This window comes from Mytilus edulis, chromosome 13 (assembly GCF_963676685.1).
Source record: "Mytilus edulis chromosome 13, xbMytEdul2.2, whole genome shotgun sequence".
NCBI lineage: Eukaryota > Metazoa > Mollusca > Bivalvia > Mytilida > Mytilidae > Mytilus > Mytilus edulis.
The window spans coordinates 55,154,603-55,298,781 of record NC_092356.1 but is presented as its reverse complement, the minus strand read 5'-3'; the positions used below and the strand labels follow the sequence as shown (position 1 = coordinate 55,298,781).

The following is a 144,179-nucleotide window of genomic DNA, read 5'->3' as shown; positions in this document are numbered from 1 at the left end:
AGTAACATGTGTAAACTGTCGAGACTTGAAGTTAGACTTTCCGGAATAGTTAACTCTCTCAAATATCAGATAAATCGCGAGCTTTTATCCAATAGTTGAATTTCGTTGGCCATTGTAACCATTTCACATAATATTGCTTGTTGGGTCCTTTTGCCTTTCGTTTTGAGGATGTTTTCAACTTTCCACATATCATCTTCCCGAACATCCACTTCCTACATTTCTGATTGGTAGACGGTTCCTGAAATTTCTTCGTCTAGAAAATCGATAAGTCGATTAACTGGAAGCTCACCACGTAATAATTTTTGAGATAATCTAAATATCTCTTCGTTCCATTTCTCTGGTAAAAGGATGTCTTATGTATGTAATCCGAACTTTCTCACCGATTTTGAAACGGAAAGGTTTTCTTACTTTCTCTGTCTTAGGTTGTTATCTTTTTGGCCAATACATTTTCTACGACAGGTTTGTCTCTTTAGATAGGTTGATTTTATCTGGTGCCACGCCAATCGTTCTATGGAAGGTCTTGTTGTAGCTGTTAGAAAAATTCTGTAAGTTATCCACATAGTCATATGACTGCTTACTGGTGATAATTCTCATGATTTTTTTATTTAAGTGCCTGTCTCAGATAAATCCATACGAAGTCACCCAGAACCAACGTTTCAAGATCATTTTCATGTTCTGTTATATTACAAAGAAGGTCTAGTCTTGTAATGATTTCAGAAGAAAAAAAATCCCCAAATTTCTAGGATTTTCCTAATAAAGGGCAGTTTCTAAAAATAGAATTTCTATCAAGATAAAAGGTTAAAAACATGCTATTTTTGATAAGATAAGCCTTAGAAATCTTTTAAATGAATATTTTTTAGGCTTTCTAGTATGGTTTTATCAATAATATGAACCAATATGAAACTTATGATTATCCTATAATTCTTGACCTCTCAAATTTCCTTTTAAGTGCAGAAAGTTCAACAAAATGTCAACTTTCAAATTTTGAAAATTTTGCAAAAAATCAAGTTTTCAAAGAAATCTTCCCAGGAAAAGCGAGGATATTTATTTATTTTTATTTTTGTCTCTTTACTATTGATATAGCTTTATTTACAAAATATAAACAAAATGTCGTCGGCAAATGAATAAGTCTCCATGAATTTTATTCATCTTTGAGTCATAGTTATGGATTTTAATTTACAAAATTTTCACTTGGTTACAGCAAATGAAAATTATTTGCAATATAATTTCATTCCGAATCCATTACCACAATACTTTTTCTTACAGTATTACTACATCTGGAAATAAGGGATTGCAACACTTAACCTGTACTGTCAAAACTAATTGCTTCTTCCATAGATGTAATACCTTACATCTATGCTTCTTCTAAGACAAAAACCAGATAAGACATTCATCACTTCTATACATATATAAGATGTAATATTTTCATAGTAGTAGTCCATTTAGTCCAGCAGTAATCCTCAAAAGTAGATGATACGTTTTTCTTATCAAGTTGATTAACCTCACAAACTATTACATAACTGTCAAGACACAGTATGCATTTTATTATCTTATGTGACTATAAACACCCCGTATAACTCCGATACAAATGAATCCGGACGTTGACGCGTTCGAAGCGATAATATTTTGGATGACAACAATTTCGAATGCCTCTCTGGAACTTATTTGAGTATATACAAATATGTCAATGTACAAGTTAGTTTAATTATTCAATTATACAGTTGTTGTAAGTTTTAGATATTGCATATAACATTTGATAAAACTGCTAGATGCAAAACGCACAGACATGGTCCAATTTCATACGTTTTATGAGATAAACAATGCTGAATATCTTTTCTTGCATACACTTTTGCGTATTAATACCTTAAGTAATGATAAATAACTATACGTTGATTTAGTAAGGGCCTTCAAATTTTCCATAAAACTCAGAATAAACGCAATATAATACTTCATAAGTTTTCTCTTACTGTATCGTTCGTCTCCCCAAATATGTCGAGTTCGTTGTGCGTTTTTAAATAATCACTGTACAGTTCGTTGACAAAACCGTCATAAATCACTTTCTTATTAAGGTATTCGAGATGGCATCGGCGAAACTTTTTCTGTATTTTATTGTAAAATTCTATCTGTTAACTTAGTCGAAGTAGTTGAACGTAACATATCAGTCATCCAAAACCAACATTACAATGTTTAACCAGTGTACATCTGATAGGAATGTTTCTATTGAAAATTCGGACTTTCAACGTTATTCCAGATGAAACAAACTGTTCATAAATATATTCCAGAAGAAATAATGTTTCAAAAAGTATAGCACAGCTAAAAAAAATTTAATGACTCTTAATTTTCACAATTTGAGGCTCTTCCAAATGCCGATGTGGGTCTAAATTCGCCTAAACGAAAGCAGCCGTAGGAGCTCGTTGAACTTAGTTTGCCGAGTGCCTTTGATGACATTCCAACTGGGTTTTTTGTTGTTCTTTTTACATATAAAACTTTATAGATGTGGTGTGTCGGCCAGTGAGACAACTCTCCACCAAAGTTTAAATAAAGTAGGTGTATAAAGCAATTATTATAGTACAACGTACAACATTCAACAATGAAGTAAACCTATACCGTATAGTTGGATATAAAAGGCTCCGATATACACGTTTGGGTGATCGGACACGTTTGGGGGAAGGACACGTTTCTGAGTGTTACATATATATTAACATTATATGAATTATTTATTACCGAAAAAAAAAACCCACAGATCTATATAACCAATGTACTACGTTGGAAAGACACAACAAAATGCAGCGGGATTAAACATGTGACCCCTACCCTCTCCTTAACCTGGGACACTGATGTAACAGCACAACATGATAAAAAAAAACCGGTAAAATTGCAATTGGCTCAACTCAAAATGTCAGTACAAGGCACAAAAAACATATACATAAAATATCGTCAAAAGAGTTATTGTAGTAACTGATAGTTACTTCAAAGCAAATTACAACTAAGAGGTAAATCATGTAACTAAAGTATCAGTCAGTATATATCCAACGAATTTAGATAAAGACGTAATAGAGTGCATTAACTTGACGTGCAATGCCAAATATAAGTAAACAGTATCGAGAGTATATACGATGTTATATGATTTCTCGAGTGTGTATATCTTGTAATCAGTGGTACAGTAATAATGTTAAGTGATGTTTTCATTTAGGTTTCATGTTTTTCATCATAGGTACAGCAAAACTTTCTACATTGTTGCCAAATTAATTTTTTTCATCTATGAAAGAATTTGGTAAAGGGTGACTAGTAGATGTGGTCATTATGGTCTTTTTCCGACCGGGAGTAAAACCTGTCTTAAGTTGGTCACCCGTTTAGCTATGTGGGATATAAAAGTACGCAGTCACGTCTAGTCCGAATAGGAAAACAAGATCCAATGTCTCGTATAGAGAGAGCACTAAGCTCACTACACTGTACGAACCTTGCAAAAAACTTTATGAGGGGTCCATAAATGGCCTGTTGCAAGGCAAAATTTGTGTCCTTATTTAATATACCTCATTTTATCCAGTGGCAGTTCAAACTTATTGATGTAATTCCGGAGGGCCTCCTTCCTGGACCTATATGTAGTATGTGTTGCTGCTTTGTGCTTATCCTGAACATGCATGAAATATTTGCAAGTGAACGTTAAGCAACCAACAATCAGCCATTACGTACGCGTGTCATTAACAAATAAAGGGGTCTAGAAATTGTTCAGTACCAACTTTGAAACGTTTCATTTTTTATTGATTACTATAAAGACATACAAGATGCAACAAAGCAAAAGTCTACGGTAAGGTAGATGATTGATGCTTTGCTCAACCGCATAATTTACCGATGACACCAAGGGTAACAGTGGAATATTTTAATAATATGGTCCTTTTGGTCTTCTCCGAAATTAGTCAAAATTTCAGTGAAATGCATATGGATGGGTATAGACTTTAAAATGCTAATACTAACCAGACTGACCAATCAGTTAGATTTTGACACCACAGCAGAAAGACTGAAATGCTCAAGGAAATTAAGCATAATCTTTATACCTTAAAAATTAAAAAAAAACATAATCAAAGAAGGCAAACCAGTTTTAAAATATTTAGAATAACAATTATCTCTTCATCTGTATATCTTTATGTTAAAGAAACTATATTACTTATAAACGATGGCTATAATTTACATGTTCATTGTATACACATATTCTTTAGCTTTAATGTAACTCTATTGTAATCAATTACCCCCTAGGACCCGCCTCTGCGATTAAGGCCAAAAGCCTATAAACCATTGATTGTTTTTGATTGCTGTCTATATAAAAAAAATAAGATTAGATTTTGAGACAACTCTTCACAAGATACTAAACGACACAAAAATGAACAACTATATGTCAAAGTACGGCTTTCAACAATGAGCAAAGCCCATACCGCATAGTCAGCTATAAAACACACCGAAATTACAAATGTAAAACACTTCAAACGAGAAAACTAGCTGTATAATTTATGCACAAAATAGTGACCAAAAGAAATATATAACCACCGAATTACACGCTCCTGGCTTCGGACAGGCACATACAGAATATGGCGGGACTAACATGTTAGCGGGCACCCAACCCGCCTCTAACCTGGGACAGTGGTGTAACCGTACATTGAATCTCGTATGGTAAACACTTTCAAAAATACTATCAAATTAGAAATCGGACGTGTGTATCTGTATGCTCAGCCAGTGATATTTGCATCTCGAGTAATTGTGTTTTCCTAGAGACCAATTTACACTTTCGTATACATAAGGATTTTTTTAACATGTACAAAATACCTCCGAGAGTGTTTCGACAATATAACGGATATTATGGGTCGCTGTCTGCATGTTATGGTGGTAGATTTTTTTTTTAAACATGTTAATTGGTTAAAATCATAGTCAAAGCGTAATTTAATACATGCAAAATTCATTGACAAACGCAAAATTATCGCAACGAAGCGTACAGTATAACTAGAGGCTCTCAAGAGCCTGTGTCGCTCACCTTGGTCTATGTGCATATTAACAATGGACACAGATAAATTCATGACAAAATGGTGTTTTGGTGATGGTGCTGTTTTTGTAGATCTTTCTTACTGAACATTCTTGTTGCTACAATTATCTCTATCTATAATGAACTTGGCTTAGTAATTACAGTGGAAAATATTTCCTAAAAATTTACAAAAAGTAACAAAAATTTATGAAAACTTTTAACAATTGACTATAAAGGGCAATAACTCCTTAAGAGGTCAATTAACAATTTTGGTCATGTTGACTTATTTGTAGATCTTATTTTGCTGAACATTATTGCTGTTTACAGTTGATCTCTATCTTAAAATAATATTCAAGATAATAACCAAAATCTGCAAAATTTCCTTTAAATTACTATTCAAGGGCAGCAACCAAACAACATTTTGTCCAATTTGTCTGAAAATTTCAGGACAGATAGATCTTGACCTGATAAACAATTTGACCCCCATGTCAGATTTGCTCTAAATGCTTTGGTTTCAGAGATATAGGCCAAAATCAACATTACACCTCTATGTTTTATTTTTAGCCATGGCGGCCATCTTGGTTAGTTGGCCGGGTCACGCCACACATTTTTAAAACTAGATACCTCAATAATGATTGTGGCCAAGTTTGGTTAAATTTGGCCCAGTAGTTTCAGAGGAGAAGTTTTTGTAAAAAATTACAAAAATTTACGAAAAATTGGTCAAAATTGACTATAAAGGGCAATAACTTCTTAAGGGGTCAACTGATAATTTTGGTCATGTTGACTTATTTGTAGATCTTACTTTGCTGAACATAATTGCTGTTTACAGTTTATCTCTTTCTATAATAATATTCAAGATAATAACCAAAATCTGCAAAATTTCCTTCAAATTACTTATTTCGGGGCAGCAACCCAACAACTGGTTGTCCGATTTATTTTTTAGAGTTTCAGGGCAGATAGATTTCCACTTGATGACCAATTTTACGCAAGTCAGATTTGCTCTAAATGCTTTGGTTTCAGAGATATAAGCAAAAATCTACATTTCACTTCTATGTTCTATTTTAGCCATGGCGGCCATCTTGGTTGGTTGGCCGGGTCACGCCACACATTTTTTAAACTAGATGCCCCAAAGATGATTGTGATCAAGTTTGTATTAATTTAGCAAAGTAGTTTCTAAGGAGAATATTTTTGTAATAGATTACTAAGATTTACGAAAAATGGTCAAAAATTGACTATAAAGGGCAATAACTCCTAAATGTTGACTTATTTGTAAATCTTACTTTGCTGTACATTATTGCTGTTTACAGTTTATCTCTATCTATCATAATATTCAAGATAACCAAAAACAGCAAAATTTCCTTAAAATTACCAATTCAGGGGCAGCAACCCAACAAAGGGTTGTATGATTCATCTGAAAATGTCAGGGCAGATAGATCTTCACCTGATAAACAATTTTACACCGTGTCAGATTTGCTCTAATTGCTTTGGTTTTTGAGTTATAAGCCAAAAACTGCATTTTACCCCTATGTTCTATTTTTAGCCATGACGGCCATCTTGGTTGGTTGGCGGGGTCACACTAGATAACCCAATGATGATTGTGGCCAAGTTTGGTTTAATTTGGCCCAGTAGTTTCAGAGGAGAAGATTTTTGTAAAATTAACGACGACGGACGACGACGGACGACGACGGCGACGACGGACGCCGGACGCCAAGTGATGAGAAAAGCTCACTTGGCCCTTTGGGCCAGGTGAGCTAAAAAGGTGTTATGACAAGAAAGCGTACACAACATGAAAATAAAGCCATTTTAAAACTTGTATTTTTTTGTTTCTAGTTTCTAGATACAACATAAACCTACGATCTTTATAGAATGAAATTCAAAACAGTGTGGCTGTGGCCATTGATTGACACATTAAATTCATCCATTGACTGGGACAATTTACATGAACGTTTGTCTGTAACGACCACTGTTCACGACGTACCTACGATAGACATTAAAACTGTGGGGTCACCAAGGTTTCTTAACGCCTTTTATTATAAAATAATTCGAAAAATTAATCAGAAATAACCCTTATGTTTTGATTTATATAATTGATATAAATCAAAACATCGTGTTATTTCTGATTAATTTTTTCGAATTACTTTATTAAGGTGTTGAGAACCTTTGGTGACCCCATAGTTTAAGTGTCTTTGAAAAGTACACAGTGAGCAATGGTCGTTACATACAAACGTTCAACTAAATTGTCCCAGTCAATGGATGAATTTAATGTGTCAATCAATGGCCACAGCCACACTGTTTTGAATTTCATTCTAAATTTGTTAATTTCAAACTATGAAAATTTCAAAAATGTATGTTTTAAAACTATGAGGCACGAGAAACATTAAATTTTGAATATTTAAAAATACCAAGCACGTCTTATCGTTGATATCGTCGTGCGTTTTGTGATTTTTGTGCATAAAAATTCGTAAGGGTTCCACGGAACCCAGTGTCTCGCCTACTTTTGCTGTTAATCGCACTCAACAAAAAATGAGGAAAAACATCAATAAAAATTTCCCTCTCGATACTGTCTTTTGATTGAAAGAAGCTTCCAAGTTTGGTAAAAAATCCAGGATAGTTTAAAATACGGAAAAAGTGAATTAGTCCATTTATAAGTAAAATTAGGAAAAGTGGAAATCTATTTTTTGCAAAATTTTCTTCTTGATACTATCTTATGATGATATACAAGCTTCTGTCCAAGTTTGGTACAAATCAAGGAAAGTTTATGAAAGTTATTAAAATTTTAAAAACTTTAACCACAGAGTGAATGTAATGTTTCCTCGCAGAAAAACTAAGTCCATTTATAAGTAAAATACGGAAAAGTGGAAATTTATTTTTACAAAATTTTCTTCTTGATACTATCTTATGATCATAAACAAGCTTCTGTCCAAGTTCGGTACAAATCAAGGATAGTTTATGAAAGTTATTAAAATTTCAAAAACTTTAACCACAGAGTGAATATTTGTGGACGACGCCGACGACGACGGAATGTAGGATCGCTTAGTCTCGCTTTTTCGACTAAAGTCGAAGGCTCGACAAAAATGTCACATATTTGAAAAACCTTTGAGTAAGTAATGAGTATTATGACAAAGTATATATTGGAGCAAAATATCCGGAGAATAGATATTGGATTTTCTTTAAAAGTATTAATTCTTTACTGTCTGAACTCAGTGGTACACGGTGTGTTCGATTCGAACGCGTCAACGTCCGGTTTCATCTGTATCGGGGTTATACAGGGTGATAAAGCCTCCTTCCATCATAACCCTGATCCACCAATGCTACAACTAAAATAAAAAACCAAGAGAAAAAAATCCCACTATATATTCATATTGCTTGGAGTGCAAGATTCCAATAAAAAAAAACTATACCTACAAACTACCGATCTCAATATAATCAGCTAAAATACGACAAGCTTTTTATAAACGCTATTACTTGTATATAACAAAATAGTTGTGCGTTCACTTTTTCCCGGGGACGTTTTTCTCGTGCTTGAGACGCAATGTTCAGACTTGGATATTTAAACCTCGTCTGGAAAATATTTCTTTCGATTGGGGAAAACTTTCAAACTGGTAAGTTGTACTTTAAATTTCATTGTATTTGTATTTCGATGTTTGACTTTAATGTTTATTTCTTTGCATTTGATATATATATTTTTCGATTTTAGAGTCGGACTTTTCTAAATTATAAATTACGTTTCCGTTCAATAATATGGAAGGAATTTTACACTAGCTAGATATTTTATCATTTCGGGTTTATAAAGAGATGGGGTTCGTTTTGATAGCGATATATAGATAGTTAATCAGAGGGATATTTTTAGAGTAACGGTGGTTAATCTTCGGAATTGTTCGTGCTTTACTCTGAAATGGAATTTTAAATTATCGCATGTTTTGTTTAAGGCCTTTAACTGGTCAATGATATGGAAAATGTATTTTAGACATAACTCTGATTGGACCGGGAATTAAACGGAAATGAAATGTTTTGTTTTACTGGACTAACTTAAATTTGGTCCCTAGTACATGGAATGTTCTAGTCTAACAAAGTATGTGGGAACCGGTGGGTATATTTATTTTATCTCGGAGGGTGGGACGTCACGAACTTGATATATTGGAGTTATTTTTTTTAGCCAAGGGAGCTTTTCTCATCACTTGGCGTCCGTCGTCTGTTAACTTTTAAAAAAATCCTCTGCTTTGAAACTGCTGGGCCAATTTAATCCAAATTTGGCCTAAGTCATCCTTAGAGTATTTAGTTTTAAAAATGTATCCGATGACCCTGCCCATCAACCAAGATGGCTGCCATGGCTAAAAGTAGAACATGGAATAAAATACAGTTTTTGGCTTATATCTCTGAAACTAAAGCATTTAGAGCATATAAATATTCATTAGGTCAAGATCTATCTGCCCTGTAATTTTCACACCCATCAGAAAACCTGTTTTTGGGTTGCTGTCCCTGAATTGGCAATTTACGAACTCTTTATAAGAGTGATTGCCCTTAAATGAAGAAGTTAGAGAGAAACTAAACAGGCTCAATGATAAGCAATACATGATCATCTAATTAAAGTGATTTTTGTCATGAATTCTATTCTTGTCTACAATGTTGGAGAATGTCCATTGTTGAATATGCACATATACCAAGGTGAGCGACACAGGCTCTTTAGAGCCTCTAGTTTAAGTTAAAGCCGACTAGTGTACAACTCTTAATATTTTAAGTAAACGGACACCTCTAAAATTATAGTTGGTGAATATATCTTCTGAATTCAATTAGATAGCACCAAGGCCTAACACTTCCTTGAATTGGTTGACTTTTTATTGGTATTTTTCACCGCAAATACATCGTTTTATCCTAAAAGAAGAGGTTTGAAAATGTATTGAAATTCTAGAAAATTTAAGAATTTAAAACTTCACATTGAGATACTGCAATATTTGTGTATTTATTGTCTTTGAGTATTAAATATTAAACTGTTTTATGAATCTTGGTTATTGGTTATATGAGCAAATACATTGCTTGGCAAAATCGTCATCTCTGGTCATTTCTAGGTTTCTTATACCTGTCAATTATTGAATTTATTGTTTCTTCGCATGTGGGGACGCGTACCCAAATTAGCCTTCGTCGGCTTCGCGTACCCCCAACCGAGTTTATAATAAACTGTCATATGAAATCAAATGTAAATGCACATTGAAAGAATAAAGTTATACTGAATTTGAATTAAATATATGTTAAATAAAACTCGAGTGTAAAAGTTTATTTTCTAATAAAATTCTAAACAGAAACAAAATCTAAACAAGAATGTGTCCTCAGTACACGAATGCCCCACTCGCACTATCATTTTCCATGTTCAGTGGACCGTGAAATTGGGGTAAAAACTCTAATTTGGCATTAAAATTAGAAAGATCATATCATAGGGAACATGTGTACTAAGTTTGAAGTCGATTGGACTTCAACTTCATCAAAAACTACCTTGACCAAAAACTTTAACCTGGAGCGGGACAGACGGACGAACGGACAGACGGACGGTACAACGGACGGATGGACGGACGAACGGTACGACGGACGAACGGACGCACAGACCAGAAAACATAATGCCCCTCTACTATCGTAGGTGGGGCATAAAAATATCTAAAACGATTAAAATTAAAGTTTGAGTGTATAAACAATTTAAGGAAATAAGAAAGAAATCCATATGTCAGATATGCCTGCCAGACTGACATGTACATCTTACAATCATTCCATACACCAAATAAAATTGAAGTTCTGCTTACAGTATCTGGGAAGCGGATCCAATCACAACTAACACCTTGATCAATGAGGTTGAGGTCAAGTGAACTCTGTCTGAAGAAAATATAGATATCGCAATGACCCATATATCAAATCCTATTACTCATCATTGAGAAATTCAAATAAAAAAAATCAAGAGGTTGATTGACCATAACTAGAGGCTCTCAAGAGCCTGTATCGCTCACCTGACTCTACTTGGGTTTTTGAAATCATATTAAAAAAAGATAAAATTTGGTTTAATATTGCATTCCATTCTGTGGTTTTCTAAAAGAAGACATTTGTATGTACTTCTCGTGGGGTCCTATGTTAAACTAAGTCCCCCGCTGGCGGTCATCTTGGATGATGGATCAGCTACAACGTAACAACACTTGTTCAGCATCTCATAAGGAACATTCATGCTATGGTCAGTTTCATTCCATTCAGTGGTTCTCTAAAAGAAGAAATTCGTTGGTCCTATGTTAAACTAAGCACGCCCACTGGCGGTCACATTGGATGTTGGTTAGCGATAAAGAAACAACACTTGTTCAGCACCTCATAAAGAACATTCAAATTATGTTTGGTTTCATTCCATTAGTAGTAGGGAGTGTTCAGTTTTAGGCGCATGAAAAAAGGTAGGCACGCTGGCACGGATAAATATGGTCATGCCCCTCCCACCGAAAAAAGGTAGGCACGCTGGCACGGATAAATATGGTCATGCCCCTCCCACCGAAAAAAGGTAGGCACGCTGGCACGGATAAATATGGTCATGCCCCTCCCTCCCTGTCAATCAACAGAAGTCATGACCTTTCGTTTCGATTACACATAAACTTATTTGGTCATAACGATCTGTGCAAAATCTATACATTCACACGTTGTATCCAAATAAGTTCATCGGGTGAGGCTGAAAAGATAGTGTTACCTCCTCGAACAACATTTGCCTGGTCATATAATCAAATTTGGATTCAGATCGACTACGTCATCGTGTAAAAGAATAGATTGATCAAATTTGGATTCAGATCGACTTATATATATTTGAACCTCGAGATTTGAGCGTCATGCCATTATATTAGTTTTTATAACAAAAGTAAATATATGAATAATATGCGTTGCAATTAAAACAAATGATCAAATAAATAATTAAATTATACATAAATGAAAACAAACTTATTTACTTACTTTATCCGAACGTCGCTTGTAGTCATTATATTCCAATCAACAAGAAATGCACGCGTGTACGTCTTGCTGTATCATAAAGCTGGCTTCCTTTTATAATTGAAAAATCACACATATGTTAGAAGACTGACCGATACATATCGCATTAGTCTTATCTTTTGATACATTGATCAGTGTGTGTGTATATATATGTCTGGGGATTGAATTTCACGTCTTTGTTGATTTATAACAAAGATAACTCGAGTGACTAATTAGATACACAGAACTTTCCTGCTAAATACAATTATTGTTCAATGAAGCCTACTTTTATTTGAGATGCGTGAGTTTCTCATTTATTAAAATCGCAATGTTATGATAAATGACATTTATTATATCCCTGTAAATAATAATTATTTATTGTTATTCTTACACACACACTTTTAAATTCATACCAGATGGACATAAGTGCACAGCGAGATAATTATATCAAATCCTCAAAGGAATCACTTTCATCATCAATATTATTTTACAATAAATTATCTATCAAATTTAAAAGTTCACGGAAAAATGGACCCAGTCTCGTGTAATTTCCATTACGTTTTAGAACGTTTTCATTTCACCCAGTGGTCGTTTCTAATCGCTTTCATTTACCAAGAATGTGTTTTAGTCGTTCAAAAAATGGAACTACACTACTGGCTTAAACGACTGTATACAAACAGAACATTTAAAATGGGAACCCAATTATCTCTTCGCTACCACATCAAATTCCCGATTTTGACATCTGTCAGTGTTGTTAAGCCAATCAAACCACACATCATCACGTGATCAAATACCCTTTATAAACAGCGTTGGAATCCAACGTTCACAGAGTCTTCATAAACTATCGAGATGGAATCAACACAAACCATAACTGAGGGCAAAGAGATTCGAATGACGATTGATATATACTTGTTCTTATATGCTAGAAAAGTGGTAGAAGAAGTCAGACTTTTAACCAGAAAACATTGTTTTGGATGTAGAAACAATCATCCCAGTCAGAGAAATCATTCCTGTCTCATGATGTCCGAGTTAGAACAACTGAATATATACTTCGACGATGCCTTGGAAAATGTTGATTGCGAAGAACTCTTAGAATTGTGGAAAAGGGACACTAAACTTACAGACATATCATTGGAGTTGAAAAATACATTTATAAACCTTTTACAAAACTGTGAATGGCGAGAAAATAATTTACCAGACAAAGATGGATTCTATGAAATGACAAAGAAAATAATCCAACTTGGTGACCGCTTTACAAATTAACATTGCTAATTATTTATGGATTAATAATATATAGATGATGTTTCTGGGTATTTTTTTTTTTTCAATTTGTAACTAATGTTAATAAATATTTAGTGTCTAATTTGCTTTCATTCATTTCCTATTATTTATTGTAGACTGGAAAGTCGAGAACTATTTTTCGTTATGACAAGGAAGGGAGGGGAGATAACGACGAAAAGTAGTTTTCGACTTTCCATCAGGCCAGATGCACGACAATATGAAACATACACAATATACATTTTATTATACACAATATACATTTATTGTTGACAAAAAAAAAATCTGTGCATGGTGTTATGTGGTTTTAATCGAACTTCGGTACTCATTCGAGACATATGAAATGTATGGTTACTTGTATAAAAAAAAACATGGTCATGCGGTGGCGGCGGCGGCGGTGGCGGCGGCGGCGGCGGCGATGGTTATAAGAGGAAGAGGATCGAATGCTTAATCAAAACCATGGACGAGTTTTACTTATTCGTCAATAGTGGAGACTCGCTCCAACTTTTTCCCCAGAATAGGGGAGGACAGTTCAGAATACGTTTACCTAGATCACACTTAATGAAAGGAACGTGGGAGTGTGCTCTGTTGGAGATGACCTTTGTACCGGCTTTTGAAACGTCTACGCAGAGGATGTACGTGTGTTGCGATCTGGTAAGGGATGAATCTTACGTCAGAGACACTTACCTGCCACTGCTTCAATCCGTAGCCATCAGAAAAGAAGAGACCACGGAGATAATTTTCGAGAGACCGCTCTACCTCGCGTCGAGGGGAGGCGAGATGGAAATATTGGAAATCACCTTGAGAGACGATCGACTTCGCGTGTGCCGTTGCAAAGATGATCACGTGTTCTGCTTGCTTCATTTCCGACAAAAGTTATAAGAGGGAAAGTTCCACCATTGAAGTGAGGATGCAGTGTCCTAGCTGTCAAAGAATGTTTTCGAGAAGAGACGTCATGTTGAGGCATCATCGAAATAAGCATGGTACTGGCGTACCACCGCCGCCACCGCCGCCGCCGCCACCGCAAAATGCGACGCAAGAAAGTTTTCGTTTTCAACACCCGTTCACCATGATCGTCTCCGGTCCGACCTCCTGCGGCAAGACGTTTTTCGTGAAGGAAGCATTGCGAAGATCCACGTGCAACCCGGTACCGGAGAGGATCGTCTGGCTGTACCGACGATGGCAACCCCTCTACGACGAGATTCGAAAGACGGTGGTGCCCACCGTGGAATTCGTTCGCGGTATCCCGACCGAGTTGGAAGCCAATCACTTCTTCGATGCACGGACCAGAAACTTACTCGTGCTTGACGACCTGATGTCGACCTCGGCCAAAGACCGTCGCATCAACGACTTGTTCACGGAAGGATCGCATCATCGTAACCTGTCGGTGGTAGCTGTGAATCAGAACCTGTATTTCGGGAAGGATCCGACTCAGAGGAGAAACTGTCACTACCTGGTCCTCTTCGACAATCCAGTCGATCGCCAGCCCGTCGCCACGCTAGGTAGACAGATGTATCCGAGTCAGAGACACCACTTGATGCAAACGTTCCGAGAGGCCACGAGGAGACCCTTCGGATACCTTCTGGTGGATCTGAAGGCCGCTACACCCGAACACTTGAGATTACGTAGCGACGTCTTGGGCGGAGGCGAGGACGACGCCGAAGCCGAGGACGAAGACGTCGATTCCACCGGAAGCAAATCGAACACCATGAAATTCGGAGAAGAAGACGTCGGAAGCGAATCGGACCTGATGGCTTGCCGCGCATGCGGACTGGTATTTGCGCACGCCCGGGGACTCGAGATCCATCAAGAGAGGGACTGTGGCGACGAACCATCCGCCAAACGATGCAGAACGGAAGACGACGGCGTGGAGGGAACCTACGGATACGAACTGGAGTGTTATCTCGAAGACCTGCCGGCGACCGTGTGCTGTGCCGATGCACTGCCGGATGAAGTCTCGAACAGGCCCCGCAGTTTCGTCGTCAACACGGACGACTGCGACGGCAAGGGCATTCACTGGTTGGCGTTCCACTTCCCGCGAGAGGGACCCGTCGAATTCTTCGATTCGTTCGGACGTTCTCCGGAGTATTACCATCGTCGCTTCATGAACGTGCTCATCGCCAATGGACCTCAATACAGATTCAGTACGACTCAAGTGCAACCGGGATCATCCGATACGTGCGGAATCTATTGTGTACATTTCGTGAAGATGAGATATAGAAACATTAGCATGGAAGACATTGTGAAAGATTTTTCGTCTAGAGACTTGATGAGTAACGACGACAAACTGCTTGCATTGTACAAATGAATGTAATAAATATATATGAAACTGACATCTGCGTTGGTATTTTTTCTATTTGCCCCGAACACGATACGATTAATCGGTGATTGATGTTCACATCATGAAGAGTTGCTTCCCTTTTTTGTATCCTCGATACGATCACGTGATTTTACACGATGACGTAGTCGATCTGAATCCAAATTTGATTATATGACCAGGCAAATGTTGTTCGAGGAGGTAACACTATCTTTTCAGCATCACCCGATGAACTTATTTGGATACAACGTGTGAATGTATAGATTTTTCACAGATCGTTATGACCAAATAAGTTTATGTGTAATCGAAACGAAAGGTCATGACTTCTGTTGATTGACAGGGAGGGAGGGGCATGACCATATTTATCCGTGCCAGCGTGCCTACCTTTTTTCGGTGGGAGGGGCATGACCATATTTATCCGTGCCAGCGTGCCTACCTTTTTTCGGTGGGAGGGGCATGACCATATTTATCCGTGCCAGCGTGCCTACCTTTTTTCATGCGCCTAAAACTGAACACTCCCTACTACTTCCATTCAGTGGTTCTCTAAAAGAAGAAATTTGTATGAATTTCCTGTAGGGTCCTATGTTAAACTAAGTCACCCGATGGCGGCTATCTTGGAAGATGGATTGGCTACAAAGTAACAACACTTGGGTCAGCACCTCATAAGGAACATTCATGCTATGTTTGGTTTCATTCCATTCAGTGGTTCTCTAAAAGAAGAAATTTGTATGCATTTCCCTTGGGTCCTATGTTAAACTAAGTCCCTCGTTGGCGGCCATCTTGAATGATGAATCGGTTACAAAATAACAACACTTAGTCAGCACCTCATACGGAACATTCATGCTATGTTTGGTTTCATTCCATTCAGTGGTTCTCTAAAAGAAGACATTTGTATGTATTTTACTTGGGCCCTATGTTAAACTAAGTCCCTAGCTGGCAGCCATCTTGGATGATGGTTCGGCTACAAAGAAACAACACTTGTTCAACTTCATAAGGAACATTCATGCTATGTTTGGTTTCATTCCATTCAGTGGTTCTCTAAAAGAAGACATTTGGATGCATTTCCCATCTAGGATCCTATGTTAAACAAGTCCCCCGCTGGTGGCCATCTTGGATGATGGATCGGCTAAAAAGTAACAATACTTGGTCCGCAACATTCATGCTATGGTTGGTTAGATTTCATCCAGGGGTTCCTTAGAAGAAGTTCAAAATGTAAAATGTAAAAAGTAAACGACGAGGACGGACGACGGATGCCAAGTGATGAGAAAAGCTCAATTGGCGCTTCGGGCCAGGTGAGCTAAAATGAGATCAAAGACAACAGACATGTGACAGACGGAAACTTCCAAACATGGCATCTGTCTGTATTAATCTCTGAAATATAAAGCTAAATACAAATAGCTTCTGCCGCCGCCAGATCCCTATGTCTTGCATTCTGAAGCTTTTGTGGCAGGTGAGATAAAAACATTTAATATAAATATCCTTAATAACAAGAAAAATTGCTTCACATATTATTTTAATATGAATGGAATTCAAATGTAAAATGTTAGACAAATTTAAAATCACAATATTGCAAAATTTAAGACACTGTTACACAGCATAAGGAGATGATAGGTTTCATCTCAAAACATCTAAAATTGAAAGAATTCTACTTCCATTTAAACATTAAAACTGTAAGGCCATTTAAGAATTCAAAATATACCCACTTTTTACACCACCCTTAATGTTTATTATCTAGAACTGTGTTTACAATTTTGTTTTTCATATTATTTTTTTGTTATTTTTTTTCTTCGACATTTTCTTTTTAACAGAGCTCTAGATAAGAAAAATATTGGATGTCTAAGGACTTAGAGGTATAAGCAAAGACATTGCAAATATAAGACACTGTTAGCGTGAAATATACAGAGAAGATAGGTCTTGTCTATATTTAAATAATTCTATTTTCAATTAAACATGTAAATTTTAAAGACATTTTCACAAGAAAAATTAACAGCTTGACAAAAAATCAATTTAATATACTAATGGAAGGAAAAAGCTTATTGAACACAAATCATTAACCAAAATATATATGTTGTATTTAATTTCATAAATATATTTGAGGGGGTGAATTTTAAAGCATACACACTTTTTACACCATCCTTAATGTTTATTATCTAGAACTCTGTTTACAATTTTGTTTTCATATTACTTTTTGTTATTTCTTCTTTTTTTTACATTTTTTTTTAACAGAGCTCTAGATAATAAAGATATTGGACGTCTAAGGTGGAAGGTATAAGCAATGATATTTGAAATCAGAATATTGCAAATTTAAGACACTGAAAGGATGTAATATATGGAGAAGATAGGTTTTGTCTCCAATATCTAATTATAAAATTATAAAATATATATATTTATATATATAAAAAACTGCTGTCATAGAACAGTGTGGACAGTTAGCTATAGAAATTGCCCTTTAAGAGCTATGAGATGGTACTAAAAGAATATAAATATGACCAGGAGTCTAGTACACAAGACACAATGTACAAATGTTTATGATGATTAAAAGAGAAGGGGCATTAAGGTGGTACCAAACACCTTGTTTAAAATTGATTTGGCTCATTTAATCTTCATAAAATTTTGACCCTTTGACAAAAATATATAAAAATTTCCAAAAACTTGAACCACACACTTTCTCTTAAAAAAAATCAGTGGATATATGGCAGTTTAATATTTTGGCCACAAGCATCACTGAAGAGACATGTATTGTCGAAATGTGCATCAGGTGCAAGAAAATTGGTACCGTTAATTTTATTACTACCACTGGGTCGATGCCTCTGCTGGTGGACTATTAGTCCCCGAGGGTATCACCAGCCCAGTAGCCAGTACTTCGGTACTGGCATGAAAATACGGATTTTTTTGTGTTATTAAAATTTGCTGTTACAAAATATTAGAAATTATTATAAATTAAGGAATGTATCTCCCTCATGCAAAGCTCTGATTCCTTTCACGGATTTGGCTATACTTTTTGGACCTTTTGGATTATATCTCTTCATCTTTTATATAAGCTTTGGATTTCAAATATTTTGGCCACGAGCATCACTGAAGAGACATGTATTGTCGAAATGCGCACCTGGTGCACGAAAATTGGTACCGTTAATTTTATTGACAAACATTAATTTTGATCATTGGGATTCTTAGCTTAATTTATATTTTCTTAACAATACAATGTGATTAAAAAGCTGGTTTTACAGAGTTATCTCCGTTAGGCACACATGACATTGAGACCCTGTTTTGGCCACAAAAAAATAAAGTTTTTGAAAACACACATGTTTGGGATTGCATAAAATCAAGAAATATAAATGAATTACACAAGATTATTTATGCTAGCCTATGACAGCCACAATTACCTCATATGTACTATTTTATAAAATCAAAGAAAACTGCAAGCTTTATGAATTTTTCCATTATTTAAATTTACAGAACCATCATGCGATTGGAAGAAACAAAACAATTTGAGCGAAGCTTTATCATAACCATTCACATATATATTCTAACCAAATATTAAGTTGTTTCTTGGATGCACACATTCATTTTTCTTTCCCTATCTTATGTTATTTAAAAATTGAAATAAAAACAAGTTAAATCAAGAAATTGGACAACATACATGTATTTAGTTTCAAGTTTCCTGCTATTTAAGCTGCAAAATAATCTAATTTTCATCTGGTCTTGTGCAAGATTATTTATTTGCATGCATCTCTTACGATTTTCATTTCAAAATACTTTTGGCCCTTCCACCTAAAAAAATAAATCATTAGAGCTAATTTCCTAATGCATGTAAATTAAGCTAGACTTGGGTTGGCTTGCTTTCTGTGCTTGTATAAATGTTTGCTCAAGCATTGCTGATGCCGATTTAAAGCCCCCCACCCCTGTTCTTGTAAAAATTTGGTTGATTATATAGGGAATCACTGCAGCATGACCGCAGCAGGCCCCCTCTTTAGGCAGTCAGTGGGCCCCCACTTGTGAAAAATTCTGGATCCGCCACTGCATTGTAATTTAAATTGACATGTGCAAACAATATTACTAGGCGGAGTTAATCCTGTATACACTTTATTTAGATTTGATTACACATTATCAAATAATCATATTCAACGTTTATACAAACGTCAAAACAAGCAAGCCAGCCACCAAAGTCTTAATTTAGGAAATTAGCTCTAAAAATAAACAAAATTGTCACAATATTGGATCAGTGGCGGATCCAGAGGGGGGGGGGGGGGGGTTCCTGGGGTAGGAACCCCACCCCCCTTTTTTTTTTGGCCGATCAATGTATTTGAATTGGGACATATAGTTGGAACCCCCCCCCCCCTTTTTAATATGACTGGATCCGCCTCTGAGGCTGTTGCCATGGTAAATGTTTCCTTTTATCTAATAAACTCACTGTAAATATGTATTTGTCACTGAATCTTCCTAAAATATATTCTGTAATCCAGGACCAATATAAAGTATTTATACGTCTTTCTCGTACATCGAGAAAGTATAATATGGCTGACGATTAAAGCGCGCGAAACAGGACAGCCCGGGGCTAAATGTGACCAAAAGTTTTATTAATTATTACTCTTTGATTTCAACCAAATTGAATAATAATAAATACAGAAAGAAACATTTTTGCTCAAACAGATTTTTTTAATTTTTTTAATCATTTCCTTTCTTCTTTTTTTTTTTTTATCGAAAAGATAATCTAGATTTGACCTTGAACTGTACACACACAGCTCACCTCGGGCGTGTTTGTTTGTTTTCCGGTGGTGAGCCAGCCTGAAGAGGTCCATTTCTGTTTTTTTTTTGCATTGGGAAGATCTTCTATGCCTCTTCTATCTCTTCTTTTCAAATATGTAGTTTAGACGGCAGGGAGGCATATAACAACTCAAGTATGGCGTCGTTTAGACATTAATAAATTTATGAATACAGATATAGTAGAATGTGTGCTGGTGTGATTAACGGTTGTTATGGTATTGCAGCCTTAGGGAGAACATCCCTGTAGGGACGATAACCTGGATAAATATAAAAACTACATGAACAATCAAAGAAAGGGGACAATTGTGTGATATTCCGGGAGGTACCATGGGAGGGCGCAGGATAAAAAAAATACGGATTTATTATTCATTTTAATATGTCCCTAAGCATGCACCGTGCCTATTTTCAGCTCTCACTAGGCCTCCACATTCTTTTCAAAATCCTCATTTTCTCCACCTTTACCAAAAAAAAAAGCAAATGATATTCTCTTTATTCAACACGAGTTTGATTGCTTATCTGAGTTGCTTATTTTAACCTCGAGGGACAGATATTTCATACATTTTCTGGAAGGACAAGAGTATAAAATTCAGGTATATAATATTAAGATAAGGAGATGTGGTATGATTGTCAATACGAAAACTATCCATTGGAGTTCAAATAAAGGGGATATAAGGAATTACAGTAACCGTACATGGTATACTCGGCTCTTTTCTTCTTTACGTTTTCCAGTTTTCCATCTGAATAAAGATGATTAACAACTGGTGAATCGGGGTCTATTTTTTTTTTTTAACTAGTTGATTTTAATTTTATAATTATATACAAAAACGGTGCAAAGAACATATGTAGTGATTAAAACTGTGTACAGGAGATAAAGCTATTTAAATGAGAGCGGAGAGAACTATATATGTAGTAAGCTCACGGCCGACACTCGGCTAACCGAGAGATTGGTCGGTTAATCTATATTGAGTATGCGGCTATATCGGCAGTGGGTCTGTTAATCGGGTTGGCTAAAGTCTGTTAATCAGGTGTTATCGAGAAAATCATTGAAAACTCAGAATGTTTCATTGTATAATCTTTTAAATATATGTTTATCATAAAAAAATATTTATGTCTGACAAAACTATTCAATGTACTGAATCCAGTGGTGTAATTATTATTTTTCTAGCTTCTATGTACGATCTATAAAATGAAAAGGCAAATTACTCATCAGTAAATTTATACACATTTTACACACACAAATTGTACACAAAATGACACTTGGGTTGAATTTACTTGCATGCACTATTTTGAACATCGAAAAAAGACAGGCATCATGAGTGTTAACCAAATTGATATCATTTTGTGAAAAATCTACACGAAAATCTGTATTTTGGTGACATAAATCAATCTTTATTAAAAACCTGGTCTGTTAATGGGTCGGATGTATAAAACCCGGTCTGTTAATTAGTCTGTTAAGAGTTATGAATGACAATAAAAGTATAATTTTATTACTTTATGGTGTGTTCATTTGGTAGGCTCAAGACGAGCGGCTAAAATATACGGAAACAACACTTGAGCAATGGAACATAAAATATATACGGAAACAAAACATGAGCAATGGAATATAAAATATACGGAACAAAACACATGAACAATAACAATGTAGGCAATGGATATTGAAAATTGATAAAAATGGTTTCAAAAAGTAAAATTGATTTTATCCGAGAATGGTCGCATACTAGTCATGTGGATTCTATTTAATTGTCATGAATGACACCAATTTGTCATCTACATTGGTAACCAGTATATAAATCAGAGATTAACGTCGTAATGTAACTAAACATCAGTATATTGGGATGCCTAAATATAAAAAATAGAGAAATAATAATGGGTTAGATAAATAAAATGTAGAGCAAAGTAACATAACCATTTAAAGAATACAGAAATAAACAACACCCCCCAATCCGTACCCTCATGGTATACACGAGAATCTGGATGGAGATACAGAATACAAAATAAAAGATAAGGACAGTAGAGAGTGATGCATTGCTAAAAAAGAGAAGAAAAAAAATTGTTTAAGAATAAAGACATGAAACCCCCCTGGGTGTTGAAACAGTAACAGATTGCGATGTACTCATATTGGTGACAAATGCTTGACGTTTACATGTGGACACCTGCAGTTCTCCTCTGCACATATGTAGAAAAGGAACTAAACGGAATAAAAATGAATTAAATTTTAATACAACCAAATGTAGCTGCATTCGCTCCTTTCCATTTACTTCTTTAGAATGATTTGTAAACAACAGATGATTAAGTAATACAAGAAAAAAAAAACAATTGGATGATGCTGAGGAATTAGGATTAAGGTGGTACCGAACACTTTCACTAAAATCAATGTGGTTCGTTTAATTTGGATAAAATTTTGACAAAGTATTTAATTTGAACCTTTAACAGAAATATAAAAATTTCAAAAAATTTGAACCAACCGTTTTGTCAGAAAAATTAACTGGTTATATAGCAGTTTGACAAACACCAATTTTGATCTTCGAGAAGCTTATTATTCCCTTTACAACACAACGTAATTAAAACGTATCACTGACTTTACAGAGTTATCTCCCTATAGTGTTGGGTACCACCTAAACGTCCAGTGACAAATGTCATGTGCATATGAAAACGACAACACGTTATATATGTACCCTGTGTTGTATTAGAAAGACACGTTCAATCGGATTTGAAAACATGCTACTTTGAGCAGACACAAAAATTAAGGCTGATTGAAATCGTTAATAATAAATTCATGCATATTCCAGCGAACAACCCAGATCACGCTATATTGAAGTGACACACTCTTGAGTAAAATGCAAAGAAAGTCAAAATAAAAATGATTTTACTGGAAGGATAGTGTTGCATCGTATTATTATTTTATGTCGAGCCTTCGACTTTAGTCGAAAAATCGAGACTAAGCGATCCTACATTCCGTCGTCGTCGGTGTCGTCGTCGTCGGCGGCGTCCACAAATATTCACTCTGAAGTTTTTGAAATTTTAATAACTTTCTTGAACTATACTGGATTTCTAACAACCTTGGACAGAAGCTTGTTTATGATCATATTAAGATAGTATCCAAAAGTAAATTTTGTAAAAATAAATTCCATTTTTTCCGTATTTTACTTATAAATCATGGACTTAGTTTGTTCTGCGGGGAAATATTACATTCACTCTGTGGTTAAAGTTTTTAAAGTTTTAATAACTTTCTTAAACTATCCTTAGTTTGTACCAAACATGGACAGAAGTTTGTTTATGATCATAAGATAGTATCGAGAAGTAAATTTTGTAATTAAAAAAAAAGTAAATCCATTTTTTTTCCGTATTTTACTTTTGAATGGACTTAGTTTTTCTGCGGGGAAACATTACATTCACTCTGTGGTTAAAGTTTTTAAAAATTTAATAAAAGAGGAAATCATGGACTTAGTTTGTTCTGCGGGGAAATATTACATTCACTCTGTGGTTAAAGTTTTTAAAGTTTTAATAACTTTCTTAAACTATCCTGGGTTTGTACCAAACTTGGACAGAAGCTTATTTATGATCATAAAATAGTATCCAGAAGTAAATATTGTAAAAAGATAACTCCATTTATTCTGTATTTTACTTTTAAATAGACTTGGATTTTCTTCCAGTTAACATTACATACAGTCTGCAGTTAAAGTTTTCAAAACATTTATTAGATTCATTCACTATCCTATTTTTTTTACTAAACTTGGACAGAAGCTTCTTACGATCATAAGATAGTATCAAGAGGAATATTTTTATTGATTTTTTTCCTCATTTTTGTTGAGCCTGCGATTTACAGCAAAAGTAGGCGAGACACTGGGTTCCGCGGAACCCTTACAATATTTTTGTTTACTCAAGAACATCTCATTTTTAACATTTTCAATGGGAAAATATAAAGGTAGCACAACTATTTTCGTGGCTAAATAACTCTTAACTGACACAATTTCAATTGTCCAACCCATTAACAGACTTTATTCACATAATTTTCACTAAAACGTGGTATTACTCACGTTATATTACAATTATGAAATATTTACTAATGTCAATTTATATTTAAGAACCAAAGTAGTATTTTGTGTCTTTTAAATGATATCTAAAATTGTTTGTTTCGCCTTTTATTAAAAAATTGCTATGCGTGTAATCATAAATACTACATACTTGCGCGACGCCTTTTACTTTTACTGAAAACTGCGCAGACAATGAAATGTTTTTAAAGGTGGAAAATGTTCTTTGATAGATATCATTTTGTCAGACACTTTTCTTTTTTTGATTTAATTCTTATAATATGCCAAAAATCTGTATATTTGATCGAGTTTAACATTAAATTGTGCGTTTTACTCTTAACAGACGTATAGCCAACCCGATTAACAGACCCACTGCCGATATAGCCGCATACTCAATATAGATTAACCGACCAATCTCTCGGTTAGCCGAGTGTCGGCCGTGAAGCTGCCCTCTGAAAGAGTCGACTGTCTGTGTATTTACAACTGTAGTTGGTAAAAGATTCCATTGCGTTATTGTGTATGGGAAAAATCAATATAATTAAATACTATATCTCTGATTTATGTAGTCTAACGTAATCAGAGATCTATATTTTAATTAGATTGGGGGGAAATGAAAATCTGTATACGAGTTTTTAGATGTATATATGTCTGAAGATGTGACTGAGAATAATGTTTTCAGGTTCTTGAACTGATGGGATGAGAATTGTGCTAGCTGGTAAAGCAACAAGATGATGTGTGATCGTATCGTGTACATCATATCCAGGCATGCACGTAATCTGTGTTGTGTTAAGTGTGGCCAGTTGAGTGTATTGAGAATATTAGATACGGTCGATACACTGCTAGTGTTATGATACCTGTTGCAGGCATGCCGAGCAGCTCTCTTTTGGACCACTCTCATCTTCGAGATAGATTAAATTCTGAAGTATGACTATGTAAACAAAATACAAAGAGACGAAAATCACTTTATAAAAAGAAGAAATATCAGAAGTCCATTACAAGTCTAGCAGACTTCTGGTAATATGCATAGAATTATATCTACACGTGTGGGTTTTCGCATATACAAAAATTATCTGTATTACAGTCTTCGTCGTTCCACAATCCGTTATAATACGTAGATGTTTCCATACAATCTTCTAAAGATGTCATCTGATTCGGTTCACCAGGATACCACAGGTTGATGGAAATCTTTTGGCCTGTAGAAGCCCACTCCCATATACCCTCAGCTGAATCATCTACTCCATCTAACCAGTACTTTCCTGTTAAAAAAGTTATAATGTGATATTGCTACCAATAAAAAGAACATTGTACCAATACATGTTTAACGCTTGAGAAAACGTTAGGCAGATTCATTGTGACTTGGATGGAGAGTTTCCTCATTGGCACTCATACCACTTCTTTAATATATTTATTAGACGTTTGTCAGGAATGTTAGTGACCGGGGTTGTTTTTAAAGGATTTCTGTGTTCCGTATGGGCAACATTTCGAGAACACCCAAGGACATAATGTTTTTCGACCACGGGTATATATATGTAAAGGAAAAACGCCATTCGGGATGTCAATGACCTTTTATAGAAGTAGACCACTAACCAACAGCGCTACGTTGATCAAATGTTAGTTGCATAAGAGCAATAACATTGAAATGATAACTTGTACCAAGTACAAAGTAAACGCACAGGCTGGATTGGATATTTTAATTGACAGAGCACACTTTCCCACTATGAGGACAGACTGTACCAGCCCGCACTGGCTTGTAGACTGTACCACTCGGGGGATGAGTTTTACCAGCCCACACTGTCTGGAAATGACAGACTGTTCCACTCGGAGAACAGACTGTACTAGCAAGCACTATAAATATTATCATTCGTTGTAGCTGGTTGTCAGCGAAAAGTCCGTGTGTAAATGTAAGTTCATTATGTACACCAGGTTAAATATACTGTTCCTAGTGTATACGACTATGTGGGGGGTGTAGTCTTCTTGTCAATATGAAATTTCAATATGTGTATTAACTCATCCTTGATACACCCGAATGCATTCTTATATATTGTATAAATATTTATCATATATTTAGGATAACCAACTTACCAGGCATATTCTGAATCATGCCATTAATGAAGTCCTTTTCGGAACCAGATTGAACAGTAGCTAGGTGTGCTCCATGAGATCTACAATAAGTCTGAAGAATATAAAATATAAAAATTAGCATTTCACTAAATATATTTTTATATATAGCACAAGTATTCATGAAACATGAAATTGATGAGAATTAATAGAGTCTGAAAAGCATCACACAGTACAGTAAGCTCACTTAAAGCTTAAAGCGTGTTCCAAATTTCGGGAACCTCCGATTTGTAGATCGTGCGTAAAATACGACCCGGCACATTTGTTTTTTTGGGGGACGGACTGACTGACGGACTCACAGAAACATGGATTATTGTAAGGACGGATGGAAATACGGGCGGACATACGCAGATCCCCTTCGTTTGGCTCGGGGCTATCATAAACCAAAGGGGATCTTCTAAGGCATAGGTCTATAAAAAAATAAATCAAGGGACTAAATCCTTAATTTGGATGTTGTTAATATATGCATACTACATAGATACTTTGTTTCTATTCTTTGTGTTAGATGTTGGGCGCTTTGAGTCGATCAGGTGAGTCACTGATTTTTACAGTTTGTTCTTATGGTGTGCTGTTACACCATTGTCCAGGGTGAGGGTGAGACAGGTGTTTACAAACATGTTAAGATTGCTATTCGGTATGAGTTGTTGAATTGAAGGTCGTACGGTCAATATAGTTGCTGATATCTACCTCATTTTTTCTCTGGTGGATAGTTGTCACGGAAGATAAATACAAAGAAACTGCCCGCAGCCTTACTAAAAGAAACTCATAAAAAATAGATTAATGAAAACTCCAATATTAAGCTTCACGAGAAGAAACTAAATCATAGAAGTCTAAGGGAAAAGATAGAAAGAAAGAAACTCACGGAAGAATCAATCCATGTCGACAGCGACCTGTGGAACAAATAACACGAAGAGCTGAATCTAATCCAGCCGAATGGACATATACTGTGTACGGAATCTGAAAACAGACCACACCTGTAGTAATTATTGAACAACAAAAACCCCACTTTGGTAAAAAAATAAACTGATACAATTAAAGGTGTCAGTCATTATATTTTTTTTTATATCAAATGCCCACAAACTATTAAATGCGTTCTCCATATGTTTTCTAGACTAATTTCTTATTTGAACCAGTCAGGAGCCTATAGTTCAGTGGTTGTCCTCGGTTCGTTTATGTCTGTTATATTTGTTTTTCGTAAATTGTTTTGTTATAAATTAGACGGTTGGTTTTCTCAATTGATTTGTTTCATATCTTTCATGGCGGGGCCTTTTATAGCCGACTAAACGGTATGGGTTTTTCGTATATGATTGCCTGTGATTGCTTACATCCACTTCATTTGAACTCTGATGGAAAGTTGTCTCATCGGCAGTCCTACTACATTAACAGTCTACTAACTATATCGGCAATATTTGACTTTACTAGATCTTGTCCTGCAGATAAATTTGTGATTTACAGCGATCATTTATCTATATTGATTTAAATCATACAAAAAAAATGTTTCTCTCTAAATATCATAGTTAGTATGATAATAGGCAATTTAGACTATGCATACTGGTTGGAAGGCCGGTTCATAATAAACTCATGTTGACTTATATGTTGATCTTACTGTGCTGCATATTATTGCTGCTTTGAGTTTATCTCTCTTTCTATAATACTATTTAAATCACCAAATACAGGGGCAGCAACCCAACAACGGACTATCCGATTTTCTGAAAATTTCAGGGCTGATATTTCTTGACCTGATGAACAATTTTACTCATGTCGGGTTTGCTTTAAATGCTTTGGGCCAGGTGAGCTAAAAAGACATACTGTCTTTCGGTTTCAACATTTCAATTGAAAGCTGTCTCACTTAAGTATACACTCCCGTCCCTTTTACCAACTTTTAAACAATCAGAAGAAACACTTGCCCATGTGGCTCCACTTTTTAAAATTATCCTCGAAAATAAATCTGTTCAGATTTGACATTGGTAAATATAACAAACAAACAAAAATGTTCAGATTTGAAAACGGTAAATATAACAAGTATCTTTACTTAAAAAATCTATACATACCAACAGTCAATACCAAAAATAGAGTAACACATACAGATTTCATGTCAAATCCCGATGTGTCTCTTTACTGTTTTGAATTATCAAGATTTTTATATTTGATTACATAATCTATGGGCCTCTAAGTCTCTGATTAGTTTGACCCTTTTATTTGATCTGCACGGAAATAGAACAGAGATAAGAGACAATATTGATATGTGTTCCATAGTTGTAACATGTGTAAAGAATCTTAAATCGGTCAATAGTTATACGAAGAAAATTGAAAATGGAAATAGGGAATGTGTCAACTGAGAAACAACAACCTGACCATAACAACCGAAATATATAGGAGGGGATATGCATACATTTTTCTGTTTATACCACCTTGGTTATTCTAGGAATGATTTGTTGGAGGAGTCCTTAAGCAAGTGTTTAGTTCAGTGGCGCAGAGGGCGTAGTCACCATTGAATGGGATTACATTTGAATGTTTAAAAATGTATTGCTATCTCCACTCGGTAGTTATTCATCTTTTATCTGAAATTACGCTCCCATTTTGGAACAGCCCCTGCTAGCGGTGGGATAACCGATGAATCGAAAGTATATACAATACTGAACATTTCTTGCGTTTTAGATGGGTCCTAATGTAAAATTGTGTGTGTGAGGTCCCAAAGTTAAGTCAAAACAATTTAGTATACTGCTTGTCGATCTCCATAACCATGCTGAATAAAACACCAATTATAATTGATACATAATTTCAATAATATTTTGTTAATATGTGCAAAAAGGTAGTTGCTAGTATAACCTCTTTGATCTGTGTTAAGTAAGATATTCATGTCAATGCATATCTAATAAAAGGTTGATCCATTTAAAACATTTTAATTATTATATAATTTTGATGTGATTATTTTGTTCAGGTTTGTGAACTTGAAACGTTTCAAAATTTTTATAAGTATATTGTTACATGTAGGAGATAAATTTTATCAAGACAAATCTATCTACAACCTCTTTGCTTTCAGTGTTCTGTTAACTATCTTTACAGTTATTGGAACAAAGATTGTAATAGGACATGCCAATTGATAGGATAATGTTGCATACTTACCATGCTTACCGTAGTTAAGTTTTTCAGTCTCTTCAGAAAATCACAGAGAGGGGCATGCTTAATGTTTTTGGCTAAATCAAAAATATGCCAAAGCCTTATCCCATTTTCTTGGCGACTTTGATATATATTTTAATGATATTAAAGCTCAAACTAGAGGCTCTAAAAAGCATGTTTCGCTCACTGTGGTCTATGTAATGTTACAGTACTTCTCATAAACGTTATAATTATATTTTTATTTTATTTAAAGAGGGTTACACAGTTAGCTATAACTTCAATCTTCCCTCAAGCCCTCATGATATACAATGAAATATTATTAACAAACAATTATAAAATATCAAACAAACACGCATATGAAAAAATGAAATAAAAAATTGTGATGAAAAAATAATACAATTTTCAAACTGACAGGTAAAAATGACAAATTCACATAGCATGTATAGTATTGGCATCATTCAAATTACCGCAAAAATATCTTAAATAAATTTCTTTTCGTTATAAGGCTTAACGAATACCGTTATGCGTAGTAATTTGTACGGGTGGTTCACCAGTGCATACGGGTGGATTCACCCGTGCATACCTAAGCGGGAATTAAATAATTCGACGGTTTGCATTCAATCAGTCTACACGTTTAATTCAATTGCTGTTGAGGTCTGTTCTAGTAACTTTTAATTTTGTTTTTGTAAAAAAATAAAAAATAGGTACTGTCTTTCACACGTATAAGATTATTCTTATAGAATTGTACAATTCGGCAATAGATGCACATGACTGTATACTGTCCAAAGTTACAGTATTTATTCAATTTTCTTTTTTCGTTCATTTACATGTAGTTGTGAATTGTTTCTAATTTTTGTAATTATATTTTGTAGATTGTTCAGGCTGTTGATCATACTTCTAGTGAAGAGAATGTGATAAGGACTGTTTTTTGCGTAACAGCTGCCATTCTAAATTTTTGTTCACATGTTGTTATTAAAATAAATAAATAAAGTTATCCAATTCTTGAACCAATACATGTATATATCATTAACTAAGTGTTCTGTGCACCATTTTATCATTTTTTTACACAAACATATCTTATAATCGTCATTTTGTTTCAGTCTCTCTATCTGTTATTAGGTCCGAGACCGGACCACACATATAGTCCCTAGTGTTGACAGTGGGTTACTTGCCATTAATTTTTATACCCCTTCCAAATTTATTTCTCCATGTTTAATGCCTCAAATTGCAAGTAGGGGAGTGAAATTACTCTGTAAAAAAATTTGGGTCCAGAATTTTAAAGGAAAGTAGTAATTTGGTCCAGCTGAAAAAGATTTAAACTTAGCACTTCAGAAGCTCTCAAATTTAAAGATTTCAAGACGCCCTAAACATAAAATTGTCAATATTTTGAGTTAGAGCCAATGAAGTTTTCTATAATTTTGATATAATTTGTCCCAAAAGTAGTACAACACACTGTAAAAGTTTCTTTGAGAAAGCGCAGGTGGGATTTTTTTTATTTTCATTTATGTTCTAAAAGAAATGCACTAAGAAATAATTGTGGTCTCGGACCCATACATGTAAGTAAAAAACATGGCCTGTCCAGGACAGATTAGAGTAAATTCTAACACCTTAAAGTTTTTCAATTGAATGACGTTTTACCTGGGAGTTTAGTATTAAATAGGCCGAATGAATTGTAGGACGAAATAAGCATAATCGAACAACTCTTTTTCGTAGAGATCGGTCTCACTAATTAGCGACAACAAGAATTTTAGCGACAACAAGCGTCAACAAGCGACAACAAGAATTATTTTAGCGACAACAAGCGACAAGAAACTATTTAGCGACAAGAAAACATTTTTTTTTTAATTATTAAAAGAATATATGCAAAAGAAAATAATTTTAGCGACAAGAAAGTTAAAATTGATAGAAAAAAATGAACATTATTTACATAATATTTTATCATCTATTATGAATAACAGCCAATATTACGTTTAATTATTGTATTATGAGATTACTTTTCCTTGTGTTTTAGAAAATATTATTTATCTTATAATTTGTTTTTTAAAACTCTTTTCGTGCAATATATATTAAGCTCGCAAAATGAATTATTTGTGCATCATTGTCCTGAAAATATTGACACAAATTGTGAAATACAACATGTACAAAACTGAAATCATACAGGAGGAAAAGAAAATTGAAATGTGAATGTTTTCATCTTTTTATTTGTTTATTGCCTCATTAAACGATATTTATCATGTTTATGCATATTGATTGAAGATGAAAGGAAATTAATGACAATCTTGAGTTTTCAACAGGTGTTCATTATTTACAATGATTGTATATTCTGGCGCGTGTAATTGTATAGTCTGACGCGTGTACAAAGTTGAAGGTGTTAATTGGATGTTATTGTAGCAATAAAACAGGGGACACGCGACTCGTTAACCTCATTTGATGTTCCACATGTTTACTTATCAAAATGGGACCACCATGTACTAAATGTATAAATATTATGTTAGATAGGAATGTACATATTACTATATAATGACTAAAAATAATAAAAAAAAAAATAAATGTATGGACCCCAAGGTAGAACCACGTCCTCGTCGTGGGGTCTGGAAACACGCTTAAATAATAAAGATGGCAAAGCGTGGCTGAGAGTTCTATAAATAAAGCATCGAATTGACATAACAAGAGTCTGAGACTACTATAACATAGTAGTCTCAGCAAGAGTACACTTAGAGCATAGTATTAAGCAAATGAATCAAAATATTATATTCCATTATGCCCGCTCCATATATATCTCCATTCGTTTATTCATACTTTGACTTTATATTATACATATTCTTCATATTTAAAAATAAAAAAAAGAAGCTCAATCTCTTTCTTCTTCACAAATATTAAATTTCTTCATCTACCAATATACTAATATAAACTTCACAATCTCTTTCTTCCGCACAAATGTTTCATTTCTTTGTCTGTCTATATAATAAAACATTTTAATTAGACATATCTGCTCGTATATTTAAAAAAAAACATTAAATACAAATTTCTTTATATCTAATAAAAAAAAAATGTTTTCTTGTCGCTAAATAGTCTTTTTGTCGCTTGTTGTCGCTAAAATAATTCTTGTTGTCGCTTCTTGTCGCTTGTTGACGCTTGTTGTCGCTTCTTGACGCTTGTTGTCGCTAATTAGTGAGACCCGTAGAGATACAAAACGTTACCGGTGGCTGAAGGAAAAAAAATGCTTTCGAGTATTGTTAAATTATCGTTTTTCCTCCTAAGCACTGCGATTTTACATGTTTCTGGTCTTTATGAAGATCAAGTTGGAAAATTTGATTGGTAATGTATTTTGTAAAATTGTTCAAAGCCATAAAAAAGTAATATGTGCAACCGTAGAGCAGTTGAAACATTTTGGGGGGAGGGTGTAATATTTGATTAAATCCATTTTTTGTCAGTATAATCAGTTTGTTGGTGGTGGCCTCTGTCTGCTAGAAGCAGTATAGTATGATTTCTCATTTTCCCTTTCAACTCAGCACTATACAATGCTATATGTACATGTGTAATCGGGGAGCATGATTTTCATTACAAAATCACCTGTCTCTTTAGTCCAAATAATTATGACGTCTGACAAGGCTATTTTAATTTTTTTCTGGGACGCCTTCCTACAACAAAATAAAATAGCCTTGCCAGACGTCATAATTATTTGGACTACTGTCTCTTCAGCTGTTCAGTGACCTCTGACAGGCTCTGTTTCACAAGGCAGCTTGTTAACTAACTTAGCTAAAGAAATAGTTTCTTAGCTCAATTGCTTACAGCTGACTAAGTATCTACTATAAGTATCAAGAAAAATAATCCAGACACACTTCCCACACATCAAGAGTCATTATACTACTTTGTATGTTGATGCTTTCAACTATTTATGTCAACACTTCCCTGGCTAGGTAATTCTTTTAACTGTGTGTATTTATTGTTGGGAGAGCATGATTTTCATTGCAAAATTGCTTGTCTCTGTCCTTTGGGACTCTGTATTACAAGGCAGCACATTATTTATGTTATAAGTCATTAAGCAACTGAAAGAAGTACTTTCCTAGCTCAACTGTTTATGGCTGAATAAGTATCAACTATTAGTACCAAAGGAAGTAATCCTGTCACACAGTTTCAGTCATATACTGAACCCAGGGATCTCCTTGGATGAAAATTGAACGATGGAGGAACTTTCACCATTACAAACCGTGTCTACGTTGTACAGTGTAGCGCGATTGGAAGTATTTTATCCCTCCATACAAGGAATGGTGAACATGCTAATTCATTGCTTATTTAACTTATATTTATTTGAATTTATAGAATAAGAAGTATCAATATTTTCTTTTATTGCCGTTTTTAACCATTCAAATGCCAAGTCTTCATGGTCCCCCTTAGTCGAGAATGACCAAAAGCTGTCATGAAGGTCCCCATGTAGATTTCTTGTATTTTTGATAATTGTTATGGGGGTTAAAAATCATATGATGTGGAGCTTATTTTCATGCCAATCATGGACACTGTTTAATTCAAAACCCATTACCGGTATGGCTGATTTGCAGCAACTACAAAACGTACGGGTTATGTAAAAGGTTAAAGAGATTTGTAAAGCAAACGTTGACAAATGAAAAGGTTTTTAATGACTTCATTTGACAAATTGATGCTGTGCAACATGCATCTTTCGAGTCTGAATAGAAACCGGAAACGCGGATGTATCAATTTGATTGTAATATATACGAAATGAATTCGGAATTACGATACGATATTTCTTTACAGGAAATATTTAAGTTTTTACTTTTAAACTTTTAAAGTAATTCTAAATTATAGTTACAGAAGTACTCGAGTTATTTGCGATGAAATAATATTTACAATTTTGCGTCTTATTTTGTACTTCTTAAAAAAGGGGGATGCTGATTGCGTAAGTCAAAATAAAGCACGTGTTCGACTTGTTAAACTGTTTTCTTTGTAACTGGATTATTTTTTTATTTATTTAATCTAAATTATCATAATCATTTGCTGAAACTTAGTTGATTAATTCGACAAATGGATCGTCTATCCTCAGATAGTATTCTCCTATCTGGTTTGTTGATCTACCTGTACAGTGATCGGGAAGGAAGTGCGCCCTGCGCCTATAGCGCATATTGACCAGAAATGGCGCATAGAGTGACAAATGTAAGCGCCCACGTGGCGCACAATATTTTTCACATCGTTTCGAAACGTTTAGATATCGTCAAATGGATTTCCGATCGTGTTCCTTGCCGCCATTTGTGTGTACACAACTGTATAATGTTGCTCCAATCATAGGAGCACCTATATATATTTTTGGGACGTCTCATTGTTTTCCTATGGTAATAGAACCATGCGGTTTAACGTCTCGGGTGTTTTCCTATGGTAATAATAGAACCATGCGGTTAAACTGATAACCCAAAAAACGTAATTAACCATCATTCATGATATAATTTTTTATAAACAACTTTAAATTTGTGAAATTTGGCTATTACAGACGAGATGTAACTCTAATAATAATCTTTAATTTAGTTTAGCTTGCTATTATTTCGATTGAAAACCCCCGAAGCCTTTTTATGAATATAGTTTTTGTCTCCATAAAAAGCGCTTAACTGTCCTTGTCATGTTTTGGTCTTTGGCCAGTTTTGACATTTTGTAAACATGACCAGCGAATTATTGTTTTGTTCTATCAATTAGTGATACTCTCTACTGTTATTTTTGTCATCGTTATAAAGTAATAATATTAATACATGAAGTGCAGAGGAAGTGCCTGAAATGACCTCTAATACGGAACGTCTGGAATAAGTATGGTATCGACGAAGACCCAAATTTATTGTTAAAAAAAAACAACATGAACATGAACAAGCCAAGGCAACAGTACCAGTTTAGACATTGTAAATAAAGGTTATCTTTAATATTGTCTGCTTTGGAAGAAATTATTGTATATTAATTGAAATTACAGAATCACAGGAACAATATCCATGATATTATTTAACAACGTAAAGGTAAGTACCAACACCTCTTTGCCAAAAAATAATGATACTTTTTATTTTTTTACCGAAGTCAATTCAAATGGCCCACTCATTTGACAATATGGCCCATTATTTTTTAAAATGGCCCATTGAATTTATTTTTGAGGGGCCCTGGGCCCATAGTGAAAAAAACCTTCCAGATCACTGCCTGTACAAGCTCAGGTACAAGTGATTAGCGATCTTAATCCGGATATCCCTTAGGCGTTAGAACTGTATTGGATTATAACATAAAAAGCTTAAGGGTTATGCAATTACATGCATTTGATTAGAATTGATAAAAAAAAATGGCGTCGGGCTACAAAAAACAATGAAGTTTTGAACGATGGCGGAAAACAATTTAACAATGACGCAAGACAATTTAACGATGGTGTGAGTCATTTGACAATGGCGCAAGACATTTGAACGATGGCGGGGCGCCATCGTTAAACAGGCCATGGAGATCCCTGTGAACCCTGATGAAATTATACTCTTATTGCAAGAGAGTTGCCAGAATTTACGTGCAACTTACATTGATTCATTACTTTGTAAAAATAAATGGTACAAGTGTGATATTAACATGATTAAAAGATCTCAAATTTTATGATTATGTGATTATTGTTTTATAATTTATGAAAAATTTCTTTTGATAAAAATTAAGATAGAAACTGGTTCAAAAAAAGATTTTGTTCTTCTTTTAGAATTTTATATTTCCTAATAACATTTTGCATGACAGGAATCATTTCACATCCAACAATTTTCTTTATGTAGATGAATATTTTATTTTTTTAAATAAACATGATTAAAGTATTCAAACTTTTTTTTTTATCAGTAATCTACATAACACAGTACCACAGTATTAAAACAAAACAAAAGACATTAAAACTACAGTAACTAGAAACTAGAAATTTAGCTAAGCGATGCGACTGATCATGCTGATTGTATGAATCATTTCATTAAGCTGTCTACACGCGTTACACTGGTGGTCCAAAAATCCTGGGGAGAATATTGTATGTCTCTATCATTTTCAGGTCTGACCTTACAACTTCAAAAACAGAATCAAACTTTGATGGGCTTTATTTGATCATGTTTATTGCAAATTAGACCAAAAAAATGAATGAACTGCAGTTTTTACTTGCCTGATGATGACTTTCACTTGTTCCGGGGAATCAGACAGTCTATAATTTTAAACCTAGTCCTATATTCACCAATAATATCCTGTTGCATTTAAAAGAATTCATATGTCATTAAATTGATAAGGCATCAGTTACAGACTTTTGGACTCATCAAAATTGGCCATGACTCACCAGTATAATCATCGTTGTGACTATATATACAATATTGACCATGTATATACTGATATTAATTATAATGATGTGATTGTTTATTTGCAGGACACAGAGATATATAGGAAAAATAGAGAGATTGTACTGGGACCAATCAAATCCAAGTAAAAAGCTACTGGTTACTACAGATAAAAATGTGTTAGCATCGATACATGTCTTCAATGGTTCTATAGGTAAACTAGATAACAGAAAGTTTTATGTTTATATATCTCTTACATTGACATTCTACATGTTATATGAATGTAATATCGATGAATTATATAATGATACAAAAAGAGATGTTGGTTTACTTCAATGAGACAGCAGCCCAATATTATTTACGCCTCTTGAAGGCATTAAATAATAGTTGTTTAGCATTGCCGAAACCACACTATCAGCAGATGGGCAGGCAGGTAGTGATTTTTTTCTTGTTTTACATTTAAACCTTTCAACATGTAAATCATGACATCTCTAGAACAATGGTGTCTAAAGCATTGCAGAATTGTTGTGTGTACAAGCTGATATTTCTTTAATAGGGCTGGATCAACCGTAAATGTCACATACTACACTCTACATCATACAGATAATTTCATGTCAGACAGTCAGTTTTATTGGCTGATTTAGCCAAAGTACCCTGCAGCAAAAAACACAAAGCTGTGGCAAGAAACTGACATTTATACTAATAACCAAAATAAAAAATCAATCTATAGGTTTGTTTCCTTGAAAAAAAACCTTTTGAAAACCATTTTTACCATCTTTTACTTTCTGAATTTGATCAAAAAAGATTTATTTTGAAAAGCAGTTATAAGTTTCACACAAATATCATTAAAAAGAGTGAAGACAGCATGCACAAAGTAACTGTATATTAAAGTGTCTTTTGCAAGGTTCTGCCTTAGCATGCATCTTTTTCAAAGAGCTGAAAATTGTTGCATTCCTCATGTACATGTGTCAATGATAATGATTTTCTATTGTAGCATGGAGACAGATATTAGAAGATAATGACAGAGGAACTATTGATGCAGTATTCCATCAAGATAAATGTAAGCTTACAAGGGAGATTTTACTATTATTTTCATTTCTTGATTGGCTGACAGAAGGACATTGATGCTTCTGTTCTTTTGCTTCTCATGATTTGTTTCTCTCAAAGATATTCACATTTTAAACACCTGTTATATGGACAAGAACATAATAATCACATTGAGGAGTTTTGGGGTAAAGATTGCATGGAACCCAACCATAAGCCTATGGTACTGACTTGATATTGGAATCTTCCAAGGTTTATAGCGTTATATATGACCATGTTTGACATACACAAAATATAGTGCAAAAGCCTTTTATTAATTTGCTACAGATGCCTCACTCTATGATACTAATAAAGAAATTTTAGTAATTTGAGTATGAATATGTATATTCCTTTCTTTGATTTAAATTTTATAGGATAAAAAATATACATAGGAATCAAAATTGAATCTAAACCTGCTGTGAAGATCTATAAAAAAGAAGATGTGATATGATTGCCAATGAGACAACTCTCCACAAAGGACCAAAATGACACAGAAATTATCAACTATAGGTCACCGTACAGCCTTCAACAATAGGCAAAGCCCATACCGCATAGTCAGCTATAAAAGGCCCAGAAATGACAATGTAAAACAATTCAAACAAGAATACTAACGGCCTTATAATATTACAAATATTTAACACTTAAACAAATGACAACCACTGAATTACAGGCTCCTGACTTGGGACAGACACATACTAATAGATTACAAAATTCGTTAAGGGAAGATAATTATAAAACTAAAATTAATGGTACTATAAAAGGCCCCGAAATGACAATGTAAAACAATTCAAACAAGAATACTAATGGCCTTATAATATTACAAATACTTAACACTTAAACAAATGACAACCACTGAATTACAGGCTCCTGACTTGGGACAGACACATACTAATAGATTACAAAATGCATTAAGGGGAGATAATTATAAAACTAAAATTAATGGTACTTTATACACTGGTACCTTTACTAAAAATATCAACAATATTGTCTTAACTTATGTCTTGCTTCTCGATGAAATTTTACCCTGAGCATGTTCATACTCAAATTACTGTAAATTCATAAATTATTGTGGTCATTAAATTTTGCAAAAATGCAAGATTATTTATTAGAATTTCAGGGAAATTAAATGTATAAAAAAATCAGAATGCAAGTGCTTTTTATTGGGATACACTATTGGCATTAATTGCAATAATTTCTGAAATAACGATATAACAAAACATTGTCTTTCATGTCTTTACTGGTAAACAATGACTAAATATTCTTTTTTCAATAGATTTTGTTGGTGTTTGTGGTGGAGGGAGATATGTTAGGAGTTGGAAAGTTGAAACTGGTGCCCTCAGCTGGGAAAATACTGTCCATCACATAGCTAGACCAGGGTAGGTAGTGAGCTAGGACAAAGTTGATACTTAAAAATGTTTAGTTGGATAAATATTCATATTGCATAGTGAAATAAGGGTAGATAGTATGTGACCAGTTACAAATACTAAAAATCCAAACAAAAAATAAGGCACAAGGTACTTTCAAATTTGTTAGCCCGCATGACATAAAAAGAACGAACCAAACAACTCAACTTTTTGTATAACTAAAACAAGATAATGGTGTTGATTAAAAATTAATCCATTCCATGCCCTTTTGTTTTCCACATAATTGATATTACCAATGATTAACAATTTACGAGTCGACAAGTTAAAACAGAAAGATTTGACACTCGAGAAAACTGCACTTCATAATCACCATGACTTAATAATTTTTCAGATGACAACACAAATACTAAAAAATCAGGCTGAAATAAGGAGAATATACTTTAATTCCGTCAACCCTGGATGTCGCGGGTGTGTTCTAGTACAATATAATTTTTCCTTTGACTGAAAACATTGATACTTGAGACAACACATCTTTGGCTGTGTATCTTGTTTATAAACTCTTATTATAGAAATAATGATTTCAACTTCACACATAACTCATTTACATGATTTATCAGCATATATTTATTCTCCTTTTTCAGTGCTGATATAAAGATCAAAGGCAATGGTAAGTTTATTTATACTGTGGATTCATTAATATTTGTTGGATACCAATTTTTGTGGATTTCGTAAGTACAGGAGAACCACAAATTCAAATGTTCAATGATTTACAAATTTTCTAAAGGAATGAGTGCAGACTTTACCATGTTTACCAAAACCAAGAATTAAATATCCAGGAATATGTTAGTTTTCCTCAAACCATGAAAATTGGTACCCACGAAAATAAATGAATCCAAATGTTCAGTACATCAATTTTGATATAAAAGGCTAGCAGATACAAGATGTTTGACTTCCCGCATACAGTATAAGTTTTCAGATGAGAAAACTTAATCAAATAGAAAACAAAGGATTAAACCATTTTAAAATTTAAAAAAATTTAAAATCAGTAAAATGCTTGGATATGCTTTTAAAAATATACTGTATAGTGTTGTATTTGACAAATATTTTTTATTTAATGGCAATTTGTACATTTGCTTTTTGATTTTACTGCCTAATATTTTTTCCTTGATGAGGAAAAGACGTGATATCATATTTGAGGAAAAATAGGCAATGTTACATTACCATGCAGCAATGTTAACTTTTACTTATCCTTTAATTTCAATTTATAAGACCCATTGGTGGCCCTCGGGCTGTTGTCTGTTTGGTTGAGTTGTTATCTCTTTGACATATTCATCATTTTCATTCTCAATTTTATAAGGTATGAAAAATATTTCAGATCAAGTGATAGCATTGACACCCTATGGAGTATACAGTTATGATTTAATGAATGGAAAACAGAAGTGGAAGTTTTCACTGCCAAATAGGTAAAAACTATTGTAACTATCTTCATTATGCATCTATTTTTCATGTTTTATTTAAAAAAAAAAAAAGTATTCAGTAAAAGAAGATGTTGGTTAATTCAATGAGAATGTCACAACTATAAAGATGTCTAGACAAAAACAACTGTAATTGTATCCTCAGACAATTAAAGTTTAGCTTTCAGGGGATTCCCTGAGGTCTTTCGATAGAAAACAGAATAAAGCATTGTAAAATCCTTGTAAGGATGGCATGGACACTGGATCAGTATTTCAATCAGATGGAGACAAAATAGACATTAACATCATATATCTTCAACATTGGACTAACAACCCCATTAAAATGACAGGCTTTACAGTTGAAAGATTAAGAAGTGGTTGAAAGAATTACAATATCTGTGAGCTATAGTCTTATATATATACATTATTTTTAAAGTTTGAATTCTGAATGTCAATACCCTAGCTTTAATATCTCTGTTGTTTGTTTTAGTGATGGAACTGTATTTGATCGTGTTATAGTCCGTGGAAATGAGGTAATAGCCATTGGTCACTTGCCTGGAGCACATGTGACCATAGTTAAAGCCAATAATGAAGGAGTGATCAGTTCACAGAAGTCTATTCCTGCTGCATGGATAAACAAGGAAACCAGGTGAGGAATGTTTTCTAACTAAAAATCACATATATTTACTTTTAAAAAATGTAAAAAAAAAGCCAAGTTGGCAGTTTAAGGGGGGATCACAAGATTCATAAGCGTATTTTACAACTATAGTAAATTTTAATTTACACAGAACAGTTTTTGAAAACTCATAATATTCATGTTCATAGAATTACTTTCAAGAACTGTACTACTTTGTCAGAGTTAATAAACAATTAAAGAACAAAGAGTTTACAAACTTTTGGGAAATGAATACATCACAAACTTATTGTTTTGATTTTAAAGATGCACAAAATTCAAAAAAAATAATAAATAATCAATTCGGGTTGTTGTCTCTTTGGCACATTCCCCATTTCCATTCTCAATTTTATTAAAATCTAAGCACAAAGAATGACAATATTTCTGTGCATTACTAAAAGAAGGCACTTTAGCAAATACATGTAGTATTTGTATTCCGAAACACTTGTGAACTCAAACTACACAAGTATGAATAAGAATTTAACTGAAAGTATTAGATGTACAATTGCTTATAATGTATATATTTTGTTGTTATAGTTCCATATATTTATAATTGAAATAACTTTGTGAGCTCTGTAACAACACTACTACTAAGTGGATTCATCATGTATTACATTACAAAAAAATACTGAAATTCTTTGATTGATTTCATGTTATGTGTATTGTTTTGTCTGTATCATTTCAGTTGTGAGGTTGTAGACAGCAGTTATTACTTGTGCTTCAAACAGGACACTTTAACATTACAACTGTTAGATCTGGTCAGTGGTCCAGTCTTCAAACCAACAGATATATCAGTAAGTTTATTAAACCAACAGTAAATTGTTTATGGAGGTCAATAGTGTTATCATCAGGATTTCCCCTGGGTCAATATCTTATTTTCAACACCTTTTTTGCCACTTTAAAAAAAAATTGGCCACTTTTAATATTTTTTCGCCACTTTTACAATTTATTCGCCAACTGATTTTCCTTACTACAATGAAGATAAAGTTCAATGTACTGCATTGTTCTCTCATGTACATTAACCCCACATCTTTCTTTAATAATATTCATTAATAAATGAACACCAAATTAGACTTACATATTTTATTTATCATTTATCCTCTTGTATAGATACAGTAAAAATACATTTCAAAGGCAAAACAATTATATTTAACTTGTCACAGCTAAAATCAAACAAATGTTTAAAGTAAAAAGATCCAGTCACATTAAAAACTTTAAAACATACATGTGTAAATTCTTCTATTTTTCTTGTCTGCCCATCTTTTAAAAGCTCTATTAAAATCAAATATATCTGAAGAAGGCCCTTTTAAAGAAATCATCATAGGAAGGAACAATGAATCTGTACTTAGTCTATTTATAAACTTAGTTTTTATAATGTTTTGTCTGCTGAACCCCTGTTCACACTCCACAGATGATACGGGATCAGTTAATAATTTTTCTGCTGCTTGTATACATATGGGTAGACTTCTTTATGCTTACGAGCTACTTGACATACATCATTAATACTGTTTGAACCATGTGAATAAGATGACTTCACAACATGTGAAAATGTAACAATTTGGTCTAACATTTCTTCACTTTCAAAATCATTTAACGTACAATCAGAAAAATGTTGTACAACTTGTTTTGCACTTTTCAAAAATTTATCTTTGCAATCATTGCTATATAAAATAGGATTAAATATATAGCACATTGAAAATAGCACTTCATAATCATCTTCAAAAGAAAATCTATTTAAATTTTCTAACAAATAAGACACAAAATTTCTACAAGCAGAGTTTGCTTCATCTCTATATTTACCACTATCCCTTATATCATGCCTTTAAAAATGAAACTTTTCACAGTTAAAACACTTGGTACATCATCTAAAGACTTATTATACAGATTTCATTGTATAAAGATGAAAGGTGTTGTTAAAAAGTCCATCTTTAATTCTTCAAACAATATGGACAGCTGCAGTATTAATGTGGTCTTATTTTTACCAGCCAAGATCTGACATTATTATCCATTGTAAACGTTTAGAGATTGTTGGTTTGAGAATTTCCTGAATCAGTATATTTCAATGGTTATTGCTGTTCAGGACATTTTGTTTTAAAACATGTATTCATGTATATAACACCTGTAAAACACTAGTACTTCCCTGCATGTACTGTGAACAAATTAATGAATAAAGTAAACTAATTGGAATTAATACTTTTTTTACAACATAGTGTTTTTGCAGTGAAAAATGTATACATTTTGTGTAATACAAATATTTTGAAAAATACAAATCAGGGTATTTTAAATTTGTGGTCCTTCTTTAAATTTGAAAAAGGTACAGAAATGAATTGGATGATAATAAATTGGAATGGAAAGAAAAGAAGATAAAGTTTATTATGATTTCAGGAAATAAAATCTCTGCACACCCTTGACCATCCAGAAGACAAAATAAACAAGATTTTGTTTGTGCTCTTCATTTTCAAAGTCACAATTAGACTAAAACACATGATAAAAACTCACACTTCACAATTCAATTTAGGTTCAAGTCAGCCCCTATCACTGGTCTAAATGTTATGACAGCTCTCAATGAATCATGTTATCCCTTTCAGCTTGTCAGAAAGTTAAAAAGCTATGTGATGTTGAGATTATTTGACTCAGAGTTTAGAATACAGCATGTGCACCTAGATTGTAATTGTTTACTTTACTGAAAATTACAAGTGAAAATTTGTTTTTTCATTGTAGGAGCTTGGTCTGGCTCCTTCTGGAACAGTTGTGTTGGAACCAGTTTCTAACAGGGGAGACTACCCTGAGCTGTTGATCAGACTTGGAAAAAATGATTTGGCTATTTTGAAGATTCTGAAGAATGAGTTGCAAGTTGTTAAGCAGCTTCCAGGTGTAAGTTCAAACAATATCACAATCATTACATAAAATTAGTTATTGTTACTGTAAATTCAGAAATTATTGTGATGTTTTTATTATTGCAAAAAAATGTGACATATACATGTAATTGCAATAATTTTAACTTGCATTTTGAAATTTTTCAGATGAATTAAACAGGATTTTCTCAGTATCGCAAAAATTAAAATTGCATTTTAGACCAAAATGACAAAATCGCAATAATAAATGGATGCAATAATTTCTGAATTTACAGTAATCAGTTTATAATTATTTACTTTTTATCCCTTTTTATACATGACGGAATATTTTTAGTGGTCAATGTGTACCAAATATTTTAAGTATTCATTGAAATACAGATTTCCTAAAGGTTGTTATGCATGTTTTAAGCATGAAATCAGATGCCACAAATTGTTCACAAGTCCATAATAGTTGGTACTCACAAAAACAGTTTATTCTTTCTTTTGTGTCCTTTAGTCCTACAGTTTCAGACTGCAGGCATTTAAAAACTCTAGTTAATACAAGTGATCGTATATAATTATATATAAGAAACAAGAAATTTGCACATGATGTTAAAAGTTTGAGACAGACTTTGTTATTATCTGTTATATGTAGGTATCAGCAGCAGAAGTGACCAAGCTGGACAATAAAGAAGTATTACTGACATTACAGAAATCTGGAGATCAGGTAAGTAATACATACAGGAAATAGAATGGTAGATTATCCATGTACCATATAGTATAGTAGCAGTTAGTAATCATCAAAAATCTGATGGATAACTGGATACCATAAGAAGAAGAAGAAGATATGACATATACAGTGTAACCTGTGTTATCCAACACACTGAGGGACCAGAAAGAAATGTCTTATGCAGGGTGTCGTAATACTCAGGATTTTTTCTGCAGGGATAGGCATATTTTGGGACCAGAAAATGTGTGGGCTAAAACAGGATGTTGGAATACTCAGGTGTTAGATTAGGCAGGTTACACTGTATATAGCATTGGTTTTGTGTGTTTTTGGTTGTAATCTCATTAAAGGAATTCTCCTTTTTTAAGGTAAAGAATACAAACAATTTGATTGGAAAAGGGCAGTGTTCTAGGATTCCCATTACCCGTTACCCGGGGTAAGTGGATTAGGACAACGGGTAAGTCATTTTTTAGCCTTTGTCACCCGGTGGTAAGTCAATTTTCAAGTTCGGGGAAGCCGAAAAACTCTTGAAATTTCCCGGTCCTCTTCAATTTTCCCATATCTGCTTTTTATTTTTATTAAATCACGAGAAAAAACTTTGATAAAAGATCGAAGATTTTGTCGATGTCTATCGGCGCTTTTATTCAAGCACTCGTTTACTAGTTGTAATCAAGCGCAAAAGAGACCACATTCTTCTCCTATCATTCTAAAAGTCGGTCACGGTGTCGGTAAAATCGGAAAATCTGGATTGATAACTGGTGCTTAAATCGGGACATAAACAATTTTTTTTCTTGTCATCGGAGGAAAATAAACTTACAGTTGCATTTATTATAGCTCTTAATAAATGACATAGTAATAACTATAACATATTTGTCAAATTTAGTAAGAAATCGTTTTTTTTAAATTTTGTACAAAATTCAATCGTATCTGAATCCAGCTTTGTTCAGACAAACTTCACAACATATAATTTAAAGCATGTCATAAAAGTTTTTAAATTTAAAATCTATGTGCAACAAATGACTTATCCTTAATCATTAATGTTCAGTGAATCAGCCTGAAAAATATTCAGTATTTTATAAAGAGCATGTCTGATTTAAAAAAAGAGTTGCATGTAAGTCCCTTATTTTTTTTACAGTGGATTATTGGTATGAAAGTCAGTGAAGTACTGTTATAGTTCAATGTACTTTTCTGGTGGTATAGGTATATAGTTACAATTAAGCCATATATTTCAAATACTTTTCAATACACTTTAGTCATCATTGCTTCATACAAAACACCATTTGACATCACAAAAAAGGGTACTTTCTGAAGCATGAAAAAGGTGCCAGGAAATGGCTAGAATGCAGGATTTTGCATCGTTTACCCCAGAGCTTCTGCTCAAGGCCCCCAGACCCCCGGCCATAAGGGCGGCGAGCTGGCGAGCAGCGGACTTAACTTTTAGATGTGGGTAAGTAATTTTTTTATTGATCTTACCCGTGGTAAGTCAAGGTGACAAAAAAATCCTAGAACACTGAAAAGGGGAATCTATTATTACAGATACTCTTTTGTGTGCACCAAAATCATTATCATATGTTAATATTAATCCATGTATGGCATGTAAACAAACAATGTTTACTGATCTTTACAATAAATTGTTAATCTCAGTGTATAGGTATATGTTGTGCACTAAAACCCAAATCATACAAGTCATATTTGAAGACATGAGTTCAACACACAAAACGCCATATAAAAAAAATACTTACATAAAAATATGAAACATGTATACTTTTTTTGTAGGAGTTGACTCTAACTGGATATGACCTTGAGTCTGGAGGTGAAATTACAGATTTAAAACAGAAAATAAGTGCAGGTCCAAGTCATGGTTTGCCATTAAAGGTAAAGTTGTAAAAATGAATGTATTCAATTTATGAATGTTATATTACTTTCAAATCATTCACAAAGATCAGATGTAGAATGCTCTTTTTACAGGATAATGATGCTTGATTAATATAAATATGGATAAAGAATAACAAGTATACGTTTACGTGCATAAATGTAATGTATACTAGTTATTCTTTATCCAAATATAAAAATTAGTTGATTTTGTTATTGCTTTTTTAGTCTGGCATAATGTAGCAAATTATTTTGACCTTTTACAGATTTATATAAATAAGTATATTTTGAATTATATCACACTCTAGCAGCAGAGGCTTTATTGCAATAACCTTTTGTTTTTCTTTTAGTCCAAAGCATGAATGAACACTTTTTGAATTTGTAAGACATTTTCTTTCTGTATCTAGATAATTTTAATTACAAGTGGGATTATGCTTAGAATGAAAACTTGTGCATTCTTGATTTATTCATTTTTATACCCCCGCTGCTTTAAAAAAGCGGGGGTATACTGTTTAACCTTTGTCTGTCCATCAGTCCATCCGTCAGTCCTTCCCTCCATCTGTCCGGCAGTCCATCCGTCCCATGAATATTTTTCGTCACATTTTATCAGGAACTACAAGACAAGGATTTCTGAAATTTGGTTTCAAGGTTTATATAAGTCTGCTATACTGTGTGATGCGTTTTCAGATTCATCACTCGACAACTTCCTGTTGACCGAACACTTGTATATATTTCACACATGATAGCCAAGTTGAAAATTTTCATCACATTTTTCTCAGAAACTACAATACAAGGATTTCTGAAATTTGGTTTCAGGGTTTATACAAGTCTGCTATACCGTGTGATGCGTTTTCAGATTCATCACTCGTCAACTTCCTGTTTACCGAACACTTGCATATTTTTACACCATTAAAATAATCCACTTGCAGGTGGGGTATCATCAGTGAGTAGTTGCTCGCAGTTTTACTTGTAATTATATAAGCATTTATATTACGGTAAAAGATGTCCAGCTTTGAATTGAACATCATGGTACTATATTTTGCAGGCATATGGATATTTAGTAAGAAAGAAGGACGGTAGAATTGGATACAAACTGGCTTTACAGTCAGAAGACTACTCTCTTCAAATGGTACAGAAAATGGGTAATTAGAAATACTAATCTAGATGGTTTTTTGGGTCAATGGGTTGCTTTGCTATTGATGATTACCCAACATTCCTTTTGTTCATATTTTTGGTTATTAAAACAAGTTACAGATCTAGAGGTGTTTTGAAAAAAACATACTTGCATTTATGCCTTCATGTTATTAATCTAAGAGAAATGATACAATGGAAGATTACATACCAAATAAAAGAACAAATAAGTGAAAAATACAAGGGTACGGTAGCTTAAAAGTCTTTATCTTATTTTATTTTATGCAAGGGATATTTTCAGCACGTTTATAGAGTTAGTAAAGTAAGTAAGTAAGTAAATTTTATTTAAAGTCGTCATATATATACACAATAACAGACAAAACATGAGCTCTCGTGAGCTTTTTAGCCGACTCTGGTGAGCTCTTTAACCGACTAGCAACTTCCTTAATTAAAAATGGGAAAAATAATTTCATTCTATGTTGACGTGATTAAAAATATAAAGTATGGATATGCTATCACTAACTGAAACCATACTATAACATTTGCATCAAATTTAAAGTAAGTTGTTTTTAATCGACAGGTAAAGTATCCTGGACAAATGAGGAAGCCCTGGCATACATCATGTCTGTTGAAATGATTGACCTTCCAGTGTCTGAAAACCAGGCCAAATTTGAAGAGGAATTTGGATCACACAAAGGTAAAATTTATAAGTTTAGAATAAATAGGTTTGATGTGAGGCAAAATTTTACATGAATAATAATAGCACTAAAAAACTTTGTTATTCTGTGCTTTGTATCAATTTACTAGGAAAATTAATCTATATTTTGAAAACTGAACATATCCTAGGTCCCAGATATATTAACAAAAAAAATCATCTGACTAGAAAGGTTAGCAGAGAACTTTTAGAATTCAAGATTCAGAAATTTAACCAATAAAAAATAATAAGACCTTTCGACTGTAATTAAAGTTTATTCATATTCTATTGTAGATGATATTGGAACCATGTTTGTGAAGAGATTAAGTACACAACTCTCTCAACTGAAGGTAAGAAAAGACCATTGATTGAAGAATGAGAGAAATTAGAAAGTGGATCAGAAGCATATTTTTTTCAGGGAATACAAAACATACAGACCTAAAAAAATGAAGACAATAAACACAAAAAAAGCAACCAATTATTTAGAGAAAAAAACAAAAGAAATTGTCCCAATATGATGGCCTACTGTAAATTCAGAAATTATTTGCTGCATTTATTATTGCAAATTTTCTAGAATGGACAAAAATGTGAGTTTAATTATTGAGATTTCGGTAAAAACTGCTTACAGATCTATGTTTCAGTTATCAGAATGCAAGTTCTTATTATTGTGATACCCATCCAGTTGCATTAAGAAAAACCTCTCATTAATTTCTGAATTTTAAGTATTTGAAGAAGAAAATCCCAATAATTTTGGAAATAAAGTTTTTGTTAAATATTTAATGAAATGTTTGAGAAGAAATCAATATAAAACTAAAATATATAGATATATTATTAATTCGTACATTTTAACAAATTTGATTCGTTTAGGGATAGTCACATGTTAAACTATATTTTAGAAGGTAGAGAGAAAACGGCTGATAGCAAAAAGCATATTGCACGGTTATTTTTAGAAGATATACTTTGTGACGTCATGTATTAAATTTTAGGATATTGTTTAACGATCTTAAATGTTTTGAAACAAATGATATCTGTGATCGATTATTTGACGAAAACAATCTTCAAATACATGAGATGACAAACAAACAAAAAACAAGCAATTGAAATTACAACAAATATTTTGTTATTGTCAAGTAGATAATATGATATCTATAAAATTCCAACAAAATCAAATGACGATTTTGATACAAATATGGCTGGAAATTAATAATATAACAAATATAGCCTATGTATGAGGTCAATACAGGATATATCGACTCAAAGAAGTATATCGACCTCGGACTTCGACCTCAGTCAATATACTTCTTTGAAGTCAATATATCCTTGTATCGACCTCATACAAAGGCTATATTTGTATAATAACAAGAGTTACAAACTGTTGTACAAGAATTACACTATCTGTATTCTGACTTTGTGGCATGGATGGATTTCCCATCTACTTGGTTATTCTATCTTATAGAAAACTGAAAATAAGTTTTCTATCACAATGAAAACAGAAAATAGGGATTGCGTGGCCAAAAATTGCAACACACAACTACACCAGAAACATTCACAGAATTAAGAAAAATTGAAAACAATATGAGAAGCAATAATTCATAAGTTTGTTGAAATAATCTTATTTCATTTTAGCACTTTTCATTTCTTTAAATAGACGTTTTTGCAAAAACAGCTACACAAACTTCAAGGTCACCGACATCATTTGATGGAAAACTCTGATGGATCAGATGGGGAGGAGGAAGATGAGGATGATGATGAGGAAATGACCCGAGATGAATTTAATCTGAACAAGATGATTGTAATTGTGACGTCTGCTGGCAAGGTAAGATCATTTAAATGGTGGAGAGAAGTTACTTTGTCTGATATTAAGTTACAGTCAGTTGGGAAAGAAAGGGCAATAACTGTTGGAATTGTAAACAAGTGTTTATCAGTTATATTTGTTAAGAATTGATATTGAATTGAATGTTAGCAACATATCATTCTTCTTGCTAAAAAAATCAGAATTTATTTAACATCTAGCTATGAGAATTCAAAATGATAGCTTTTATTTTTGATAATGCAGATTGGCAATGATAGTATTTTTTAGCTTCTACCATTGTATAAATAATTTTATGTGTGGAAATGATATTACTGTGTCTCAAAGTGCTATCACACCACAGTTGCAGTTTGCAATTGTTATGTCGATTATCATACTAGCAAATATAAATAATACGGTGCAAATATAGACCTCTTACGAATTCTATATCAAAAAGTGAACTTAAAATTTCTTGTTTTTTTTATAGGTTTATGGAATGAAGAGTACCAATGGAAAAATAGCTTGGTCACATTTCATGCCTAAGTTATCTCCCTTTGATAGATATAAGAAATCATTACCATTGTTTGTACAACGTACCACGGCACATTTCCCTAATCCACCACAGTGTGCAATTTTGGGGAGGGATATGGTATGTATTTTATGTAAATGCATTCATAAATGATATGATTACTTCATCAAAAATTCTACTTAGAAGACATGATATTGTGTAAGATATTCAGAATATGAATTGTTTTCTGTATATTGGAAAGGAAGAGTAAATAAACATATTAAGTCAAGTTATGGCTAATAAATTTCTTTAAAAAAAATACTAATAGTAAGGCTTGTTTTATATAAACATACATAGTACTAACTACCATTTGAAGGTACTTTGTAAATGTAATAGCCATTCTTCTAATTAAATTATATATTGTGCAGAAAAGATATTTAAGCAACTTATTTTGTTTTTAAATACAAGATGAAATCAAACATATTCTTTCCTGAAAGTAACAAGAAAATGTTAGTGTTAATTTTTCTATATGTATTTATATATAAAACATACACAAATCACAATGTGCCATGTCATTGTAAAAATTAACTTAAAAAAAGAAGGGAAATTAAACTAATCAAGTCATGTCAAAACCATTGAAAAGAGATAAACTTACCAAAAAAACTGGATAATTTTCAATATAGAAATTCACAGTGATAATATAATTCCCTGGTTTATATTCAAGAAATCTTTTTCCACTAATACATTGTGTACTTTGTTGAATGCTGTGTAGATGAAATATAATTTGTTACATGTGTAGTGAAGTTGTTTTTATAAAAGAATTAAGAAAATATATTGTTCTTTTTAAAGAAAACAGGACATGGTGTGTTATATGCATTTAACCCTATCACTGGAGTGGCGTTGTCAGATATGCCACCTGAGGGTCTAGACCTAGGTTATAATGTACAACAAGCCTACATGGTGGGGGAAATGGATGAGAACTTCCTTAAAGGCATCGTTCTAATGGACTCTAAAAATCAGGTAATAATTACATAATAGGTACTACTGAACAGGGCTTTATTGTGATTTATAGACTGTCTAAGGGAATGCTCCAAGACAAGTTACCACGTGTGCAGCTATAAAAAAGTAAAATGTGTACTGAAATAAAAAAAAAAGTTAAAAGTGGAATACTGATAAAATAAGCAAGGAATAAAAAAACAAAAATACCGACTAACAGGAAAATTCCACAAGCAAATAGCAAAATCAAAAGCTCAAATACATGAAATAATAAATGGATAACATCTGTCAATTTCATGACTTGGTACATGCATTTACTTATGTAGAAAATATGTCCAATAGCACACTCTGGAGCTTAGAAATGATAGCATTTTAAAATAGAAGATATGACAAATCATACATTTACATTCAACATAACATGGCAACTTTTGTTTTATTTTAGATTCATGTTTATCCTCCAAGTTACAAATCAGTAGCCAGTAGAATCCACTCTTCTTTATACATGATGGTTGTAGATTTAGATACAGGGATGTTGAATGGATACAGAGTTGGCAAGGTCAGAGAAATAAGTTACTGTTAAAAGTTTAAATTTCAGGATTTTAAGGGACATTCCAAATAAGAAGTCTTAATTTCATGCTTTTTTTATCTGATTGGAAATTTCTTAGGTTTCAATTCTTTTGTGATTTTATATTAACCATAAAATTAGGGAAAATCCACCCTTCAATTTATTACCTTGTTTCTTCAAATAACATTTGTCCTATAATGCATATTGGTGAAATATCTTAGATTTAAACCTAATACATTCAATGAAGAAACTGAATACTTTTGAATAACAACTTTTCAAAGTCACAAAGCTGTATATTTATATTGCTTCCGTGTGATGTTTTTATTATGTATATGTTTTAAAAGTGAAAAAAAATATCTTACAGGATTTAAAAGGAGAGAAAGTTTGGAATGTCAATCTACAAAAGAAACAGCAAATTATCAAAGATGTAGTGTTTAAAAGATACAATGGTAATTATATATTCATTTAACTTATGTAAGAATGTTTCTCCATCCATGATGCTAGTGTACAAAGTAAATAAACATGTAGGTTATATCAACACAATTATGGGAAACAAAAATAACTTTCAAATGTTTGTTCCGATCTTTACGATTAATACTTCTTTTACATAGAGTAAACGAAGGTTTACACAGATTTTCTTATAACTTAATAATATTTTAGTGATTATTATTAAAAAAAAATAGAATAAAAATGATTAAATCTAAAAAATTACAGTGTTTCACTAATCATTATATGTTTATCCTTTCAAGAATTTTGTTTTCAGAACATGTTCACTCTCAAGGTCGTGTCCTTGGTGACAGAAGTGTATTGTATAAATACATTAATCCAAATCTGGCAGTTGTTGTAGCTGAAGGAGAAGATACATCTAGTTCTTCACAGAAAAGTAAGATTGTCAATGGTTACATATTTAGCTCACCTGGCCTAAAAGGCCATGTGAGCTTTTCTCATCACTTGGCGTCCGTCGTCGTTGTCGTCGTCATCTGTCGTCGTTAACAATTTTTCAAACATCTTCTCCTCTGAAACTACTGAATGGATTTGAATGAAACTTAATATGATTGTTCCTTAGTATATCCTGCACAAAATGTGCGCTTCGATTTTTGATCCGTCAAAAAACATGGCCGCCGTTACTTAAAATAGAACATAGGGGTCAAATGCAGTTTTTGGCTTATATCTCAAAAACGAAAGCATTAAGAGCAAATCTGACTGGAGTAAAAATGTTCATTAGGTCAAGATCTATCAGCCCTGAAATATTCAGATGAATCAAACATCCAATTGTTGGGTTGCTGCCACTTAATTGGTAATTTTAAGGAAATTTTGCAGTTTTTGGTCATTATCTTGAATATTATTATAGATAAAGATAAACTGTAAACAGCAAATATGATCAGCAAAGTAAGATCTACAAATAAGTTAATATGACCAAAATTGTCAATTGACCCCTTAAGGGGTTATTGTCCTTTAATGACAATTTTTCACAATTTGTTCATCATATTTGCTAACTTTAAAAAATCTTCTCCTCTGAAACTACTGAATGGATTTGGTTAAAACTTAGCATGGTTGTTCCTTAGATTATCCTGCACAAAGTGTGTGCTTTGATTTTTGATCCGTCAAAAAACATGGCCGCCGTTACTTAAAATAGAACATAGGGGTCAAATGCAGTTTTTGGCTTATATCTCAAAAACGAAAGCATTAAGAGCAAATCTGACATGGAGTAAAAATGTTCATTAGGTCAATATCTATCAGCCCTGAAATTTTCAGATGAATCAAACATCCAATTGTTGGGTTGCTGCCACTTAATTGGTAATTTTAAGGAAATTTTGCAGTTTTTGGTCATTATCTTGAATATTATTATAGATAAAGATAAACTGTAAACAGCAAATATGATCAGCAAAGTAAGATCTACAAATAAGTCAATTGACCAAAATTGTCAATTGACCTCTTTAGGAGTTATTGCCCTTTAAAGACTTTTTTCACATTTTGTTCATCATGTTGACTTACTTTAAAAAATCTTCTCTTATGAAACTGCTGTATCAATTTCAGCCAAACTTAGGCTAAATGAGTTTCAGAGTTTCAGAGTATCTAGTATAAATTTTATATTTCATTTCCTTGTATGTCAAGAAACATAGCTCCTATGGCTAAAATAGAACATAGGAGAAAATGATTTTTTTTTGCTTTTGAAGAAAATAGGACGATTCAAAAAACATTTAAATAAATTGAAAAGCCAAAATAATCATTGATGAGAGATTAAACCAAAAAAATTCAGGTGAGCGATTCAGGCTCTTGAGAGCCTCTTGTTTTAATATGAGGCAGGCGTTACCTGTGAATGGGGACGAAGTTTGTTTAAATTATTTTTTTTGTATTTTAAATATTTGTTAAAAAAAAGATACGGAAATACCGTAACGTTTCCAATTTTGGTTCTGTTGTTAGGGATTTTACTTGTGACGTTATTTAAGTTATGACGTCATGTTCAATGTAAACAAAAAAACGCAATGCATAAGGTAGGCCTAACGTTTATTCATACCAAAGACAAAGAATGTTTAAAAATGAAATATTGGTATTGTGTTCCTTGAGTTCCTATATTTTACTAGACTAATCAAAGTCTCACGACAACAAGACCGGAAGAAGGAAGTAGAGTTATGTGTTCTGCCCAGATCTGGAAACTAAAAAACACGTAAAAAAAAAAATTGAACGATTTTAAGTTCATTAGTACAATGAAAAATCGGGAAATTTTCCCGATTTTTTTTTTTTTTATTGAATTTTCTACTGTAATAGGGGACTTCGTCTCCATATTAGATAAAATAATAGTCTAGAACTGTTGCATAAATGTAGTATGTATCTCATAATCTGGTATCAAGACCAAAGTTTTTCACATTAAGGTCATGTGTGTATCTATGGTTACAAGATCCGGTAACTAACACAGTTCTCAATAGATGATGGTTGACCTATTAAGTAAAAATAAAATACACCCAAGTTTTCTTTTAGAGCAATAGCCCTGAATGAAATTTAAACTGGTTTTTTTTAATTCAAGTATGTCATAAATCAAACAAGTGAGGAACACTATGTATGATAGTATTTCCGTGCAAAACATACCGGTATGTTTAGAGAAAAACTCATCAGGTATGCTTGACACCAACTTTTTGACCTTAGCGTATCTAATAAGTTAGCCTTATATATCTTGAAAACAATTTAAAATGTTGTCACTTCAAAGAATACATGTACGCATTTTATTCTTTAATTTTTTCAGCAGGTCCAGGAAATTTTGTGAATATCTACTTAATTGACAGTGTCAAAGGTCATATTGTTTTCCATGGCAACCACAGAAGAGCTAAAGGACCAGTTCATATTATACACAGTGAAAACTGGGTAGTGGTAGGTAGATTTAATATTTATATATTCCGGCTTTCAGACAGATTCGGTTTTGTTCTTGTAAACCTTTGTATGATGGTATTACAATACTTAGACATAATAAAGTACATATATAAGAATGAATTTCAAATATTTAAAGTGATTTTTATACGAACGCAAAAACCAAAAAAAATTGGTCTTATATTGGTATCACGTCGTCGTCAGCGGCGTCAGCGGCGTCCGAAGACAGATGGTTTCTGAATAATAACTTAAGTATAAGTCTATAGAAATCAATAAAATTTAAACACAAGGTTAATAACCACTTTAGGAAGATTGGGATTGATTTTGGGGGTTATGGTCCTAACAGTTTAGGAATTATGGGCCAAAAAAAGGCCCAAAAAGGCATTTTTCTAGTTTCAAGACAATAACTTGTGTTTAAGTGTATGGATATCTCTGATATTATACCACAAGTTACTATTAAATTTATGCTGATGTTTTAATTTTCTATTATAAGGCTTTAAAATTAAAAGATGTATTTAGATGGAGTAATTATTTATTGCAAAAAAAAAAAAAAAAAAAAGGGGGGTATTTTTTATTTTATTTTTAGGAGGGGGCAATTTCGCAACAGCATAGTCTATTAGACAAAAGCAAAAAATTGAGCATATAACCAATTCTAAGTTCTTTCATTACAGTTATCCAAATTTAAACCGGTATCAAGCGTGAAAATTGATTCCATTTTTGCCCCAACCGTTCAGGGTTGGATCTCTGCGGTCGTATCCAGCTGGGCTCGGCAAAGCAATTTATTACATTTGTTTTAAATTTAATGTCTTTAATTTTTGTTCGTTTATGAACTAATTAAATGTGCAGCTACTTTAGTAAGTAGATATATAATAATGACTATAAAGCTTTTAACATGATCATTATACAAGATTTACAAGGAGATAATATTTGTTGAGTTTATTTTCCCCATCTTTATTCAATTCAAGTAAAGGATATACCCAAATTCCTCAATATTAATATACTAAGAATCTGCTTAATTAATTTCTAGTATGATTATTACAACCAGAAGAGTAGAAGGAAAGAAGTATCAGTATTAGAACTGTTTGAAGGAAAGGAACAAAGTAATTCAACAGCCTTCTCAAGTCATACTGCTCCACACGAACCACTGGTCCTCAGACAGTCCTTTATACTACCAATGCCTATATACACAATGGCTACGACTATCACTGAGAAAGGAATCACTAGTAAATCTGTATTATGTAAGTAATGGTTCTAATTTTTGAAAACAATTTAGCTGGAATTGTATGCAACAATTTATATGAACATGAATCTTGATTTGTATGCAACAATATATATGAACATGAATCTTGATTTTTAAAAATTTTTTTTTTACATCATCTGTTTTTTTTTTGTAATTATGAGGATGCTAATTTATTGAAGAAAAGTGATATTTTAGTGATATTTGACTTTTTGGTTTAGCCAAAATTTGCATCAAGCCAAAAGAAAACCTATATTTAATTGAACATGACAATTTTGTGGTTATCCAATACCACACATGATAAGGAATTCATTATAATGTAGTGTTATTTTTCAGTTGCATTGGTTCATGGAGGTCTACTGTCTTTACCAAAAGCATTTATAGATCCTAGACGACCAGTCATACCGACACAGGAAACAATGTAAGTCTATTTATAGATCTAAGACGACCAGTCATACCAACACAGGAAACAATGTAAGTCTATTTATAGATTCAAGACGACCAGTCATACCAACACAGGAAACAATGTAAGTCTATTTATAGATCCTAGACGACCAGTCATACCAACACAGGAAACAATGTAAGTCTATTTATAGATCCAAGTCGACCAGTCATACCAACACAGGAAACAATATAAGTCTATAAATTAGTGTTGTCAACGGTTAACCGGTTAACCGGTTAACCGTTCGAACAACCGAATACCGAATACCAAAATCGCTAACCGGTTAACCAGACTTTTTTCAATTTTGGTAGATTTGATATATTTTTATAGAAATCATTAAATAGTTATGTTTTATCTACAAATTGTCGTCGTGTTAATTAATTAGACAGATCAATTATCCAGTATATTGATTGTTATTGTTAATCCTAAAAACATAAAATTAATGTGCAACCTCCGTCGTGCAAGGCGTAGTCTTACTTGAAACGAATTGCTTACTAAAAATTGTGCAATGCAAACCAATGTGAATGTTCTCAATGAATACGTGATAGTACGAGTAACATGCTTAAAGAAACAAGCAAACAAAGCAAAGAAACAGGTCGTACGGTGACTTATAGTTGTTAATTTCTGTGTCATTTTGGTCTCTTGTGGAAAATTGTCTCATTGGCAATCATACCACATCTTCTTTTTTATAATTAATCATTTCAAATTGAAACACTCCACATTATTTTCGGAGACAACAAGAGAAAAGAAAAGAATAATTGGTTTCAGACATATTCAATCCTACGAGATATAGAAGTTTTATTTTATTTTTCAATCTTAAGTTGGTACAGATGCTATAGTTGATACGGTGCATCGGATTATTAAAAATCAAACTTCGCCAGGAAACCTCAAAGCAAGCCGTATAATGCCAAAAGGACAATATTAAATTTTAAAAGCGTAAATTTATGACTTGGATGAAAGGTTGTCAAATTTTAGGGTACTAACTATTGATAAGGCTTTCAAACCCCAATCTGAACTATACCGGTTAACCGGTTAATCGGTCGAACGATTGTCCGAGTAACCGGTTAGGCAAAAGTGTACGATTTGACAACACTATTATAAATCCAAGACGACCAGTCATCCCAACACAGGAAACAATGTAAGTCTATTTATAGATCCTAGACGACCAGTCATACCGACACAGGAAACAATGTAAGTCTATTTATAAATCCTAGACAACCAGTCATACCAACACAGGAAACAATGTAAGTCTATTTATAGATCCAAAACGACCAGTCATACCGACACAGGAAACAATGTTAGTCTATTTATAGATCCTAGACAACCAGTCATACCGAGACAGGAAACAATGTAAGTCTATTTATAGATCCTAGACTACCAGTCATACCAACACAGGAAACAATGTAAGTCTATTTATAGATCCAAGACGACCAGTCATACCAACACAGGAAACAATGTAAGTCTATTTATAGATCCTAGACGACCAGTCATACCGACACAGGAAACAATGTAAGTCTATTTATAAATCCTAGACGACCAGTCATACCAACACAGGAAACAATGTAAGTCTATTTATAGATCCAAAACGACCAGTCATACCGACACAGGAAACAATGTTAGTCTATTTATAGATCCTAGACAACCAGTCATACTGACACAGGAAACAATGTAAGTCTATTTATAGATCCTAGACTACCAGTCATACCAACACAGGAAACAATGTAAGTCTATTTATAGATCCTAGATGACCAGTCATACCAACACAGGAAACAATGTAAGTCTATTTATAGATCCTAGACGACCAGTCATACCAACACAGGAAACAATGTAAGTCTATTTATAGATCCTATACGACTAGTCATACTAACACAGGAAACAATGTAAGTCTATTTATAGATCCCAGACGACCAGTCATACTAACACAGGAAACAATGTAAGTCTATTTATAGATCCAAGACGACCAGTCATACCGATTCAGGAAACAATGTAAGTCTATTTATAAATCCCAGACGACCAGTCATACTAACACAGGAAACAATGTAAGTCTATTTATAGATCCTAGACGACCAGTCATACCAACACAGGAAACAATGTAAGTCTATTTATAGATCCAAGACGACCAGTCATACCAACACAGGAAACAATGTAAGTTAATTAATATCCTCTTGTGATAAGTGTTGATTCAGATTGCAAATGTACACATGATGAGTTTGTAAAGTTTGATAAGAAGCAATATTTGGTTTTAATGTCTTTTGAGCACTGAGTTAAAATTGGTATAAACATAATTTTGTCTAGATGTTTTCATTGCTTTTTTGACATGGTTTTGGCTGATATTTGGCACATTTTTGTATAATGATAATTTATGTACCAGACACAAGTTGGTTCCTTTTTCCTTTTTCCTTTTTCGATATTCAAATTTTGAAAAATATTACAAGTCCAAACTGAATTTTTTTTTCCTTCAAATTTTTTTTCCCTAAAATTTTTTTTCCTTCAAATTTTTTTCCTCAAATTTTTTTTTTTTCCTCAAAATTTTTTTTCCTCAAAATTTTTTTCCTCAATTTGTTTTTCCTCAAAATTTTTTTTCCTCAAATTTTTTTTTTCCTCGAAATATTTTTCCTCAAAAAAAATTTTTCTTCAAATTTTTTTTCATTTCCTTATTCGTTTTCTTTTTTCTTTTTCGATTATCATCCTTATTCGATTTCCATTTCCTTATTCGATTTTCATTTCCTTATTCGATTTTCATTTCCTTATTCAGTTTCTTCTTCCTTTTTCAATATTCATTTCCTTTTTCAGTTTCTAATTCCTTATTCGGTTTCTATTTCCTTATTGGATTTTCATTTCCTTATTCGATTTCCATTTCCTTATTCGATTTTCATTTCCTTATTCGGTTTCTTTTTCCTTTTTCAATATTATTTTCCTTTTCGGTTTCTATTTCCTTATTCGGTTTCTATTTCCTTATTCGGTTTCTATTTCCTAATTGGATTTTCGTTTCCTTATTCGATTTTCATTTCCTAATTTGGTTTCTTTTTCCTTTTTCAATATTCATTTCCTTATTCGGTTTCTATTTCCTTATTCAGTTTCTATTTCCTTATTGGATTTTCATTTCCTTATTCGATTTCCATTTCCTTATTCGATTTTCATTTTCATTTCCTTATTCGGTTTCTTTTTCCTTTTTCAATATTCATTTCCTTTTTCGGTTTCTATTTCCTTATTCGGTTTCTATTTCCTAATTGGATTTTCGTTTCCTTATTCGATTTCCATTTCCTTATTCGATTTTCATTTCCTAATTCGGTTTCTTTTTCCTTTTTCAATATTCATTCCCTTTTTCGGTTTCTATTTCCTTATTTGGTTTCTATTTCCTTATTGGATTTTCATTTCCTTATTCAATTTCCATTTCCTTATTCAGTTTCTTTTTCCTTATTCGGTTTCTTTTTCCTTTTTCAATATTCATTTCCTTTTTCGGTTTCTATTTCCTTATTCGGTTTCTATTTCCTTTTTCGATTTTCATTTCCTTATTCGGTTTCCATTTCCTTTTTCGATATTCAAATTTTGAAAAATATTACAAGTCCAAACTGAATTTTTTTTTTCCTTCAAAATTTTTTTTCCTAAAATTTTTTTTCCTCAAATATTTTTTTTCCTCAATTTTTTTTTCCTCAAATTTTTTTTTCCTCAAATTTTCTTTTTCCTCTAAATATTTTTCCTCAAAAAGTTTTTCTTCAAAATTTTTTTTCGTTTCCTTATTCGTTTTCTTTTTCCTTTTTCGATTATCATTCCTTATTCGGTTTCTTTTTCCTTATTCGATTTTCATTTCCTTATTCGGTTTTTATTTCCTTATTCAGTTTCTATTTCCTTATTGGATTTTCATTTCCTTATTCAGTTTCTTTTTCCTTTTTCAATATTCATTTCCTTTTTTCGGTTTCTATTGCCTTATTCGGTTTCTATTTCCTTGTTGGATTTTCATTTCCTTATTCGAATTTCATTTCCTTATTCGGTTTCTTTTTCCTTTTTCAATATTCATTTCCTTTTTCGGTTTCTATTTCCTGATTCGGTTTGTATTTCCTTATTGGATTTTCATTTCCTTATTCCATTTCCATTTCCTTATTCGATTTTCATTTCCTCATTCGGTTTCTTTTTCCTTTTCCAATATTCATTTCCTTTTTCAGTTTCTATTTCCTTATTAGATTTTCATTTCCTTATTCGGTTTCTTTTTCCTTTTTCAATATTCATTTCCTTTTTTCGGTTTCTATTTCCTTATTCGGTTTCTATTTCCTTATTGGATTTTCATTTCCTTATTCAATTTCAATTTCCTTATTCGAATTTCATTTCCTTATTTCCTTATTGGATTTTCATTTCCTTATTCCATTTCCATTTCCTTATTCGATTTTCATTTCCTTATTCGGTTTCTTTTTCCTTTTCCAATATTCATTTCCTTTTTCAGTTTCTATTTCCTTATTAGATTTTCATTTCCTTATTCGGTTTCTTTTTCCTTTTTCAATATTCATTTCCTTTTTTCGGTTTCTATTTCCTTATTAGATTTTCATTTCCTTATTCGGTTTCTTTTTCCTTTTTCAATATTCATTTCCTTTTTTCGGTTTCTATTTCCTTATTCGGTTTCTATTTCCTTATTGGATTTTCATTTCCTTATTCAATTTCAATTTCCTTATTCGAATTTCATTTCCTTATTTCCTTATTGGATTTTCATTTCCTTATTCCATTTCCATTTCCTTATTCGATTTTCATTTCCTTATTCGGTTTCTTTTTCCTTTTCCAATATTCATTTCCTTTTTCAGTTTCTATTTCCTTATTAGATTTTCATTTCCTTATTCGGTTTCTTTTTCCTTTTTCAATATTCATTTCCTTTTTTCGGTTTCTATTTCCTTATTCGGTTTCTATTTCCTTATTGGATTTTCATTTCCTTATTCAATTTCAATTTCCTTATTCGAATTTCATTTCCTTATTTCCTTATTGGATTTTCATTTCCTTATTCAATTTCCATTTCCTTATTCGAATTTCATTTCCTTATTTGGTTTCTTTTTCCTTTTTCAATATTCATTTCCTTTTTCGGTTTCTATTTCCTTATTCGGTTTCTATTTCCTTATTGGATTTTCATTTCCTTATTCGGTTTCTTTTTCCTTTTTCAATATTCATTTCCTTTTTTCGGTTTCTATTTCCTTATTCGGTTTCTATTTCCTTATTGGATTTTCATTTCCTTATTCAATTTCAATTTCCTTATTCGAATTTCATTTCCTTATTTCCTTATTGGATTTTCATTTCCTTATTCAATTTCCATTTCCTTATTCGAATTTCATTTCCTTATTTGGTTTCTTTTTCCTTTTTCAATATTCATTTCCTTTTTCGGTTTCTATTTCCTTATTCGGTTTCTATTTCCTTATTGGATTTTCATTTCCTTATTCGATTTCCATTTCCTTATTCGATTTTCATTTCCTCATTCGGTTTCTTTTTCTCTTTTCAATATTCATTTCATTTTTTAGTTTCTATTTCCTTATTTGGTTCCTATTTCCTTATTCGGTTTCTATTTGCTAATTCAATTTCTTTTTCCTTTTTCAATATTCATTTCCTTTTTATGTTTCTATTTCCTTTTTTGTGTTTCTATTTCCTTATTCGGTTTCTATTTCCTTATTGGATTTTCATTTTCTTATTCAATTTCCATTTCCTTAAATGGTTTGCTTTAATTTCCTTAATCGGTTTCTTTTTCCTTTTTCAATATTCATTTCCTTTTTCGGTGTCTATTTCCTTATTCGGTTTCTATTTCCTTATTGGATTTTCGTTTCCTTATATGATTTCCATTTCCTTATTCGATTTTCATTTCCTAATTCGATTTCTTTTTCCTTTTTCAATATTCATTTCCTTTTTCGGTTTCTATTTCCTTATTCGGTTTCTATTTCCTTATTCAGTTTCTATTTCCTTAAAGGATTTTCATTTCCTTATTCGATTTTCATTTCCTTATTCGGTTTCTTTTTCCTTTTCCAATATTCATTTCCTTTTTCGGTTTCTATTTCCTTTTTCGATTTTCATTTCCTTATTCAGTTTCCATTTCCTTTTTCGATATTCAAATTCAAAAAGTCCAAACTGATTTTTTTTTTCCTTCAAAATTTTTTTTCCTCAAAATTTGTTTTCCTCAAATTTTTTTTTTCCTCAAAATTTTTTTCCAAAATTTTTTTTTCCTCAAAATTTTTTTTCCTCAAAATATTTTTCCTCAAAAAGTTTTTTTCGTTTCCTTATTCGTTTTCTTTTTCCTTTTTCGATTATTTATAGTATAACGAATCGCCGTATTTGTATATCAAAAATAAGACAACGCGTGACCGAACGACGCATGGATTAAACGAGTGCGCAGCACGAGTTTAATCCATAGCGGCGTTCGGTCACAAGTTGTCTTATTTTTGATATTCAAATACGGTGATTAGTTATACTTTTTATTACATTGGCTAATGGCTTTTTTAAAAGAAATTAATGTTAGAAATGTAAAGAACAATATGTTTTTCCTACGCATTCACAATTTGTTTTGATCCGACGTTATCGACGTCTTGACAACGCCTATTATTGTATGACGTCAGAGAGTGAAATAACCATGTTTATTTCACATGTGAAATTGTCGGTTTTTATTTAACTGGGAAATCAATGTTATTCATTGCAACCAATGTAATAACATTCCTTATTCGGTTTCTTTTTCCTTATTCGATTTTCATTTCCTTATTCGGTAACTTTTTACTTATTTGGTTTCTATTTTCTTATTTGGTGTCTATTTCCTTATTCAATTTTCATTTCCTTATTCGGTTTCTATTTCCTAATTCAATTTTCATTTCCTTATTCGGTAACTTTTTCCTTATTCGATTTTCATTCCTTTTTTCGGTTTCTATTTCCTTATTGGGTTTTTATTTCATTGTTATAATATTAGATTTCCATTTCCTTATTGGGTTTCTATTTCTTTATTCAGTTTCTATTTCCTTATTAAATTTTCATTTCCTTATTACTCTTTATCGTTAAAAAAGGGTTCACCAATTCAGACAAAAATGAGATCTTTCTAGTATACAATGAAAAACGAACTGGAAAGTCTATATGAGACTTCAAAATGTTGTAACAGTGGCGGATCCAGAAGGGGGTTCCGGGGGCTAGAACCTCCCTTTTTCGGCCGATCAATGCATTTGAATAGGGACATATAGTTGGAACCCGCCCCCTTTTTAAAATGGCTGGATCTGTCCCTGTATAAGATGTGCATTTATAAGCTGTTTCGTAAGAACAAATGTCCCTACGTAACAATACATGATAGATTATGAAATGCCAGCGTATTCCCGATTTTGATATTACATGCCCCGTTTTTTACTCCTTTTACAGAAGCGACAAATGACCTCAGTAGCCAGGTCAATAATATTCTATATATAGATCGGAATTCCTTCTAGTTATTTAAAAGACTCTGATTAATATCGGTTAGGGAAATGTTTTCCGGAACTTTATATAAATAAAAAAGAATAGGATATAGATAGCAATTATCGTTACTAAGTGATGAAAACATCGGGTTATTCAATGAAATATGACTTATAGTGGAGGGGGCATTAAGTTTTTCCAGCTTTGTCTGTGTGTATGTGCGTACGTCAAGAAATTAGTTTCCGTTCTTGAGTTTGCCTCAACAAAATGTTAAGAAACTTATACACAATCCGTATTACAACAAAATACAGATCACATTTGAATTTTGGTGGCGTCATTTATACCATTCTAGGGTTATGCGCCTTAACAAATTAAAAAAAAATACTGATTTTTGTGTTTCCGTTTTCTTTCATAAGTTTGCCCGACATCAAAATCAAGACATATACACAATACATTTGCAGTAAAGAAACAGCGTCTTTATTGCTGTTCTGTTGACAAATACATTGAGATCTTTTAAACAGAGAAATCATTCTCGTTTCAATGAAAGTTGAAAGACAGTCCCTAGCACCGGTTTGAGCAGAATTGTTTGCTAAAGTCAATATCGTCACAGTTGTATGTGGCATAGAAGACACACATATGCGAGGCAATATGAACAATTTAATATGAACAGCTGGCAAAGGCTACTTGGCAAAATCTGTCATGGATTGTCCGACTATTTCAGCTATACATTAGTATAAAACGAGACACATTTAAAGTGAAATACAGGGTAAGTTACTATAGGTTGTATGTATATATATAATCCCTCAAAAATGAAGTTTTAGGTGGTATGTACATATGATCAACTAAGAGTGTTCCGTCCTGCCTGTCGGTTTGTCCATAGATCTGGGAAGTACTAGAACACTACATTATGTAGGTGGTCTTTTTACCGGGCACAGAAAAAAAATCCATCATACTTCTCATTTTTACCGCGCTGAAGTACGTCCATTATTCATTATTCATTATTCAAAATTCAATAATGAATAATGAACTAGTTCACTATTCAATGTTAAGTAATGAATGATGAAATAGTTTAGGTTTCATTATTCAAGTTGGAGCGGTGAATAGTGAAATAAAAATAACTGACACTGTAGCTAAATTCCGTATTTTTAAATTCGTCATTTTAGTGTTATCAAACGATCATTCAAATTATTATAAAAAAACACTCTGTAAATCTTTAATTTCATTTATTTATTTAGTTTCGGAGGATATAAACTTATGGCTTTTCTTAACTATTTAAAAAAAAAAATTCCATGTATGGACAACCTGAATACCAAAACATATATATATATATCAAAATTAAAATACTCTACGTTGTCCTTTTTTATTTTCTCTGGCCCTTTGCTATTCTTCATCCTCTGATTAAAGATATAACAAGTTGATTGTGCAGCAATGACCATTAGAGGGGTTACGGAGGACCTAAATGACAAAACACGCGTGAAAATTAAGGAATAGCCAATTTTGAATAATGAAATGGATATTTTGTATAATTGAATGGACTGCTTTTACCCTTCAGCCCGTATTTACAGATAAACTGTATACCTCATTCGAAAGCGTATTAAGAGAGGAACAAAAGGTATATAATCAATATATTTCGCAACGTTCATAACAAACGACATGGTGTGTACTCGATTATGCTTTCAAACAACCGTTGCAAGTAGTAACCGTTGCAACGAACGGTTTGTGATTAAGATTTATTTCCCTTGAAATTGCACAGACATAAACAAGCTAAAAATAAAATATTTTCATATTTTTTTCAAATAATCGCCTGTTATACAGATACAACAGTTTAAATTGAATAAGTTGGCAATTTTTTGGGGTAGGCTTTCAAAACCATGATAGAATAAGAGCTATTTTAACATATAAAATTGGCCTTATTGAAAATGTATATTATGATAAACATAAATACAAAACCTTTTTTAATACAAATGTGTAACAAGGACTGTGAAGATGTTTTAAATTCACAATTCTAATACAACAATTGGATGTTTTAATAGCCAGTCAAGGTCGTTAAAAACTTCTAGAAGTTGTATTACAACTGTGAAACAAGGCCTGTGAAGGTCTATTAAATTAACCAATTGTGAGTTTCATCTTCAACATAGTACAACATATGCGTACTGCATACGCGAAAGCTGAAACTATGCATTTTATTAGAAACAAATACATATTTAAGATAGAAATATTCAACCATATAGACCTGTAATAGCATGTCTATTAATCATATACCGCAGCAGTAATCAACAAACTTTTAACTACATTATGAGTATCAATTCTTCCCATTCTTTTTTTATTTAATTTAATATTGTAAGTTATTTAAAAATTGAAGTTCATTGTGTCTACTTTTCAAATATTTGCTGACCCCAGGGGTGACTGGGGAATAGAAATATGGCCACTTGGTCTTCTCTCGACCGGCAGTAAAATGCTTGCCAAAGTCGAGCTTCCGTTTGGCTGTGCGGGATGTATCAAGTATGTAGTCATGTCCGGTCAGAATGGGGAAGTTAAGTCTGATGCCTCGTGTTAAGAGAAAGTCATGCTCTTTGTACGTTAAGAACCCTTACAACAACTCTTTGAGAATTCGTAGGTTACCTGATGCAAGGCAAAATTCATGTACCTATCCAATATACCCTCATCTTCCTGTGGCAGTCAAAATTTCCCTGATCATCATCCCGGATGGCCTCAATTATTACGAGACCTACCTATTGTATTTATTGTTAAATTGTTCTCGTCCTGAATATTCATGAAATATTTGCCACTGAACGTTGAGAAACCAACAATCAATCAATCAATATATTTTCAGCATTTTCAAAATAAATCGTAATACACACGTATGCGATATTTTACCAATAAAAGTGGAAGGAAAGCTTCAATTAAAAGATCGCGATCGTTTATAAGATATTTAAAGAATACAATGTCAGTACAATTTAATTAATAATTATTGTAGTCTTTTTAATTCTATGAAGATTAATTATTTAGTCTGGGATGCATGATTTCGTTTATTATTTGTTTTTGGCTTTGAACTAGCTGTTAATAACTGGAAAAACTCTCAGATATGTACCAGGCCACGTACACTCTGTGTTTTAGCAAGGTGTATTTCTATTTGTATCTCATGATCTGAGTTAAGTCAGGCTTAAGTCTTTTTCAACTGATTTTTATAGTTCGCTCTTATGTTGTACTGTTACACCACTGTCAAAGTTACATGTTTAACGCCGCCACATTATGTATGTATATGTGCCTATCCCAAGTCAGGAAACTGTAAATTAATTCAGTGGTTCTCGTTTGTTGCTGTGTTACATATTTGTTTTTCGTTCATATTTTGTACATAAATTAGGCCGTCAGTTTTCTTGTTTGAAATTTGTTAGCACTTGACATTTCGGAGATTTTTAAAGCGGACTATGCGGGATGGGCTTTGTTCAATGTTGAAGGCCGCACGGTGATCTATTATAGTTGTTTATTTCTGTGTCATTTGGTCTCATGTGGAGAACACATTCAAAATTTGAATATCGAAAAAAGGAAATGGAAACCGAATAAGGAAATGAAAATCGAAAAAGGAAATAGAAACCGAAAAAGGAAATGAATATTGGAAAAGAAAAAAGAAACCGAATAAGGAAATGAAAATCGAATAGGAAATGAAAATCCAATAAGGAAATAGAAACTGAATAAGGAAATAGAAACCGAAAAAGGAAATGAATATTGAAAAAAGAAAAAGAAACCGAATAAGGAAATGAAAATCGAATAAGGAAATGGAAATCGAATAAGGAAACGAAAATCCAATAAGGAAATAGAAACCGAATAAGGAAATAGAAACCGAAAAAGGAAATAGAAACCGAAAAAGGAAATGAATATTGAAAAAGGAAAAAAAAACGAATAAGGAAATGAAAATCCAATAAGGAAATAGAAACCGAATAAGGAAATAGAAACCGAAAAAGGAAATGAATATTGAAAAAATAAAAATAAACCGAATAAGGAAGTACAAATCAAATAAGGAAATGGAAATCGAATAAGGCAACGAAAATCCAATAAGGAAATGAAAATCCAATAAGGAAATAGAAACCGAATAAGGAAATAGAAACCGAAAAAGGAAATGAATATTGAAAAAAGAAAAAGAAACCGAATAAGGAAATGAAAATCGAATAAGGAAATGGAAATCGAATAAGGAAACGAAAATCCAATAAGGAAATGAAAATCCAATAAGGAAATAGAAACCGAATAAGGAAATAGAAACCGAAAAAGGAAATAAATATTGAAAAAGGAAACAAAAAACGAATAAGGAAATGAAAATCGAATAAGGAAATGGAAATCGAATAAGGAAATGAAAATCCAATACGGAAATAGAAACCGAATAAGGAAATAGAAACCGAAAAAGGAAATGAATATGGAAAAAATAAAAATAAACCGAATAAGGAAGTACAAATCAAATAAGGAAATGGAAATTGAAAAAGGAAATGAAAATCCAATAAGGAAATAGAAACCGAAAAAGGAAATGAATATTGAAAAAGGAAAAAGAAACCGAATAAGGAAATGAAAATCGAATAAGGAAATGGAAATCGAATAAGGAAATGAAAATGAAAATCCAATAAGGAAATAGAAACCGAATAAGGAAATAGAAATCAAAAAAGGAGATGAATATTGAAAAAGGAAGAAGAAACCGAATAAGGAAATGAAAATCGAATAAGGAAATGGTATCGAATAAGGATGATAATCGAAAAAGGAAAACAAAAACGAATAAGGAAACGAAAAAAAAATCTGAAGAAAAACTCTTTGAGGAAAAATATTGTGAGGAAAAAAAATTTTGAGGAAAAAAAATTGAGGAATAAAAAAATTTGAGGAAAAAAAAAGTTTGAGGAAAAAAAAAATTTAAGGAAAAAAAAAAAAATTGAGGAAAAAAAAAATTTGAGGAAAAAAAATTTTGAGGAAAAAAAAATTTTGAGGAAAAAAAATTTTGAAGGAAAAAAAAAATTCAGTTTGGACTTGTAATATTTTTCAAAATTTGAATACCGAAAAAGGAAATGGAAACCGAATAAGGAAATGAAAATCCAATAAGGAAATAGAAACTGAATAAGGAAATAGAAACCGAATAAGGAAATGAATATTGAAAAAGGAAAAAGAAACCAAATTAGGAAATGAAAATCGAATAAGGAAATGGAAATCGAATAAGGAAACAAAAATCCAATTGGGAAATAGAAACCGAATAAGGAAATAGAAACCGAATAAGGAAATGAAAATCCAATAAGGAAATAGAAACTGAATAAGGAAATATAAACCGAATAAGGAAATGAATATTGAAAAAGGAAAAAGAAACCGAATTAGGAAATGAAAATCGAATAAGGAAATGGAAATCGAATAAGGAAACAAAAATCCAATTAGGAAAAAGAAACCGAATAAGGAAATAGAAACCGAATAAGGAAATAGAGACCAAAAAAGGAAATGAAAATCGAATAAGGAAATGGAAATCGAATAAGGAAATGAAAATTCAATAAGGAAATAGAAACCGAATAAGGAAATAGAAATCGAAAAAGGAAATGAATATTGAAAAAGGAAGAAGAAACCCAATAAGGAAATGAAAATCGAATAAGGAAATGGAAATCGAATAAGGATGATAATCAAAAAATGAAAAGGAAAACGAATAAGGAAACGAAAAAAAAATTTGAAGAAAAACTTTTTGAGGAAAAATATTGAGGAAAAAATTTTTGAGGGAAAAAAAATTGAGGAAAAAAAAATTTGAGGAAAAAAAATTTTGAGGAAAAAAAAATTTTGAGGAAAAAAAAAATTTGAGGAAAAAAAAATTTTAAGAAAAAAAAAATTCAGTTTGGACTTGTAATATTTTTCAAAATTTGAATATCGAAAAAGGAAAAAGGAAAAAGGAACCAACTTGTGTCTGGTAATTTATGTAATTGCAGATCAAGTTTCATTTTTGATCTGAGTTTGGTGGAATTAAAGTGTTTGGACTTCAAAATTTTATTATCTATTTTTATCAGACTTTAATTTATACAATGCCTTCAGATATTTTATAATTTTCATCAACATTTAATATATGAAAAAAATAAGTGGATTTAATTGAAACATGGTACATGTATATGTTATTTTTCAGGGAGGAAGGAATTATACCTTATATACCAGAACTGCCTGTATCAACAGAAGCTATAATTAACTATAACCAGAGTATATATAACATAGTAGGCATACATACATCACCAGCTGGCCTGGAGTCTACCTCTCTAGTATTAGCATATGGGTTAGGTAAGTCAAGATAACCAGAGTATATCTAAAATGGCCTACATTCATAACCCGTGGAATCTGGAATCTAACTTTAATTCAAGTATAAGCTATTGTTATGGTGATTAAAATTCAATTATCATAGAGGAATCTTTTTAACACAACTAAGCATTACTATGCAATATTCTAAGCTCTTAATCCTGAGTCTTTAATAAAGTAGTTGGGGAAAGAATTAAACAGAAACTATCAAAATCTATCATAAAAAGTTATTTTTTTCCAAATGGTTTAACTAATCAAAATCAAGCATTGCATTTTCTAACAAATTCATTATGTAATTGTATAGAGTCATGATATGTATTTACTGAAGAATTGCCTTTCTTCTATATATAAATATAAAAATAAAAATAAAAAATAGTAATTAATGGTCTAAAATTCACTTTTAGTCATTAAAAATAAATATTCAGATAAATAACTGTCTTATTTGCTGAATAATTTTTAATTTGTTTTTCAGATTTATTTTTTACAAGAGTGCAACCCTCAAAGATGTTTGATGTACTAAAAGAAGATTTTGACTTTTATTTGATATCATTAGTGATGCTGGCAATGATTTTAGTTACACTTATTACTCAGAAACTAGCAGCTCGAAAAGCTTTGAACAAAGCCTGGAAATGAAAAAAAATTGTATATAACATATAGTACAGTGAACAGATCTCTTCATTAATGTTAATGTTAGTGATGTTTTGATTGAAGAATATATAAACAGAAAACCATCTTATGACATGTATTATGCAAGCTAATTCCAACTTTATCAAAAGTTTTGGCACTTACTATTTAAAAACCAAAATAAAATAGTAATTATACACACTTTTCCCCCCAAATTTATTGAAATCATTTTTGAAATGTTATACCTATTTTCTGATCTTTTAGTGAACACATTGACAATTGAAACTCTTATTTTACAGTTTCTAAAGTCAATATTGAAATTCTAGGTTCTTCATTAATAAATTTCTTTAAAATTCCTGCATTTCCTCATGTCACAGTGCTGATTTTATTATATCACAGTAAGAGCTGATTGTCCAATGACCCTATTTACACCAACTACCACCAAGTAAACCATTGTAATCGATTCATTAAAAAACAACCCGAGCTAAGTCTATATACCAAAAAAAACTCATTTTAGACTGATGCAGGAAGTAGGATAGATACATGGAATTACATGTTGGAAAGCATTTAACCCATTATTTCATTTTACCTTTTGCGACTCGGACTGTGTTCTTAAAATGAGGGCATTTATTTACAAGAAAATTTAATAGTTGAATTGATATTACTGTTGTATGTTTTAGTGCAATACTTATTGATCTTTGGAATTAACTGTGCGATGCTATTATTTTCTTGTAAGTTATTAACTGTTTGTGTAGTTTGTATATTGAATGCTTTGTAAACCAATAATCTTCATGTCCATTCCAGCTGCAATTAATTATTATAGGGAAAAATTAAAAAAAATACATTATACTATTCTATTTTTCATCTATACATTTTGATGTGTGTAAATAACGTTCATGTTAGTGGTACATGTGTGTATATGGTAATTCTTATGTAATGTTCATTTTGAATTTTGTCAACACCACAAATATCATGACACTAATTCCACAATGGATGGTAAGAAAATGTGCATGCAAGCCAAAAGTAGAGTAAATGATTTAAAAATATAAACTGTAAATTCAGATATTATTGTGTGCATTCATTATTGCAATTTTGTCATTCAAGACTAAAATGCAATTTCAATTTTTGAGATATTGAGAAAAATACTGTTTTATTCATAAAAAAAATCAAAATGTGAGTTAAAATATTGCTATTGTAACCCTGTCACATTTTTCACAATAATAAAAACATTGCAATAATTACTGAATTTACAGTAGTTATCTTTCAAACTGATTCATTACCAGTAACCTCAATTTTTGATACCATCAATTTTGCAATTAATGCCCACAAATCAATTATGTCATCTCCTTAATTGTATGTTTGTATGTGTATGAACAGTTTTAGACATTGTACAACACATCCAATTCCTTACATATCCAGTCTTATTATGGAGCTGTTTTTTTGTATGTCATTTTGTATATTGAAATATGAAATGTATGAGTCATTCAGTGTAATTTTGATATTGTTTTGATGCTATGTCTACAGTATAAAATCTTTGAGTCATTAAATGATATGTCATTGTAGTTTTTTTATATTTTTATTTTCACACCATTCATGCCTTCATGTTTTTTTTTCAATATAGCTTTCTATTTCATCAGTCCTAATTCTCATAGAGGCTAGAGTATGCATCTTTATGGTAGCATGTGGGCCTCAAGTGCTGTAGGATGTGTGTTTGATCCTTGGGAGAGTCAAACCAAAGACTTGAAAACTGATGTTTGCTGCTTCTCCACCAAGCGAGAGGGTCTCATTGGGGGGTTCCGACTCGGATCCCGCTCACTGTTTTGTCGGATTCCCGTATCCCGCTTACACAATTTACGTAAGCAATTCTCATTTTTTTTGTCATTTCTCGGGTCCCGCTTGACCTCATTTCCCGTTTTCACGACACAATAACTTAAACGTGTCACGCTTACAAAAAATCGGCAATCCCGCAAGCAAGTGGCATTCGGAGTAAGAGCAAAGACTTGTCCTCTATGTGTCATAATCATGTTATATGGGTATTATGACATGTCCTATGTGGACTTGTAACCTTGTTAGCTAGCTACTTAAAAAAAAAACGGCTCAGCCTTTCAGTATTGTAGGGTTCATATTGATATAAAATTTAAAACATGTTTTCTTGCTGAATATACATTTACTTTGCCACTAGACTTTTCACTGCCAAACTTACCTTTTACAATACAAGTGCATACATTACAATAGTAAACTACACAGGACTTCATTTTAGAATTATTAAGTTTCAAGCATGACCTTGATAATAAACTCATCATAGATACCAGGATTAAATTTTGTATTTACGCCAGACACGTGTTTCGTCTACAAAAGACTCATCAGTGACACTTAAATCCAAAAAAGTAAACAGGTCAAATAAAGTACGAAGTTCAAGAGCATTGAGGACCACAAAATTCCTAAAAGTTTTGCCAAAAACAGCCAATGTAATCCCTTCCTTAGGTAGAAAAGCCATAGTATTTTAAAAATTCAAAAAGTTTTGTAAACAGTTAATTTATACATATGACCATATCAATGATAAAAGTAACCTACAGTTATGAATGAAAATGGGAAGGATTGTTAGCTCATCAAAATCCTTTTAATCCCACCATATAGTTTGATATTGTATACAATCTGCGGGTTGACCTATAGATCATGTAGATGTTTATTGAATATTTGTCGAGCCTGAAAGCTGGATATAGGGGTAGTAATCTGTCAGCGTCGGCAGGGGCTTTTACACTAACTTCTTATAAGGTTTATATTTCAGAAGGTGGAAACCTGGATGCTTCAAACTTTGTTTGTTGATGCCTTATGGTACCAAGATTCTGTCTGTCATGTGTTCATTACACTGGACCTTATTTTTATGGTTCAGTGACTACTTGAATAAAAAGTTATGATTTTTTTATTATTTTAATTTCGTTCTCATTATGAGTAATAGGATAACTATATTTGGTATGTGCATACCTTGCAAGGTCCTCATGCCCGTCAGACAGTTGTAACTTGACCTCAACCTCATTTCATGGATCAATGAACAAGGTTAAGTTTTGGTGCTAAAGTCCATCTCTCAGATACTATAAGCAAAGGTCTAGTACATTTAGTGTCTGGAAGGATTGTAAGGTGTACTGTTATTGAGTACATGTCCAACTAGGTTGGTCCTACTCCGTAAAACATTCAGTATGCCTCTGGAATATACAAATATTAACTATATATTAAATATATCTTTACAGCGGCTAAGAGGCACAACAATGCGTAACTGCGCATGCTCGAGATAATTCATTTCAAATAGTAAAATGAGCCCATACCCGACAGTATTGTCAAGAATTTCAATAACGGCCGGGAAACAGACTAATGTCCAACTGACAGGTGTCAACTTGACCACATTTTCATGGTTCAGTGTTTATGGTTAAGTTTTTGAGTTTTGGTCTTTTTTTCTAATACTATATATATATGCAATAGGTCAACTATATTTAGTGTATGGAAATATTTCATGATTTCATGATGTCTGTCAGTCTCACAGGTTTTATTTGACCTTGACCTACATATAATTTCATGATTCATTGCTCAGTGTTAAAATTTTTGTGTTTTAGTCTGATTTTCTTAAACTATAAGCAAACGGTCATCTGAATTTGTTGTATGGAAGGATTGCAAGCTGTATATGTCTGTCTCATAGCAGGTATCATCTGACCTTGACCTCATTTTGGTGGTTCATTTGTCAGGTTTTCTTGTTTAAGTTTGTTTCTTAGATACTATAAGCAATAGGTCAACTATATTTAATGCATAGATTGATTGTAAGGTGTACATGTCTACCTGGCATGGTTCATTGGTCAATGTTTAGTTTTCTCAATAAGTCTGTTTCTTGAATGATTTTAAGTTGTACACATGTATTTCTTGTTTGGTTTATCTAACCTTGACAATTTTTTGTGTGATAGTGGTAATAAAGCTCTTTATTTAGGACCATCAACATAATATCAATGGTTCGTAAAACTAGAGGCCTGTGTCCCTCACCTTTGTCTATGAGAATATTAAACAAAGGACGCAGATGGATTCATGACAAAATTGTGTTTTGGTGATGGTGATGTGTTTGTACATCTTACTTTACTGAACATTCTTGCTGCTTACAATTTTCTCTATCTATAATAAACTTGGCCCAGTAGCATGAGTAGTTTCAGTGGAAAATGTTAGTAAAAATCGACAAATTTTATGAAAATTGTTAAAAATTGACTATAAAGGACAATAACTCCTTGTGTTTTGGTGATGGTGATGTGTTTGTACACCTTACTTTACTGAACATTCTTGCTGCTTACAATTATCTCTATTTATAATGAACTTGGCCCAGTAGTTTCAGTGGAAAATGTTAGTAAAAATTTACAAATTTTATGAAAATTGTTAAAAATTCACTATAAAGGACAAAAACTCCTTAGGGGGCCCGGGTCAATTGACCATTTTGATCATGTTGGCTTATTTAAAGGTCTTACTTTGCTGTACATTATTGCTGTTTACAGTTTATCTCTATCTATAATAATATTCAAGATAATAACAAAAAACGGCAAAATTTCTTTAAAATTATCAATTTAGGGGCAGCAACCTAACATAAGATTTTCCGATCCATCTGAAAATTTCAGGGCAGATAGATTTTGACCTGATAAACAATTTTGTAAGATATCAGATTTACTCTAAATGTTTTGGTTTTTGAGTTATAAGCCAAAAACTGCATTTTACCCCTATGTTCTATTTTTAGTCGTGGCGGCCATCTTGGTTGGTTGGCCTGATCACCGGACACATTTTTTTAAAGTAGATACGCCAAAGATGATTGTGGCCTAGTTTGGATTAATTTGGCCCAGTAGTTTCAGAGGAGAAGATTTACGAACTAGAGGCTCTAAAGAGCCTGTGTCGCTCACCTTGGTCTATGTGAATATTAAACAATGGACACAGATGGATTCATGACAAAATTGTGTTTTGGTGATGGTGATGTGTTTGTAGATCTTACTTTACTAAACATTCTTGCTGCTTACAATTATCTCTATCTATAACAGTACTTTCTGTGGAAAATGTTATTGATAATCTTCAAATTTTAAGAACATTGTTAAAAATTGACTATGAAGAGCAATAACTCCTTAGGGGGTCAATTGACTATTTTGGTTATACTGACTTATTTTTAGTTCTTACTTTGCTGTACATTATTGCTGTTTACAGTTTATCTCTATCTATAATAATATTCAAGATAATAAAAAAACAGCAAAATTTCCTTAAAATTACCAATTCATGGGCAGCAACCTAACAACCAATTATCCGATTCATCTGAAAATTCCAGGGCAGATAGATCTTGACCTGATCAACAATTTTACTTCCTGTCAGATTTGCTCTTAATGCTTTGGTTTTTGAGTTATAAGCCAAAAACTGCATTTTACCCCCATGTTCTATTTTTAGCCATGGCGGCCATCTTGGTTTTTTGGCTGAGTTACCGGACACATTTTTTTAACTAAATACCCCAATGATGATTATGGCTAAGTTTGCTTAAATTTGGCCCAGTAGTTTCAGAGGAGAAGATTTTTCTAAAAGATTACTAAGATTTACGAACAAGAGGCTCTCAAGAGCCTGAATCGCTCACCTGAATTTTTTTGGTTTAATCTCTCATCAATGATTATTTTGGCTTTTCAATTTATTTAAATGTTCTTTGAATCGTCCTATTTTCTTCAAAAGCAAAAAAAAATCATTTTCTTCTATGTTCTATTTTAGCCATAGGAGCTATGTTTCTTGACATACAAGGAAATGAAATATAAAATTTATACTAGATACTCTGAAACTCTGAAACTCATTTAGCCTAAGTTTGGCTGAAATTGATACAGGAGTTTCATAAGAGAAGATTTTTTAAAGTAAGTCAACATGATGAACAAATTGTGAAAAAAGTCTTTAAAGGGCAATAACTCCTAAAGAGGTCAATTGACAATTTTGGTCAAATTGACTTATTTGTAGATCTTACTTTGCTGATCTTTTTTGCTGTTTACAGTTTATCTTTATCTATAATAATATTTAAGATAATGACCAAAAACTGCAAAATTTCCTTAAAATTACCAATTAAGTGGCAGCAACCCAACAATTGGATGTTTGATTCATCTGAAAATTTCAGGGCTGATAGATATTGACCTAATGAACATTTTTATTCCATGTCAGATTTGCTCTCAATGCTTTCGTTTTTGAGATATAAGCCAAAAACTGCATTTGACCCCTATGTTCTATTTTAAGTAACGGCGGCCATGTTTTTTGACGGATCAAAAATCAAAGCACACACTTTGTGCAGGATAATCTAAGGAACAACCATGCTAAGTTTTAACCAAATCCATTCAGTAGTTTCAGAGGAGAAGATTTTTTAAAGTTAGCAAATATGATGAACAAATTGTGAAAAATTGTCATTAAAGGACAATAACCCCTTAAGGGGTCAATTGACAATTTTGGTCATATTAACTTATTTGTAGATCTTACTTTGCTGATCTTTTTTGCTGTTTACAGTTTATCTTTATCTATAATAATATTCAAGATAATGACCAAAAACTGCAAAATTTCCTTAAAATTACCAATTAAGTGGCAGCAACCCAACAATGGTTTGTTTGATTCATCTGAAAATTTCAGGGCTGATAGATCTTGACCTAATGAACATTTTTACTCCATGTCAGATTTGCTCTAAATGCTTTCGTTTTTGAGATATAAGCCAAACACTGCATTTGACCCCTATGTTCTATTTTAAGTAACGGCGGCCATGTTTTTTGACGGATCAAAAATCAAAGCACACACTTTGTGCAGGATAATCTAAGGAACAATCATGCTAAGTTTTAACCAAATCCATTCAGTAGTTTCAGAGGAGAAGATTTTTTAAAGTTAGCAAATATGATGAACAAATTGTGAAAAATTGTCATTAAAGGACAATAACCCCTTAAGGGGTCAATTGACAATTTTGGTCATATTAACTTATTTGTAGATCTTACTTTGCTGATCTTTTTTGCTGTTTACAGTTTATCTTTATCTATAATAATATTCAAGATAATGACCAAAAACTGCAAAATTTCCTTAAAATTACCAATTAAGTGGCAGCAACCCAACAATGGTTTGTTTGATTCATCTGAAAATTTCAGGGCTGATAGATCTTGACCTAATGAACATTTTTACCCCATGTCAGATTTGCTCTAAATGCTTTCGTTTTTGAGATATAAGCCAAAAACTGCATTTGACCCCTATGTTCTATTTTAAGTAACGGCGGCCATGTTTTTTGACGGATCAAAAATCGAAGCGCACATTTTGTGCAGGATATACTAAGGAACAATCATGTTAAGTTTCATTTAAATCCATTCAGTAGTTTCAGAGGAGAAGATGTTTGAAAAATTGTTAACGACGACAGACGACGACGACGACGACGTCGACGGACGCCAAGTGATGAGAAAAGCTCACATGGCCTTTTAGGCCAGGTGAGCTAAAAATGGTTAAAAATTGACTATAAAGGGCAATAACTCCTAAAGTGGTCAACTGACCATTTTGGTCATGTGAACTTATTTGTAGATCTTACTTTGCTGAACATTATTGCTGTTTACAGTTTATCTCTATCTATAATAATATTCAAGATAATAACCAAAAACAGCAAAATTTCCTTAAAATTACCATTCAGTGGCAGGAACCCAACAGCAGAATGTCCGATTCATCTGAAAATTTCAGGGCAGATAGATCTTGACCTGATGAACAATATTACCCCATGTCAGATTTGCTCTAAATGCTTTGGTTTTTGAGTTATAAGCCAAAAACAACATTTTACCCCTATGTTCTATTTTTAGCCATGGTGGCCATCTTGGTTGGTTGGCCGGGTCACTGGACACATTTTTTTAAACTAGATACCCCAATGATGATTGTGGCCAAGTTTGGTTAAATTTGGCCCAGTAGTTTCAGAGGAGAAGATTTTTGTAAAAGTTAAAGCAGGACGACGACGACGACGGACGACAGACGCCAAGTGATGAGAAAAGCTCACTTGGCCTTTCGGCCAGGTGAGCTAAAAATGGTTAAAAATTGACTATAAAGGGCAATAACTCCTAAAGGGGTCAACTGACCATTTCAGTCATGTACTTAATTGTAAATCTTACTTTGCTGAACATTTTTGCTGTTTAAAGTTTATCTCTATCTATAATAATCTTCATGATAATAACCAACTAGAGGCTCTCAAGAGCCTGTGTCGCTCACCTTGGTCTATGTGCATATTATCAATGGACACAGATAAATTCATGACAAAATGGTGTTTTTGTGATGGTGATGTGTTTGTAGATCTTTCTTTACTGAACATTCTTGTTGCTACAAATATTTCTCTCTATAATGAACTTGGCCCAGTAATTACAGTGGAAAATATTTCCTAAAAACATGACGAAAAAGTTGTTAACAATTGACTATAAGAGGCAATAATTCCTTAAGGGGTCAATTGAAAATTTTGGTCATGTTGACTTATTTGTAGATCTTATTTTGCTGAACAGTTTATCTCTATAATAATATTCAAGGTAATAACCAATATCTGCAAAATTTCCTTAAAATTACTAATTCGGGGTCAGCAACCCAACAACAGGTTGTCTGATTTGTCTGAAAATTTCAGGGCAGATAGATCTTGACCTGATAAACAATTTTACCCAGTCAGATTTGCTCTAAATGCTTTGGTGTCAAAGATATAAGCCAAAATCTACATTTCCCCTCCATGTTCTATTTTTAGCCATGGCAGCCATCTTGGTTGGTTGGACGGGTAACGCCACACAATTTTTAAACTAAATACCCCAATAATGATTGTGGCCAAGTTTGGTTAAATTTGGCCCAGGAGTTCTTCTTGTCAGGTTGTTTGCTGTATCAGTGAATTTTACCAATTGATTCAGGACTAGCATGTGAAAAATCTATCCCATTATTTATGTACATGTATTAAGCCATGTGAGTAACTGTCTCTTTGTGTATTAATCATCTCTTTAAACATGCATCCAATTTTAACTCAAGTGGAAATTTATAAAATATTGAAGGTCCTATATAAAATTCATTACAATCAGGTAAAAAGCATAGCCACCAGATGCAATCTTTGATTATAGATGACAAATTTCCAACCAATTTCTCTTAATTACAACTACTGGGGAAAAGACCACTTTCGAGTCATGTCCTCCACCTGAAACAAGTGAAAGTGTGAGCTACTGCTCACTGATGATACCCCCGCTTAATTATTTAGGTAAACAGGAAGTTGTTGAGGGATGAATCTGAAAACACATAACATGATATAGTTGACTTATATAAACCCTGAAACAAAATTTCAGAAATCCTTGTATTGTAGTTCCTGAGAAAGATACGACGAAAATTTTCAGCTATCATGTGTAAAATTATACAAGTGTTCGTTAAACATAAAGTTTGTGAGTGATGAATCTGAAAACACACCACACGTTATAGCTGATTAATAAAAACCCTGAAACCAAGTTTCAGAAATCCCAATAGTTGCTGAGAAAAATGTGACGAAAATTTTCAACTTGGCTACCATGTGTAAAATGATACACTGTAATTTCAGAAATTATTGGAAGCATTCATTATTGCAATGTTAAGAATGAACAAAAATGAGAGATCAATGTTTGCAATTTCATAAAAACCTGCATACAGATATATGTATGAGAATGCAAATTCATATTATTGTGATTCCCACCCAGTTGCATTATTTATATTGACAAAAAGGGTTAACCTGGCAATAATTTCTGAATTTACAGTACCTTTGATCAAGACTACATGTGGGTCAATTTAATAGGATTTAAATTAAAACACAAAGTATAAAAAACATTTAATTTCAATTATTTTGATCATCAACAATTGTCATTATTGTATACATGGTATACATGTCTATCAATTATAAAAATAAAATTGCACCTTTATTTAAATTACTATAATCAACACTAATAATATATTTATTAAATTGTCACATTTAACAGACCACCTGGAATGTAAAGTTCTTGCATGTGACTTAATTAGAAATATATTACATGCCTTACACATAGCATGAATATAGGATACTGAAACATGCCATGTTAATAATATTAATATAATGAGCAAATGATGAGTAAAAAATTCAAATTCTAGAATACATAAATCTAATCCATAGACTACTCCCTTTTCTCTAAACTATATCATGTATTTAAATATATATATTCCCAGTTTTAATTCATCAAGTTATTTCTTTTGTTTGGTCCAAATTCTAATATTTAGGAACTAAACTATATTGATATATATTTTCCCAGCTTTTATTCATCAATTTCTCTAAATTCCAATTTTCAGAATCTATTAACTATAAAATAATTTTGATATATTTTCCCAGCTTTTATTCATTAGAATGTTTCTCTATTTTGTCCAAATTCTAATAATCAGGTACAGTATAATCTTGTCTATTTCACAACTTCATTGTGTTGTTACTACTTGTTTTTCTTTCTTTAGAGTTTTGTATTGTTCTTTGAGATGTATCACTTTGGATTTTAGATTTGACACTTTTATTACACTGTCTGTTGCTTGTTTAAAATAAGCCTGGCTTTGACGTAAACTTTGTGGTACTAAAACACCAAACCATTTAATTGGGTCTTTGTAATTTTTAGTATTATTTGACATGTTTGAATTGTTCTGAGTTGATTGTTCTACATTTTCTGACCCAATAGTTTCCACATTGTCTTTTCCTCCACTTTTACGCTGTCTCAAACCTTCAGAAACTGGATCTATTAAACTCTTATCCAGACAACTGTTTGTGTTTACTAATTCAAACATTTTGTCGACACAGTCATCATCATCTTTATCTGTAACCAAAACCAGTTTGGAAGCTTTCATATTATTTTCATCGTACTGTGAAACACCAACAGACTTGGCCCCCATATTGTATCTAGCCCTTGACATCATCAAGAATCCACTTTTCATTATATTTTCTAGATCTGCTTGTTCTTGGTAAAGTTCTCCAACGCATTCGAAAAACTCTACCAAAACTTCATCTAATCTTTTGTTTACAGCATCCATAGTTGACGGTTTCTTTTCACTCATATTCTTTTATCCTGTCAAAATAAAATAAAATAGATTTAAGGTATGGTATACACCTAAAACTTCAGACACTTTGATAAATATGATAATATTAAGAATGCAGACCATCATGACCATACATGTAATATATTGTGTATTTTTCTAACACTCAATGGATTTTTCTCAGCATATTCTTGTTTAGAATTGAACATTACAAGACATTGATTTCTTGGAAACATCCAGCAGTTCCACGTTATGTTGTTTGACCTGTTTGAGAGTAGAAATACATGTAGGGTCAACCTACTCTTATTCTCCTTAATTTTATGTTTTAATCTAAAAATATCTACATGTATAGTCATGATAGTGTATTTGCAGAATTCTTCTTAATTTTTGAAGACTAATATTATAAAGTACATTAGGATTAGAACTTGTTTATTCTGATTGATCTGTTTAATCTATTTATCACTGCATGTGTCAAGCTATATTAATTCATCTTTATATAGCACATTTTGTTACTGTTAATTATTGTTTTTCCTTAATTTGGTAATTTTATGTTTACATGTAGAAAGTTACATAGACTATTTATTTTTCTAAAGAGTTTTTGATGTTGACTTTGTTTAGTTGATTAATCTGTTTATCACTGATGCGTGTCAAGCTTTTTTAATTCATTCACCGACGCGTGTCAAGCTTTTTTAATTCAATCTGTATATATATATATATAGGCATAATAGCACATCTGCTTATTGGTGATTGCGATTAATCATGATTTTATGATTTTATTGTATAATATCAGTGTTTTTAGTACAATGTAGTGGTTGGTGTTCAACAGTGTGCAGTGGTGTTTGACTTTGAAAAGACCCACCCCCAATTAACATGATTAACGTGAGACTTGCACATGTTCATGCTTATTGCGGCATTTTCCTTCCTTCTTAACAATTTTGGTCAAATCTCAAGCCTTTGTTTCATGAAAAATTTATTATCCTGTTGATCATTGTCTCTTTACAAACTAGTACTGTTAGCTGAAGAAGAGCAATTTCAAATTAATAACTAAAATGATGGTTCATTGTCTGTCATTTTTCTTCTTCCAGGTAAGGAATCAGATTCAAAGCTGAATGTTAATGGTTCTGCACGAAAACTTTACACAGTGTCGGGCAATACAGAAAGTTTTCTCTTGGCTATTTACAAATTACATTTACAACGTTCGCAAAAATATACACACAGGCACTTGTTTCTGTCAATGTGGGGTTTACTATCCATACCAGTACAAAAAATCTTTGTACTGGTATGGATAGTAAACCCCACATTGACAGAAACAAGTGCCTGTGAATATACAATTAAAATTATTTACAACTGGTTTTTCTTACTTCCTTTCAGAGCATATGTAAGACATAATTGTGTCCTATGAAAAAGTGTCCACATGGACACTTTTTCATTGAAATTTGGTATTTAATAATGTCCATTGCCATGGAATGGTGTCCCTCAAAAGGACAATTTTTACTGCTAACAACATGAAATAGTGTCCACTCACAGGACAAATTTTCATAGTAGTTGCTATTAAATTGTGTCCTCTAAGGGAAGTAATACAAAGGTCATTACAAAGTTTTATTATACTTAAATTTTAATTAAAATATGAAGGATTGGTGAGAAATTGATCAATATACAAATGTAATTTGTATATTGATCAATATACAATTTAACTATTGTCAGTTTATTGTCTTAATTTTGTATGCCATAACCATTTAATGTAAATGTGTTTGTGCGAATAAAATATTGTCTATTGTCTAGTGTCTAGTGTCTATTGTAAACAAATAAATAATGGATGGAAGTGAATATAGAGAAATTTAAGTTCTAAGAAATTCCCAACAAATGGTTATGACAATGAAAGAATAACAATAAGAAGGAAGTGTAAAATCAAATATGAAGAACTTTGTAATATTTATTATGTCAGATAAGAAGGCAATAGAAAACAAGAATGTGTCCTCAGTACACGAATGCCCCACTCGCACTATCATTTTCTATGTTCAGTGGACCGTGAAATTGGGGTAAAATCTCTAATTTGGCATTAAAATTAGAAAGATCATATCATAGGGAACATGTGTACCAAGTTTGAAGTTGATTGGACTTCAACTTTATCAAAAACTACCTCGACCAAAAACTTTAACCTGAAGTGGGACAGACGGACGGACGGACAGACGGACGAAGGAACGGACGCACAGACCAGAAAACATAATGCCCCTCTACTATCGTAGGTGGGGCATAATAAATAATGTCCATTGCCATAAAATATTGTCATTTAAGTGGACAGCATTTTACAGCAACAGTTATGAAATATGGTCCATCTGCTGAACAAATTTTCGTAGTGAATGTTATTTAATTGTGTCTTCAAAGGAAAATAAAATAGAACAGCATCTAACATGTATATAATTATATTAAAAAAAATAGATATGAAGATAAGGATGGTATGAGTGCCAATGAGACAATTTTTATGTCAAAGTAACAATTAATTCAAGTTCATAATTAAAGTTAAAATGCGTCCAGTAATAACAAGGCAATGGAATCATTTAATACTTTAATCATATCAAAAAGTGCCCTGGCGGACACAATGTCCTGTGAAAAAAATGTCCACCTGGACAATATTATGGTAGTGAATAATGTCCATGTGCATGGACACTTTTTCATACCTAAGGACATGTTTTCATAGGAAATTGTGTCCAGGACACATTTAAATAAGTAAATATTGTCAAAATGTGTCCAGTGGACATTTGGCCCAAGACCACAATTAATGACCCCGCTTTTCGTTGTCCACGAATATAGTTCCTTTTAATTAGAGTGTATTTTTCCTTAATTTTTTTTCTTTCCTTTCCTCACTCATTCCTTAAATCTTTTTGGGTGGAAATGAAAGAAGAGAGGTCAAATAAATTTTTGGAGGTTGTATTTTAACTGATTTTTATATGGAATGAGTGATTAGGTCAAGTGCAAAAAGGTGATATTTACAGTTTTCGGAACTTCTCTTGACTTGTCAATAGGGGTATGGATGTGTATTGGCTAAATTTGTAAAAGTGATTGCTTCAATCTTTCTGAATTTTGGATATATATTTGGACTAGGACAATACATTACACACACAAAAAATTGGACAAAAGTGCATGGTGCAATTTTTTTAATGATGCAAAAGGTTATAAAGAACTGATAGAGGAATTAATTGTGGTCTGTGGCCATTTTTTCATGGAGGACATTATTAAATCCTACACATGCCTTTAGGTATTTTTATCATGACAATCTACCCTACCAACTGTATTTTTATTTTGGAATAAGAATTGGATTAATCATTAATCAAAGCAATGGGTGATACAGTTATAAGACTTACACCTACAATACATCAAGATAATTTTTGCACAGGTCGAAATAGGATTTAAGTCATTTTGGGTAAACTCGCGAGAAGTATCGAAGGAAAATCACGCGGGAACAAATTAAATATCATATTTCCGGTGATAAATATATTTTTGTTTTGTTTTATGTTTATTCTTCTAAATCATGTCTTGAAGTTTGACTAAACTGAATCATTTGTTATGAAATATATTTTTTTAATGTATCTCGAGTATCTCCCATCAATAGTTGACCCTCAATATTCAAATAACAAATCGCACTTTTACAGTCGGTTCTTCTTTTGTCAGGGTTTTGTTAAGTCCGAAATTTCTTTTTTTTTTCATTCGGAGCTTTTCGTTACTTTTCATGCATCTTATGTTACAAGGTTTGGCATTCGTACAGCTAGCCAAATTCCTTACATATGTTTGGAAATGGAAATGGATTTCGACACTTGTTCATCTAATGTGAATATTGATGATCTGCCTGAAGAAATATTAGAGTTTATTTTATCCAAGGTTTCACCATATCGTGATGTCAAGTCATGCATGCTTGTCTGTCGTCGTTGGTACCGGTTAGCTGCAGGTAAAATAACATGAATAAAACCAAGGATTGGTATAGTCTATGCAAAAGCCCACGAGATTCCAATCCTTCTTACTATACAAATCCTTGATAAAACTAAAAGATTATTTCCTTAATTTATAAAACCTGACTTCGATTGCGATTTTCCTCATACTTAATGAAAGCCTTTTTATATTTCTGAAACTGTTATTTTTCAGACTTATATTTACATTGGTATTATAATGAATAGATCCAGAGATGCAATAGCCCTGAACCTTCATCCAGACAGCTTCTAATCTCTATATACCTTATCACTATTTGAAAATCTGTCAGATATTTTGTATTATGACGTCTGAATTTTAAGAGAAATTCAGCATAAATTTCAGTGATGTCCACAACAGTCCAGTAATGGCAGGCAAACAGTGATAAGGTGTTAAACAACCTTCCTATATTATTTATTGTTAATTTGTGCATGTCCTAGACTAGTCCAAATAATTATGACATCTTGAAAGGCTATTCTAATTTTTTTCTTTGACGCCTTACTTCGACGCGTCAAAGAAAAAAATTATTATAGCCTTTCAAGACGTCATAATTATTTGGACTAGTCCTAGATGTGCATGAAATAATTTGCCAATGGATTATAAGCAATCAATCAATCTTATTCTAATATTGAGAATTATCATGATTATACATGTATGAGAAGAAAAAAAATCACAGACAACTTTTTAGACTAACAAAATATCAAATGGATAATGAACAACATACCCCTAGAGCTGCAAAGGTCATCCTCAGATGTAAAACTGTCAAAGATCATAAAATTTCTGACCCTACAATGGAAAAGTGATTGTTGTATGACTTCAATTGTTTAAGCATAGCAGATGCTCGGATCAAGAGGTGCAGATCTCCAAATAATAATAATAATAATAATAATAAGAAATTCTTTATTTAAAGAGGGTAAACTCAGTTAGTTACAATAAACTAATCTTCCCTGAGGCCCTCACATACATGTACAAATTACAATACAATCAAAACAGATATTTACACATAGTTAATTTACACTCTTGTAGTTCAATGTATTGTTATTAACATAAGATATAATGCTGTTTAAGATGTATACATGTAGTCAAAAAATCAAATTTTGAAAATGAAAAATTAAAAAATATACAAATACATTGTAGCAAACATTTCTTATCAGGGTTGTGTTAGGTACTTCTTGATACTTTGCTTAAAAGTAAAAGTGTTTTGAGCTTTACGCATTGTGTGTGGTAGTCCATTCCATAAAACTGATCCAGAATAAGCAAAGGATTTCTTAAATAGTTCAGCTTTTGGCTTAGGAACTATCCGATTACCTTGAGTGACATGTACACCTCTTAACATGCTTAAGGAGTAAGGATTATTATCTGATTTCAGTTTAAACTTTTGAACTAGGTACATTGGTGCTTCCATACGCATACATTTATATAGAAGTAAATATTTGTGGTATTTTTTTCTATTGTCAGCTGTCATCCACCCAAGTTTTCTAAATAAGGGGGCTGAGGGGGGTAAATCTGCATCTAGAATTAATCTTGCTGCCCTTTTTTGGAGTTTTAAAATTCTTGTTATCCGTTCATTTTTACATTCACCCCAAATAATACAGCAGTAGTCAATTAAGGGAAGAATATACCCATTGTAATATGTTTTCCTTGCATTTATATCTAAAAAATTCTTTATTTTAGAAAGAAGGTATGTTCTGGATGATATAGTAGGCTTATTAGCACAAACTTGGTCAATTTGATTTTTCCAGTTAAGTGTGTTGTCGATTTTAACACCTAATAATTTTTCACATGAAGAATTTTGTAATACTTTTGAATTTATTATCAAGTTTGGTTGACAGGTCTGAAATAGGGATAAGGTGTATAGAAGATAATAAAATAAAGCGAAGGGCGACAATATAATGTTTCTTCATATTGATTTTGAATTCATTGGAATCTTTGTTGTTATTTTAATACCCAACCAATGATGAATATGTAAACAATCATGACAATCCTTAAGAAAGTTTTTTTGAGTTACAACATGTACAATGTAGATCACATTCTATTTAACTGTATAATCAGTGTTTTGATGTGCCAGGTATTGCCATAAATTATTAAATAGATTAAAATAACAAAAATGATGATTTATCAATCATGTCAATATTGAAATAAAGGAGATGTGGTATGATTGCCAATGAGACAGTTATCCACCAAAGTTCAAATGAATTAGATGTAAGCAATTATAGGGTTTCCCCATTTCCATTTTCAATTTTACTAACCATGTTGTCAACAATAATCTTTTTATATCAAAGGTGTGACAAGACAACTAAGACAGACCTTTCAAAACTGTGTATATGAGAGTAAAGTGAAATGGACAAAAATTGCACCAGAGATCGATATCATACGGGTAACAGAAAGATACTCCCATTGTGCTTGTTATTATGACAAGTCATTGTATGTATTTGGTGGATGTACATCAATGAACACGACCTTTAATGACCTCTGGAGGTTTGACCTGGCAAGGAGAGAATGGATTAGGCCATTAGCAATGGGTAATTTTATGTAGAAGTTTGGATTTTACAAGCTGTTTTGGCCTATGGGGTCGTGTAGCAGTGTCACATGGTTACATTGATTATGGGGAAATTAGAATAGTATGTTTGATTTTCTCAATGCTATAAAGTCAAAGTATGGTTTTTTTGTTAATGTTGTTTTATTTGATATTGAAAATAAGTTTAAATGAAAAAATTATGATTGAACTACAAATGAGCAACTAACAGTAATTATTAATATAATGTTGAACTGCAAGGATTAATAAAAAGGGGCCTACACTATTGACTTTATTTTTCCAACTATAAATATAACATTTATCATTGAAGATTTCCTACATTTTTAGCCAAGGAGTAAAGAGAACATCTTTAATCATTTGTTAATCATATAACAAATGTTTTTGTTGCAGGAACCTATCCATCACCTAAAGCCTGTTCCAGTATGGTGGTATATAAGGACAGCTTGGTATTATTTGGTGGATGGAGTCATCCTACTCCTTATCCCTTACACCAGGTGGGTTATAACGAATTCGAAAAAAATCAGGAAATACAAAAAAGCATACTTTGTTGTGTGTAAGCTATTTATAAAGCTACAGATTGCTGTGCAAACTTAAAACTATTCATATGAAAATAATCTATTGTTGGTAATTCTTTCTTTATGGAATGTATTAATGGTCGGCCAGTCTTGACTTGTAGTATGAATATTTGTCTTATAGCATGTTCAGATTTTTTTTTTATTTTGGTTCAAAAATAAAATTTGCATGTGCTTGATGTATATGTTTAGACTGAGGTAATGACACAACTCTCCACAAAGCATGACAAGATACCATTTGACACAGAAATTAACAACTAAAATGTATATATGTCTCAGTCAGGCCTTCAACAATGAGGAAAACCGATGTACTATGGATTCATTATTATTCGTTGGATACTAATTTTTGTGGGTATAGGTGAACCACGAAATTAGATGAATGACAATTTTCCTATTGGAATGATTGGCATGTATGTAGACTTCAGCAAAACCACAAAATTAAGTATCCACAAACGTGCAAGTTTTCCTTGATCCACGAAAATTGACAACGGTGAAAATAATTGAATCCATAGTATCTGGTTTGAAAGCTGATTTTCAATAGTAAATATTTTAATTTATGACAGTAAATGTGTAAATTCAGGCTTCAGTGTTGGTTTATTTGTATTAAATCAAATACCAATTTTTTGTCATTAAATGAAAAGTAAAAAAAGATTTAGATTTTGACATGTTTGATGTTTCACCTTTTCCAGGCTGCAGGATTTTTCTATGAATTACATATGTACAAACCAGAGGTCAACAGATGGTACCTAGTGACCAGTATTTCTAGAGAACATCCACCACCTACAGCAGGCCATTCAGCTTCTATTGTCAAAGATACTATGCTTCTGTTTGGAGGCTCTAGTGTGCCTGGAATAGGGTAAGTTTATCTCAATCCCATCTTCTAAAGCAGGCCATTCAGCTTCTATTGTTAAAGACACTATGCTTCTGTTAGGAGGGTCCAGTGTTCCTGGTATCGGGTAAGTAATTCTTGATTCAGCAGGCAACATGTGCTCTATTGTGAAAGACACTATATCCTCCTGTTTGGAGAATATCATGTGTTCCTTGTGTAATCTATAACAGGCCATTAAACTTAAATTGAAAAGGACACTATATATATTAGCTATTATGCTTCTGTTTGAAGGTCCAGTGTTCCTTGTATCGTCATCAGTTAATCCCTTATCCTCCATGTTAAAAGCAACTATGGTTCTGGTTGTACATGTTGTAAAGATTATATTGGGAACACATATTATTATGTCAATATAAACACAAGTAAATGACAGAATTTAGAAGAAAAATAATGAGAAGATGATCTTATAATATTTTTTTTTAGAAATTCTTTCATCTTACTATTTCTGGCTCTACATGTAATAAAAAAAAACAGAATGTGCTGTGCACTCCTTAATGACTCCTGTTACACAACCTTGATCTTAAAGATTTTTATCCAGTTGCCAAAAAAAACCAACAAAGCCTTAGAGACAATTTCCTGTAAGTTTTAATCATATTAACTGTTTATTTCAGAACAAATGACTTGTGGCGATTTGATTTTATAGATTTAACATGGAAGAAAATAGTAACAGAAAATAAGAGACCAAGTCCCAGATTTGGTCAGACACAGGTATGTACAGTTTACTCACTGTCATCTGCATCAGATAAAAACTTTAAAAAATAAAGAATGGAAAATATCTCAGTGTCAGTGATATATGTTCCTCTGGCAAAAAATTTATAACCATGATAACATCATCTGTAACATTTAAAAGCTGGATGATATTTCATCTGGATAGAATTTTGCTTCACATACACACCTCATGGATGATGATTAATGTTGATTGGTTTAAAATATCCTTTACTATTTAAGTGACAGTCATGGTTGTGAAAACTTGAAACTAAGTACATATATGCACAAACAAATTTGTTGTGATGTAAACTTTCAAAAGTATAAGCAAAATGAATGTTTTGATCCAGAGAGGAGGATTGTGTGCATTGGACATATTCTATATACAATTTAGAAGATTTGGTATGATTGTCTATGAGACAACTTCCCACAAGAGACCAAATAATGTTAAAGTTAGCAATTATAGGTCTGTCAACAATGAGCTTAACCTATATACAAAGCAAGACATAAGAGGCCTCGAAAAGACATATGTTAAACAATTGTAAAGAGACAATTTATGCCCTAGTTTGTAATTGTAAAGAGACAATTAATGGCCTAGTTTGTAATTGTAAAGAGACAATTTATGCCCTAGTTTGTAATTGTAAAGAGACAATTAATGGCCTAGTTTGTAATTGTAAAGAGACAATTTATGCCCTAGTTTGTAATTGTAAAGAGACAATTAATGCCCTAGTTTGTAATTGTAAAGAGACAATTAATGCCCTAGTTTGTAATTGTAAAGAAACAATTAATGCCCTAGTTTGTAATTGTAAAGAGACAATTAATGCCCTAGTTTGTAATTGTAAAGAAACAATTAATGCCCTAGTTTGTAATTGTAAAGAGACAATTAATGCCCTAGTTTGTAATTGTAAAGAGACAATTAATGCCCTAGTTTGTAATTGTAAAGAGACAATTAATGCCCTTGTTTATAATTGTAAAGAGACAATTAATGCCCTAGTTTATAATTGTAAAGAGACAATTAATGCCCTAGTTTGTAATTGTAAAGAGACAATTATAGTTTATAATTGTAAAGAGACAATTAATGCCCTAGTTTGTAATTGTAAAGAGACAATTAATGCCCTAGTTTGTAATTGTAAAGAGACAATTAATGCCCTAGTTTGTAATTGTAAAGAGACAATTAATGCCCTAGTTTGTAATTGTAAAGAGACAATTAATGTCCTAGTTTGTAATTGTAAAGAGACAATTAATGCCCTAGTTTGTAATTGTAAAGAGACAATTAATGCCCTAGTTTGTAATTGTAAAGAGACAATTAATGCCCTAGTTTGTAATTGTCTTAGTGCTGTTCAGTGGTTATGTGTTATTTTTTTTTTTTTAATAATTATTCAGTTTATTGCAATATTGGTTGTTAACAAATACCCTAAAAGGTACAACTATCCCAAATAGGTTTATCCCTGTGTGTGAATTATCAAATGTGTTATATGTTAACATTCAGCAGTTCTATAGTTATTTATTTTATAAGTTTTGGTTGAATCAGGATAGGAGATAGTATAACTCAATGATCAGAATGAATATCATTTTAATGTAGTCAATCAAATTCATGCTCTGTAGGATCTAAGTTTTTGTTCTATTTTAGAAATTGATTCTGTAATGATTGGTTTGATTTTAGGTTACAGTAGATGACCAGCATATACTAGTGATAGGTGGTTGTGGAGGTCCTAATCAGGTAAAATATGGTACTGAATTTAAATTGCTGTAATTGAAAATGGAATTTCTTGTTTGTGAAACAGATGCACTTTTCTGGATTTAATAAAATTGAGAATGGAAATGGGGAATGTGCCAAAGAGACAACAACCCGACCATAGAAAAAAAACAACAGCAGAAGGTAACCAACAGGTCTTCAATGTAGCGAAAAATTCCCGCACCCGGAGGCGTCCTTCAGCTGGCCCCTAAACAAATATATACTAGTTCAGTGATAATGAACGCCATACTAATTTCCAAATTGTACACAAGAAACTGAAATTAAAATGACTTCACCAGAAAGTTTTACTCCTAAATTTTGAAAGCTTGGGATGTATAAAAAAAATATAAATACTGGGAGATATATAACCAAAAGGGCCATAAAAAGAAAAGCAAATTTCATAAAATGATCAAGTTTGTAAAAGTATATATAATGTTTGTAGTATAGTTATTTTCACTTCTGTACTTACCTGAGTATTGACTTGTATTTGATAAGCTATCAAAACAAGGCTACATGATTACTGTGGAACTACATCATTTGTACATACTCTAAGGGTGATGTGAATCAGAAAGGGGCACTAATAGAATTCCAAAGATATGTTTTAGTATACATACATTGAATTTGTCATGTGTCATCCTAATACAATTTAAGAAAAATCATTGGACTTCTAAACACCTTTAACAAGTTTTCCTCATTCCAAACTCAGATTGAAATAAAAAACCAACTTTCTTTCATAAGAAAATATGGTAAACACATATACAAATGTCCTGTTTAAGAAATAGAAGAATTGAATGAAATTTTATGAATATGAATAAAAGAAGATGTGAGAAAATTGTAGACATCTTTGTATTTCTATCTATTCTTATTTCAGATATTTAATGACATGTGGTTGTTAAGCATGGACAAGGATCCGTGGGAATGGACAGAGGTCAAGGTCAATAACACTGACTGTGCTGCTCCTCAACTGTGGTGTCATCCTGCTTGCAAGGTAAATATAAAAATGTTTTTATACTATATGAAGGTTTTATTTATAGCTACCTGGTATTACTATGCCACATGTTGTATTACTGTTGTTTGTCTCTTCCTGTATATAAAATAAAAAGTTGTGGTATGATTGCAAATGAGACAACTATCCACCAGACCTCAAATTATGTACATGTTTACAACTATAGTGACTGTACAGCCTTCAATAATGAGCAAGTCACATATTTCACAGCAATTCATAAAAAGCTTTGTTATAGACTGTTGGCAAACAAATTGATTTCATATGCATACTCTTGAGACATTGAGTCAGACCTTTTAGTGGTTTTGTACCTTTAATACTCTTGAGACATTGAGTCAGGCCTTTTAGGGGTTTTTTACCTTTAATATTTGCCATGCACCAGGAACTCATTCACATAATACTAATGGGCCAAGCAAGGGTATCAATTTCTGAGCTCTGCTGACACAGAAATTATGCAAATCATTATGTAAACTAACCATGCTAACTGCTTTGTATATATATCCACAAAATAATAAACATGCCTCAATTTATTATGCAAATTAATATTTAAAAAGTATTACATTTCAAGCTTTATATTTTTTCTAGATTGGTAACATGATCACAGTTTTAAGTAAACCAACGAAATCAGTATCCAAACCAGCATCACAACCTAGTCCAAACTTACGTCAAGTGGAAAATATACAACAAAATAGAGTTTGGGTGCCACCAGTGGAAAGAGAAATACCACCGTCAGATAGAGGTGGTGAAGAAGCTGGACCCTCACACAGGATGCTAGGCCCTTCTCATTACGGGGACCAGAGGTATAACAGTTCAAGCACAGAAAGTGACGAGGAAAGTGTACCTCAATTTAAACGACCTTCAGTTGTAGAAAATGACTCATCTAGGCAACCTTCCCAACCAGGTCGTTCAAGGTTACAGCCGTCTGAGCCAGATTCCAAATTAGGTGCAGTCTTAAATTATGTTGAACAACAAAAAAAGTTACAGTTAAGTGCAATGGAATCAACCTCAAGTGTTCGGACAGGTTCTCCATCAGTACGTCCAAATGCTAATAGCAATAGACAAAAACAACTGGAAGCTCTAAGAAAAATGGAAGAAAAATTGCGTGAAAACATGGCACAGCAAACAAAGCAAAAACAAACTGGACCAAGTAGAAATAATGAGGCTCAGAATGCAACGTCTTCACGGCGTAGAGATCCACATTCACAAATGCATTTACATGTACTTGACATTGCAGAGGTTGTACAAGGTCATGTGACTTGGCGACCTATAGATGAAAGCTTTTCAATAGATGCTCCAGATGAAACAATATTTTATTCTTTATCTGAGGGTCGTGGTGAACTTATTATGTTTGGTGGTATTCAACGTGATATACAGTCAATGCAAAGAGGGGTAGACTTGAAATCTCACCTAGTCAGTAATATTCTTTACATCTTGTCGCCGCTGAAAACATCCATTTGATTTTATTGTTGTTTGTTAGCTTTTTGTCATAATAGATAATTATGAACTTAAGGAAATGTGCATTTTTTTATTTTTATTTTTAGGATGCTAAAATTTTAGTAAAATTTTTATGACATATAAAATTTATCATGTTTATACAGGCATTCATAGATATCCATTATTCATGTTATAATTTGGATGAACATGCATTTAGCACAGAAAAAAACCACAATTTGTATTTTGCTATTCAAATGATGAAAACAAATAAAATCAAACTTACAGTTTTCACTTGTTTCTGGAATAATTTGAATCAGATGCTCTAGATGAACAACTTGAGAAGCAATATATATTATAACATCTAATAACAATTTTTTTTAATTTTGAAATAACTTGGGCTCTAAAAATATGTAACATACAAATGTAATTCTCAATTTCTTTACATGTTAAATATTAAAAGTAATTTTCCACTTAATTCTAAAGTTCTTCTAGAGAGTTAAATGTATTAATTTTGTAATTTATTTATTGTGTGGCCTGACAGTCCAGCACTACATCGTAATCACTTAATCCATCTTGAGTCAGTGTCCATGTCACACATTATGTTAATCCAACAAATTGAAAAAACAGCTTCAAGCCAACATGCATAGATTCTGCAACATAATGCAAATGATTTTTTTGGGTTTCAGTTTCAAAACATGGATTTGTTTGTATACAATTTGTTTTAAAAATGGGATGAACTATTAACTCATATCATTGTAAAACAGAACATTGCTAGTACATGCATTTATACTAGCTTATTATTTCTTCACTATTTTCTATCATGAATAATATCATTAGCCTGATATCAAAACTTTGTGTGCAGATGTTTACAAGTGTGATTGAAAAGATATTTAGAATATATGTCAATGAGACAACAACTCAATGATAAAAATCGCAAAAACAATCAGAAGTTACTGACAATCAACAGGTGTGTATTCAATATATCAAGCTGGACAATATAAAAAAGAGTTTATGCTGTTTAATTGCCAATGAGACAATTATCCACTTAAGTTCAAATGAAGTAGACGAAAGCAGTACTTTCAACTAAATGGATTTCAATGAGAAAATTCCATACCATATAGTTGGCTCAGGCATGAAAAACATAACATTTCAATTGAGAAAACTTATTGCCTAATTTATAATGAAACAATTTAAGAAAAACAAATATTACAGACATGAGACAAACACTGAACTGCAGGCTCCTTACTTGAGACAGGCACATGTAGAATGTGGCAGTGTTAAACATGCTTTAAGGTGGAAACCCCCTCCTAACCTGGGACAGTGCTGTAACAGTTCAACCTAACAACAAACCTTAACAATCAGTTGAAAAGGGCTCAACTTGTCTGATCGACACAAAGCAGAAAATCATAGAATTGACTTGGCAGTGTATTTATACATCCCTAAAATCGAAAAAAGTCACTCTCCCAGACAGCTAGTTCAAACCAAATAATAATTATTAAAAAAATCATGTATAACTTAAGATAAAAATGTTATAAAATATCCCAAAAATTAATTGACTGACGTCAAAGTCATCTTTTATAAAACATGACACATTACCTCATCTTGGGATGGTGCACTTGCTTTCCTTGTATCAAAAGCAACATTCAAAGGAAACGACACGACCTAAACAAAAAATGTCCAAAAAATCACCTGAACATGAATTCCAAGATACCAAGCCATTCAAATATAAATGACCTGTTTTGAAGGATAAAACAAAAAAAGGGTGATATGTTCCAAATATCAAAAATTAATTATTTGAACTTGAGAACAAATGCCAAGGTCAGTAGCCATCTATAATGACATGTGGCTCATCTATCAAATGTGTCTACAATTCAAAAATCTAAAGCATTTGTAAGAAGATAAAAAGGTATGAGTTTTTACAAACACTTGGTCAATGCCACTGCTGGTGGACATTTTCGAACCTTAGGGTTTCACCAGCCCATGCCAGTAGTTAGCACTTTTTTGTTGAAAAAAATGTCAACGATACCTTTTCTGTAAATTTACTTTTTATTAAATGTTGAAGTGTTCAAAACGGAATGTCTATTTCCCTATAGGAACAATTGAACCACTGAATTATATGACGTATTAGAGGAACATTCAAATGCTAGGTTGAACCAAGTTAGCGTGACAATAAATAACTTGACAAATTGTCATGATTTGTTTCTGTAATTTTCCATGTATGATATAAATTCCAATGGTTTGTTGGGTTGCTGCTCACAAGTATGTTATCAAACCAAGAGTCCCAAGTGGTGAAGTTGAAACCATCCCGTCGTCAGTTTTACGAAAGCCAATAACAAGTTGGTTGACAGTTATGGAATATCCGTTTCACAGATGAAAACGGATAAGCTAAAAAAATACAAACCCGTCCCTTTTCCTAAATTTGACCTACAGAATTAGACTTATTACCAGGTTTGTACTAACATGAGCAACACGACGGATTCCACTTTGGACCAGGATTTGCTTACCCTTCCTGAGCACCTGATATCATCCTCCCCCCCCGCGCGTTTTTTCAGTCTTTATTTTATGTTGTGTTTTGAGTAGTATTGTTTATCTTTTTGTTTTCTTTTTTAGCCATGGTCAATTTATTTACGACTTATTGCTTGAGTTTGAATGTCCCTTTGGTATCTTTTGCCTCTCTTTGTTATTTTCTAAGCAACATATACATTTCAACATCAAAATTAATTGTGTAAGAGATACAGTTGTTTTAGTTGTTTTGGGTGTTTAAATAATAATATGCACTTAGTATACATAGAATCAGTGTCACAATACTATCTGTTCATCTTGTGATATTTTCTTATTATCACTGTGTCGATGCCACTGCTGGTGTAGATTTTTTCTTCGAGGGAATCATCCCACTAGTCAGGACTTTTGTGTTGACATGCATTGTCATTTTATGGTAACATTGGTAAATTAACTGTTTAAAAAAACTTTGAATTTGTTTGAAAACTAAGAATTTTCTATCCGGAGAATTAATAGCTTAAAATGTATTTCGCAAAACTTTTCGCAATTATGGGTTCTCTATGCTCTTTAGCCCTGTGCTTTATCTTGTAATTTAATTTTTTTGATTCACACATCACTGATTGGTCGTTTAATTTGAAGACGAAGCGAGCGTCTGGTGAACACAACTATTAGGCTGATATCTTTGATGAGATTTTCTAAATCTTAAGTTCTTCCTCATTCTTATTCATGTTTTATACGTAACCATTTTGTACCAATTAACTAATACATTAATTCTGACGGTTATAACCCATATTACTTATGCTTATTGTGTTACAAGACGAAATTTTCGATTAAAAAAAATGGAGAATGTATCAAAGAATCAACAACAAAACATAATCTTTTTAAATGATAATTTCTTTCTTTCCTTTTTTTTTAATTTTAAGTTTTTGAAATACAATGTTTCTTTTTCTTCTTCTTCCTGACACTATTTTTAGGAAATCATTTAGCCTTTATATTTTTCCAAACATATATGACATATATGACAGTGAACGACAAATTCATTTAAGCACTATTTCAATAGAGTTTAATAACAATACAGGCAGACTACAATTGAATTTTCTGTGAGACATATTACTTATAAAATTGTCGTTTTCAATTAAGCCATTGTAACTTTCTTTTAAAACATTATCATGTCCAAATTTTTGTAAGATGATTTTAAATTTTGTAAAGTGCATAGCTAATTTAAGTACAGCAGGCATTTTCTCAATTTATTATTATCTGTTGATTCAATTAGTAACAAGACATGACTTCAGACGAGGAAAAGAAATAAAAAGATAAAGTGTTAAAGTTCACTTACTAAAATGATATTGGAATCAAGGTATCGTTTTAATAATCTAACAGACCTAATTGTCATGTACAGTCTGTTTATAAAGAAATTTTACAGGCAAATACGTTCAAACTGAATTTAATTTCCTTCAAGGAATTTAAGGCAATTATGGTAATATACAAAGTAATACATGATAAATAAACTCATCATAGGTAACTCATCACATATACCAGGATTAAATGTTGTATTAACGTCAGACGCGCGTTCGTCTACAAAAGACTCATCAGTGACGCTCGAATACATAAAATCTTTAAAGGCCAAATAAAGTACGAAGTTGAAGAGCAATGAGGATAAAAATTCCTAAAAGTTTTACCAAATACAGCTAAGGTAATCTATTCCTGACGTAGAAAAGCCTTAGTATTTCAAAAATTCAAACGTTTTGTAATTTATGAATATGACCATATCTATGATAATTCATGTCAGCACAGATGTGCTGACTACTAGGGTGGTGTTACCCTCGGAAAATTTAAACTCCATCAGCAGTGGCATCGATCTAAAAAAGACCCCCCCCCCCTAACCAAAAAAAAAAAAATAATAAAAAAATAAAAGGTTCTTGTGTTGTATCGTTTTGGGTTAAAGATTTACAGGTATATTGTGAATTTATATTTTGTTTTTAAAATTTTCGTTTTACAATGGACACTCTTTATTCAAATATATGTGAAATCAGACGGTTTAGAATAAAATGTTGGTTGGTCCTTACAATCCTTGAAAACTTTAAATTACTCTTACCATGTATAATGTCACTTGTCACTTGCATATTGTTTATAGTTTATAAACTGTAAATATGCATACTGATCAAATGGGCTCAAACAGATGAACTATCTGATGCTTTGTTCAACAGCTTCGTATACGTATTATGACGTGTGACATACTACCAACTGATAGAAAAGTGACGAAAGGACATACGATACAGGGATGGGCATGATTACTGACAAATGTAATCGATTTAAATCGATTACATGAAGGTATTTTGTGCAATCGATTAATAATGGATTACTCAGATTTTTGTATGTATGTAATCGATTGCGATCGATTACTTTATCAAAAGTAATTACATTACTTTTCTATAACTTTAACATTTAAAAAAAATATAGTAGGTTAAACGCAATCATGTTGCCCAACGTTTGTATAGTTGAAATTTAGAACTCTACCAAAAAAACAGCATTTAAAACATTGTTTCCAAATTATAAGTTGACATTTATTATCTAGAATCTCTTACTGAGGATCAGAATTATTCAAAAAATCTTGAAATTTTGACTTTTAACATGAATTAGAGATAACATGGCATTCCATCAATCACTTGTATAATATGTAAGTTTTTTTTAATAGTTTTGCTTTCGTACTGAATTAAGTTAGCTTTTTTGTTTTTATTCAATAAAAGCAGGTTTATTTTAGCATAGTCATTTACAATGTTGGAAGTTTTCTCTAAAGAAAATATTAAAATAATAGAATTATTGATTAGTTCAGCTAATTTTAAACATCAAAATTTATAATTATAATGACAGACATGATTTAAACCTGTTGTTGGATATATATAACCACCCTAATTATAAGTTATAAAACTGCCAATGGAGTACACATGGTACAATTTAAAACCTGGGGCAAAATGATATAAATATACTTCTTAATTAGACAAACAGTAATTGAAATAAAAACAAAGTATGTGTCTTATAAAGTGATTAGAAGACTTTTCATCATCTGATTAGTGAAGACAAGAGAGTTTGTTTAGATTTTTTTCATTCACTTATAAAATTATTAACAGTATATATATTTAAAGTGTCAAAGAGGGATACAGGTATCTTTTTCTAAAAAGAGTTGTAATGCATAAGCATTGATTCATTGTCAAAAGGATTTTGTGTACCTTCTTACTTTTTATATACACAATCATATGTATATCATAATATTATGAGAAATCAACTGTTTATCTATTCTAAGCTTAAATCTTATTTAAATTAGCTTACTACTTTAAGGAAGTACAGAATTTAACTTAATACAAATTTCTTATTTTAAATCTATTTTCTTATTTTTAATCTATTTTCTTATTTGAAATCTATTTTCTTATTTGAAATCTATTTTCTTATTTGAAATCTATTTTCTTATTTGAAATCTATTTTCTTATTTGAAATCTATTTTCTTATTTTAATATAAAAGGAGTTGACTTATTGACAAGCACATAAATCCATTTGTTTCAAAAGCTATATATAAAGTAAATTATTGAAGGAGATCTTGGTGATCACAATGCAGCTTGAGACAATAAATAGAAATATAAAAGCAGCTGATAAGTCATCATATCAGTACTTCAAAGTGATGAATACATACATGTTTTCATTTGAAATAGGTTATATTTCATCAAACTATTTTACTAAAGTAATCGAAATGTAATCGAAAGTAATAAATGATTACAACATGATTTTTGCTTTAATCGATTAAATTACGATTACATGTAATCGAAAATGTCTTCGATTACAGTCAATTGTCGATTACCGGAAAAAATGTAATCAAGTACAATCGATTACGATTACAGATTACGAATACGCCATCCCTGATGCGATAATTCTGCAAATAACGATTAAGTAGATATAATTGAAAACAATGTTTAAACTTTATCACTCCTTCTGTGGTTACTTGTCTAATTTACAGCTTTTTACCCTGTTTGAAATCTGTAGATGGGGAGTAGTTTCAGACTTCAGTGTCGCATGTTATAAAAGTAAAAAAAAAAAAAAGGCCATTACAAAATTATTCTGAATTAAATTTTTCTTGTTTCACGTGATATGCTCACATTAATAGGAATATTCTCCACTATAACAAATTTATTCGTCCCACTGCATCATGATATGTTCTAGAATATGATTCACCGACATGATAACATGTACAGTATCATGATCACATGGTTAATATTGGTTTGTCGTATTAACGTATTAAAAGAGGGACGAAAGATAACAGAAGGCCAGTCAAACTCATAGACTGAAAATAAACCGACAACGCCATGGCTAACAATGAAATGACAAACAGAGATATAATACTAGTAGTACAGAAGACACAACACAGAAAATAAAAAGTCTAAGCAACACGAACCCCACCATAAACTGGGGGTGATCTCAGATGCTCCGGAATGGTAAGTAGATCTTCCTCCACATGTGGCACCCGTCGTGTTCCTTATGTTATTACAAATCCGTTAAATAGTCTAATTCGGTAGGTCACTTTCATGAAAAGGGAAGGGTATTGTACTAAGGTACGAATTCTTCCCAGACTAATCTTATTGTCAATAAGTTATTTAAAAAAAACACTGGACAACAGCTGAATTACAGGCTCCTAATTTTTGAAAGATATAAAACATTATGAAAGGGTTTACCATATAATAATAATAATAATAATAATACTTTATTCAGAAGCAATACAGCTTATAGAATATACAATTTTACAATATTTTGTATCAGTGAAATATAAATACAATAATTATACACAATACATGTATGGCGGAGAATGAAAATAAATTCATATGATAAATAATTAATACAATATATATGCATCTTGGTGAATACCCAAGGTTCCAACTTAGATAGGACAGCACAACAAGCGTTCTAATTTTTCAACCAATTGAAAACGAAATTCTATACATCTGTTATTCTAGTTCTTAGTAAATAGCTGACACCACATCTCTATTTTTACATAGAAGTATCATAATGTTTGTCTTATATCACAATATGTGATGATTGTCTTTGATCTGTGTTGTGCGTTTAACAATTTTCTGATGATAAAGATATGGCTACCATACAAACGAAACTGTTATTTTTTTTTAAATATTAATAAGTTTTTACGTCTACTTTGATAGTTTTCACATTTACTATCTTACCAAATCTGTTTCCCTTTTTTCAAATAAACATCCTGGAATTGACATTGATGGTGAAAGAAAGACACCTTTTGTTTTGAACGAATTTGATTTTGAGTTAGTAAGATGTTAATGATTAGATCATCAACCTTCAGCTAGTGACGTACATCACATTTTCTGATTGAATTCTTTCGGTAATTCTTCCATTTAAATTTGATAATTCGTATTTATTTATTAAATATGATTATGGTTAATACGAGATGCTTGTTTTGTAAACGTTTTATAATTCCAAGTGAGTTTACAATACATAAAAAGCATTGATGTCATACGCTATAGACAATATTTCCAAAGTGAATTCAAAGTCAACAATGACAATGTTTCTGTTACAAGTACTATGTCAATTTATATATATGGGGGTTACATGAGTGTAGATCTGAAAATATATGAAATAATTTCATTGAAATTCCATTAGCGATTCTTAATTTATGAGATGAAGTAATTCTGACATATCTTAGGCCAAAATTTAAAATCACTAATCTGATTTATTTTGATAATCAAAGATTGAAAACTTAATGTTATAAATCAAATATCTCAAATCTAATAAATGCAGATAGAACTTTCACTTATCAGAGACATGTTTCTGAAATTTCGTAGAAAATAATATACATAATCGCATTAAAATCAAAATATATTTAAAACAATCATTTCAAATTTATTTAGTTTTAAATTTTCATGCAGAATACTGGCCACATTATGAAATAGTTTCATATTAACCGGTGAAGTTGGTATCACTTCTATCTAAATCATTATCAACATTAACAAATTCATCTTAAAACGACCCCATTTAGTTATGATAGAAAGTAACAAACATATTATTTTACTGAGAACACCCAAATTTTTGTTTGTGTTCGTGTTACTCAGTCTTCAGTTTTCTATGTTGTGTTTTGTTATGTGTACTTTTGTTTGTCTTTTTCTTATTAAACCATTGCAATGTCAGTTCATTTTCGACATATAAGTTTGAATGTCCCTTTGTTATATTCCTCGGAGTTCTGTATTTTCGTTATTTTACTTTTAAAGTTTGTTTTGTTATCTTGATTTGTTTCGTCTGAATCGATTTATGAGGTTTAACCATTGGTAAACTACTGTTGCTTTGATTTAGTGGGGCTGTCGCCATGCATTCTACACACAAAGGGTTTACTACAACTTCACATTCATTTACAATATTTGCTGATGATCTGTTATACTTGTCATCAAAGGAGTATCAGGTATCACGCGTTTGAATTGAGCTTTGTTTAACTGATTACAACTTGTGTAAGAGTCGAAAGAGGCATAATATATCAAAGGGACAATTGGCGTCTGTCGTATTAAATTATAATCCTGGTACCTTTGATAACTATTTACACCGCTGGGTCGATGCCACTGCTGGTGGACGTTTCGTCACCAGCCCAGTAGTCAGCACTTCGATGTTGACATGAATATTAATTATATGGTCATTTTTTTTTATTAATTTCCTGTTACAAAACTTTGATTTGTTCGAAAAACTAAGGATTTTCTTATCCCACGAATAGATTACCTTAGCCGTATTTGGCACAATTTTTTGGAATTTTGGGTCCTCAATGCTCTTCAACTTTGTATTTGTTTGGCTTTATAACTATTTTGATCTGAGCGTCACTGATGAGTCTTATGTAGACAAAACGGGCGTCTGGCGTATTAAATTATAATCCTGGTACCTTTGATAACTATATTCAAACTCATAAGTAGAAGATAAACTGACAATGCTAAGGGGAGAGGGAGCGAAAGATGATGGGGATACAGACAAGTTCACAAAACACAACATAGGAAACTAAATTCTTTATAGAGCTATATAAATGATACAGTATATAAGTTGCCTTCAACTCTGTACATATAATTTGCTTTTTAATCCCACAGAATGTCACTTGAGAATATTGTAAAGATAAATAATAACAACCGAGAATAGTAAAAATATGAAACTGTTATGACTCATTCGTAGAAATTAGTATCGATACTTTTCAGTCGTGCCAACACCAATTCGTCCTACGGCGAAAGTGTCTATAAGGACAACACATTTTTATGTTCAGTTAGTAAATATGATTGTATTACTTCTTGGTGCATTCCATTCGTCATAGATTTAGAGCAGGGTTGGCAAAGTATTACCCACCCGGGAATTCCCGGGCGGGAAAACCCGGGTTTTCCCGGGCTGGGCAATACTCCCAGAAATGGGTTATAGCGGGCATTAATGGGCAATATGATTTTTTAAGCTTATTTTAACACAAAATAGTAAAGACTTGTTATAGTATAACAGCTAATTTTTGTATTGTTATGAGTTACAATTTATGACAAAAATAAGCAAAGACCCATCGAAACAACATCTGATAAACAAATTTAATAATACTTTTAGATATTTGGATGATATTTTGGCTCTCAATAATGACGACTTCAGTATGTATATTAATGAAATTTATCCTGTTGAACTTATTTTAAATAAAGCTAATACTAACAATGACCACTGCCCTTTTCTCGATCTTGATATCTATATCACTAATGGAAAGCTGAATACTAAAATTTATGATAAAAGGGATGATTTTTCATTTCCTATCGTTAATTATCCGTTTTTAGATGGTGACGTTCCCTTGTCACCATCTTACGGTGTTTATATATCTCAACTTGTACGATTCGCTCGTGTATGTAACAATGTTTTAGATTTTAACGTGAGAAATTTATGTATTACTGAAAAATTATTACACCAGGGTTTTCGATATCACAAACTAGTCAAAACATTTACTAAATTTTATCATCGGTATAAAGACATCATTCGTAAATATAGCTCAACATGCAGACTTCTAATACGTTCAGGTATTTCACATCCAATTTTTTATGGTAATATTCTTTATAAAGCACAAAGGTGTCAGTATTCACCTCAGAAACTTACAAAACCTTTGAATAGACTTATTAAGAAGGGATATAATTACGATACTGTTGTCAAGTCATTAAAGATTGCATATTTTGGCGTTAATATTGAGTCACTGATAAGGTCTTTGCATCAGAACTAAACACATTTATTCTAAAAACAGTTGTTGGCATGACACGGGTTATGTTCTTCTCATATATGTTATGATGGTATGATACTAAACCCCTAACGGGAAGGATTGTGCCTGATGTTCATATGATGAAATCATAATCTTTCAGTCAGTTTAGTTGAAGTCTGGAGCTTGCATGTCAGTTAACTGCTAGTAGTCTGTTGTTATTTATGTATTATTGTCATTTTGTTTATTTTCTTTGGTTACATCTTCTGACATCAGACTCGGATTTCTCTTGAACTGAATTTTCATGTGCGTATTGTTATGCGTTTACTTTACTACATTGGTTAGAGGTATAGGGGGAGGGTTGAGATCTCACAAACATGTTTAACCCCGCCGCATTTTTGCGCCTGTCCCAAGTCAGGAGCCTCTGGCCTTTGTTAGTCTTGTATTATTTTAATTTTAGTTTCTTGTGTACAATTTGGAAATTAGTATGGCGTTCATTATCACTGGACTAGTATATATTTGTTTAGGGGCCAGTTGAAGGACGTCTCCGGGTGCGGGAATTTCTCGCTACATTGAAGACCTGTTGGTGACCCTCTGCTGTTGTTTTTTATTTGGGCGGGTTGTTGTCTCTTTGACACATTCCCCATTTCCATTCTCAATTTTAAATATATAATTTTTATACAGATAACTAATGAACTATTGACAGTCATTTCTAGAAAATTCAATTTCATTCTCTTCTCTATTAATTGTATATGTAGGCAGAATACAAGATTTGAACATTTAAAGATACCTTTTAATTACCAAGTATTGTTTCAATAATCCAAACTTTAAAAAATGCATTTTATTGCAGTGTTTAAGTGAATTGTTAATTTTAATTGTTATTCATTCATATTGCTAAATAAACACCCTACAGGATCATGCCATTAACACTTATAAAATTGAAAAGACTGATTATTGTTACATAAACAAATCTGATCTGAATATCTACTTATTAATTAGTGACAGTACAATATACATTATTTAAATGTAATGTTTCTTTAATACATGTAATTGTTAATTCTTAATAGGAGCTATATTCATTTGAAAAAAAATATTTATTTGCTTTCTATTTACAGTTTGCCAATCTAGACAAATGCTAAACAAACAAAATAGGGTATACATATCTTATTAAATGTATTGCATTTGTGTTTATCACTGAATCCTCTTTAAAATTCAGACAAATATTTTATATTACCCAGTATTGCCCAGTATTTCCCACTAAAACCCAGTAAAACCCGGGTTTTCCCAGTATTTCCCACTGGGCTGGGCAATACTCATAAAACCCGGGTTTTTGCCAACCCTGATTTAGAGCTTATGAGAATAACTTTGAATAGCTCGCACAACTAAGGATATGTTTAACCCAGTTTTAGATAACCGATGCCGAATTTGGCAAACCTCTTAAATATGTGGAACCTCAGTGCTTTTGAAAGTCTAACTTGCTTTTTCCTTTTAGGTTTATTGATACGAGTGTCGCTTTTGAGTCATGTGAAGACACAACATGAGTCTATCGTGCAAAATTGTAAGTCTGACAGTTGTTATCCCTTCGTTTGATGTGTTAGAGCTTTTGATTTTGCCATTTGATAAGGGAATTTCCGTTTAGATTTTCCGTTTGAATTTTCCTCGATTTGTTTTTGGTTATTTTACTTTTTATACTTTGAAACATTACAAAACTATTAGTCGAGGACATCCTGACAGCATAATATACCCTCCTCACCCCCAAAATCAAAGACGTTAATAAGAAAAACAAGTCAATAACACACTACACAGAAGTCAGATTGAACATAAAGCACAAAGGGATGAGGTAATGGTGGAGTAGTAATGAGATCTGTACGAAAACCGTTTTCTTCAATTTTGTTCTTTTCTTAAAACAATGAGAAAAAACGTGCGAATGTATATACTGTATGTTTGGTTTCAGGAATACAAATCTTGTGTGGTTAAAAACCATATTTATTCAAGTATAGCTTAGAACTCAGCAGTCTGATATAGATATATTTAATGTTCCGAAATGCGATTCTATTTCTTTACCAGTGATCTTAATCTCGTTTATCTTATTGCGATTGAAATCAATAGAACTGAGTAACAACACAATTTGCGCAATACCTCAACATGGACACACCAGAGTCTTTAGGGCTATATAATGATAATTTAATTTTGGATGTAACTCGTCTTCTGATTGGTTGACGTTATTTTGTTATCAGCCCATATACATAATTTAGTCATGTGACCGTGACGTCATCAACGTTTTTTCATGGTTTTCTACGGTTTGAAATAGAATTTAGAATTAAATTATAAGAAATGACTGTAATATTTTTTCTGTCTTTTCGAAATAACATAAAAAATGTGGTGCACACTGTTAAATAACCCGTTACGCACGTTATTCACTGTGTACCAAATTTTTTATGTTATTTCTTCTTCATAGACAGAAAAAATATTACAGTCATTCCTTAATTAGGACAAAGTTGATACCTTTTGATAAAAAAAAAAGCAAAAAACATTTTCTAAGGATTGTCTTTTACCGAATTTTTCACTTACTAATACATTATCGTCTTTTGTCTATTTGATTATCACAACTTCGGATACCACTTGTGAAGAAGGTTGGTGGGTATCCCTCAGTTTTCAAGTCTATCGCCATCTTTCCTGAAATCAGTAGTGTTTTCTGTTCGTTTTTGTCTTTCCATGACTCTGAATACATATGTCTTGCTTTAACTATTGTTTTCTTGGTCGTCGATTTCCTATTTCGTAAGAATATCCTAGCATTTAAGTGATGTTAGTTTGGTATCGTTGTCAGATTTAAACGATATGTCTTTCCTTTGTAACTATATACGCGTGTGTCATTATTTATTACCACTCACCCAGGGAAAGACTCGTTGTATTGATTGAACCTGTCATTCGCTCTCCTAGAAATAAACTAGAGGAATGCGCTGATTACACTAGTATGTGGCTGATATTGTGGTCACCAAGTCAAATGGTATAAATTTCCAAAATAAGTCAATTCGAAATGTTGTTCGTTCGTCACTATTTATTGAAGAGGAGAACAAAAACAAAGAGCCAGCTTAGAGTTTAGTATGGCATGGATCATTTAGCAACACTTCGAGTTCTTTGAATAGCTTTTAAGAATTATTTTATATACATTATTTAGTACTGCTTAGTTTTAGGATGAAGGTAGTGTGATTACTAAGTAGATCTAAAATATAATATGCATTTTCTGTCCTAAGTCAGAAACGCATCTTATTCAGTGTTTCTCTAAAGATATATTTTTTGAACCTTCTGGGAATCGGTATCGATTGCATATCTTTGATATCTTTATATTATGTATTTGCAGTACAAAGTGTAGTATGTGTATCAATTTATGTTTATTCAATGTTTATCGAATTGGGTATTTAAAGGTGATACGCTCATCTTTTCCCTATTTGATAAGGTAGTTTTATGTTCTGAAATATGTAAACATTTAATTTTCGTATTTTGTAGATCATCTGTATAGTGAATGATAATGTCGATAAGTATTTGGAGGTTTATTTGCAATTTGTTATATACACTAAAACATCGAAACAGCCATGTATTGAAAAAGTTACTTGGAGATATACACATCAATTTCAAAAGTCAGCATGGTTCAATCGGTTGGCAATTATTTGACCTACGACAAGTAATATTTCACAAAGTCAATATTATGGAGGATTACAATTCAGCCGATTTTACGGAAACTCATCATGCCACTCCTGCAGCCTTTCATATCAGCGCAAAGTTACGTACAGTACTAGTCAACATACACATAAACGTATAGTCATGGTTATTTTGTAGATGAAGAATCACACATACCCTGTTAACTGCACTAAGCTAATTGATCAAAAAGCAAGCATTTCTATTGTTAAAAGGAATCGTTTATGTGTCGTCAGTCTAAGACACAATAGTTTAGCAGATTACAAATCACATCAGAGTTGCATGAAATGTCCAAAAACGGCATCATTCTAGTTTATGCAAAAGGCGAGGTACAACAAGATGAAAAACAAAGAACTTACGCTAATGTAGATATTAACACACTACAGCAAACACAACGCACCTCGAAGAAAACGAAAAAAAAACCACAAGATCGGTAGGATAGCCGATCGCGATACAATAGGACATCATTAAATTATCAACATTGATCAATTTCTTTGTCTTAAACTACTCCGTGTTATTGCATACGAATAAGAAGATTCATACAAAATATGTTGGAGAAATTATACAAATAACTGTGCAAATTGTGATACAAGTATGAAATTTGATATAATGGTTGACTAATTGATGATATATTAAAAAAAAACCAGCAGTTGGCCATAACAAATAAATGCGTCTTTTATGTCCATGTCTGTGTCTTCAATAACGATTACTTTTTTACAACCATTTACAGCAGCATGCTAAACATGTATAAACCTTCGTGTATCTACTTATTCAAGTTTACAAGGGTATAGCTAGGAAGTATTCGTATTGTAAATAAAAAGATTTTCTTCACCTTGAGTCACATATACATTTTTGTCAGTCTGCAATTCAGACGGCAAGAAACTTGAACAGTTAAGTGTTGTCATCTTCACAGAGAAAACTACTCCAAACGGTTGGCGTTCTACCAGAACCAACAACTTCCGTCTTTAACCAACACCTTGCGTTCTTCTCGTTCCAGCCTTTAAACTGTTCGGTTAGTAAACGTAGAATACAATGTCTACTCATGAATATTCATCGGTGCAAGATTTTGTGAATGTCATTATGACATCATTTGCACACTCATAATTTTTTTGGGCCTGAAATAAACCATTGCTGCACTATCAACATGATCAACGGTAAATGCGTCAGAATATGGATCCGTTGATTACAAATTGCAGAATAAATCAAAGTATATCAAGTAGCTGCGATTTAAAACCACTGTTTAAAGTGCCATTCTGAGACAAGGAGGGTGGATCAGGTTAGTTTTTATGGTTAAAGAAATCTGCTTAGTCACATTGTCTACTTTTACATGAAATGAAAAGTCTAGAAAAGAGATTACAATCACTTTTCAGGTTATTTCGCTTGTTTTCCCTAACGGGTAGGATTGTGTCTGATATTCATTCATATGATGAAGACATAATCTTTCAATCAGTTTAATTGAAGTCTGGACCTGGCATGTCAGTTAACTGCTAGTAGTCTGTTGTTATTTATGTATTATATTGAAAACAACACGTTATTAATTTCTTGCGTCCGAAGCGCTTTTCTGGATTTACCTTCATCAGGAACGCTCAAAGCCAAACATTTGAAATCCGAAGATGTATAAGTACCGAAACCGTTGAAGAGCTGAATGTCAAAAAATACCTAAAATAATTAGCCAAATTAATCTAAAGCCAACTTTGCCTGAGGGAGTTGAAACCTTAGTTTCTTAATAATTTATAAATTTATAAACGGACAATTTTGGTAAAGTTTGTTAAATCATGTCAGTACCGAAATACTGACTACCGAGCTGATGATACCCTCGGGGACTGATAGTCCACCAGCAGAGGTATCGACCCAGTGATGTAAAATATTGAAAACAACACGTTATTAATTTCTTGCGTCCGAAGCGCTTTTCTGGATTTACCTTCATCAGGAACGCTCAAAGCCAAACATTTGAAATCCGAAGATGTATAAGTACCGAAACCGTTGAAGAGCTGAATGTCAAAAAATACCTAAAATAATTAGCCAAATTAATCTAAAGCCAACTTTGCCTGAGGGAGTTGAAACCTTAGTTTCTTAATAATTTATAAATTTATAAACGGACAATTTTGGTAAAGTTTGTTAAATCATGTCAGTACCGAAATACTGACTACCGAGCTGATGATACCCTCGGGGACTGATAGTCCACCAGCAGAGGTATCGACCCAGTGATGTAAAATATTGAAAACAACACGTTATTAATTTCTTGCGTCCGAAGCGCTTTTCTGGATTTACCTTCATCAGGAACGCTCAAAGCCAAACATTTGAAATCCGAAGATGTATAAGTACCGAAACCGTTGAAGAGCTGAATGTCAAAAAATACCTAAAATAATTAGCCAAATTAATCTAAAGCCAACTTTGCCTGAGGGAGTTGAAACCTTAGTTTCTTAATAATTTATAAATTTATAAACGGACAATTTTGGTAAAGTTTGTTAAATCATGTCAGTACCGAAATACTGACTACCGAGCTGATGATACCCTCGGGGACTGATATTGTCATTTTGTTTATTTTCATTGGTTACATCTTCTGACATCAGACTCGGACTTCTTTTGAACTGAATTTTAATGTGCGTATTGTTATGCGTTTACTTTTCTACATTGGCTAGAGGTATAAGGGGAGGGTTGAGATCTCATAAACATGTTTAACCCCACCACATTTTTGCGCCTGTCCCAAGTCAGGAGCCTCTGGCCTTCGTTAGTCTTGTATTATTTTTGATTTTAGTTTCTTGTGTACAATTTGGAGTTTAGTATTGCGTTCATTATCACTGAACTAGTATATATATTTGTTTAGGGGCCAGCTGAAGGACGCCTCTGGGTGCTAGACTGTTTTACTGCATTGAAGACCTGTTGGTGACCTTCTGCTGTTGTCTGTTCTTCTATGGTCGGGTTGTTGTCTCTTTGACACATTCCCCATTTCCATTCTCCATTTCAATTTCCGGTGTGCTCATCACCATGTTCAGCGCATCTCCTACATATACTTTTAAATAAATACATAACCAATAATCAAGTAAGGTATTGACCAATTGACGCTTACTGGTTAAAATTGAAAGGCCGATATAGATACAAAAAGAAGGTTCACGATCTACTTCATGCCGCTTTTGTTCTGAGGCTTTCGGTATTTTTGTATGGTAGTTGTACATTAGGAACTACGAAATTGCTAGATAAGACTTGCATACATGTTACTTTAATTGGACTTGAATATCAACGGCAATGTTCAATCTTGAACACTAGTTTAAGCAGTGATATGAGGACGCTTGATTCGATTTTCTCGGCAGAAAATGAACCAGAAAATGTTTTCTGCATCGCTATCGATGTATGTCAGTTCTGTCTTTTTATTAACGACCGTTTCTTTATTATATAGAGGTACAAGCAAGCAGGTTGGTTTTTTAATGTTTGCGCTATAATATCCCCAGTACTTAATTTGGCCAACAATTGTTTGTCCGGGAGAGATTCAGTACAAATTTTCAATCTATCATTTAGATTCATTGGCCTTGCTTCCCTGAGTGATGAAAGCGGAGCCTCTTTGTCAACACTTTACAATATTTTGTTTAATTTTGTATCTAACATATCAACTGAATGGCGTAAGAACTAAGAACCAGTTTTACTCTTTGTTGATTTTGTCGATGCCTATCATTAACGATGTTCGGCACGTTTCAATTCTGTGTTGTTAACTTTAATACGGCAACCTTCATGGTAATTTGTCTAATGTATTGTCAAAGTGCTTTCAATACAAGAGTCGTTGTTTAACGTTCTAACATCTTGTGTTATAGGTAAGCTATTCATTTCGGGAAACTTAGGAACGTTGGTTGCCAGCATGTTATACCTAATCGGTAGTTGATGACTTTAACGTTTTAACTTGTCTTCCTGACACAAACAACACTTTGATCAGTCAGTTTTCTAATTTTCTGTTGAGAATGACGACAGACGAATTATTTTCACCTTTGTGAAAAGTTAAAACAAATCAAATATGAACTCTAACAATATCAATAACAACAATAATGGCAATACAAAAGTACAAATATAACCTTTTCTAAAAGTCACCTTACTATTTTTGAACTAACACGTCAAACATTCATCTGTATTATATATGTCTGTGAAAGAAAGGCAACAACCAAACTTGATATGTTTTTGTCTAAAAGAATTTTCCAGAAAAATAAGTATTCTCGAACTTTAAACAACATTTTGTTTTTGATGGCCAGCAGTTTTTCCATAAAAAATATATAATAATGATGATTCGTGCTAGTTTTCATGCTAGTATCATTATTTGCATAATTATCTTGGTTTTGCTCGCCAATAAAACTACAGAAAAGACAAACATACTGTTTCAGAAATTTAGAATATGTCTATAATATTAATTAGAAATTCACAACAAAGAAATTATGCAGAAATAATAAGAGACTTAAGGGAAAAACAAATGAAACAGCATTGTTTATATAATTAACAACTGTAACTGTATTTTGATCAGGAAAATATACAATTCGCTGGAGGAAGAATTAACCATGTTAATAAACTCAATTCAGCTAAGTTTCTCGTTTTATTACCATCTGAATATAAATTCGAGATGTGGTATGATTTCCAATGAGACAACTCTTCAGAAGACACCATAATGACATAGAAATTGATAACTATAGGTCACTGTAGCGGCATTTAAAAATGAGTAAAGTACATACAATAAAGAAGACAAGTTAACCGATCTTATCATCATGATGCGCTTACAAAAAACAAATCAATGTGGACTGTATTGTTACAGTTTTGCACCAGTGCTACTGGATTCCAACGATCAATTTTGCGTCACTGGGTTACTTGTTGTAAAGTAACAGGAAAGACCTCACCCAGTTCCGCACCTCACACCCCTACTAGTCGACAAACTTCGTGAAGACCATGCATTCACAGTTATAGTAGTTGATTTTGCAGGACCGTACACATAAGAACTATACATATGTTAACTTGTGCTATTACAAAGGCACTACATTTAGAAATTGTGCAGTATTCATCATATTCTATTCTTTTATTTAAGCCTTCCGCCGTTTATCAAGTTGAAAGTCATTCCGAAAAAGGGATGATTTCAGACAACGCGTCTTCGTATGTTAAGGGAGCAAAAGATATTGAACTTCTAACAAAGTCATTATAGCTCATGCAGAAGTATAATTCTTATGGTACAACTTGACGATTTATTCCAAAAAGAGCACCTTGGTTTGTATAAAAGTGACACCTAACATCCACGTATTCTAACATTAATCCGAATTCCGATAGCAAACAATCTTATTCGGAAGACTCCGTATACATGCTATAAGTATTTTATTGTAATTATATTACAAAGTATTGATCACATGATGCTAGTATTACTAGACTTGCAATTGCTTTACATCAATCCGACATTAATTTAATGTTTTGGCGGTTTTTGTATTATATGCTAATGGTAAATGTATAACATTTATGAAAGGGTTTAAGTATTTTAGGCCCGCCATCATCAGGGATTTACCTATATCAATTTATTTTAATTTTGTCGTTGTCAATAGATCTGCAATATTTTTATGCTTTTTATAAGCTATTATTGGTTGGCGTGAACATATTTCGTTGCAAACTGCATCCTGTTTTAGTACATCCCAATATTTACTAATGCATTGTTTTAAGTTATGAATGCATGGATTAAATTTCGTTGCCAATACTAAAGGAATTTCCTTTGTGTTTTGTTTGGCCTTTTTTTCTGATTCAATCAGATCTATTACTTGATAATGCCTCAGTTATGTACTTTTCGATTTCAATCCCCTTGTATTATCTCTTTATTAAGTTCAATCTGAACTGTAACAAAATATATTGTAAATGAACATCATTATTTGTTGTTCTAATTATTACATCGCCCTTGATAAACCCTGCAAACACATGTCTACTGTGACAGCTTTTACGATCTAGATAAAGGAAGGCATTTGTCGATTTATAGTGTGTTTTCACATCCAAAATATATTTTGGAGGCGGTTGGAGGGAGAGATTGATAGTTTAAACGACAACCAGCATTAAGAAAGTATTCCGACTAGCACTGGTTGACAATGAAACACTCAACACCATAATTCCCAAAGTAGAAAGTAGTACTCAATGATCGCCTACTAACTTACGTTCCATCGGATCATACGGACGACGAACCCATTAATCCGTCACTTGTATTTTATGGTAGACGAATCAGGACGCTACCGTATTGCGGACTTGAAGACTGTACTTTACAACCAGGAGCCAAAGACATTATCCATACATCAGTAACAAGACAAACGAAGTTTCTATCAAACTTTATGATAACATGAATAAGATGAAAACATGAATACTTAACTTGGCCTAGGGAACATTACCGATACACTGGTCGAAACACACGTACAGAACATCTATGTCGGATATGTGTGTCAGATTCATGACAATGTATCACAAGTATCAAGAGTAAATTGAACTTTGCTGTAATTGACAAATTAGTTGACAGAAAAGATGGACTTACACGATCAGCCATAATGGATAAAAAAATGGTGTGACATCTAGACCAAATCAGTAAACTTCATCCGTTAAAACGTAATCTCTTTTGATATTAAAAATACAGTAGCTTAGTGTGTGGCGATGAAGAAAAAAAAACCAGGGACTATCGCGTGTTGAACGTTAATTGAGAAAAGTGAGGGTAAATATTTGATTATCATATGGAAATCCAAGTGAATAACCATGGCCTTTTAACTAATACTACATAGAGACTTTACAGTTTTAATACATTTTCTCAGAGCTTTATTCATTGTTAAGAAATTAATTGGTAGTGTGTTGGAAGTAACGCATAAACGTGACGTTCTCGTTTAGCTAATTTTTGAGATAAAAACTTGAAGTTATAGACGGCTTTGTTATTGTTAGCAGTTACGGTTGCCCGATTAACCCACTAAACGATACCTTCTAATTATAGTAAAACAAATATTAATAAGATCAATATAGACAATATAATATTTAATTATGTCAGGTTTTGAAAACTTGATCACAGTGGACATACGCCAGATTTTTCTACATGGATATTTTGTAAATATTTATTTTAATCACATATGGTCGTCTGAAAAAAAGTCAAATAAATTCCAAAACTTTGTGCCAAATACAGCTAAGGTAATCCATTACTTAACCCTAGCTTGTAGTTAGTTATTATATATGTGTAACCAAGCCAGAAGAAGCTTGCATTTACAATGACTACCAGCGTCATTGGAGAACTCTGATCAGCGTCTGAGAAGAAACCAAAAATATATTCGGATCCTTGATAACAACAGAATCCGTACGGAATTTGGTCATCACCAAATCCGGAAACTGATAATCGACATATATTGACTTTGACTTCCTTTCACGGATTTGGTTATACTTTTTGGAACTTTTAGATTATAGCTCTTCATCTTTTATGTAAGCTTTGGATTTTACATTGTATTGTAGAAATGCGCATCTGGTGCAGAAAAATTGGTACCGTTAATGTTATTACTACCACTGGGTCGATGCCTCTGCTGGTGGACTGTTAGTCCCCGAGGGTATCACCAGCCCAGTAGCCAGTACTCCGGTACTGGCATGAAAATACGGATTTTTTTGTGTTATTAAATTTGCTGTTACAAAATATTAAATTTAAAAAATAAATTAAGGAATGTATCTCCCTCATGCAAAGCTCTGATTCCTTTCACGGATTTGGTTATACTTTTTGGAACTTTTAGATTATAGCTCTTCATCTTTTATATAAGCTTTGGATTTTACATATTTTGGCCACGAGCATCACTGAAGAGACATGTATTGTCGAAATGCGCATCTGGTGCAGAAAAATTGGTACCGTTAATGTTATTACATTAACTTTGACTTTTACAATTGACTTTTACATTGACGACACCTTATACTCCTGTTAAATACTTTGAGTGAAAAAAACCCATCTAGGTTTATTCAAGCGGGTATCCTTTTAATAAATACACAAAAGACAATAAGTTTACGCCATCGATTGTTTAGTCCCTCAAAACACTGGTATGTAGCTGGAATTTTAAACTTTACGGAACTTTTTTACTTGTATTACCTGTTTCAATAAAGATTATTAGAGCTTGGTGTAAGTACTTTTTCTTCACTTTAATGTGTCCAAATGTTGTCTATGGTTTAACGTAACTTAAGAACACAAAGAATGATTATATTGACATTAAGATTGCAATACCTTTTTTTTAATTGGATACGGAAAATGTGTGTGAGAGAGAAAAACACAAGAGCGAATGAGAGAGAGAGAGAAAGATTTAACATTTACAATAATTCATTCTTATCAGCATCTCATGCTTTTGTATTCAACATTTTGATCTAAAGTGTACCTATTTATTTGATACTGCAAATACATTGTAAAATCTTTATGTGAATATGTAATAGTTATACAACGAGGGAAAGGTGTGTCAGGATAAGAAACCCCGTCGGCCGGAGGCCGGATGTGTTTCTTATCCAGACACGCCGTATTCCGGGGTGTATAACTAACGTACACCCCATTCTAAACTCTATATTGTTAACATTGATTATTAGGTAAAAAATTCAACCGATAGCATATATTTTATTGACAATATCAAACCATGATTTATAAGATTTGTTTTTATTACATGAAACCTTACTAGCAACCTTTTTTTTTGTTATCTTCGTTCAAACTTTGACAAGTGAGTATATTTTACCAATGTCAATAGATATAGGAAGATCATAACATAAAAATGTGGTGTGAGTGCCAATGAGACAACTCTCCATCCAAATAACAATTTAAATAAAGTAAACCTTTATAGGTTAATCTACGGCCTTCATTACGGAGCCTTGGCTCACACCGAACAACAAGCTATAAAGGCCCCAAAATTACTAGAGTAAAACAATCCAAACGGGAAACCAACGGTCTAATCTATATAAAAAAAACCGAGAAAGATTGTTTTGCATATTCAAATTAAATCCTTGGGTTAATATGGATCAGCAGGTCAAGGTTGACCGTATCGTGTATTCATATTACAAACAAAAAATACGTCATGCTCCTTGTATATGCAGTTGTCAATATGAAAGGGTATGAGACGGACGACATTTATTGGCAAGCGTTGGATTTGGTAGAATGGACTTAAGAGAAAGGCAACATTATAACCCAACGTACTTACCTGTGTCAGTTTAATAAATTAAGGTAATCATAACTATATTTATATCTTACGGTTTTATAGAAAAAAATCCCCTCTCTTCTCGAGAATAAATAAACATTCATATTCGGACCAACAAAGGAATAAGTGTGTCTGCAATAGAAATCCGACTGCCAGACACGCTCAGCATACACAAATACATGTTTAATATTTCGCAACTCTCTCTTTTTGGGAGAGGGGCTGATCCAGCTGGGGGTGGGGGGGGGGGGGGGGGGTTCCAATCAGTCAAATACATTGATCTTTTAAATCGGGTCCAACCCGCGGAACCCAGACCCCGGATCGGCTACTGGATAACGAGGAACCCGCGAAACCTACCCCGGATCGGCCACTGGATAACGAGGTGGGGGGGGGGGGGGGGGCCGAAAGTTAGAATCTCCCTTTTTTAAGTAGAAACATATGATCACATATGACTGGGATACAAAATATTACTTTCAGTAAAGGAGTAATTGGGTCCAACCCGCGGAACCCAGACCCCGGATCGGCTACTGGATAACGAGGAACCCGCGAAACCTACCCCGGATCGGCCACTGGATAACGAGGTGGGGGGGGGGGGGGGGGGGGCGAAAGTTAGAATCTCCTTTTTTAAGTAGAAACATATGATCACATATGACTGGGATACAAAATATTACTTCCAGTAAAGGAGTAATTAAAGGATTTATTTCGTGTATTAAAAATAGATGCTTAATTTACTACGCTATTGGAATTTCATAAAAAAAAATTTTTAATATCTTGAAACAATTTGTTGTGAACACTATGACATGTATTAGTAATTTCTTATGTTCGTGCTATTTAAAGAATAGTCAATTTCTATTGTTACGAATAAATATGGACTTTGTTTGTGGGATGTAGAAGCAGGGGTTTCTAGAAACCCCGCTTGTCACAGCCTGTTGTCAAAATCCATTGTTACATGTGTTATTCGTAACACTAGATCTATTCAATTTACCTGTGTTTCAAAAATAGAAACTATGAAGTATAAAAATAGAACTGGGTTGTAACGTCATAAGATGTTAATACATTAAAATAACGGTCCCAGGAAGAATCAATATAGTTGGATCGATAATTCTTTACAAACGAACACGGCAAATCACTGTGTTGATGAATAACAGACAACACCATCGACAAAAATGAAAGAAAAAAAGAATGAAAAAGACAACCAACAGTCCACACAACTTTAGTATTAAAACAGAAGACTGAGCTTCAACTACCAAACAAGGTAAACCGGAGTGCTGTGATATTATCAGTGCTTCACTGAAAACACTCCTTCTGGTAGTCATGACAGTAATTAATCCAGTTATATACCTGGTTATGTCAAAATCAATAAAAGGTGTACATGTGTCTGGTATATAAATTCACAATCAAGGTAAGGTGAATGTGTACAAGTCTGCCTGACAAAGGAATTTGTATGTGTATTTCCGACTTGTAATGTCTCAAACCAGAAAGTGTACATGTCTGTCTGGCGAATAAAGAAGTTGATGTCTTTCTGACATGTATTTATGACAATCAAATAAAGTTGTACATGTGTGTCCGAAATGCTATGTCACAATCAAGGACAGATGTATTTGACATAAAAGTTATGTATATCAATATACATACAACATTTTTGTAATCTCTTAACTCTTTGGAGATGTATAACATGTATAATATCATGTATACATATTAAATCATATTTTGATTGTCTTTTCAGTCTCTTCTCTTAATGTCTCATTTTTTTTTGTTAGTTTTGCAGTTGTTAGTTTGGGAAAAGTTCTATAAAAACTTAATGAAAAGACCAATGGAAGTTTAGGACATATTGAAATAAAAGAATGACTGAAGCTATAGAATCAAGGCCGCTGAAGCGAAAAATCCCGCCTGATTTACAGAGAGAGGTAGAGGAAATACAGAATAAAGTACCCAGGATTATAGGTATATAACAGACTTTTGAACTATCGCCTTCTTTAACCTTATAAATTTCGGTCAGTAGCCTCTTTTTTAATTTCTGTTTTTGTAAATAATTTTCAAACACTGGAGAATATTCTTACTATTAAAAGTCCTACGCAACCCCTAGTTATTCCAAAATTTAAACGACATGATATTATGTCATTTTATCAGGAAATCAAAATTACTATAGAAAAATACTTAAATAAAGGCAGCATATTGTTGAATTCTTTTTTTAAAGGCAGATATTTGTTTAAGCAATCACACTAAATAATGTAGGTGTTGATAACGAAATTTTGATAACTTAAATTAATTGAATTTGCTATCAAGAATTTAGAGACATTTATCATCTGCACATTTGATTTTCTAAACAGAAAACATTACAAGCACATATGATTCATATCAAATGACATACTATAATAACTCGATCTCAATCAAGTTGAAAAGTTCTCAAATCTAAAAACATGCGGGCTAGCTATAATTACCATTTAATTGGACATAATTCAATAGTTTGGACGACAAATGCAAAATTAAATGATAACAACAGCATGATATATCCGACTAGTAAAAATACATGAAATAGAAATAAAAAGCACAAAATATATATATGATATGTCACTATGTCCGCCAAACTCTGGAAATTGTATGATTATCTGATGGTCAATAACTTCCGGATAATAATAGGCTCGGATCAATCCTTCAAATGATAAAGATAATTGTCCAAGACAGTCATGAAACATGGCAGCTGATGAGTTCATAGTGTACCTGTGCACTTCTGTGAGCCTTTAATTACATCTCAACACTCATGCCCTTTTAACCTTTATTTTTAAAACAGTAAAGGTAACAAAAAAAGAACATACACTACATATTTTGTCTATCATTGTCTTTGTATATGAATACACTATTAGAATTGATATGCATTTGTACTTTTATATTAAGACCCTTCAGATGATCTAGATGACAATAAAAAGAGATGGTTAGTTGTGGGTATTTGTCTTCATGCCATCATATCTCCAGTACTGAGAAACTATGTTGTGCCTGTTGTCACAAAACTTTGTTACACCCTTGTCAGATTATACAACATTGAACAGCAAACGTATGGAAATTATCTCAAGACATATGCTCCTACCAACACAGAACTAAATTATGAAGCAATTAATAGCAACAAAGCTAATCATAAAAAGAAAAGAGCTGTATATGATTACCGAGTCAGGAGTGCTGTTGATTTATCCCGATTGTTCCTTCAAACACACATGGCACACTTCACAGCATTTGACGAATCATGTGACTCATCTGCTTTGCTTGGAATTATTATAAACATTGACCGATTTCCAGCAGTTGTACAGTATGATGCTCAAATGGTAAGTATAACATATAATGTAAACCCCATGCTATATTAAACAATAAATGTGAACACTTTCTGGTCACAAAGCTCTTCAAGCAATTGATGATTCACTGTCATACAATTTTTGTGTTGTGACTTGAGAGAGTGCAGGACCAGTTCAGATAAAAAATGTTAATGTGCTAGTATATGATAAAACATATGATTTGCAACAATAATAAAGGTAAGTATGTCCATGTCGAGGATACATGATGGAGTCCAAGTCCGGTTCAGGTAAAGGATGTACATGTTCATGACAAAGTTTGGAGTGTAAGTCCCCTTCAGACGAAGGATGTCCATGTTGATGATACAGGATGGAGTGCAAGTCCGGTTCCAGAAAAAAGGTTGTCCATGTTCATGACACAATATAGAGTGCAAATGCCATTCAGGTGAAGGATATCGATGTTCATGAAACAATATTGTGTGCAGGTCAAATTCAGGTGAAGATGTCCATGTTCATGACACACTATGGAGTGCAAGTCCGGTTCATGTAAAGGATTGCCATGTTCATGACACAATATGGAGTGCAAGTCCCATTCAGGTGAAGGATGTCGATGTTCATGACACAATATGGAGTGCAAGTCTGGTTCAGATAAAGGATGTCTATGTTCATGACACAATATGGAGTGCAAGTCCGGTTCAGGTAAAGGATGGCCATGTTCATGACACAATATGGAATGCAAGTCCCATTCAGGTGAAGGATGTCCATGTTGATGATACAGGATGCAATGCAAGTCCCATTTAGGTGAAGAATGTTTATGTTTCTGACAAAGGATGGAGTTCAAGTCCCGTTCAAGTAAATGTTGTCCATGTTTATGACACAGAATGGAGTGCAAGTCTCATTCCGGTGAATGATGTCTATGTTCATGAGGAAAGATGTTGTGAAAGTCTCATTCAGGTGAAAGATGACCATGTTCATGACACAGGATGACGTGCAAGTCCCGTTTTGGTGAAAGGTGTCCATGTTCATGAAAAAGGATTGAGTGCAAGTCCCGTTCCGGTTAATGTTGTACATGTTCCTCACACAGGATGTAGTTTAAGACCTGTCTAGGTAAATGATGTTTATTTTCATTTTAAAAAAGAAGATATGGTATGATTGCAACTGAGACAACTCTCCACAAGAGACAAAAATGACAAAGAAATTAACATCTATTAGTCATCGTACGGCCTTCAACAATGATCATAGCCCATACCGCATAGTCAGCTATAAAAAAAATGACAATGTAAAATAATTAAAACGAGAAAACTAACGGCCTCATTTATATATATAAAAAAATGAACGAAAAACAAATATGTAACACATAAACAAACGACAACCACTGAATTACAGGCTCCTGATTTGGGACAAGCACATACATACATAATGTAGCGGGATTAAAAACGAAAGCGGGATCCCAATCAACCCCCTAACCTTGGACAGTACAACATAAAGATGAACTATAAAAATCAGTCGAAAAAGGCTTAACTAATCAGATTGACAAAAATACAAGTGTACTTGGCAGGGTACTTGTACATCCCAACAACAAAAAGACACAGGATTGAGTGCAAGTCATGTTCAGGTGAAGGATGCCCATGTTCATGATATAGGATGGAGTGCACGTCCCGTTCAGGTAAAGGATTTCCATGTTCATTACACAGGATGGAGTACATTTCCCGTGTATTGTAAGGAAGCTGTCATGTATATGTTCCTAACACTGAATGTAGTGCAAGACCTGTTCAAGTAAATGATGATCATGTTCATGAAACAGTATGGAGTGCAAGTCCCGTTCAAATGAAGGATGTCTTTTTTTTTATGACAGAGGATGGAGTGCAAGTCTCGTTCAAATAAATGATGTTGATATTCATGACACTGGATGTAGTGCAAGACCTGTTCAGGTAAATGATTTCCATGTTCATGACACTGAATGTAGTGCAAGTCCTTTTCAGGTAAATGATGTCAATGTTCATAACACATGATGTAGTGGAAGTCTCGTTCAGGTGAAGGATGTCCATGTTTATGATACACGATGAAGTACAAGACTGGGTCAGGTAATAGTTATCCATGCATGTATATGATACAGGATCGAGTGTAAGATAAGTAAAAGTTAAAGATGTATTTTTATTTGATACGGGATGATGTACAAACCGATGCACATAAAAGATGTCCATGTATAGGATACAAGATGGAGTTAAAATCAGATTAGGTAAAAGATGTCCATATATAAGGTAAGAGATGTAGTGCAAGTAAAGAATGTTAATAATACTGACAAAGGATTAAATGCAAGACAACTCAAGAAAATGCAAGTTTCAGCAAAGCTAAGAAATTTCCAAGTGTATGATATGATTCAGAATGAAATATAAGACCAATTCAGGGAAGGAATGTGCATGTTCATGACACAGGATGGACTGCAAGACATGTTCAGGTGGAAGATGTCTATATTTGCAAGTATAGTTCGGGTGAAGAAAGTCAAAATTCATGAAACTGGATGGAGTGCAAGACCTGTTCAGGTAAATTATGTCCATGTTCCTGAAACAGGATGGATTGCAAGTCCCTTTAAGGTGGAGGACGTTTTTATGACAGAGGATAGAATGCAAGTCTCGTTCAAATAAATGATGTTTATGTTCATGACACTGTATATAGTGCAAGACCTGTTCAGGTAAATGATGTCCATGTTCATAGTGCAAGTCCTGTTCAGGTGAAGGATGACCATATTTAAGGTAAGGTAAGGGATGTAGTGCAAGTAAATGATGTCAATTATACTTTTTCAGTATTTAAAAAGATTTGCAGATTATTATGACTTTTTCAGCTAAAATTTACTAGTGGACACCAGTTTATGTAAAATAAGTTCATGTACATGAGTGCAGGATCAATTTATGTAAATGATATGCATATTAAAAATACATAATGTATTTCTAAACAAGTTCTGGTAGAGAATGTCCATGTATATGGTACTAGTTCAGGTAAAGAATGTTCATTTGTATGATAATAATTAAATGCAAAACCAGTTGAGGTAAATAATGTCTAAGCATACGATACAATATGCAATTCAGGTAAATAAACTCATCATAGATACCAGGACTAAATTTTATATATACGCCAGACGCGCGTTTCGTCTACAAAAGACTCATCAGTGACGCTCGAATCCCAAAAAGTTAAAAAGGCCAAATAAAAACGGATGTCTATGATTATGAAACAGAATGGAGTGTAAGATATGTTCAGGTTTGTATGAGACCAGGAGATTGGAATATCAGTAAAGGAAAGTAAAGTAGAAAAAACAATGAATATTTTTACTGTAACTGTATTCTCTTGGCCGCATTGATTTTGCGATCACATAAAATGGGTGCAAATATCAACTGCACAAATAGTGTCACAGATTGATACAGTTGTTGGCAATTTTATTGTGTGACTAAGGAATTAAACATATGATAAAAAAGAAAAAATGTAGAATTAAATCTCAACATTTGATGATGTGTAATCGCTTCAAACGTTTGTCGATCAACTATCATTCAATTTAAATTTGTGTCAAAGGTAATATTATACAAAGTCAGGTACTGTTAAGGAGTTCATAGAGATAGGCAGATGTGGTGTGAGTGCCAATGAGACAACTCTCCATCAGAATAACAATTTATGAAAGTAAACCATTATAGGTCAATGTACGGCCTTCAACACGGAGCCTTGTCTCACACCGAAAAACAAGCTATAAAGGGCCCCAAAATTACTAATTTAAAACCATTCAAACGGGAAAACCAACGGTCTAATCTATATAAAAAAAAGAAACGAGAAACACGTATAAATTACATAAAAAACGACAACTACTGTACATCAGATTCGTGACTTAGGACAGGTGCAAACATTTGCAGCAGGATTTCACATTTTAATGGTACCAAACCTTCTCCCTTTTTCTGAAACAATAGCATAACATCACAACATAGAAAAACACACGATAACATATCAATGGGCAGGCTTAACTCAATCAAAAAACGTAAATTGATACACTATGAACGAATAAATTTGATCTACGATATCTGAATGCAAATGCACAGTTAATAAAATATTTGGGACAAACATTCAAGGCCAAAAAGCAAACAAACAAGTCAAAACAAAGCCATTGCAAGACACCACTGCGAAATATTTAACCCTTCGAAAATAATCACTTTTGAAAAAATACCGTTTTAATAATACAGGTAAATCTTGAAGTTTATACAAATGTAGTAAGAAGAAGTGAAAATCAGAATTTATTCCAAATAATCAAAGATGGTATATAGACAAGATCCATATTAATATAGAATAAAAAAAAAGCATTATAAACAGTATCAACAGGTCGAATTAACAAGAAAATACGATTTGAGAGTACTCGCAGTTACTGACAGCTAGTTAAAAGCTAAAAACAATTAAAAATAAAAAATCATGCATCAGAGACTAACATCAACTTAAACACATCACAGGGATTAATATTTTAACGTCATGAACAGTCAGAGAAGACATGACTTGTGCAATGCCAAAAATAAATAAATGTTTAAAGGTTCGATGAGTTTACACGGATCACATAGTGATTTCCTCGCTTTAAGTACAATATTACCATAAAATTTAGGATGTGAAATACCATTTTTAATAAGTTTTCTACAGGTCCATGTACAGCCAAATTTACTAATCAAATATTTGTATATATGAAAGAATTTAGTAAAAGTTTTAAGTAATTTATGGTATCGAAATCCCTGACACAACAATTTCCCAGTTATGCATTGATTACGTTCGTTAAAATCTATGACATCAGAACACACACGGGCAAACCGAACGAGTTGGGATATGTAAACACCGTATGACGGAGCCAAATGCATATCGCCGTCTAAAAAAGGAAAATTAACAATAGGAAATGAAAAATCGTCTCTTTTTTCGTAAATTTTAGTATGAAGTTTCCCGTTTGAAATTGAAATGTCTAAATCTTGAAAAGATCAACTGCTGCTGTTTATGTTAGATTTAGTTAAAGTAAGTTCTTTTTCGGTAAATTTCGGAAGTATATTTAGAGAACTCTGGATTATTCAACGAAACAATATCATCAAGATAACGGTATGTATGTTTGAATGTATCAACCAAATGTAACAATGATGGGTCTTTACTGAGTTTGGTCATAAACTGAGATTCATAGAAATATAGAAATAAATCTGATATTAAAAGGCCACAGTTATTGCCAAGGATGCATTTATTACATGCTACAAACATATTTTGTAATTTTAGAAGTGTCAGGTTAAAGTATAGTATAGTTTGACAGAATGATCCTTGTGATGAATATACAGATGATTGTTTTTTCCTGCAATTTAACAAATTTGTCCGTTATGATTTTGAATAAAACATCAGAGTCAAATGTAAATAATTGACAGAAGAAGCTTCATTTATAATTCAAAACATTACAAACAGCCTTAGTGATGTTTTTGGTATAGTAATAACCTCGTTTAATTTTAGATGTCGTAAATTTGATCTATTTTCAAAACCAAAAAACGTGAACACTGTATAAATTGTATATATGCTACTTCTTCTCTTATAATGTCGTATACACGCAAATAGAATTGAGGAAAAATAGCAAAGGCTTTAGGACTAGGAGTCAGTGTAATGTTCATGTTAACCTTGTTAATTTGTGAACTAAAAAATAAAATATCTGGCTCAGCTTGTTTTCTAGTACAAAATTCATATAACACTTGTTTGTTCTTCTTGCTAACCTGTCTTACCAACCAGGTATTGTATATTTGGAATTATTATTATATTAAATCAAACTTTTTTAATGTCATTTGAACAAAATATATAAGATCATTAGTAGTAATCATACATTAATCATAATTAATCTTCACGAACAGAACTTTTGGGTTTGGTTGATGTAGGATAACAATCATATCACATGCATTAAAAAAATGCACATTTTCTTTAGATGTTTTTTTTTGTATGCTGAAATAATATGCCAAAATCAAGAATGTAAAGCAGTTAACATGTTTAACCATTTTTTTTGTTGGTATGTTTCATTTTATGTCAAATGTCAGCTTTTGTAATCACTTTGCGTCCGTCTTCATTCCACCCGTGTTCTTTATACTGCTCATTGGATTGAAACAAAAATTGTCCGTTTTTTGTACATGATGTCCACTATAGAGTGTGTTATGTTTGTCAAGGTTAATCAATTAATATGTTCATTAAAAGAGATGATTTAAGCTTTCCATTTGTGAACTTTCCGTTTATAAGTAGCAACATTATTCCAGCAGCACCTTCATACGGGGTGTATATCTCCCAATTAATACGATATTCCCGTGCTTGCGTTTCCTAGTATTTTTCATAGTTTTCTTGATAAAGGGTTGCTGCTTACAAGGAAACTATTAACCAAGAGTTCCAAATGGTGAAAATGAAATCATCCCTTCGTAAATTTTACAGACGCCACCACGAGTTGATTGACCGTTATAGAATAACCATTTCACAATTGATATCAGATATCTTCCTTACGTCGTAACTACAATCCCATTCCCTTTCATGAATGTGACCTTCCGAATTAGACTATTTACCGGATTTGTTATTACATATGCAACACGACGGGTGCCACATGTGGAGCAGGATCTGCTTATCCTTCCGCAAGTTTTATCCATCCTTTTAAAAAAGTGTATATATGTTTTGGAGTAATTGCTCCAGAGATTTTATTGTTGATTATTTTGGCATTTCCTTGCACTGTTTGAAAAAAACCAATAGGAGCGAAGTTAAAAGAGGAATAACAAAAAAATGATCAGCATGACCCAATATATCCATCCTGTAAATAAAGGGGAAATTTATCTCCTATTTTGGAGTAATTACCACTGACATATCTAAAACTTCTATTTTTAGCAGTGGTTGGCTGTGACCGTGAATTCCATATGAGCTAGATAAAAAGTCAAAAACTGTAAAAAGAATCAACACAACAAGATAAATCTTCCCCTAAAAAATTGGAGAAAAATGCGACCTGCTTTAGAGCTGTTAACGTTTAAAAATTAGGATCTAGATTACAAGTGTTAATTCCAAAATTTATTAACGCAACAAGATCTGTCAATCTTTTTGGGAGTTATTGCCTCTAACCATTTACATTTCTTTCAAACGTTTTTGCGGAGGTTTCTCTTTTTGTGGATTGTTTACAAAATCTTTCTTTTGATTTATACATTGATATGAAGTTGGTAGAATTTTTTTGTTAGATTCGATCAGACATACGTAATTCCTGGGCACATTGTGACTTTACAGAATGGACTACTACAAAATATGTAAATTCTTTCCAACTAATGAGAAAACTTATAAGCAACCTCAGGCTGAGTAACAGAGATGAAAACAGAATCACGGGGGAGATAAACCGATGGGAATTAAATGGTAAATGTATTGTACCATATACATGTTGTCTGATTGCCGTCTGCTTGAAATATAACCTACAGTATTTGTTTTGTTTTGTTTTATAAAGACATTTCATATCATAACTACACAATAAAGTACACTAACAAAAATACTAAATTCCAAGGAAAATCAAAAACGGAAATTCTGTTATCAATGGGCAAAGTCAGAAGCTTAAAACATCAATTGAACATGTTGAATGGAAAACAAAAGTCAGATATTTCCTTACGTAAAAAAGGACAGATAAATATAAAAAATGCATTTGGTTTTCATTGGAATGTGGATTATTTGTTAAAAACACGTCCTTTAATGGGAACAAGTATGCTGTCAGTCAAGAAATTAAGCATCTTGATAACGTCACTTTCAGTGAATATTTGTTGTTCTGAATCAGATTAATTTTCTTCAAAATACGAGTCATCCCTCCCTAAGACAGGATACTTGAAACAAAGCAAGACCAAATATTTCAAAGTTTGTAATATGGACTACTTGTGTAGAAAATGATGTCGCGTCACTATAACATTGATTTAGGCTTAAATTGCTGATACAATTGATATTAATGATTTAGAAACAGGTTTCGTGGAACACATACAGACTCATCAATATATCGGTATGTGTAAGGACACTTGTGTAGTTTTGTTAATGAAATCACATTATGACAAAAAGAATATATAAAGCACAAAATATATTGCTTTTTTTTTATAGAGTGTCTTTCTATGTTGGGATGTAATACTTCTGTTTCAGATAAGGGTGAAGACTCATATAAATTAAAACGTTTAAACCCGCTTCATTTGTTTGCATCTATCCTAAGTCAGAAACTAGATGTTCAGTAGTTCTCGTTTTTTTATGTGGTTCATAAGTGTTTCTAGTTTCTCGTGTTTTATTTACTTAAGAACGTTGGTTTTCCGGTTTGAATGGTTTATCACGACTTTTTTTTGGGGGGGGGGTGGGGGGATTTTTATATCTTGCTAGTCGATTGGAGCCCAGGCTCCGAGTTGAAGACCGTACTATGACCTAAAATGATTTACTTTTAAAAATTGTGACTTGGATAAAGAGTTGTTTCATTGGCAGGCATACCACATCTTCTTATATCTACTAACATGAATCACAGAGTAAGAAATCAACATTGATGTGCCCAAATCACAATAACATGAATAAACACTAAAGTAATTGCTTGTACCTGACTTGCATAACACAAAATGATATGCTACAAAAGAATAACAGATAACCATAGAACGTAATATATACTGTCAATATAAAAAAGAAAACCTGTCCACACTAGAGCAAATGACACAGACATTAACAGCTATTGCCCACCGTACGGCTTCCAACAATGAGCGAAGCCCATACAAGACAGCCAGCTATAGGTGTCCCCGAAATCCCAAACATACAACAATTCAAACGGGAAAACTAACTGTTAGCATTCTTTTATATACCGAAAGTGCAAATCCTTAAGAAAATATAAAAGCCATTCATATATTTACAGGTCAGAACTTTTTGAGTTTAACAAAGCTTGGATTAGAAATAGTAGGTGAAATACGTCAACAGACAAACATTCTAAGTAAATATGTGCAGACATTGTGTACAGAGACAGATAGTCAGTTTAACATAGTTAAAACAGAGCTAACAGGATTAGAATGTGGCTTACAGGAAAGGACTGAAAGGATTGAAAATTTAGAAAGTGTAAGTAACATTTGAGAAAATATACAACTATATAGCCTCACTCTTCAATTTTCTTTTTCTTTTGGTACCTCATTTATAAAATTTAAAGAAGGATGAGAGGAATTTCATCAGTCCAAAGTGGTCTGATTGGGAATTAAAAAAATCGTTGTATTGTGCTACCTTAAAAAATCCAAAATTTTCAGAAACGTATATATCGTTTTATTATTATAAAAAGAGGGACGAAAAATAAACTGACAACGCCATGGCTAAAAATGAAAAAGACAAACAGACAAACAATAATATACATGACACAACATAGAAAACTAAACAATAAACAACACGAACCCCACCAAAAACTATGGGTGATCTCAGGTTCTCTGGAAGGGTAAGCAGATCCTGCTCCACATGTGGTACCCGTCGTGTTGCTTATGTGATGAAACATCAGGTAAATATTCTAATTCGGTAGGTCACATTCATGAAAGGGAAGGGGATTGTAGTTACGACGTAAGGAAGATATCCGATATCATTTGTGAAACGGTTATTCCATAACAGTCAACCAACTCGTGATGGCGACCGTAAAATTTACGAAGGGATTATTTCAACCTCACCATTGGAACTCTTGGTTTAAAAGCTTCATTGTCAACAAACTTAAAAATAAATTGTAAATTGTAAATTGAAATAAATTTGAAGTAGAGTGTCAAGGAAATTGATAAACACATGTAGATATATGGGAGTCTTCAAAATGTAGTAAAAGACACTTATCGATAAAACAAAATCACAACTTAAAAAAATAATTGTTTGCTATGATTCAAACAAATATTGATAATGAGATTTGTGCTATTTTATAAAATTTTCCTTTGATCTTACTGACTAATAATTGCCTTTCTCAGCACAGTAGATGGATATGGAAAATTATAAGTACGTTTACCTTTGCAATGTTCTCGCTGAAAATGTTAGTGTCGATAGCATAATTGTGATAAAAGAATTTTGGATCCTTTCAAAGTTTCAAAGTGACATTTTGACACAAGAGTCTTAATTGTCATTGAAGTTGAACAAATTCGTCTGATCTTGAAAAGCCAATTGGGGCTAATCTCTATTTTCACATTTTCTATCCCTATCCCTAGACACATTTGTTGTGGTCCTGTCTCATAAACTGCAAAATTGGCCCTATATGTCTCTGGTGAATTGTGATCCTTAGATCTTTTGACTTTTATATTTAGTAAATAACTTAAAGTAAAATAAATACATAATATCAAATTTTAAACTCTCAAATTACAAAATAAACATTAGATCATTACTTGGTAACCACCGGTTCACAGTTACAACAACATCAACTTTATGATCAAAGCACCCCAACAAAATAGGGGGCATTAATGAACGAGTATCGATGTTTTGAAATCAAACTGAATGTATAAAAGTCGTGAATAAACTTAACAGATAACACATCAAGATCTGTCATCAAAAGAATGGAAATGTCAATAACTGATTTACATTTGTCACGAGACAAAAATGCTGAGGTCCTTTACTTCCGAAATGTTGCTTATTATGTGGTTATGCTGAGCTAGCTCATTTAAGATAAGAAATTAAAAGCGTTCCTCTTTCAATTTATGTCAGTACACTAACAAAACATTCACAAAGAAACAGTTTTAATTTGAAAGCAAGATAAGTGCAGTCCTTACTGCAAATACTGTACTATATAAAAACATTTAATGTTGAGAATAATTCTACATTTGTATGAAACCTTTGTTAATGTTCAATTCTTTTGTTTTAGAGAACTAGGGTTCTTGAGGAGAAACAGAGTGAGTATCGCATTTTAGATATCATGTACATTTTCATATAGTAATAAAGACATTTTTGTCGTGCCTGCAAAATTTGATCGAAGTAGCAGGAGATTTCGAGCTTTGGCGTTGTCAAAATTTAGATTTAATTTCTGGTTGAAGTTTTTAGAAACATCCATTACTTAAGGGTACTATACAGTTTTGATCCCGTATTCACAGTTTGATGAAAATTTCCATATAGGCTAGTTTTTGCCTGCTTAAATCAAATTTGTAATAAAAATATACTTTCATGTGCTACTTTTTGAGTTAAATGAGGTCGAAATCTTGTATATTTGCTCAAATTTCGGATTTGTGGCCGTATTTTCCCTTTCGAAAGAAAGCCATAACTTTTACGTTTTAAAAGATAAACACAAATTGTTTTTTGTTAGATAATTTGTAATTTTTGTATTATATAAGTATTCTAAAAAATTATGCATTTTTTTTTCGGAAATAACTCATATTTATCAAAGGGTCATGAATTAAGAAAAAATCGTATTTTTTTGCTGTATATTTATCAAAATCAAAAAAATCCTCTATTTACAGTTTTTTAAAATTTGGTCCACATAATCTCCCTGCAAAATGAAACAAAATGTCGTTTTAAAAAATAGGGCTCCGTTCACTCGTTTTCAAATTAAATCAGTTTGAATGATAAAAAATAGTCGAAAAATACATCTTTACCGATATGTCATAGTTTGACGTCGCGAAAATAACATTTTACGTTAGCAACGTCATTATCCCCCCTGTAACTGTATCGTATGCCCTTAATTTGTCAAACTTGTCAAACAATCGAATTAAAAGAAAATAGTCAGAAGCTTTTTATGATCAAACGATAGTATCCAAGTTGGAGTTAGAAAATATTGTTTTTCTTCAGATTATTCTGCATTGTATTTATAAACAGACTTATTTATCTTGTTTAACATAAAGAAACAGTCTCGGGCTACATTTTTGCAAACATCATAAACTGTGTCCAACCTTCATAGAATTTAACGAAACTTTGACAGGAGCCTTTTATGATTTAGAGATATAGTCTAAATCCAAATGTTTGAATTGGATTTTTTCATTAATCACTATTTTACTAATAAGTGGACTTTATTTTTCTGTATATTTGACATATACAAATAGTCACAGATAACTTTTTTTTAGACATCAATAAATTCATTCAACACTTATGGAATGATTTTTAAACTTGGATATAAGCTCCTTCAAGATCAAGAAATAGCATATGAAAAAATCAATTTTAATTTTTATGTCATTTATTCTCCCCATATATGAAATAAATATTTAACCATCCATATTGCACTTTGAAACTAACAGCAGCAATCGCATGCTCTGCTTTAATAGAAGACAGTAACTGGCTTACACATTGTAAAATTGCAGTAGAGGTATTGAATTTTTTATGTAACACTTTGGGTAATGTCAATGAGACAAAAATGTCAAAAGATTTTAATTATCAGGAATTCACAATTACCAGCTCCGCCAAGATCAGTTATCATCTGAGCTGAGATATTCTTTTATAGTTTGACATGCATACTATTAGGTCTTCGTCAAAGGAACAATAAAACTAAACCATCAATTTATCAAAATTAAGATTTTTCTTGTACAAATGCAAATGTTAATTTATTATCAAATATGAACAAAACTTTTGCATGTGGTCAAAATCGAAGAAAGTTGACCAACTAACTGTAAATGAATATCAATAAAGCAAACAATAAAACATGTGCTTTAGAATCTTATGTCTCAACATGTAGACTATGAAAAAGAAAGCAATGATTATAAAAAAAAAACTTTACAACAACGTAAGCAAAATCTGAGCAATTGGGTACATTTTGAGAATCAAAAATATGTTTTTAATTTTCTGTTCCCAATGTGAGACATGGAAAAGAACAAATTGATAAGTTTCTAACTTTTTATAGCCAAAATTTGGTTTACTCATCAAGGAAAGATGCAGTGTTGATGTTAAACGTTTTGTTATTCGTTTTGAATGCATTAATAATGTTGCTGCACTTCATAAAGATGACATATATATACACCTCACCAAACGTTAAGAAACACCTGGTAATTTTCTAGAATCGTTTTGTTTACTAAATTCATAACTAGTCGAAATATTGATACAATGAACTGAATTTTTGTTTTTATAAGATAACATATAGAATGCTTATAGAAAAGTGAAAGTTTGGACTGTTTTCATGATTGAATTTTGGACTAGTTCATTTAAGGCAAATGGTTGTGAAATGGCAAAATAAAATACAAGATAAAGTTTCAACTTATACTGAACTTTTTTGAAAAATGTGCCCAGCAATATACACACAATTCTTTTCAAAACTCGAGAGTGACAATTTGTGAATACATTAAAGTCCAATTTAGGTCAGTAGCGAGTGTATCCTATATGCTTCAGACTAAGCTCATCCACACGTCGTCTCTTGCTTTGAACTAAGCGTCCTAATGTTTCAACAGGATTTTTTTGCCATTCTTCAATCAAGGCTGCTCGTAATTCCTGTAAATTCTTACTAGCTGGAACCCTGTTGTTGATTTTTCGACCAATATCATCCCAGACATGCTCAATGGGATCATATCCGGTAACATGGTTGGCGAAGGAGTGGTGTCAATTGCCTCCTGACATAACTAATCGGATACAATGCGTGCTCTGTGTGGCTTTGCTTTATCGTTCATGAATATTGGTCTCGTTGCAAAAGAAAGCAAAATGACAAAAATACTGAACTAAGGGGAAAATCTAATCAGGAAGTCCATAATCATATGTCAAAATCAAATTAAAAAACATTTGTTGTGATTGTGATTGTCAAAAAGTGGCACAACGATATCCCGGATGATGTTATCGCGATATTTTTGATCCGCCGTAGTCCCACCCAGATCATAAACGTCCATTTTGCAGTTGAATGAAAAGCATCTCCTAACTGTCAAACCGCAATCATCAAACGGTGTAGTTCTAAGGATGTATTCCGAGGACGCCATACGGGCTTGCGCCCATCAATATGATGTAGGATGAATCTGCTCTCGTTAGATCAATGGACTTGACGCCACTGTTCTAAAGTGCAATTGCGGTGACCACGTGACCACTGATGTCTAGCTTGACGATGCCTACGAGTCAGCAATGATCTTGTGACTTGTCTACGGGCACGTGAATTGGCACAATCCTGTCCGCGGTTAACATTTACATTCCATAGTACGAAACATGCAAGGAAAAAACTTGTATGCAGCTTTAGAAAACCTGTGTTTTTTTTAATTCTTACCTGTCGATTAACAATAGATTAGCAAAATATATGTAAACAAAGCAGTATCAAATTTAATTTTAAAACAAAAAATAGAAGCAAAACATTTAGGTGTTGCTTAACTTTTGGCGAGTTGTATATATATAGTTACTCATTTGAAAATACGTATGTTCACTTCAGATACAATGTATTTAGAAGGCAATTTTTCAATTACTTTCATTTTCAAGCCCCATCTCATTATAATAATCTGAAGTATTTACCAAGATTTATGAGGTACGTTTGTTTAACTTCCCTAAAATCAACATTCTTGAAATTGAGCAAGTTCAAATTTACTTTATTTTATTGAATAAGTTTTCGGTGACAGCTGATGAATAAACTTTAAGATCAATTCTATGTACTGTTATTGACATGAATATCAATAATGTGGTCATTTTCATAAATTTCCTGTGTACAAAACTTTGAATGTTTTGAAAAACTAAGGATTTTCTTATCCAAGGCATATATTACCTTAGCCTTATTTGGTACAACTTGTTTGAATTTTGGATTCTCAATGCTCTTCAACATTGTACTTGTTTGGCTAACATTTTGATATGAGCGTCACTGATGAGTCTTGTGTAGAAGAAACGCGCGTCTGGCGTACTAAATCATTATCCTGGTACCTTTGATAACTATTTACAGCACTGGGTCGAACTATCGGGCATCACAGAAGGAGTAATTTCCCTCAAACAGGGCCAATACAGAAAAAAGCGGAGGGAAAGCTATATTGGCCCTGTGTTGATTACAGTTTTTAATTTTCTTATAATCATTTAATAAAAGTGCTATGAACTGGCTTTTTCTTTAATCTATACCAGTGCCAACACAGAAACAGCCAGTTAATAACACTATAGTATTGGTCTATCAATGAATGCCCATGATACATCAATCTTTAAAGACCTAAGTGTTGCAAAACACATATCATAGCTCCATCACAAATATGTTGTTGTCCCCGCAGAAAAATCTCCAAACAACATAGTTTTTGTGTGTAAAACTCATTACATGAACTATATTGAAATGAGTAAAACATGTGGAAAAAATACTGTTGAAAGTGAAAGTAGTAATTTGGCCAAAATAAAAGTAGGGTAGAAACATTGAAAACAACCCTTTAATAATTTAATGCTTCCATAGCGTATTTCTGGTAGGGTAGAAATTAGCCTTAGGCATTTATTGAAGATTCACTATCATTGGCATGTTAATAGGGCTCTTAAGATAAAAAGCACTGTTGGATTGTCCTAGAAGCATATCTTATTAGAATAATAATGTTCTACAAGCAGTTACATTTATTTCATGTTTGAAGCGGTGCAAATTTTTCGCTCATCAAAAACGATTGTTACTTTTTTTGTGTTTTACGGAAACTAAAGAAGACGGGTAAAAAATAAAAGTTACAAAAAATTCCCCAGGAAATAATTTGCAAATAAGTCAACATGGTATCATTGCCATTGAAAGACACCCTTAACCTTTTTTATGCCCCACCTACGATAGTAGATGGGCATTATGTTTTCTGGTCTGTGCGTCCTTCCCGTCTAATTGTCCTTCCGTCTGTCCGTCCGTTCGTCCCACTTCAGGTTAAAGTTTTTTTGGTCAAGGTAGTTTTTGATGTAGCTGAAGTCCAATCAACTTGAAACTTAGTACACATGTTCCTTATGATATGATCTTTCTTTGATTCAAACAAAATTAGACTTTTGACACCATTTTCATGGTCCACTGAGCATAGAAATTAAAAGTGTGAGTTTCAGGTTAAAGTTTTTGGTCAAGGTAGTTTTTGATGAAGTTAAAGTCCAATCGAATTGAAACTTAGTACACATATTCCTTATGATATCATCTTTCTTATTTTAAAACAAAATTAGACTTTAAACACCATTTTCATGGTCCACTGAACATAGAAATTAAAAGTATGAGTTTCAGGTTAAAGTTTTTGGTCAAGGTAGTTTTTGATGAAGCTGAAGTCCAATCAACTTGAAACTTAGTATACATGTTTCTTATGATATGATATTTCATATTTTTAAACCAAATTAGACTTTTGACCCCATTTTCATGGTCCACTGAACATAGAAATTAAAAGTGTGAGTTTCAGGTTAAAGTTTGAGGTCAAGGTAGTTTTTGATGAAGTTAAAGTCCAATCAAATTGAAACTTAGTACACATGTTCCTTATTAGTTGATCTTTTTACTTTTAATGCCAAATTAGATTTTTTACCCAATTTCACAGTCCATTGAACATGGAAAATGATAATGCGAGTGGGGCATCCGTGTACTTTGGACACATTCTTGATTTTTGCATAAATATAGTAGATAGAGGGAAACAGCACACAGCAAACTGATTAGTAGAACAACGTCTACGAATAATTAAACATACCTGTTATTGACAGTCGACTGTTTTAGCGGTTATTTCTTTTGAATGACATTTTTGTCTATTGGTGGCTCGTTTGCCACTAGTATAAAAAATATTTGTACCACATTGTGTCAATTTTATGTTAAATGCCATTTAAATGACACAGGCCAACAGAGCAATCTAGTTGTAAAGAATGTCATTATCACCAGGAAAAACAATGACTATGATATTTATTTTTCAACTTGAAACCACTTTTATGAGTATTGAATTGAATAATGTATATATATTATCTGCCACTTGATAACCTGAATAAATCTACTATCCTAAATTCGAATTCATACATTATAATACAGTCCTGATGTGGACCTTAAATGACCCATACATATATACGTTTTAATCTTATTAATTGGTTTTTTTTCAAAGGAGTACCTTTCAGTTTGAATCTCATTAAGGGCGTATAACATTTGCCCCGATTTTTTAAATGTTCATTCTTTCATTTGCGCCGATTTCATTTTTTTTATTTGCGCCGATTTTATATTTACTCCTAATTGGATTTACAGGTAAGAGAATACTTGTATATGTACTATATACCGTGAAGGTATATTGGTAAAATCTGGATATAAACATAGGTTTTAGTTAATTTTGATTCATATTGTTCTGAACTTTGCTGTAAATTGATGGACATATTGCACACTGCAACGAGCCGAGGAGTCAATTCTTTAACCATCTACGGCCATACACATAAGTACGTAAGCCAGACAAAGAAAAGATGGACTTCGTTATTGACAATTCCAACACATATAGAAGAGACGAACTCACAAGAAAGGAATATATTAGATGTGTTGCCTATAAATACTCAGCAAGAACAGATTTATGATTTTAATGTATTCCGTTTTTATACGACCGCAAAAATTGAAAATACTTTTAGTTTTCGCACTCTAACTTTAGTAAAAGTAAATAGAAATCTATGAAATTTTAACACAAGGTTTATGACTACAAAAGGAAGGTTGGGATTGATTTTAGAAGTTTTGGTCTCAACATTTTAGGAATACGGGGCCAAAAAGGGGCCCAAATAAGCATTTTTCTTGGTTTTCGCACCATAACTTTAGTATAAGTAAATAGAAATCATTGTAATTTAAACACAAGGTTTATGACCACAAATGAAAGGTTGGGATTGATTTTGGGAGTTGAAGTTCGAACAGTTTAGGAATTAGGGGCCAAAAAGGGGCCCAAATAAGCATTTTTCTTTGTTTTCGCACCATAACTTTAGTATAAATAAATAGTGAATAGAAATCTATGAAATTTTAACACAAGGTTTATAACCATAAAAGGAAGGTTTGGATTGATTTTGGAAGTTTTGGTTCCAACAGTTTAGGAATAAGGGGCCCAAAGTGTCCAAAATTAAACTTTGTGTGATTTTATCAAAAATTGAATAATTGGGGTTCTTTGATATGCCGAATCTAACTGTGTATGTAGATTTTTAATGTTTGGTCCCGTTTTCAAATTGGTCTACATTAAAGTCCAAAGGGTCCAAAATTAAACTAAGTTTGATTTTAACAAAAATTGAATTCTTGGGCTTCTTTGATATGCTGAATCTAAACATGTACTTAGATTTTAGATTATGGAACTAGTTTTCAAGTTGGTCCAAATCAGGATCCAAAATTATTATATTAAGTATTGTGCAATAGCAAGAAATTTTCAATTGCACAGTATTCAGCAATAGCAAGAAATCTTCAATTGCACAGTATTGTGCAATAGCAAGAAATATCTAATTGCACAATATTGTGCAATAACAAGAAATTTTCAATTGGAGTTATCTTTCTTTGTCCAGAATAGTAGTTGAATCAACTTAAATCATAGTTTTATACAATATACAATGTATATTCACTTTTACTACCAAGTGATAAATTAAAACAATCTTTACCATTCAGTGATAACAAGCACTTTTTTTACATTTTAATATGTATTTAAATGAGTAGTTATTGTTGCAAACAACTCCATTAGAAATTTGAATTGAGATCAGTTTTGGAATAAGGGAAAGGGGGATGTTAAAAAAATATCATTTCAGATTTCATAAATAAAAAGAAAATTTCTTCAAACATTTTTTTGAGAAGATTAATATTCAACAGCATAGTGAAAACAATTTTTTTAAGTTCATTAGACCGAATTCATTCAGGTGTCAGAAACCTATGCTCTGTCAACTATTTAATCACAATCCAAATTGAGAGCTGAATCGAGCTTGACTGTTGTGTCCATACTTGCCCCAACCGTTAAGTGTTCAACCTCTGCGGTCGTATAAATCTGCGCCCTGCGGAGCATCTGGTTATGGATTCGAATGCTGTAAATAGATTTTCAATTCGTCATTTTAGTATAAAGCAGAGTGCTTTTATCTAAGGTTTTCACTTCTTGATTTTAAAGTATGTGAATATAGTGTACAACTGGATGACGGTTGAGGTCTACAATGATAAATGAAAAATAGCATGACTTTGATGGAGAGTTGTCTCATTTGCACTCATACAACATCTTTTTATATCTATTCACCTGTAATTAACCTGTAAATTACCTGTAAAAAAATCGGCGCAAATGAAAAAAAAAAATCGGCGCAAATGAAATGCAGATCGGCGCAAATGCAAAACGCCGCTCATGGGCGTATGACATATCTATTCACCTGTAATTAACCTGTAAATTACCTGTAAAAAATCGGCTCAAATGAAAACAAATAACGGCGCAAATGAAAGAAAAAATCTGCGCAAATGAAATGCAGATCGGCGCAAATGCAAAACGCCGCTCATTAAAGGTAAAGTTAATTATTGTATTAAAACGGGGGAAAATACATTTGTTGTTTTGACGGGTTTTTTTTATGTTTAGAAATGGTTTGATATTTTATTAAAGGACAAAATGTTTAATGTGCCAAAAACCAAACCGACAGGAGAAAGTGAAAAGACATAAACAGATGTGTTTATAAATATGGCCGTTGAATTCAATGTCAATTCCGGTCTTTATACCTTGTTCATTTCTCGGTTATGGCACAACAAAAGATTTTTATTATTTTGTTTTTTGATTAGAATATTTAAATCGTATATGACAAAATCCAAACCGAATTCGACAAATTGAAACAACGTGAAGTATGAACATTTCAAGTCTTGTCCTTGCACCATTCAGTTACAAGTTTCGACACCAACAAAATCGTTTACGTTATATTGATAACATGTTTCTTGACCTTTAATAGAACTCAAGTTGTAGTTGATCCATTGACAAATGAAAACGTTATTGAAATTTTTCCTTTTGATATGTTTCGCCTCGCTCTTCAATAAAAGTCAGGATTAAAATTGAAAATGGAAATGAACAACCCGACTAAAGAGTAGATATTAGCGGTAGGCCACCAACGAATCTTCGATTCAACGAGAAAATAATAAACCCGGAGATGGGCCTCAGTTGGCCTCTAAATGAAAATGTGTACTAGTTCAGTGAAAATAACCATCATATTTAACACTAAAACATATAAGATCTTAACCCATTTCCGAAACATCCAATGTAGTATAAACAAACACACACACACACACACACACACCCACACACACACATACACACACATACACACACACACACACACACACACACACACACACACACACACACACACACACACACACACACACACACACACACACACACACACACACACACACACACACACACACACACACACACACACACACACACACACACACACACACACACACACACACACACACACACACACACACACACACACACACACACACACACACACACACACACACACACACACACAGAGAAAAACTCAGTTTTAAAAAGTCCCAGTCCGATGTCCGAATAGATAACAGACGAAACTAATGAAAATGACAACGATACAAAAATAATCAAGGCACTACTAGCAGATACTGACATACCAGCCCCAGACCGCAATTAAACTGATTGAAAGATTATGTCCCAATCATATTTAAATCAAGCTTAATTCCTTCCGTTAGAGGTTTAGTATCATACCATTATTACATATATGAGATGAAGATAATCCGTATCATGCCAACAACTGGTTTTAGAATAAATGTGGGTTTTGTTTATGCAAAGCCCCTATGAAAGAATTAATATTCGTACCAAAATATCTATTCTGAATAAGTCTGGGGTAAAAGCCGACATTATAGTGCTTTGTACACAATATTACTATAAATGATTGGGTGTGAAATAACTTAACATATAAGATGTCTACCTGTTGATTTACATTTACGTCTAAATATCTAGAAGTGTTATTTAATTTTTGTATTAGATGTTGTTTCGATGGGTCATATGATTTCGTCAAACATTGAAAACATAACAATACAGAAACTGGTCCGCAAAAAGTGGAGCACAGTTATTCTTTTCACATGGTAATTCCGATAACTTGACTATATATGGACAAACATTTTATCGAATAAAAATATAAGGGTAGTCACAGTGTGGGAACGGAACTGTTCGGTTTTAAAATAATTTGGTCATTCGTTTGACTGTCAAGCCGGGCTCCGACATTCGTAACAATAACAAGTTGCTTGATGGAAAGTTTGATGAACTCAAGTGTTACTATAAAACGTTTCTACTTCAAGTTTTGATAATCAAAACATTCTATACATATATATGAACCAATAAAATATTAAAAACGACATATGCATCCTAACGTTTTCACTAGAATGGTGGGGCTTCGAGTATTAAAAATCGATAAAAACTTTGACGGAGCAGAGATAAAAAATGTTTAATTAACATAGAAAAACACATCGTTACTATCAAAATTTTCATATGTACCTTTTCTGATATATAGTCTTACCTGTCTGAAAGTTTGAAAGTCATTGTTGAAGTAAAAACACCAATATATTCATTTTCTAAATGTCGGATATTTTAATTGACTGTACAATCGCTTGCAAGTTTACTGTACAATCGCTTAGAGCCCTACTGTACAATCACTC

At 32.6% G+C, this 144,179-nt stretch overlaps 4 protein-coding genes across 7 annotated transcripts; 2 read left to right on the top strand and 2 right to left on the bottom strand.

Annotated features, from left to right (window-relative positions):
• Positions 1 to 25,322: 25,322 nt before the first annotated feature.
• Positions 25,323 to 28,664, bottom strand: LOC139501006 (C-type lectin domain family 4 member E-like). Its single transcript, XM_071289949.1, has 4 exons — positions 28,546 to 28,664; positions 27,357 to 27,451; positions 26,459 to 26,549; positions 25,323 to 25,632 (listed from the first exon to the last, which is right to left on the bottom strand). The coding sequence occupies exons 1-4, from the start codon at positions 28,586 to 28,588 to the stop codon at positions 25,412 to 25,414; spliced, it is 450 nt and encodes a 149-aa protein (XP_071146050.1). The 5' UTR covers positions 28,589 to 28,664; the 3' UTR covers positions 25,323 to 25,411.
• A 4,135-nt stretch (positions 28,665 to 32,799) lies between these two features.
• LOC139501078 (ER membrane protein complex subunit 1-like) lies at positions 32,800 to 73,519 on the top strand. 2 transcript variants are annotated; one of them, XM_071290057.1, is made up of 25 exons: positions 32,800 to 32,932; positions 37,020 to 37,144; positions 37,925 to 37,990; positions 39,287 to 39,389; positions 40,019 to 40,044; positions 40,753 to 40,840; positions 41,322 to 41,480; positions 42,190 to 42,298; positions 44,226 to 44,378; positions 44,994 to 45,065; positions 46,842 to 46,940; positions 47,983 to 48,079; positions 48,649 to 48,765; positions 49,057 to 49,112; positions 50,411 to 50,578; positions 51,039 to 51,200; positions 51,909 to 52,079; positions 52,498 to 52,611; positions 52,985 to 53,069; positions 53,384 to 53,503; positions 55,865 to 55,986; positions 57,011 to 57,221; positions 57,557 to 57,641; positions 71,170 to 71,318; positions 71,806 to 73,519. In XM_071290057.1, the coding sequence occupies exons 1-25, from the start codon at positions 32,835 to 32,837 to the stop codon at positions 71,964 to 71,966; spliced, it is 2,916 nt and encodes a 971-aa protein (XP_071146158.1). In that variant the 5' UTR covers positions 32,800 to 32,834; the 3' UTR covers positions 71,967 to 73,519. The 2 variants fall into 2 exon arrangements, with proteins under 2 accessions (XP_071146158.1, XP_071146157.1); XM_071290056.1 differs by having other exon boundaries at positions 55,862 to 55,986.
• Positions 73,520 to 81,786: 8,267 nt separating this feature from the next.
• LOC139501700 (coiled-coil domain-containing protein 115-like) lies at positions 81,787 to 86,453 on the bottom strand. Of its 3 annotated transcripts, none has more exons than XM_071290847.1 (2): positions 86,375 to 86,453; positions 81,787 to 83,044 (listed from the first exon to the last, which is right to left on the bottom strand). In XM_071290847.1, exon 2 carries the CDS (start codon positions 83,031 to 83,033, stop codon positions 82,410 to 82,412), a length of 624 nt encoding a protein of 207 aa, XP_071146948.1. In that variant the 5' UTR covers positions 83,034 to 83,044; positions 86,375 to 86,453; the 3' UTR covers positions 81,787 to 82,409. The 3 variants fall into 3 exon arrangements, with proteins under 3 accessions (XP_071146948.1, XP_071146950.1, XP_071146949.1); XM_071290849.1 differs by having other exon boundaries at positions 86,381 to 86,453; XM_071290848.1 differs by having other exon boundaries at positions 86,386 to 86,444.
• Positions 86,454 to 86,720: 267 nt separating this feature from the next.
• LOC139501699 (F-box only protein 42-like) lies at positions 86,721 to 96,130 on the top strand. The gene is made up of 8 exons (XM_071290846.1): positions 86,721 to 86,955; positions 89,255 to 89,494; positions 89,899 to 90,002; positions 90,770 to 90,936; positions 91,578 to 91,674; positions 93,335 to 93,391; positions 94,278 to 94,394; positions 94,995 to 96,130. Exons 1-8 carry the CDS (start codon positions 86,805 to 86,807, stop codon positions 95,865 to 95,867), a joined length of 1,806 nt encoding a protein of 601 aa, XP_071146947.1. The 5' UTR covers positions 86,721 to 86,804; the 3' UTR covers positions 95,868 to 96,130.
• Positions 96,131 to 144,179: the final 48,049 nt, after the last annotated feature.

Bases quoted from the DNA above. Each gene is read 5' to 3' on its own strand.
- LOC139501006 (XM_071289949.1), bottom strand. From the start codon at position 28,588: ATGAAATCTGTATGTGTTACTCTATTTTTGGTATTGACTGTTG. The intron at 27,452-28,545 runs GTATGTATAGAT...GTCTGTTTTCAG, and splicing joins ATTTTTGGTATTGACTGTTG to ATTCCGTACACAGTATATGT. The intron at 26,550-27,356 runs GTGAGTTTCTTT...TATATTCTTCAG, and splicing joins CGACATGGATTGATTCTTCC to ACTTATTGTAGATCTCATGG.
- LOC139501078 (XM_071290056.1), top strand. From the start codon at position 32,835: ATGCTTTCGAGTATTGTTAAATTATCGTTTTTCCTCCTAAGCACTGCG. The intron at 37,991-39,286 runs GTAAGCTTACAA...TTTTTTCAATAG, and splicing joins AGTATTCCATCAAGATAAAT to ATTTTGTTGGTGTTTGTGGT. The intron at 49,113-50,410 runs GTAAGAAAAGAC...TTCTTTAAATAG, and splicing joins CACAACTCTCTCAACTGAAG to ACGTTTTTGCAAAAACAGCT.
- LOC139501700 (XM_071290847.1), bottom strand. From the start codon at position 83,033: ATGAGTGAAAAGAAACCGTCAACTATGGATGCTGTAAACAAAAGATTA.
- LOC139501699 (XM_071290846.1), top strand. From the start codon at position 86,805: ATGGAAATGGATTTCGACACTTGTTCATCTAATGTGAATATTGATGAT. The intron at 86,956-89,254 runs GTAAAATAACAT...TTTATATCAAAG, and splicing joins TTGGTACCGGTTAGCTGCAG to GTGTGACAAGACAACTAAGA. The intron at 91,675-93,334 runs GTATGTACAGTT...GTTTGATTTTAG, and splicing joins CCAGATTTGGTCAGACACAG to GTTACAGTAGATGACCAGCA.